Source organism: Scyliorhinus torazame, chromosome 4 (genome assembly GCF_047496885.1).
Source record: "Scyliorhinus torazame isolate Kashiwa2021f chromosome 4, sScyTor2.1, whole genome shotgun sequence".
In the NCBI taxonomy this organism is placed as follows: Eukaryota; Metazoa; Chordata; class Chondrichthyes; order Carcharhiniformes; family Scyliorhinidae; genus Scyliorhinus; species Scyliorhinus torazame.
Genome location: NC_092710.1, coordinates 18,539,056 through 18,682,430, shown reverse-complemented (window position 1 = coordinate 18,682,430; position 143,375 = coordinate 18,539,056). Strand labels below are relative to the sequence as shown.

Sequence of the window (143,375 nt, the reverse complement as noted above, 5' to 3'; positions counted from 1 at the left end):
CTCACTCAGTACTGACCCTCTGACAGTGCAGCATTCCCTCAGTACTGACCCTCTGACAGTGCAGCACTCCCTCAGTACTGACCCTTTGAGAGTGCAACACTCCTTCAATACTGACCCTCTGACAGTGCAGCACTCCCTCAGTACTTACCCTCTGACAGTGCAGCACTCCCTCAGTACTGACCCTCTGACAGTGCTGCACTCCCTCAGTACTGACCCTCTGACAGTGCAGCACTCCGTCAGTACTGATCCTCTGACAGTGCAGCACTCCCTCAGTACTGACCCTCTGACAGTGCAGCTCTCCCTCAGTACTGACCCTCTGACAGTGCAGCACTCCCTCAGGACTGACCCTCTGATAGTGCAGCACTCTCTCAGTACTGACCCTCTGAGAGTGCAGCATTCCCTCAGTACTGATCCTCTGACAGTGCAGCACTCCCTCAGTACGGTCCCTCTGATAGTGCAGCACTCCCTCAGTACTGACCCTCTGACAGTGCAGCATTCCCTCAGTACTGATCCTCTGACAGTGCAGCATTCCCTCAGTACTGACCCTCTGACAGGGCAGCACTCCCTCAGTACTGACCCTCTGACAGTGCAGCATTCCCTCAGTACTGACCCTCTGACAGTGCAGCTCTCCCTCAGTACTGGCCCTCTGACAGTGCGGCATTACCTCAGTACTGACCCTCTGACAGTGCAGCTCTCCCTCAGTACTGACCCTCTGACAGTGCAGCATTCCCTCAGTACTGACCCTCTGACAGTGCAGCTCTCCCTCAGTACTGACCCTCTGACAGTGCAGCTCTCCCTCAGTACTGACCCTCTGTCAGTGCAGCACTCCCTCAGTACTGACCCTCTGACAGTGCAGCTCTCCCTCAGTACTGACCCTCTGACAGTGCAGCCCTCCCTCAGTACTGACCCTCTGACAGTGCAGCACTCCCTCAATACTGACCCTCTGACAGTGCAGCACTCCCTCAGTACTGACCCTCTGACAGTGCAGCATTCCCTCAGTACTGACCCTCTGACAGTGCAGCACTCCCTCAGTACTGACCCTCTGACAGTGCAGCACTCCCTCAGTACTGACCCTCTGACACTACAGCACTCCCTCAGTACTGACCATCTGACAGTGCAGCATTCCCTCAGTACTGACCGTCTGACAGTGCAGCACTCCCTCAGTACTGACCCTCTGACAGTGCAGCACTCCCTCAGTAGTGACCCTCTGACAGTGCAGCACGTCCTCAGTACTGACCCTCTGACAGTGCAGCTCTCCCTCAGTACGGTCCCTCTGATAGTGCAGCACTCCCTCAGTACTGACCCTTTGAGAGTGCAGCATTCCCTCAGTACTGACCCTCTGACAGTGCAGCTCTCACTCAGTACTGACCCTCTGACAGTGCTGCACTCCCTCAGTATTGGCCCCTCTGACAGTTCTGCGCTCCCTCAGTACGGACCCCACTGACAGTGCTGCACTCCCTCAGTACTGACCCCTCTGACAGTGCAGCACGTCCTCAGTACTGACCCTCTGACAGTGCAGCTCTCCCTCAGTACGGTCCCTCTGATAGTGCAACACTCCTTCAATACTGACCCTCTGACAGTGCAGCACTCCCTCAGTACTGACCCTCTGACAGTGCAGCTCTCACTCAGTACTGACCCTCTGACAGTGCTGCACTCCCTCAGTATTGGCCCCTCTGACAGTTCTGCGCTCCCTCAGTACGGACCCCACTGACAGTGCTGCACTCCCTCAGTACTGACCCCTCTGACAGTGCAGCACTCCCTCAGTATTGACCGCTGTGACAGTGCAGCTCTCCCTCAGTACTGATCCTCTGACAGTGCAGCACTCCCTCAGTACTGACCCTCTGACAGTGCAGCACTCCCTCAGTACTGACCCCTCTGACAGTGCAGCACTCCCTCAGCACTGACCCTCTGACAGTGCAGCGCTCCCTCAGTACTGACCCTCTGACAGTGCAGCACTCGCTCAGTCCTGACCCTCTGACAGTGCAGCACTCCCTCAGTACTGACCCCTCTGACAGTGCTGCACTCCCTCAGTACTGACCCCTCTGACAGTGCAGCACTCCCTCAGTACTGACCCCTCTGACAGTGCAGCACTCCCTCAGTACTGACCCTCTGACAGTGCAGCATTCCCTCAGTACTGACCCTCTGACAGTGCAGCACTCCCTCAGTGCTGACCCTCTGACATTGCAGCTCTCCCTCAGTACTGAGCCTCTGACAGTGCAGCACTTCCTCAATAGTGACCCTCTGACAGCGCAGCATCCCTCAGTACTGACCCTCTGACAGTGCAGCACTCCGTCAGTACTGATCCTCTGACAGTGCAGCACTCCCTCAGTAGTGACCGTCTCTCTGACAGTGCAGCACTCCCTCAGTACTGACCCTCTGACAGTGCAGCACTCCCTCAGTAGTGACCCTCTGACAGTGCAGCACTTCCTCAGTACGGTCCCTCTGACAGTGCAGCACTCCCTCAGTACTGACCCTCTGACAGTGCAGCACTCCCTCAGTAGTGACCCTCTGACAGTGCAGCACTCCCTCAGTACTGACCCTCTGACAGTGCAGCACTTCCTCAATAGTGACCCTCTGACAGCGCAGCATTCCCTCAGTACTGACCCTCTGACAGTGCAGCACTCCCTCAGTACTGACCCTCTGCCAGTGCTGCACTCCCTCATTACTGACCCTCTGACAGTGCAGCACTTCCTCAGTACTGACCCTCTGACAGTGCAGCACTCGCTCAGTACTGACCCTCTGACAGTGCAGCACTCGCTCAGTCCTGACCCTCTGACAGTGCAGCACTCCCTCAGTACTGACCCCTCTGACAGTGCTGCACTCCCTCAGTACTGACCCCTCTGACAGTGCAGCACTCCCTCAGTACTGACCCTCTGACAGTGCAGCATTCCCTCAGTACTGACCCTCTGACAGTGCTGCACTCCCTCAGTACTGACCCTCTGACATTGCAGCTCTCCCTCAGTACTGAGCTTCTGACAGTGCAGCACTTCTTCAATAGTGACCCTCTGACAGCGCAGCATCCCTCAGTACTGACCCTCTGACAGTGCAGCACTCCGTCAGTACTGATCCTCTGACAGTGCAGCACTCCCTCAGTAGTGACCGTCTCTCTGACAGTGCAGCACTCCCTCAGTACTGACCCTCTGACAGTGCAGCACTCCCTCAGTAGTGACCCTCTGACAGTGCAGCACTTCCTCAGTACGGTCCCTCTGATAGTGCAGCACTCCCTCAGTACTGACCCTCTGAGAGTGCAACACTCCTTCAATACTGACCCTCTGACAGTGCAGCACTCCCTCAGTACTGACCCTCTGACAGTGCAGCACTCCCTCAGTACTGACCCTCTGACAGTGCAGCATTCCCTCAGTACTGATCCTCTGACAGTGCAGCACTCACTCAGTACTGACCCTCTGACAGTGCAGCATTCCCTCAGTACTGACCCTCTGACAGTGCAGCACTCCCCCAGTACTGACCCTCTGACAGTGCAGCACTCCCTCAGTACTGACCCTCTGACAGTGCAGCACTCCCTCAGTACTGACCCTTTGAGAGTGCAACACTCCTTCAATACTGACCCTCTGACAGTGCAGCTCTCCCTCAGTACTGACCCTCTGACAGTGCAGCACTCCCTCAGTACTGACCCTCTGACAGTGCAGCACGTCCTCAGTACGGTCCCTCTGATAGTGCAGCACTCACTCAGTACTGACCCTCTGACAGTGCTGCACTCCCTCAGTACTGACCCTCTGACAGTGCAGCACTCCGTCAGTACTGATCCTCTGACAGTGCAGCACTCCCTCAGTACTGACCCTCTGACAGTGCAGCTCTCCCTCAGTACTGACCCTCTGACAGTGCAGCACTCCCTCAGGACTGACCCTCTGATAGTGCAGCACTCTCTCAGTACTGACCCTCTGAGAGTGCAGCATTCCCTCAGTACTGATCCTCTGACAGTACAGCACTCCCTCAGTACGGTCCCTCTGATAGTGCAGCACTCCCTCAGTACTGACCCTCTGACAGTGCAGCATTCCCTCAGTACTGATCCTCTGACAGTGCAGCATTCCCTCAGTACTGACCCTCTGACAGGGCAGCACTCCCTCAGTACTGACCCTCTGACAGTGCAGCATTCCCTCAGTACTGACCCTCTGACAGTGCTGCTCTCCCTCAGTACTGGCCCTCTGACAGTGCGGCATTACCTCAGTACTGACCCTCTGACAGTGCAGCTCTCCCTCAGTACTGACCCTCTGACAGTGCAGCATTCCCTCAGTACTGACCCTCTGACAGTGCAGCTCTCCCTCAGTACTGACCCTCTGACAGTGCAGCTCTCCCTCAGTACTGACCCTCTGTCAGTGCAGCACTCCCTCAGTACTGACCCTCTGACAGTGCAGCTCCCCCTCAGTACTGACCCTCTGACAGTGCAGCCCTCCCTCAGTACTGACCCTCTGACAGTGCAGCACTCCCTCAATACTGACCCTCTGACAGTGCAGCACTCCCTCAGTACTGACCCTCTGACAGTGCAGCATTCCCTCAGTACTGACCCTCTGACAGTGCAGCACTCCCTCAGTACTGACCCTTTGAGAGTGCAGCATTCCCTCAGTACTGACCCTCTGACAGTGCAGCTCTCACTCAGTACTGACCCTCTGACAGTGCTGCACTCCCTCAGTATTGGCCCCTCTGACAGTTCTGCGCTCCCTCAGTACGGACCCCACTGACAGTGCTGCACTCCCTCAGTACTGACCCCTCTGACAGTGCAGCACGTCCTCAGTACTGACCCTCTGACAGTGCAGCTCTCCCTCAGTACGGTCCCTCTGATAGTGCAACACTCCTTCAATACTGACCCTCTGACAGTGCAGCACTCCCTCAGTACTGACCCTCTGACAGTGCAGCTCTCACTCAGTACTGACCCTCTGACAGTGCTGCACTCCCTCAGTATTGGCCCCTCTGACAGTTCTGCGCTCCCTCAGTACGGACCCCACTGACAGTGCTGCACTCCCTCAGTACTGACCCCTCTGACAGTGCAGCACTCCCTCAGTATTGACCGCTCTGACAGTGCAGCTCTCCCTCAGTACTGATCCTCTGACAGTGCAGCACTCCCTCAGTACTGACCCTCTGACAGTGCAGCACTCCCTCAGTACTGACCCCTCTGACAGTGCAGCACTCCCTCAGCACTGACCCTCTGACAGTGCAGCGCTCCCTCAGTACTGACCCTCTGACAGTGCAGCACTCGCTCAGTCCTGACCCTCTGACAGTGCAGCACTCCCTCAGTACTGACCCCTCTGACAGTGCTGCACTCCCTCAGTACTGACCCCTCTGACAGTGCAGCACTCCCTCAGTACTGACCCCTCTGACAGTGCAGCACTCCCTCAGTACTGACCCTCTGACAGTGCAGCATTCCCTCAGTACTGACCCTCTGACAGTGCAGCACTCCCTCAGTACTGACCCTCTGACATTGCAGCTCTCCCTCAGTACTGAGCCTCTGACAGTGCAGCACTTCCTCAATAGTGACCCTCTGACAGCGCAGCATCCCTCAGTACTGACCCTCTGACAGTGCAGCACTCCGTCAGTACTGATCCTCTGACAGTGCAGCACTCCCTCAGTAGTGACCGTCTCTCTGACAGTGCAGCACTCCCTCAGTACTGACCCTCTGACAGTGCAGCACTCCCTCAGTAGTGACCCTCTGACAGTGCAGCACTCCCTCAGTACTGTCCTCTGACAGTGCAGCACTCCCTCAGTACTGACCCTCTGACACTACAGCACTCCCTCAGTACTGACCCTCTGACAGTGCAGCATTCCCTCAGTACTGACCGTCTAACAGTGCAGCACTCCCTCAGTACTGACCCTCTGACAGTGCAGCACTCCCTCAGTAGTGACCCTCTGACAGTGCAGCACGTCCTCAGTACTGACCCTCTGACAGTGCAGCTCTCCCTCAGTACGGTCCCTCTGATAGTGCAGCACTCCCTCAGTACTGACCCTTTGAGAGTGCAGCATTCCCTCAGTACTGACCCTCTGACAGTGCAGCTCTCACTCAGTACTGACCCTCTGACAGTGCTGCACTCCCTCAGTATTGGCACCTCTGACAGTTCTGCGTTCCCTCAGTACGGACCCCACTGACAGTGCTGCACTCCCTCAGTACTGACCCCTCTGACAGTGCAGCACGTCCTCAGTACTGACCCTCTGACAGTGCAGCTCTCCCTCAGTTCGGTCCCTCTGATAGTGCAACACTCCTTCAATACTGACCCTCTGACAGTGCAGCACTCCCTCAGTACTGACCCTCTGACAGTGCAGCTCTCACTCAGTACTGACCCTCTGACAGTGCTGCACTCCCTCAGTATTGGCCCCTCTGACAGTTCTGCGCTCCCTCAGTACGGACCCCACTGACAGTGCTGCACTCCCTCAGTACTGACCCCTCTGACAGTGCAGCACTCCCTCAGTATTGACCGCTCTGACAGTGCAGCTCTCCCTCAGTACTGATCCTCTGACAGTGCAGCACTCCCTCAGTACTGACCCTCTGACAGTGCAGCACTCCCTCAGTACTGACCCCTCTGACAGTGCAGCACTCCCTCAGCACTGACCCTCTGACAGTGCAGCGCTCCCTCAGTACTGACCCTCTGACAGTGCAGCACTCGCTCAGTCCTGACCCTCTGACAGTGCAGCACTCCCTCAGTACTGACCCCTCTGACAGTGCTGCACTCCCTCAGTACTGACCCCTCTGACAGTGCAGCACTCCCTCAGTACTGACCCCTCTGACAGTGCAGCACTCCCTCAGTACTGACCCTCTGACAGTGCAGCATTCCCTCAGTACTGACCCTCTGACAGTGCAGCACTCCCTCAGTACTGACCCTCTGACATTGCAGCTCTCCCTCAGTACTGAGCCTCTGACAGTGCAGCACTTCCTCAATAGTGACCCTCTGACAGCGCAGCATCCCTCAGTACTGACCCTCTGACAGTGCAGCACTCCGTCAGTACTGATCCTCTGACAGTGCAGCACTCCCTCAGTAGTGACCGTCTCTCTGACAGTGCAGCACTCCCTCAGTACTGACCCTCTGACAGTGCAGCACTCCCTCAGTAGTGACCCTCTGACAGTGCAGCACTTCCTCAGTACGGTCCCTCTGACAGTGCAGCACTCCCTCAGTACTGACCCTCTGACAGTGCAGCACTCCCTCAGTAGTGACCCTCTGACAGTGCAGCACTTCCTCAGTACGGTCCCTCTGACAGTGCAACACTCCTTCAATACTGACCCTCTGACAGTGCAGCACTCCCTCAGTACTGACCCTCTTGACAGCGCAGCACTCCCTCAGTACTGACTCTCTGACAGTGCAGCTCTCCCTCAGCACTGACCCTCTGACAGTGCAGCACTCCCTCAGTAGTGACCCTCTGACAGTGCAGCACTTCCTCAGTACTGACCCTCTGACAGTGCAGCACTCCCTCAGTACTGACCCTCTGATAGTGCAGCACTCCCTCAGTACTGACCCTCTGAGAGTGCAACACTCCTTCAATACTGACCCTCTGACAGTGCAACACTCCCTCAGTACTGATCCTCTGACAGTGCAGCACTCACTCAGTACTGACCCTCTGACAGTGCAGCTCTCCCTCAGTACTGACCCTCTGACAGTGCAGCACTCCCTCAGTACTGACCCTCTGACAGTGCGGCACTCCCTCAGTACTGACCCTCTGACAGTGCAGCACTCCGTCAGTACTGATCCTCTGACAGTGCAGCACTCCCTCAGTAGTGACCCTCTGACAGTGCAGCACTCCCTCAGTACTGACCCTCTGACAGTGCAGCTCTCCCTCAGTACTGACCCTCTGACAGTGCAGCACTCCGTCAGTACTGATCCTCTGACAGTGCAGCACTCCCTCAGTAGTGACCGTCTCTCTGACAGTGCAGCACTCCCTCAGTACTGACCCTCTGACAGTGCAGCACTCCCTCAGTAGTGACCCTCTGACAGTGCAGCACTTCCTCAGTACGGTCCCTCTGATAGTGCAGCACTCCCTCAGTACTGACCCTCTGAGAGTGCAACACTCCTTCAATACTGACCCTCTGACAGTGCAGCATTCCCTCAGTACTGATCCTCTGACAGTGCAGCACTCACTCAGTACTGACCCTCTGACAGTGCAGCTCTCCCTCAGTACTGACCCTCTGACAGTGCAGCACTCCCTCAGTACTGACCCTCTGACAGTGCAGCATTCCCTCAGTACTGACCCTCTGACAGTGCAGCACTCCCTCAGTAGTGACCCTCTGACAGTGCAGCACGTCCTCAGTACGGTCCCTCTGATAGTGCAGCACTCCCTCAGTACTGACCCTTTGAGAGTGCAACACTCCCTCAGTACTGACCCCTCTGACAGTGCAGCACTCCCTCAGTATTGACCGCTCTGACAGTGCAGCACTCCCTCAGTACTGATCCTCTGACAGTGCAGCACTCCCTCAGTACTGACCCTCTGACAGTGCAGCACTCACTCAGTACTGACCCTCTGACAGTGCTGCACTCCCTCAGTATTGGCCCCTCTGACAGTTCTGCGCTCCCTCAGTACGGACCCCACTGACAGTGCTGCACTCCCTCAGTACTGACCCCTCTGACAGTGCAGCACTCCCTCAGTATTGACCGCTCTGACAGTGCAGCACTCCCTCAGTACTGACCCTCTGACAGTGCAGCACGCCCTCTGTACTGACTCTCTGACAGTGCAGCACTCCCTCAGTACTGCGCCTCTGACAGTGCAGCACTCCCTCAGTACTGACCCTCTGACAGTGTGGCACTCCCTCAGTACTGACCCTCTGACAGTGCAGCACTCCCTCAGTACTGACCCTCTGACAGTGCAGCACTCCCTTAGTATCAACCATCTGACAGCGCAGAACTCCCTCAGTACTGACCCTCTGACAGTGCAGCACACCCTCAGTACTGACCCTCTGACAGTGCAGCTCTCCCTCAATACTGACCCTCTGACAGTGCAGCTCTCCCTCAGTACTGACCCTCTGACAGTGCAGCACTCCCTCAGTACTGACCCTCTGACAGTGCAGCATTCCCTCAGTACTGACCCTCTGACAGTGCAGCACTCCCTCAGTACTGACCCTCTGACAGTGCAGCATTCCCTCAGTACTGACCCTCTGACAGTGCAGCTCTCCCTCAGTACTGACCCTCTGACAGTGCAGCACTCCCTCAGTACTGACCCTCTGACAGTGCAGCATTCCCTCAGTACTGACCCTCTGACAGTGCAGCACTCCCTCAGTACTGACCCTCTGACAGTGCAGCATTCCCTCAGTACTGACTCTCTGACAGTGCAGCTCTCCCTCAGTACTGATCCTCTGACAGTGCAGCACTCCCTCAGTACTGACCCTCTGACAGTGCAGCACTCCCTCAGTACTGACCCCTCTGACAGTGCAGCACTCCCTCAGCACTGACCCTCTGACAGTGCAGCGCTCCCTCAGTACTGACCCTCTGACAGTGCAGCACTCGCTCAGTCCTGACCCTCTGACAGTGCAGCACTCCCTCAGTACTGACCCCTCTGACAGTGCTGCACTCCCTCAGTACTGACCCCTCTGACAGTGCAGCATTCCCTCAGTACTGACCCCTCTGACAGTGCAGCACTCCCTCAGTACTGACCCTCTGACAGTGCAGCATTCCCTCAGTACTGACCCTCTGACAGTGCAGCACTCCCTCAGTACTGACCCTCTGACATTGCAGCTCTCCCTCAGTACTGAGCCTCTGACAGTGCAGCACTTCATCAATAGTGACCCTCTGACAGCGCAGCATCCCTCAGTACTGACCCTCTGACAGTGCAGCACTCCGTCAGTACTGATCCTCTGACAGTGCAGCACTCCCTCAGTAGTGACCGTCTCTCTGACAGTGCAGCACTCCCTCAGTACTGACCCTCTGACAGTGCAGCACTCCCTCAGTAGTGACCCTCTGACAGTGCAGCACTTCCTCAGTACGGTCCCTCTGACAGTGCAGCACTCCCTCAGTACTGACCCTCTGACAGTGCAGCACTCCCTCAGTAGTGACCCTCTGACAGTGCAGCACTCCCTCAGTACTGACCCTCTGACAGTGCAGCACTTCCTCAATAGTGACCCTCTGACAGCGCAGCATTCCCTCAGTACTGACCCTCTGACAGTGCAGCACTCCCTCAGTACTGACCCTCTGCCAGTGCTGCACTCCCTCATTACTGACCCTCTGACAGTGCAGCACTTCCTCAGTACTGACCCTCTGACAGTGCAGCACTCGCTCAGTACTGACCCTCTGACAGTGCAGCACTCGCTCAGTCCTGACCCTCTGACAGTGCAGCACTCCCTCAGTACTGACCCCTCTGACAGTGCGGCACTCCCTCAGTACTGACCCCTCTGACAGTGCAGCACTCCCTCAGTACTGACCCTCTGACAGTGCAGCATTCCCTCAGTACTGACCCTCTGACAGTGCAGCACTCCCTCAGTACTGACCCTCTGACATTGCAGCTCTCCCTCAGTACTGAGCCTCTGACAGTGCAGCACTTCCTCAATAGTGACCCTCTGACAGCGCAGCATCCCTCAGTACTGACCCTCTGACAGTGCAGCACTCCGTCAGTACTGATCCTCTGACAGTGCAGCACTCCCTCAGTAGTGACCGTCTTTCTGACAGTGCAGCACTCCCTCAGTACTGACCCTCTGACAGTGCAGCACTCCCTCAGTAGTGACCCTCTGACAGTGCAGCACTTCCTCAGTACGGTCCCTCTGATAGTGCAGCACTCCCTCAGTACTGACCCTCTGAGAGTGCAACACTCCTTCAATACTGACCCTCTGACAGTGCAGCACTCCCTCAGTACTGACCCTCTGACAGTGCAGCACTCCCTCAGTACTGACCCTCTGACAGTGCAGCATTCCCTCAGTACTGATCCTCTGACAGTGCAGCACTCACTCAGTACTGACCCTCTGACAGTGCAGCATTCCCTCAGTACTGACCCTCTGACAGTGCAGCACTCCCCCAGTACTGACCCTCTGACAGTGCAGCACTCCCTCAGTACTGACCCTCTGACAGTGCAGCACTCCCTCAGTACTGACCCTTTGAGAGTGCAACACTCCTTCAATACTGACCCTCTGACAGTGCAGCTCTCCCTCAGTACTGACCCTCTGACAGTGCAGCACTCCCTCAGTACTGACCCTCTGACAGTGCAGCACGTCCTCAGTACGGTCCCTCTGATAGTGCAGCACTCACTCAGTACTGACCCTCTGACAGTGCAGCTCTCCCTCAGTACTGACCCTCTGACAGTGCAGCACTCCCTCAGGACTGACCCTCTGATAGTGCAGCACTCTCTCAGTACTGACCCTCTGAGAGTGCAGCATTCCCTCAGTACTGATCCTCTGACAGTGCAGCACTCCCTCAGTACGGTCCCTCTGATAGTGCAGCACTCCCTCAGTACTGACCCTCTGACAGTGCAGCACTCCCTCAATACTGACCCTCTGACAGTGCAGCATTCCCTCAGTACTGATCCTCTGACAGTGCAGCATTCCCTCAGTACTGACCCTCTGACAGGGCAGCACTCCCTCAGTACTGACCCTCTGACAGTGCAGCATTCCCTCAGTACTGACCCTCTGACAGTGCAGCTCTCCCTCAGTACTGACCCTCTGACAGTGCAGCATTCCCTCAGTACTGACCCTCTGACAGTGCAGCTCTCCCTCAGTACTGACCCTCTGACAGTGCAGCTCTCCCTCAGTACTGACCCTCTGTCAGTGCAGCACTCCCTCAGTACTGACCCTCTGACAGTGCAGCTCTCCCTCAGTATTGACCCTCTGACAGTGCAGCACTCGCTCAGTCCTGACCCTCTGACAGTGCAGCACTCCCTCAGTACTGACCCCTCTGACAGTGCTGCACTCCCTCAGTACTGACCCCTCTGACAGTGCAGCATTCCCTCAGTACTGACCCCTCTGACAGTGCAGCACTCCCTCAGTACTGACCCTCTGACAGTGCAGCATTCCCTCAGTACTGACCCTCTGACAGTGCAGCACTCCCTCAGTACTGACCCTCTGACATTGCAGCTCTCCCTCAGTACTGAGCCTCTGACAGTGCAGCACTTCATCAATAGTGACCCTCTGACAGCGCAGCATCCCTCAGTACTGACCCTCTGACAGTGCAGCACTCCGTCAGTACTGATCCTCTGACAGTGCAGCACTCCCTCAGTAGTGACCGTCTCTCTGACAGTGCAGCACTCCCTCAGTACTGACCCTCTGACAGTGCAGCACTCCCTCAGTAGTGACCCTCTGACAGTGCAGCACTTCCTCAGTACGGTCCCTCTGACAGTGCAGCACTCCCTCAGTACTGACCCTCTGACAGTGCAGCACTCCCTCAGTAGTGACCCTCTGACAGTGCAGCACTCCCTCAGTACTGACCCTCTGACAGTGCAGCACTTCCTCAATAGTGACCCTCTGACAGCGCAGCATTCCCTCAGTACTGACCCTCTGACAGTGCAGCACTCCCTCAGTACTGACCCTCTGCCAGTGCTGCACTCCCTCATTACTGACCCTCTGACAGTGCAGCACTTCCTCAGTACTGACCCTCTGACAGTGCAGCACTCGCTCAGTACTGACCCTCTGACAGTGCAGCACTCGCTCAGTCCTGACCCTCTGACAGTGCAGCACTCCCTCAGTACTGACCCCTCTGACAGTGCGGCACTCCCTCAGTACTGACCCCTCTGACAGTGCAGCACTCCCTCAGTACTGACCCTCTGACAGTGCAGCATTCCCTCAGTACTGACCCTCTGACAGTGCAGCACTCCCTCAGTACTGACCCTCTGACATTGCAGCTCTCCCTCAGTACTGAGCCTCTGACAGTGCAGCACTTCCTCAATAGTGACCCTCTGACAGCGCAGCATCCCTCAGTACTGACCCTCTGACAGTGCAGCACTCCGTCAGTACTGATCCTCTGACAGTGCAGCACTCCCTCAGTAGTGACCGTCTTTCTGACAGTGCAGCACTCCCTCAGTACTGACCCTCTGACAGTGCAGCACTCCCTCAGTAGTGACCCTCTGACAGTGCAGCACTTCCTCAGTACGGTCCCTCTGATAGTGCAGCACTCCCTCAGTACTGACCCTCTGAGAGTGCAACACTCCTTCAATACTGACCCTCTGACAGTGCAGCACTCCCTCAGTACTGACCCTCTGACAGTGCAGCACTCCCTCAGTACTGACCCTCTGACAGTGCAGCATTCCCTCAGTACTGATCCTCTGACAGTGCAGCACTCACTCAGTACTGACCCTCTGACAGTGCAGCATTCCCTCAGTACTGACCCTCTGACAGTGCAGCACTCCCCCAGTACTGACCCTCTGACAGTGCAGCACTCCCTCAGTACTGACCCTCTGACAGTGCAGCACTCCCTCAGTACTGACCCTTTGAGAGTGCAACACTCCTTCAATACTGACCCTCTGACAGTGCAGCTCTCCCTCAGTACTGACCCTCTGACAGTGCAGCACTCCCTCAGTACTGACCCTCTGACAGTGCAGCACGTCCTCAGTACGGTCCCTCTGATAGTGCAGCACTCACTCAGTACTGACCCTCTGACAGTGCAGCTCTCCCTCAGTACTGACCCTCTGACAGTGCAGCACTCCCTCAGGACTGACCCTCTGATAGTGCAGCACTCTCTCAGTACTGACCCTCTGAGAGTGCAGCATTCCCTCAGTACTGATCCTCTGACAGTGCAGCACTCCCTCAGTACGGTCCCTCTGATAGTGCAGCACTCCCTCAGTACTGACCCTCTGACAGTGCAGCACTCCCTCAATACTGACCCTCTGACAGTGCAGCATTCCCTCAGTACTGATCCTCTGACAGTGCAGCATTCCCTCAGTACTGACCCTCTGACAGGGCAGCACTCCCTCAGTACTGACCCTCTGACAGTGCAGCATTCCCTCAGTACTGACCCTCTGACAGTGCAGCTCTCCCTCAGTACTGACCCTCTGACAGTGCAGCATTCCCTCAGTACTGACCCTCTGACAGTGCAGCTCTCCCTCAGTACTGACCCTCTGACAGTGCAGCTCTCCCTCAGTACTGACCCTCTGTCAGTGCAGCACTCCCTCAGTACTGACCCTCTGACAGTGCAGCTCTCCCTCAGTATTGACCCTCTGACAGTGCAGCCCTCCCTCAGTACTGACCCTCTGACAGTGCAGCACTCCCTCAATACTGACCCTCTGACAGTGCAGCACTCCCTCAGTACTGACCCTCTGACAGTGCAGCATTCCCTCAGTACTGACCCTCTGACAGTGCAGCACTCCCTCAGTACTGACCCTCTGACAGTGCAGCACTCCCTCAGTACTGACCCTCTGACACTACAGCACTCCCTCAGTACTGACCCTCTGACAGTGCAGCATTCCCTCAGTACTGACCGTCTGACAGTGCAGCACTCCCTCAGTACTGACCCTCTGACAGTGCAGCACTCCCTCAGTAGTGACCCTCTGACAGTGCAGCACTCCCTCAGTACTGACCCTCTGACAGTGCAGCATTCCCTCAGTACTGACCCTCTGACACTACAGCACTCCCTCAGTACTGACCCTCTGACAGTGCAGCATTCCCTCAGTACTGACCGTCTGACAGTGCAGCACTCCCTCAGTACTGACCCTCTGACAGTGCAGCACTCCCTCAGTAGTGACCCTCTGACAGTGCAGCACTCCCTCAGTACTGACCCTCTGACAGTGCAGCTCTCCCTCAGTACGGTCCCTCTGATAGTGCAGCACTCCCTCAGTACTGACCCTTTGAGAGTGCAGCATTCCCTCAGTACTGACCCTCTGACAGTGCAGCTCTCACTCAGTACTGACCCTCTGACAGTGCTGCAATCCCTCAGTATTGGCCCCTCTGACAGTTCTGCGCTCCCTCAGTACGGTCCCCACTGACAGTGCTGCACTCCCTCAGTACTGACCCCTCTGACAGTGCAGCACGTCCTCAGTACTGACCCTCTGACAGTGCAGCTCTCCCTCAGTACGGTCCCTCTGATAGTGCAACACTCCTTCAATACTGACCCTCTGACAGTGCAGCACTCCCTCAGTACTGACCCTCTGACAGTGCAGCTCTCACTCAGTACTGACCCTCTGACAGTGCTGCACTCCCTCAGTATTGGCCCCTCAGACAGTTCTGCGCTCCCTCAGTACGGACCCCACTGACAGTGCTGCACTCCCTCAGTACTGACCCCTCTGACAGTGCAGCACTCCCTCAGTATTGACCGCTCTGACAGTGCAGCTCTCCCTCAGTACTGATCCTCTGACAGTGCAGCACTCCCTCAGTACTGACCCTCTGACAGTGCAGCACTCCCTCAGTACTGACCCCTCTGACAGTGCAGCACTCCCTCAGCACTGACCCTCTGACAGTGCAGCGCTCCCTCAGTACTGACCCTCTGACAGTGCAGCACTCGCTCAGTCCTGACCCTCTGACAGTGCAGCACTCCCTCAGTACTGACCCCTCTGACAGTGCTGCACTCCCTCAGTACTGACCCCTCTGACAGTGCAGCACTCCCTCAGTACTGACCCCTCTGACAGTGCAGCACTCCCTCAGTACTGACCCTCTGACAGTGCAGCATTCCCTCAGTACTGACCCTCTGACAGTGCAGCACTCCCTCAGTACTGACCCTCTGACATTGCAGCTCTCCCTCAGTACTGAGCCTCTGACAGTGCAGCACTTCCTCAATAGTGACCCTCTGACAGCGCAGCATCCCTCAGTACTGACCCTCTGACAGTGCAGCACTCCGTCAGTACTGATCCTCTGACAGTGCAGCACTCCCTCAGTAGTGACCGTCTCTCTGACAGTGCAGCACTCCCTCAGTACTGACCCTCTGACAGTGCAGCACTCCCTCAGTAGTGACCCTCTGACAGTGCAGCACTCCCTCAGTACTGACCCTCTGACAGTGCAGCACTCCCTCAGTACTGACCCTCTGACACTACAGCACTCCCTCAGTACTGACCCTCTGACAGTGCAGCATTCCCTCAGTACTGACCGTCTGACAGTGCAGCACTCCCTCAGTACTGACCCTCTGACAGTGCAGCACTCCCTCAGTAGTGACCCTCTGACAGTGCAGCACGTCCTCAGTACTGACCCTCTGACAGTGCAGCTCTCCCTCAGTACGGTCCCTCTGATAGTGCAGCACTCCCTCAGTACTGACCCTTTGAGAGTGCAGCATTCCCTCAGTACTGACCCTCTGACAGTGCAGCTCTCACTCAGTACTGACCCTCTGACAGTGCTGCACTCCCTCAGTATTGGCCCCTCTGACAGTTCTGCGCTCCCTCAGTACGGACCCCACTGACAGTGCTGCACTCCCTCAGTACTGACCCCTCTGACAGTGCAGCACGTCCTCAGTACTGACCCTCTGACAGTGCAGCTCTCCCTCAGTACGGTCCCTCTGATAGTGCAACACTCCTTCAATACTGACCCTCTGACAGTGCAGCACTCCCTCAGTACTGACCCTCTGACAGTGCAGCTCTCACTCAGTACTGACCCTCTGACAGTGCTGCACTCCCTCAGTATTGGCCCCTCTGACAGTTCTGCGCTCCCTCAGTACGGACCCCACTGACAGTGCTGCACTCCCTCAGTACTGACCCCTCTGACAGTGCAGCACTCCCTCAGTATTGACCGCTCTGACAGTGCAGCTCTCCCTCAGTACTGATCCTCTGACAGTGCAGCACTCCCTCAGTACTGACCCTCTGACAGTGCAGCACTCCCTCAGTACTGACCCCTCTGACAGTGCAGCACTCCCTCAGCACTGACCCTCTGACAGTGCAGCGCTCCCTCAGTACTGACCCTCTGACAGTGCAGCACTCGCTCAGTCCTGACCCTCTGACAGTGCAGCACTCCCTCAGTACTGACCCCTCTGACAGTGCTGCACTCCCTCAGTACTGACCCCTCTGACAGTGCAGCACTCCCTCAGTACTGACCCCTCGGACAGTGCAGCACTCCCTCAGTACTGACCCTCTGACAGTGCAGCATTCCCTCAGTACTGACCCTCTGACAGTGCAGCACTCCCTCAGTACTGACCCTCTGACATTGCAGCTCTCCCTCAGTACTGAGCCTCTGACAGTGCAGCACTACCTCAATAGTGACCCTCTGACAGCGCAGCATCCCTCAGTACTGACCCTCTGACAGTGCAGCACTCCGTCAGTACTGATCCTCTGACAGTGCAGCACTCCCTCAGTAGTGACCGTCTCTCTGACAGTGCAGCACTCCCTCAGTACTGACCCTCTGACAGTGCAGCACTCCCTCAGTAGTGACCCTCTGACAGTGCAGCACTTCCTCAGTACGGTCCCTCTGACAGTGCAGCACTCCCTCAGTACTGACCCTCTGACAGTGCAGCACTCCCTCAGTAGTGACCCTCTGACAGTGCAGCACTTCCTCAGTACGGTCCCTCTGACAGTGCAACACTCCTTCAATACTGACCCTCTGACAGTGCAGCACTCCCTCAGTACTGACCCTCTTGACAGCGCAGCACTCCCTCAGTACTGACTCTCTGACAGTGCAGCTCTCCCTCAGCACTGACCCTCTGACAGTGCAGCACTCCCTCAGTAGTGACCCTCTGACAGTGCAGCACTTCCTCAGTACTGACCCTCTGACAGTGCAGCACTCCCTCAGTACTGACCCTCTGATAGTGCAGCACTCCCTCAGTACTGACCCTCTGAGAGTGCAACACTCCTTCAATACTGACCCTCTGACAGTGCAACACTCCCTCAGTACTGATCCTCTGACAGTGCAGCACTCACTCAGTACTGACCCTCTGACAGTGCAGCTCTCCCTCAGTACTGACCCTCTGACAGTGCAGCACTCCCTCAGTACTGACCCTCTGACAGTGCAGCACTCCCTCAGTACTGACCCTCTGACAGTGCAGCACTCCGTCAGTACTGATCCTCTGACAGTGCAGCACTCCCTCAGTAGTGACTCTCTGACAGTGCAGCACTCCCTCAGTACTGACCCTCTGACAGTGCAGCACTCCCTCAGTACTGACCCTCTGACAGTGCAGCACTCCGTCAGTACTGATCCTCTGACAGTGCAGCACTCCCTCAGTAGTGACCGTCTCTCTGACAGGGCAGCACTCCCTCAGTACTGACCCTCTGACAGTGCAGCACTCCCTCAGTAGTGACCCTCTGACAGTGCAGCACTTCCTCAGTACGGTCCCTCTGATAGTGCAGCACTCCCTCAGTACTGACCCTCTGAGAGTGCAACACTCCTTCAATACTGACCCTCTGACAGTGCAGCATTCCCTCAGTACTGATCCTCTGACAGTGCAGCACTCACTCAGTACTGACCCTCTGACAGTGCAGCTCTCCCTCAGTACTGACCCTCTGACAGTGCAGCATTCCCTCAGTACTGACCCTCTGACAGTGCAGCACTCCCTCAGTAGTGACCCTCTGACAGTGCAGCACGTCCTCAGTACGGTCCCTCTGATAGTGCAGCACTCCCTCAGTACTGACCCTTTGAGAGTGCAACACTCCTTCAATACTGACCCTCTGACAGTGCAGCTCTCCCTCAGTACTGACCCTCTGACAGTGCAGCACTCACTCAGTACTGACCCTCTGACAGTGCTGCACTCCCTCAGTATTGGCCCCTCTGACAGTTCTGCGCTCCCTCAGTACGGACCCCACTGACAGTGCTGCACTCCCTCAGTACTGACCCCTCTGACAGTGCAGCACTCCCTCAGTATTGACCGCTCTGACAGTGCAGCACTCCCTCAGTACTGATCCTCTGACAGTGCAGCACTCCCTCAGTACTGACCCTCTGACAGTGCAGCACTCACTCAGTACTGACCCTCTGACAGTGCTGCACTCCCTCAGTATTGGCCCCTCTGACAGTTCTGCGCTCCCTCAGTACGGACCCCACTGACAGTGCTGCACTCCCTCAGTACTGACCCCTCTGACAGTGCAGCACTCCCTCAGTATTGACCGCTCTGACAGTGCAGCACTCCCTCAGTACTGACCCTCTGACAGTGCAGCACGCCCTCTGTACTGACTCTCTGACAGTGCAGCACTCCCTCAGTACTGCGCCTCTGACAGTGCAGCACTCCCTCAGTACTGACCCTCTGACAGTGTGGCACTCCCTCAGTACTGACCCTCTGACAGTGCAGCACTCCCTCAGTACTGACCCTCTGACAGTGCAGCACTCCCTTAGTATCAACCCTCTGACAGCGCAGAACTCCCTCAGTACTGACCCTCTGACAGTGCAGCACACCCTCAGTACTGACCCTCTGACAGTGCAGCTCTCCCTCAATACTGACCCTCTGACAGTGCAGCACTCACTCAGTACTGACCCTCTGACAGTGCAGTATTCCCTCAGTACTGACCCTCTGACAGTGCAGCTCTCCCTCAGTACTGACCCTCTGACAGTGCAGCACTCCCTCAGTACTGACCCTCTGACAGTGCAGCATTCCCTCAGTACTGACCCTCTGACAGTGCAGCACTCCCTCAGTACTGACCCTCTGACAGTGCAGCATTCCCTCAGTACTGACCCTCTGACAGTGCAGCTCTCCCTCAGTACTGACCCTCTGACAGTGCAGCACTCCCTCAGTACTGACCCTCTGACAGTGCAGCATTCCCTCAGTACTGACCCTCTGACAGTGCAGCACTCCCTCAGTACTGACCCTCTGACAGTGCAGCATTCCCTCAGTACTGACTCTCTGACATTGCAGCTCTCCCTCAGTACAGAACCTCTGACAGTGCAGCACTGCCTCAGTACTGAGCCTCTGACAGTGCAGTACTTCCTCAATAGTGAACCTCTGACAGTGCAGCATCCCTCAGTACTGACCCTCTGACAGTGCAGCACTCCCTCAGCACTGACCCACTGACAGTGCAGCACTCGCTCAGTACTGACCCTCTGACAGTGCAGCACTCGCTCAGTACTGACCCTCTGACAGTGTGGCACTCCCTCAGTACTGACCCTCTGACAGTGCAGCACTCCCTCAGTACTGACCCTCTGACAGTGCTGCACTCCCTCAGTACTGACCCTCTGACAGTGCTGCACTCCCTCAGCACTGACCCTCTGACAGTGCTGCACTCCCTCAGTACTGGCCCTCTGACAGTGCAGCACCCTCAGTACTGACCGTCTGACAGTGCAGCACTCCCTCAGTACTGACCCCTCTGACAGTGCTGCACTCCCTCAGTACTGACCCCTCTGACAGTGCAGCACTCCCTCAGTACTGACCCCTCTGACAGTGCAGCACTCCCTCAGTACTGACCCTCTGACAGTGCAGCGTTCCCTCAGTACTGACCCTCTGACAGTGCAGCACTCCCTCAGTACTGACCCTCTGACAGTGCAGCACTCCCTCAGTACTGACCCTCTGACAGTGCAGCTCGCCCTCAGTACTGACCCTCAGACAGTGCAGCACTCCCTCAGTACTGACCCTCTGACAGTGCAGCACTTCCTCAGAACTGACCCTCTTACAGTGCAGCACTCGCTCAGTACTGACCCTCTGACAGTGCAGCACTCCCTCAGTACTGACCCTCTGACAGTGCAGCACTCCCTCAGTACTGATCCTCTGACAGTGCTGCACTCCCTCAGTACTGACCCTCTGATAGTGCAGCACTCCCTCAGTACTGACCCTCTGATAGTGCTGCACTCCCTCAGTAGTGAGCCTCTGACAGTGCAACACTCCCTCAGTACTGACCCTCTGACAGTGCAGCATTCCCTCAGTACTGACCCTCTGACAGTGCAGCTCTCCCTCAATACTGACCCTCTGACAGTGCAGCACTCCCTCAGTACTGACCCTCTGACAGTGCAGCACTCCCTCAGTACTGACCCTCTGACAGTGCAGCATTCCCTCAGTACTGACCCTCTGACAGTGCAGCACTCCCTCAGTACTGACCGTCTGACAGTGCAGCACTCCCTCAGTACTGACCCTCTGACAGTGCAGCTCTCCCTCAATACTGACCCTCTGACAGTGCAGCATTCCCTCAGTACTGACCCTCTGACATAGCAGCACTCCCTCAGTACAGAACCTCTGACAGTGCAGCACTTCCTCAATAGTGACCCTCTGACAGCGCAGCACTCCCTCAGTACTGACCCTCTGACAGTGCAGCGCTCCCTCAGTACTGACCCTCTGACAGTGCAGCACTCCCTCAGTACTGACCCTCTGCCAGTGCTGCACTCCCTCAGTACTGACCCTCTGACAGTGCTGCACTCCCTCAGTACTGACCCTCTGACAGTGCTGCACTCCCTCAATACTGGCCCTCTGACAGTGCGGCACTCCCTCAGTACTGACCCCTCTGACAGTGCTGCACTCCCTCAGTACTGACCCTCTGACAGTGCAGCGCTCCCTCAGTACTGACCCTCTGACAGTGCAGCACTCGCTCAGTCCTGACCCTCTGACAGTGCAGCACTCCCTCAGTACTGACCCCTCTGACAGTGCTGCACTCCCTCAGTACTGACCCTCTGACAGTGCAGCACTCCCTCAGTACTGACAGTGCAGCACTCCCTCAGTACTGACCCTCTGACAGTGCAGCATTCCCTCAGTACTGACCCTCTGACAGTGCAGCACTCCCTCAGTACTGACCCTCTGACATTGCAGCTCTCCCTCAGTACTGAGCCTCTGACAGTGCAGCATTCCCTCAGTACTGAGCCTCTGACAGTGCAGCACTCCCTCAGTACTGACCCTCTGACATTGCAGCTCTCCCTCAGTACTGAGCCTCTGACAGTGCAGCATTCCCTCAGTACTGACACTCTGACAGTGCAGCACTTCCTCAGTACTGACCCTCTGACAGTGCAGCACTTCCTCAATAGTGACCCTCTGACAGCTCAGCATCCCTCAGTATTGACCCTCTGACAGCGCAGCACTCCCTCAGTACTGACCCACTGGCAGTGCAGCATTTCCTCAGTATCAACACTGACTTTGCAGCACTCCCTCAGCACTGACCCTCTGACAGTGCAGCACTCCGTCAGTACTGATCCTCTGACAGTGCAGCACTCCCTCAGTACTGACCGTCTCTCTGACAGTGCAGCACTCCCTCAGTACTGACCCTCTGACAGTGCAGCACTCCCTCAGTTGTGACCCTCTGACAGTGCAGCACTTCCTCAGTACGGTCCCTCTGATAGTGCAGCACTCCCTCAGTACTGACCCTCTGAGAGTGCAACACTCCTTCAATACTGACCCTCTGACAGTGCAGCACTCCATCAGTACTGACCCTCTGACAGTGCAGCTCTCCCTCAGTACTGAGCCTCTGACAGCGCAGCACTCCCTCAGTACTGACCCTCTGACAGTGCAGCACTCCCTCAGTACTGACCCTCTGACAGTGCAGCATTCCCTCAGTACTGATCGTCTGACAGTGCAGCACTCACTCAGTACTGACCCTCTGACAGTGCAGCATTTCCTCAGTACTGACCCTCTGACAGTGCAGCTCTCCCTCAGTACTGACCCTCTGACAGTGCAGCACTCCCTCAGTACTGACCCTCTGACAGTGCAACATTCCCTCAGTACTGACCCTCTGACAGTGCAGCACTCCCTCAGTACTGACCCTCTGACAGTGCAGCACTCCCTCAGTAGTGACCCTCTGACAGTGCAGCACGTCCTCAGTACGGTCCCTCTGATAGTGCAGCACTCCCTCAGTACTGACCCTCTGACAGTGCAGCACTCCCTCAGTACTGACCGTCTGACAGTGCAGCACTCACTCAGTACTGACCCTCTGACAGTGCTGCACTCCCTCAGTATTGGCCCCTCTGACAGTTCTGCGCTCCCTCAGTACGGACCCCACTGACAGTGCTGCACTCCCTCAGGACTGACCCCTCTGACAGTGCAGCACTCCCTCAGTATTGACCGCTCTGACAGTGCAGCACTCCCTCAGTACTGATCCTCTGACAGTGCAGCACTCCCTCAGTACTGACCCTCTGACAGTGCAGCAGTCACTCAGTACTGACCCTCTGACAGTGCTGCACTCCCTCAGTATTGGCCCCTCTGACAGTTCTGCGCTCCCTCAGTACGGACCCCACTGACAGTGCTGCACTCCCTCAGTACTGACCCCTCTGACAGTGCAGCACTCCCTCAGTATTGACCGCTCTGACAGTGCAGCACTCCCTCAGTACTGACCCTCTGACAGTGCAGCACGCCCTCTGTACTGACTCTCTGACAGTGCAGCACTCCCTCAGTACTGAGCCTCTGACAGTGAAGCACTCCCTCAGTACTGACCCTCTGACAGTGTGGCACTCCCTCAGTACTGACCCTCTGACAGTGCAGCACTCCCTCAGCACAGAACCTCTGACAGTGCAGCACTCCCTCAGTACTGAGCCTCTGACAGTGCAGCACTTCCTCAATAGTGACCCTCTGACAGTGCAGCATCCCTCAGTACTGACCCTCTGACAGTGCAGCACTCCCTCAGTACTGACCCTCTGGCAGTGCAGCATTTCCTCAGTATCGACACTCTGACTTTGCAGCACTCCCTCAGCACTGACCCTCTGACAGTGCAGCACTCCCTCAGTAATGACACTTTGACAGTGCAGCACTCCCTCAGTACTGACCCTCTGACAGTGCAGCACTCCCTCAGTACTGACCCTCTGACAGTGCAGCACGCCCTCTGTACTGACTCTCTGACAGTGCAGCACTCCCTCAGTACTGAGCCTCTGACAGTGCAGCACTCCCTCAGTACTGACCCTCTGACAGTGCTGCACTCCCTCAGTATTGGCCCCTCTGACAGTTCTGCGCTCCCTCAGTACGGACCCCACTGACAGTGCTGCACTCCCTCAGGACTGACCCCTCTGACAGTGCAGCACTCCCTCAGTATTGACCGCTCTGACAGTGCAGCACTCCCTCAGTACTGATCCTCTGACAGTGCAGCACTCCCTCAGTACTGACCCTCTGACAGTGCAGCACTCACTCAGTACTGACCCTCTGACAGTGCTGCACTCCCTCAGTATTGGCCCCTCTGACAGTTCTGCGCTCCCTCAGTACGGACCCCACTGACAGTGCTGCACTCCCTCAGTACTGACCCCTCTGACAGTGCAGCACTCCCTCAGTATTGACCGCTCTGACAGTGCAGCACTCCCTCAGTACTGACCCTCTGACAGTGCAGCACGCCCTCTGTACTGACTCTCTGACAGTGCAGCACTCCCTCAGTACTGAGCCTCTGACAGTGCAGCACTCCCTCAGTACTGACCCTCTGACAGTGTGGCACTCCCTCAGTACTGACCCTCTGACAGTGCAGCACTCCCTCAGCACAGAACCTCTGACAGTGCAGCACTCCCTCAGTACTGAGCCTCTGACAGTGCAGCACTTCCTCAATAGTGACCCTCTGACAGTGCAGCATCCCTCAGTACTGACCCTCTGACAGTGCAGCACTCCCTCAGTACTGACCCTCTGGCAGTGCAGCATTTCCTCAGTATCGACACTCTGACTTTGCAGCACTCCCTCAGCACTGACCCTCTGACAGTGCAGCACTCCCTCAGTAATGACACTTTGACAGTGCAGCACTCCCTCAGTACTGACCCTCTGACAGTGCAGCACTCCCTCAGTACTGACCCTCTGACAGTGCAGCACGCCCTCTGTACTGACTCTCTGACAGTGCAGCACTCCCTCAGTACTGAGCCTCTGACAGTGCAGCACTCCCTCAGTACTGACCCTCTGACAGTGCAGCTCTCCCTCAATACTGACCCTCTGACAGTGCAGCATTCCCTCAGTACTGACCCTCTGACATAGCAGCACTCCCTCAGTACAGAACCTCTGACAGTGCAGCACTTCCTCAATAGTGACCCTCTGACAGCGCAGCACTCCCTCAGTACTGACCCTCTGACAGTGCAGCGCTCCCTCAGTACTGACCCTCTGACAGTGCAGCACTCCCTCAGTACTGACCCTCTGCCAGTGCTGCACTCCCTCAGTACTGACCCTCTGACAGTGCTGCACTCCCTCAGTACTGACCCTCTGACAGTGCTGCACTCCCTCAATACTGGCCCTCTGACAGTGCGGCACTCCCTCAGTACTGACCCCTCTGACAGTGCTGCACTCCCTCAGTACTGACCCTCTGACAGTGCAGCGCTCCCTCAGTACTGACCCTCTGACAGTGCAGCACTCGCTCAGTCCTGACCCTCTGACAGTGCAGCACTCCCTCAGTACTGACCCCTCTGACAGTGCTGCACTCCCTCAGTACTGACCCTCTGACAGTGCAGCACTCCCTCAGTACTGACAGTGCAGCACTCCCTCAGTACTGACCCTCTGACAGTGCAGCATTCCCTCAGTACTGACCCTCTGACAGTGCAGCACTCCCTCAGTACTGACAGTGCAGCACTCCCTCAGTACTGACCCTCTGACATTGCAGCTCTCCCTCAGTACTGAGCCTCTGACAGTGCAGCATTCCCTCAGTACTGAGCCTCTGACAGTGCAGCACTTCCTCAGTACTGACCCTCTGACAGTGCAGCACTTCCTCAATAGTGACCCTCTGACAGCTCAGCATCCCTCAGTATTGACCCTCTGACAGCGCAGCACTCCCTCAGTACTGACCCACTGGCAGTGCAGCATTTCCTCAGTATCAACACTGACTTTGCAGCACTCCCTCAGCACTGACCCTCTGACAGTGCAGCACTCCGTCAGTACTGATCCTCTGACAGTGCAGCACTCCCTCAGTACTGACCGTCTCTCTGACAGTGCAGCACTCCCTCAGTACTGACCCTCTGACAGTGCAGCACTCCCTCAGTAGTGACCCTCTGACAGTGCAGCACTTCCTCAGTACGGTCCCTCTGATAGTGCAGCACTCCCTCAGTACTGACCCTCTGAGAGTGCAACACTCCTTCAATACTGACCCTCTGACAGTGCAGCACTCCATCAGTACTGACCCTCTGACAGTGCAGCTCTCCCTCAGTACTGAGCCTCTGACAGCGCAGCACTCCCTCAGTACTGACCCTCTGACAGTGCAGCACTCCCTCAGTACTGACCCTCTGACAGTGCAGCATTCCCTCAGTACTGATCGTCTGACAGTGCAGCACTCACTCAGTACTGACCCTCTGACAGTGCAGCATTTCCTCAGTACTGACCCTCTGACAGTGCAGCTCTCCCTCAGTACTGACCCTCTGACAGTGCAGCACTCCCTCAGTACTGACCCTCTGACAGTGCAGCACTCCCTCAGTACTGACCCTCTGACAGTGCAGCACTCCCTCAGTAGTGACCCTCTGACAGTGCAGCACGTCCTCAGTACGGTCCCTCTGATAGTGCAGCACTCCCTCAGTACTGACCCTCTGACAGTGCAGCACTCCCTCAGTACTGACCGTCTGACAGTGCAGCACTCACTCAGTACTGACCCTCTGACAGTGCTGCACTCCCTCAGTATTGGCCCCTCTGACAGTTCTGCGCTCCCTCAGTACGGACCCCACTGACAGTGCTGCACTCCCTCAGGACTGACCCCTCTGACAGTGCAGCACTCCCTCAGTATTGACCGCTCTGACAGTGCAGCACTCCCTCAGTACTGATCCTCTGACAGTGCAGCACTCCCTCAGTACTGACCCTCTGACAGTGCAGCACTCACTCAGTACTGACCCTCTGACAGTGCTGCACTCCCTCAGTATTGGCCCCTCTGACAGTTCTGCGCTCCCTCAGTACGGACCCCACTGACAGTGCTGCACTCCCTCAGTACTGACCCCTCTGACAGTGCAGCACTCCCTCAGTATTGGCCGCTCTGACAGTGCAGCACTCCCTCAGTACTGACCCTCTGACAGTGCAGCACGCCCTCTGTACTGACTCTCTGACAGTGCAGCACTCCCTCAGTACTGAGCCTCTGACAGTGCAGCACTCCCTCAGTACTGACCCTCTGACAGTGTGGCACTCCCTCAGTACTGACCCTCTGACAGTGCAGCACTCCCTCAGCACAGAACCTCTGACAGTGCAGCACTCCCTCAGTACTGAGCCTCTGACAGTGCAGCACTTCCTCAATAGTGACCCTCTGACAGTGCAGCATCCCTCAGTACTGACCCTCTGACAGTGCAGCACTCCCTCAGTACTGACCCTCTGGCAGTGCAGCATTTCCTCAGTATCGACACTCTGACTTTGCAGCACTCCCTCAGCACTGACCCTCTGACAGTGCAGCACTCCCTCAGTAATGACCCTTTGACAGTGCAGCACTCCCTCAGTACTGACCCTCTGACAGTGCAGCACTCCCTCAGTACTGACCCTCTGACAGTGCAGCACTCCCTCAGTAGTGACCCTCTGACAGTGCAGCACTTCCTCAGTACTGACCCTCTGAGAGTGCAAGACTCCTTCAATACTGACCCTCTGACAGTGCAGCACTCCCTCAATACTTACCCTGACAGTGCGGCACTCCCTCAGTTCTCACCCTCTGACAGTGCAGCACTCCCCCAGTACTGACCCCACTGACAGTGCTGCACTCCCTCAGTACTGACCTATCTGACAGTGCTGCACTCCCTCAGTACTGACCCGTCTGACAGTGCAGCACTCCCTCAGTACTGACCCCTCTGACAGTGCTGCACTCCCTGAGTACTGACCTGTCTGACAGTGCAGCACTCCCTCAGTACTGACCCCTCTGACAGTGCAGCACTCCCTCAGTACTGACCCTCTGACAGTGCAGCGCTCCCTCAGTACTGACCCTCTGACAGTGCAGCACTCGCTCAGTACTGACCCTCTGACAGTGCAGCACTCGCTCAGTACTGACCCTCTGACAGTGTAGCACTCCCTCAGTACTGACCCTCTGACAGTGCAGCACTCCCTCAGTACTGACCCTCTGACAGTGCTGCACTCCCTCAGTACTGACCCTCTGACAGTGCTGCACTCCCTCAGCACTGACCCTCTGACAGTGCTGCACTCCCTCAGTACTGGCCCTCTGACAGTGCAGCACTCCCTCAGTACTGACCCTCTGACAGTGCAGCACTCCCTCAGTACTGACCCCTCTGACAGTGCTGCACTCCCTCAGTACTGACCCCTCTGACAGTGCAGCACTCCCTCAGTACTGACCCCTCTGACAGTGCAGCACTCCCTCAGTACTGACCCTCTGACAGTGCAGCGTTCCCTCAGTACTGACCCTCTGACAGTGCAGCACTCCCTCAGTACTGACCCTCTGACAGTGCAGCACTCCCTCAGTACTGACCCTCTGACAGTGCAGCTCACCCTCAGTACTGACCCTCAGACAGTGCAGCACTCCCTCAGTACTGACCCTCTGACAGTGCAGCACTCCCGCAGAACTGACCCTCTTACAGTGCAGCACTCGCTCAGTACTGACCCTCTGACAGTGCAGCACTCCCTCAGTACTGACCCTCTGACAGTGCAGCACTCCCTCAGTACTGATCCTCTGACAGTGCTGCACTCCCTCAGTACTGACCCTCTGATAGTGCAGCTCTCCCTCAGTACTGACCCTCTGACAGTGCAGCACTCCCTCAGTAGTGAGCCTCTGACAGTGCAGCACTCCCTCAGTACTGACCCTCTGACAGTGCAGCATTCCCTCAGTACTGACCCTCTGACAGTGCAGCACTCCCTCAATACTGACCCTCTGACAGTGCAGCATTCCCTCAGTACTGACCCTCTGACAGTGCAGCTCTCCCTCAATACTGACCCTCTGACAGTGCAGCATTCCCTCAGTACTGACCGTCTGACAGTGCAGCACTCCCTCAGTACTGACCCTCTGACAGTGCAGCATTCCCTCAGTACTGACCCTCTGACAGTGCAGCACTCCCTCAGTACTGACCCTCTGACAGTGCAGCACTCCCTCAGTACTGACCCTCTGACAGTGCAGCACTCCCTCAGTACTGACCCTAGACAGTGCAGCGCTCCCTCAGTACTGACCCTCTGACAGTGCAGCACTCCCTCAGTACTGACCCTCTGTCAGTGCTGCACTCCCTCAGTACTGACCCTCTGACAGTGCTGCACTCCCTCAGTACTGACCCTCTGACAGTGCTGCACTCCCTCAGTACTGGCCCTCTAACAGTGCGGCACTCCCTCAGTACTGACCCCTCTGACAGTGCAGCACTCCCTCAGTACTGACCCTCTGACAGTGCAGCACTCGCTCAGTCCTGACCCTCTGACAGTGCAGCACTCCCTCAGTACTGACCCCTCTGACAGTGCTGCACTCCCTCAGTACTGACCCCTCTGACAGTGCAGCACTCCCTCAGTACTGACCCCTCTGACAGTGCAGCACTCCCTCAGTACTGACCCTCTGACAGTGCAGCATTCCCTCAGTACTGACCCTCTGACAGTGCAGCACTCCCTCAGTACTGACCCTCTGACATTGCAGCTCTCCCTCAGTACTGAGCCTCTGACAGTGCAGCACTTCCTCAATAGTGACCCTCTGACAGTGCAGCGCTCCCTCAGTACTGATCCTCTGACAGTGCAGCACTCCCTCAGTACTGACCCTCTGACATTGCAGCTCTCCCTCAGTACTGAGCCTCTGACAGTGCAGCACTTCCTCAATAGTGACCCTCTGACAGTGCAGCACTCCCTCAGTACTGACCCTCTGACAGTGCAGCACTCCCTCAGTACTGACCCTCTGGCAGTGCAGCATTTCCTCAGTATCGACACTCTGACTTTGCAGCACTCCCTCAGCACTGACCCTCTGACAGTGCAGCACTCCCTCAGTAATGACCCTTTGACAGTGCAGCACTCCCTCAGTACTGACCCTCTGACAGTGCAGCACTCCCTCAGTACTGACCCTCTGACAGTGCAGCACTCCCTCAGTAGTGACCCTCTGATAGTGCAGCACTTCCTCAGTACTGACCCTCTGAGAGTGCAAGACTCCTTCAATACTGACCCTCTGACAGTGCAGCACTCCCTCAATACTTACCCTGACAGTGCGGCACTCCCTCAGTTCTCACCCTCTGACAGTGCAGCACTCCCTCAGTACTGACCCCTCTGACAGTGCAGCACTCCCTCAGTACTGACCCTCTGACATTGCAGCACTCCCTCAGTGCTGACCCTCTGACAGTGCAGCACTCGCTCAGTACTGACCCTCTGACAGTGCAGCACTCGCTCAGTACTGACCCTCTGACAGTGTAGCACTCCCTCAGTACTGACCCTCTGACAGTGCAGCACTCCCTCAGTACTGACCCTCTGACAGTGCTGCACTCCCTCAGTACTGACCCTCTGTCAGTGCTGCACTCCCTCAGCTCTGACCCTCTGACAGTGCTGCACTCCCTCAGTACTGGTCCTCTGACAGTGCAGCACTCCCTCAGTACTGACCCTCTGACAGTGCAGCACTCCCTCAGTACTGACCCCTCTGACAGTGCTGCACTCCCTCAGTACTGACCACTCTGACAGTGCAGCACTCCCTCAGTACTGACCCCTCTGACAGTGCAGCACTCCCTCAGTACTGACCCTCTGACAGTGCAGCGTTCCCTCAGTACTGACCCTCTGACAGTGCAGCACTCCCTCAGTACTGACCCTCTGACAGTGCAGCACTCCCTCAGTACTGACCCTCTGACAGTGCAGCTCACCCTCAGTAATGACCCTCAGACAGTGCAGCACTCCCTCAGTACTGACCCTCTGACAGTGCAGCACTTCCTCAGAACTGACCCTCTTACAGTGCAGCACTCGCTCAGTACTGACCCTCTGACAGTGCAGCACTCCCTCAGTACTGACCCTCTGACAGTGCAGCACTCCCTCAGTACTGATCCTCTGACAGTGCTGCACTCCCTCAGTACTGACCCTCTGATAGTGCAGCTCTCCCTCAGTACTGACCCTCAGACAGTGCAGCACTCCCTCAGTACTGACCCTCTGACAGTGCAGCATTCCCTCAGTACTGACCCTCTGACAGTGCAGCATTCCCTCAGTACTGACCCTCTGACTGTGCAGCATTCCCTCAGTACTGACCCTCTGACAGTGCAGCATTCCCTCAGTACTGACCCTCTGACTGTGCAGCATTCCCTCAGTACTGACCCTCTGACAGTGCAGCATTCCCTCAGTTCTGACCCTCTGACAGTGCAGCACTCCCTCAGTACTGAGCCTCTGACAGTGCAGCACTCCCTCAGTACTGACCCTCTGACAGTGCAGCATTCCCTCAGTACTGACCCTCTGACAGTGCAGCACTCCCTCAGTACTGACCCTCTGACATAGCAGCTCTCCCTCAGTACAGAACCTCTGACAGTGCAGCACTTCCTCAATAGTGACCCTCTGACAGCGCAGCACTCCCTCAGTACTGACCCTCTGACAGTGCAGCGCTCCCTCAGTACTGACCCTCTGACAGTGCAGCACTCCCTCAGTACTGACCCTCTGCCAGTGCTGCACTCCCTCAGTACTGACCCTCTGACAGTGCTGCACTCCCTCAGTACTGACCCTCTGACAGTGCTGCACTCCCTCAGTACTGGCCCTCTGACAGTGCGGCACTCCCTCAGTACTGACCCCTCTGACAGTGCTGCACTCCCTCAGTACTGACCCTCTGACAGTGCAGCGCTCCCTCAGTACTGACCCTCTGACAGTGCAGCACTCGCTCAGTCCTGACCCTCTGACAGTGCAGCACTCCCTCAGTACTGACCCCTCTGACAGTGCTGCACTCCCTCAGTACTGACCCCTCTGACAGTGCAGCACTCCCTCAGTACTGACCCCTCTGACAGTGCAGCACTCGCTCAGTACTGACCCTCTGACAGTGCAGCACTCCCTCAGTACTGACCCTCTGACAGTGCAGCACTCCCTCAGTACTGACCCTCTGACAGTGCAGCTCTCCCTCAGTACTGACCCTCTGACATTGCAGCTCTCCCTCAGTACTGAGCCTCTGACAGTGCAGCACTTCCTCAATAGTGACCCTCTGACAGTGCAGCACTCCCTCAGTACTGACCCTCTGACAGTGCAGCACTCCCTCAGTACTGACCCTCTGGCAGTGCAGCATTTCCTCAGTATCGACACTCTGACTTTGCAGCACTCCCTCAGCACTGACCCTCTGACAGTGCAGCACTCCCTCAGTAATGACCCTTTGACAGTGCAGCACTCCCTCAGTACTGACCCTCTGACAGTGCAGCACTCCCTCAGTACTGACCCTCTGACAGTGCAGCACTCCCTCAGTAGTGACCCTCTGATAGTGCAGCACTTCCTCAGTACTGACCCTCTGAGAGTGCAAGACTCCTTCAATACTGACCCTCTGACAGTGCAGCACTCCCTCAATACTTACCCTGACAGTGCGGCACTCCCTCAGTTCTCACCCTCTGACAGTGCAGCACTCCCTCAGTACTGACCCCTCTGACAGTGCAGCACTCCCTCAGTACTGACCCTCTGACATTGCAGCACTCCCTCAGTGCTGACCCTCTGACAGTGCAGCACTCGCTCAGTACTGACCCTCTGACAGTGCAGCACTTGCTCAGTACTGACCCTCTGACAGTGTAGCACTCCCTCAGTACTGACCCTCTGACAGTGCAGCACTCCCTCAGTACTGACCCTCTGACAGTGCTGCACTCCCTCAGTACTGACCCTCTGTCAGTGCTGCACTCCCTCAGCTCTGACCCTCTGACAGTGCTGCACTCCCTCAGTACTGGTCCTCTGACAGTGCAGCACTCCCTCAGTACTGACCCTCTGACAGTGCAGCACTCCCTCAGTACTGACCCCTCTGACAGTGCTGCACTCCCTCAGTACTGACCACTCTGACAGTGCAGCACTCCCTCAGTACTGACCCCTCTGACAGTGCAGCACTCCCTCAGTACTGACCCTCTGACAGTGCAGCGTTCCCTCAGTACTGACCCTCTGACAGTGCAGCACTCCCTCAGTACTGACCCTCTGACAGTGCAGCACTCCCTCAGTACTGACCCTCTGACAGTGCAGCTCACCCTCAGTACTGACCCTCAGACAGTGCAGCACTCCCTCAGTACTGACCCTCTGACAGTGCAGCACTTCCTCAGAACTGACCCTCTTACAGTGCAGCACTCGCTCAGTACTGACCCTCTGACAGTGCAGCACTCCCTCAGTACTGACCCTCTGACAGTGCAGCACTCCCTCAGTACTGATCCTCTGACAGTGCTGCACTCCCTCAGTACTGACCCTCTGATAGTGCAGCTCTCCCTCAGTACTGACCCTCAGACAGTGCAGCACTCCCTCAGTACTGACCCTCTGACAGTGCAGCATTCCCTCAGTACTGACCCTCTGACAGTGCAGCATTCCCTCAGTACTGACCCTCTGACTGTGCAGCATTCCCTCAGTACTGACCCTCTGACAGTGCAGCATTCCCTCAGTACTGACCCTCTGACTGTGCAGCATTCCCTCAGTACTGACCCTCTGACAGTGCAGCATTCCCTCAGTTCTGACCCTCTGACAGTGCAGCACTCCCTCAGTACTGAGCCTCTGACAGTGCAGCACTCCCTCAGTACTGACCCTCTGACAGTGCAGCATTCCCTCAGTACTGACCCTCTGACAGTGCAGCACTCCCTCAGTACTGACCCTCTGACATAGCAGCTCTCCCTCAGTACAGAACCTCTGACAGTGCAGCACTTCCTCAATAGTGACCCTCTGACAGCGCAGCACTCCCTCAGTACTGACCCTCTGACAGTGCAGCGCTCCCTCAGTACTGACCCTCTGACAGTGCAGCACTCCCTCAGTACTGACCCTCTGCCAGTGCTGCACTCCCTCAGTACTGACCCTCTGACAGTGCTGCACTCCCTCAGTACTGACCCTCTGACAGTGCTGCACTCCCTCAGTACTGGCCCTCTGACAGTGCGGCACTCCCTCAGTACTGACCCCTCTGACAGTGCTGCACTCCCTCAGTACTGACCCTCTGACAGTGCAGCGCTCCCTCAGTACTGACCCTCTGACAGTGCAGCACTCGCTCAGTCCTGACCCTCTGACAGTGCAGCACTCCCTCAGTACTGACCCCTCTGACAGTGCTGCACTCCCTCAGTACTGACCCCTCTGACAGTGCAGCACTCCCTCAGTACTGACCCCTCTGACAGTGCAGCACTCGCTCAGTACTGACCCTCTGACAGTGCAGCACTCCCTCAGTACTGACCATCTGACAGTGCAGCACTCCCTCAGTACTGACCCTCTGACAGTGCAGCTCTCCCTCAGTACTGACCCTCTGACAGTGCAGCACTCCCTCAGTACTGAGCCTCTGACAGTGCAGCACTTCCTCAATAGTGACCCTCTGACAGCGCAGCATCCCTCAGTATTGACCCTCTGACAGCGCAGCACTCCCTCAGTACTGAGCCTCTGACAGTGCAGCATTCCCTCAGTACTGAGCCTCTGACAGTGCAGCACTTCCTCAATAGTGACCCTCTGACAGCGCAGTTCTCCCTCAGCACTGACCCTCTGACAGTGCCGCACTCCCTCAGTACTGACCGTCTCTCTGACAGTGCAGCACTCCCTCAGTACTGACCCTCTGACAGTGCAGCACTCCCTCAGTAGTGACCCTCTGACAGTGCATCACTTCCTCAGTACGGTCCCTCTGATAGTGCAGCTCTCCCTCAGCACTGACCCTCTGACAGTGCCGCACTCCCTCAGTACTGACCGTCTCTCTGACAGTGCAGCACTCCCTCAGTACTGACCCTCTGACAGTGCAGCACTCCCTCAGTAGTGACCCTCTGACAGTGCAGCACTCCCTCAGTACTGACCCTCTAACAGTGCAACACTCCTTCAATACTGACCCTCTGACAGTGCAGCACTCACTCAGTACTGACCCTCTGACAGTGCAGCACTCACTCAGTACTGACCCTCTGACAGTGCAGCATTCCCTCAGTACTGACTCTCTGACAGTGCAGCACTCCCTCAGTACTGACCCTCTGACAGTGCAGCACTGCCTCTGTACTGACCCTCTGGCAGTGCAGCACTCCCTCAGTACTGTCCCTCTGACAGTGCAGCACTCCCTCAGTACTGACCCACTGACAGCGCAGCACTCCCTCAGTACTGACCCTCTGACAGTGTAGCACTCCCTCTGTACTGACCCTCTGACAGTGCAGCACTCCCTCAGTACTGACCCTCTGACAGTGCAGCGCTCCCTCAGTACTGACCCTCTGACAGTGCAGCATTCCCTCAGTACTGACCCTCTGACAGTGCAACACTCCCTCAGTACTGACCCTCTGACAGTGCAGCACTCCCTCAGTAGTGACCCTCTGACAGTGCAGCACGTCCTCAGTACGGTCCCTCTGATAGTGCAGCACTCACTCAGTACTGACCCTCTGACAGTGCTGCACTCCCTCAGTATTGGCCCCTCTGACAGTTCTGCGCTCCCTCAGTACGGACCCCACTGACAGTGCTGCACTCCCTCAGTACTGACCCCTCTGACAGTGCAGCACTCCCTCAGTATTGACCGCTCTGACAGTGCAGCACTCCCTCAGTACTGATCCTCTGACAGTGCAGCACTCCCTCAGTACTGACCCTCTGACAGTGCAGCACTCACTCAGTACTGACCCTCTGACAGTGCTGCACTCCCTCAGTATTGGCCCCTCTGACAGTTCTGCGCTCCCTCAGTGCGGACCCCACTGACAGTGCTGCACTCCCTCAGTACTGACCCCTCTGACAGTGCAGCACTCCCTCAGTATTGACCGCTCTGACAGTGCAGCACTCCCTGAGTACTGACCCTCTGACAGTGCAGCACGCCCTCTGTACTGACTCTCTGACAGTGCAGCACTCCCTCAGTACTGAGCCTCTGACAGTGCAGCACTCCCTCAGTACTGACCCTCTGACAGTGTGGCACTCCCTCAGTACTGACCCTCTGACAGTGCAGCACTCCCTCAGCACAGAACCTCTGACAGTGCAGCACTCCCTCAGTACTGAGCCTCTGACAGTGCAGCACTCCCTCAGTACTGACCCTCTGGCAGTGCAGCATTTCCTCAGTATCGACACTCTGACTTTGCAGCACTCCCTCAGCACTGACCCCTCTGACAGTGCAGCACTCCCTCAGTACTGACCCTCTGACAGTGCAGCGTTCCCTCAGTACTGACCCTCTGACAGTGCAGCACTCCCTCAGTACTGACCCTCTGACAGTGCAGCACTCCCTCAGTACTGACCCTCTGACAGTGCAGCTCACCCTCAGTACTGACCCTCAGACAGTGCAGCACTCCCTCAGTACTGACCCTCTGACAGTGCAGCACTTCCTCAGAACTGACCCTCTTACAGTGCAGCACTCGCTCAGTACTGACCCTCTGACAGTGCAGCACTCCCTCAGTACTGACCCTCTGACAGTGCAGCACTCCCTCAGTACTGATCCTCTGACAGTGCTGCACTCCCTCAGTACTGACCCTCTGATAGTGCAGCTCTCCCTCAGTACTGACCCTCAGACAGTGCAGCACTCCCTCAGTACTGACCCTCTGACAGTGCAGCATTCCCTCAGTACTGACCCTCTGACAGTGCAGCATTCCCTCAGTACTGACCCTCTGACTGTGCAGCATTCCCTCAGTACTGACCCTCTGACAGTGCAGCATTCCCTCAGTACTGACCCTCTGACTGTGCAGCATTCCCTCAGTACTGACCCTCTGACAGTGCAGCATTCCCTCAGTTCTGACCCTCTGACAGTGCAGCACTCCCTCAGTACTGAGCCTCTGACAGTGCAGCACTCCCTCAGTACTGACCCTCTGACAGTGCAGCATTCCCTCAGTACTGACCCTCTGACAGTGCAGCACTCCCTCAGTACTGACCCTCTGACATAGCAGCTCTCCCTCAGTACAGAACCTCTGACAGTGCAGCACTTCCTCAATAGTGACCCTCTGACAGCGCAGCACTCCCTCAGTACTGACCCTCTGACAGTGCAGCGCTCCCTCAGTACTGACCCTCTGACAGTGCAGCACTCCCTCAGTACTGACCCTCTGCCAGTGCTGCACTCCCTCAGTACTGACCCTCTGACAGTGCTGCACTCCCTCAGTACTGACCCTCTGACAGTGCTGCACTCCCTCAGTACTGGCCCTCTGACAGTGCGGCACTCCCTCAGTACTGACCCCTCTGACAGTGCTGCACTCCCTCAGTACTGACCCTCTGACAGTGCAGCGCTCCCTCAGTACTGACCCTCTGACAGTGCAGCACTCGCTCAGTCCTGACCCTCTGACAGTGCAGCACTCCCTCAGTACTGACCCCTCTGACAGTGCTGCACTCCCTCAGTACTGACCCCTCTGACAGTGCAGCACTCCCTCAGTACTGACCCCTCTGACAGTGCAGCACTCGCTCAGTACTGACCCTCTGACAGTGCAGCACTCCCTCAGTACTGACCATCTGACAGTGCAGCACTCCCTCAGTACTGAGCCTCTGACAGTGCAGCACTTCCTCAATAGTGACCCTCTGACAGCGCAGCATCCCTCAGTATTGACCCTCTGACAGCGCAGCACTCCCTCAGTACTGAGCCTCTGACAGTGCAGCATTCCCTCAGTACTGAGCCTCTGACAGTGCAGCACTTCCTCAATAGTGACCCTCTGACAGCGCAGTTCTCCCTCAGCACTGACCCTCTGACAGTGCCGCACTCCCTCAGTACTGACCGTCTCTCTGACAGTGCAGCACTCCCTCAGTACTGACCCTCTGACAGTGCAGCACTCCCTCAGTAGTGACCCTCTGACAGTGCATCACTTCCTCAGTACGGTCCCTCTGATAGTGCAGCTCTCCCTCAGCACTGACCCTCTGACAGTGCCGCACTCCCTCAGTACTGACCGTCTCTCTGACAGTGCAGCACTCCCTCAGTACTGACCCTCTGACAGTGCAGCACTCCCTCAGTAGTGACCCTCTGACAGTGCAGCACTCCCTCAGTACTGACCCTCTAACAGTGCAACACTCCTTCAATACTGACCCTCTGACAGTGCAGCACTCACTCAGTACTGACCCTCTGACAGTGCAGCACTCACTCAGTACTGACCCTCTGACAGTGCAGCATTCCCTCAGTACTGACTCTCTGACAGTGCAGCACTCCCTCAGTACTGACCCTCTGACAGTGCAGCACTGCCTCTGTACTGACCCTCTGGCAGTGCAGCACTCCCTCAGTACTGTCCCTCTGACAGTGCAGCACTCCCTCAGTACTGACCCACTGACAGCGCAGCACTCCCTCAGTACTGACCCTCTGACAGTGTAGCACTCCCTCTGTACTGACCCTCTGACAGTGCAGCACTCCCTCAGTACTGACCCTCTGACAGTGCAGCACTCCCTCAGTACTGACCCTCTGACAGTGCAGCATTCCCTCAGTACTGACCCTCTGACAGTGCAACACTCCCTCAGTACTGACCCTCTGACAGTGCAGCACTCCCTCAGTAGTGACCCTCTGACAGTGCAGCACGTCCTCAGTACGGTCCCTCTGATAGTGCAGCACTCACTCAGTACTGACCCTCTGACAGTGCTGCACTCCCTCAGTATTGGCCCCTCTGACAGTTCTGCGCTCCCTCAGTACGGACCCCACTGACAGTGCTGCACTCCCTCAGTACTGACCCCTCTGACAGTGCAGCACTCCCTCAGTATTGACCGCTCTGACAGTGCAGCACTCCCTCAGTACTGATCCTCTGACAGTGCAGCACTCCCTCAGTACTGACCCTCTGACAGTGCAGCACTCACTCAGTACTGACCCTCTGACAGTGCTGCACTCCCTCAGTATTGGCCCCTCTGACAGTTCTGCGCTCCCTCAGTGCGGACCCCACTGACAGTGCTGCACTCCCTCAGTACTGACCCCTCTGACAGTGCAGCACTCCCTCAGTATTGACCGCTCTGACAGTGCAGCACTCCCTCAGTACTGACCCTCTGACAGTGCAGCACGCCCTCTGTACTGACTCTCTGACAGTGCAGCACTCCCTCAGTACTGAGCCTCTGACAGTGCAGCACTCCCTCAGTACTGACCCTCTGACAGTGTGGCACTCCCTCAGTACTGACCCTCTGACAGTGCAGCACTCCCTCAGCACAGAACCTCTGACAGTGCAGCACTCCCTCAGTACTGAGCCTCTGACAGTGCAGCACTTCCTCAATAGTGTCCCTCTGACAGTGCAGCATCCCTCAGTACTGACCCTCTGACAGTGCAGCACTCCCTCAGTACTGACCCTCTGGCAGTGCAGCATTTCCTCAGTATCGACACTCTGACTTTGCAGCACTCCCTCAGCACTGACCCTCTGACAGTGCAGCACTCCCTCAGTAATGACCCTTTGACAGTGCAGCACTCCCTCAGTACTGACCCTCTGACAGTGCAGCACTCCCTCAGTACTGACCCTCTGACAGTGCAGCACTCCCTCAGTAGTGACCCTCTGACAGTGCAGCACTTCCTCAGTACTGACCCTCTGAGAGTGCAAGACTCCTTCAATACTGACCCTCTGACAGTGCAGCACTCCCTCAATACTTACCCTGACAGTGCGGCACTCCCTCAGTTCTCACCCTCTGACAGTGCAGCACTCCCCCAGTACTGACCCCACTGACAGTGCTGCACTCCCTCAGTACTGACCCCTCTGACAGTGCTGCACTCCCTCAGTACTGACCCGTCTGACAGTGCAGCACTCCCTCAGTACTGACCCCTCTGACAGTGCTGCACTCCCTCAGTACTGACCCGTCTGACAGTGCAGCACTCCCTCAGTACTGACCCCTCTGACAGTGCAGCACTCCCTCAGTACTGACCCTCTGACAGTGCAGCGCTCCCTCAGTACTGACCCTCTGACAGTGCAGCACTCGCTCAGTACTGACCCTCTGACAGTGCAGCACTCGCTCAGTACTGACCCTCTGACAGTGTAGCACTCCCTCAGTACTGACCCTCTGACAGTGCAGCACTCCCTCAGTACTGACCCTCTGACAGTGCAGCGCTCCCTCAGTACTGACCCTCTGACAGTGCAGCACTCGCTCAGTACTGACCCTCTGACAGTGCAGCACTCGCTCAGTACTGACCCTCTGACAGTGTAGCACTCCCTCAGTACTGACCCTCTGACAGTGCAGCACTCCCTCAGTACTGACCCTCTGACAGTGCAGCACTCGCTCAGTACTGACCCTCTGACAGTGCAGCACTCGCTCAGTACTGACCCTCTGACAGTGTAGCACTCCCTCAGTACTGACCCTCTGACAGTGCAGCACTCCCTCAGTACTGACCCTCTGACAGTGCTGCACTCCCTCAGTACTGACCCTCTGACAGTGCTGCACTCCCTCAGCACTGACCCTCTGACAGTGCTGCACTCCCTCAGTACTGGCCCTCTGACAGTGCAGCACTCCCTCAGTACTGACCCTCTGACAGTGCAGCACTCCCTCAGTACTGACCCCTCTGACAGTGCTGCACTCCCTCAGTACTGACCCCTCTGACAGTGCAGCACTCCCTCAGTACTGACCCCTCTGACAGTGCAGCACTCCCTCAGTACTGACCCTCTGACAGTGCAGCGTTCCCTCAGTACTGACCCTCTGGCAGTGCAGCACTCCCTCAGTACTGACCCTCTGACAGTGCAGCACTCCCTCAGTACTGACCCTCTGACAGTGCAGCTCACCCTCAGTACTGACCCTCAGACAGTGCAGCACTCCCTCAGTACTGACCCTCTGACAGTGCAGCACTCCCTCAGAACTGACCCTCTTACAGTGCAGCACTCGCTCAGTACTGACCCTCTGACAGTGCAGCACTCCCTCAGTACTGAGCCTCTGACAGTGCAGCACTCCCTCAGTACTGATCCTCTGACAGTGCTGCACTCCCTCAGTACTGACCCTCTGATAGTGCAGCTCTCCCTCAGTACTGACCCTCTGACAGTGCAGCACTCCCTCAGTACTGAACCTCTGACAGTGCAGCACTCCCTCAGTACTGACCCTCTGACATTGCAGCATTCCCTCAGTACTGACCCTCTGACAGTGCAGCACTCCCTCAGTACTGATCCTCTGACAGTGCTGCACTCCCTCAGTACTGACCCTCTGATAGTGCAGCTCTCCCTCAGTACTGACCCTCTGACAGTGCAGCACTCCCTCAGTACTGAACCTCTGACAGTGCAGCACTCCCTCAGTACTGACCCTCTGACATTGCAGCATTCCCTCAGTACTGACCCTCTGACAGTGCAGCACTCCCTCAGTAGTGAGCCTCTGACAGTGCAACACTTCTTCAATACTGTCCCTCTGACAGTGCAGCACTCCCTCAGTACTGACCCTCTGATAGTGCTGCACTCCCTCAGTACTGACCCTCTGATAGTGCAGCTCTCCCTCAGTACTGACCCTCTGACAGTGCAGCATTCCCTCAGTACTGACCCTCTGACAGTGCAGCACTCCCTCAGTACTGTCCCTCTGACAGTGCAGCACTCCCTCAGTACTGACCCTTCGACAGTGCGGCACTCCCTCAGTACTGACCCTCTGACAGTGCAGCTCTCCCTCAATACCGACCCTCTGACAGTGCAGCATTCCCTCAGTACTGACCCTCTGACAGTGCAGCACTCCCTCAGTACTGACCCTCTGACAGTGCAGCATTCCCTCAGTACTGACCCTCTGACAGTGCAGCACTCCCTCAGTACTGACCCTCTGACATAGCAGCTCTCCCTCAGTACAGAACCTCTGACAGTGCAGCACTTCCTCAATAGTGACCCTCTGACAATGCAACACTCCCTCAGTACTGACCCTCTGACAGTGCTGCACTCCCTCAGTGCTGACCCTCTGACAGTGCTGCACTCCCTCAGTACTGGCCCTCTGACAGTGCGGCACTCCCTCAGTACTGACCCCTCTGACAGTGCAGTACTCCCTCAGTACTGACCCTCTGACAGTGCAGCCATCCCTCAGTACTGACCCCCTGACAGTGCAGCACTCGCTCAGTCCTGACCCTCTGACAGTGCAGCACTCCCTCAGTACTGACCCCTCTGACAGTGCTGCACTCCCTCAGTACTGACCCCTCTGACAGTGCAGCACTCCCTCAGTACTGACCGCTCTGACAGTGCAGCACTCCCTCAGTACTGACCCCTCTGACAGTGCTGCACTCGCTCAGTCCTGACCCTCTGACAGTGCAGCACTCCCTCAGTACTGACCCCTCTGACAGTGCTGCACTCCCTCAGTACTGACCCCTCTGACAGTGCAGCGCTCCCTCAGTACTGACCCTCTGACAGTGCAGCACTCGCTCAGTCCTGACCCTCTGACAGTGCAGCACTCCCTCAGTACTGACCCCTCTGACAGTGCTGCACTCCCTCAGTACTGACCCCTCTGACAGTGCAGCACTCCCTCAGTACTGACCCCTCTGACAGTGCAGCACTCCCTCAGTACTGACCCTCTGACAGTGCAGCACTCCCTCAGTACTGACCCTCTGACAGTGCAGCATTCCCTCAGTACTGACCCTCTGACAGTGCAGCACTCCCTCAGTACTGACCCTCTGACAGTGCAGCACTCCCTCAGTACTGAGCCTCTGACAGTGCAGCACTTCCTCAATAGTGACCCTCTGACAGCGCAGCATCCCTCAGTACTGACCCTCTGACAGTGCAGCACTCCGTCAGTACTGAGCCTCTGACAGCGCAGCACTTCCTCAATAGTGACCCTCTGACAGCGCAGCATCCCTCAGTACTGATCCTCTGACAGTGCAGCACTCCCTCAGTAGTGACCGTCTCTCTGACAGTGCAGCACTTCCTCAGTACGGTCCCTCTGATAGTGCAGCACTCCCTCAGTACTGACCCTCTGAGAGTGCAACACTCCTTCAATACTGACCCTCTGACAGTGCAGCTTTCCCTCAGTACTGATCCTCTGACAGTGCAGCACTCACTCAGTACTGACCCTCTGACAGTGCAGCATTCCCTCAGTACTGACCCTCTGACAGTGCAGCTCTCCCTCAGTACTGACCCTCTGACAGTGCAGCACTCCCTCAGTACTGACCCTCTGACAGTGCAGCATTCCCTCAGTACTGACCCTCTGACAGTGCAGCACTCCCTCAGTACTGACCCTCTGACAGTGCAGCACTCCCTCAGTAGTGACCCTCTGACAGTGCAGCACGTCCTCAGTACGGTCCCTCTGATAGTGCAGCACTCCCTCAGTACTGACCCTTTGAGAGTGCAACACTCACTCAGTACTGACCCTCTGACAGTGCAGCATTCCCTCAGTACTGACTCTCTGACAGTGCAGCTCTCCCTCAGCACTGACCCTCTGACAGTGCAGCACTCCGTCAGTACTGATCCTCTGACAGTGCAGCACTCCCTCAGTACTGACCCTCTGACAGTGCAGCACTCCCTCAGTAGTGACCCTCTGACAGTGCAGCACTTCCTCAGTACGGTCCCTCTGATAGTGCAGCACTCCCTCAGTACTGACCCTCTGACAGTGCAGCACTCCCTCAGTACTGACCCTCTGAGAGTGCAACACTCCTTCAATACTGACCCTCTGACGGTGCAGCATTCCCTCAGTAGTGACCCTCTGACAGTGCAGCACTTCCTCAGTACTGACCCTCTGACAGTGCAGCACTCCCTCAGTACTGACCCTCTGACAGTGCAGCACTCCATCAGTACTGACCCTCTGACAGTGCAGCACTCACTCAGTACTGACCCTCTGACAGTGCAGCACTCACTCAGTACTGACCCTCTGACAGTGCAGCACTCCCTCAGTAGTGACCCTCTGACAGTGCAGCACGTCCTCAGTACGGTCCCTCTGATAGTGCAGCACTCCCTCAGTACTGACCCTTTGAGAGTGCAGCACTCCCTCAGTACTGACCGTCTGACAGTGCTGCACTCCCTCAGTATTGGCCACTCTGACAGTTCTGCGCTCCCTCAGTACGGACCCCACTGACAGTGCTGCACTCCCTCAGTACTGACCCCTCTGACAGTGCAGCTCTCCCTCAGTACTGATCCTCTGACAGTGCAGCACTCCCTCAGTACTGACCCTCTGACAGTGCAGCACTCACTCAGTACTGACCCTCTGACAGTGCAGCACTCCCTCAGTACTGACCCTCTGACAGTGCAGCACTCCGTCAGTACTGAGCCTCTGACAGCGCAGCACTTCCTCAATAGTGACCCTCTGACAGCGCAGCATCCCTCAGTACTGATCCTCTGACAGTGCAGCACTCCCTCAGTAGTGACCGTCTCTCTGACAGTGCAGCACTCCCTCAGTACTGACCCTCTGACAGTGCAGCACTCCCTCAGTAGTGACCCTCTGACAGTGCAGCACTTCCTCAGTACGGTCCCTCTGATAGTGCAGCACTCCCTCAGTACTGACCCTCTGAGAGTGCAACACTCCTTCAATACTGACCCTCTGACAGTGCAGCTTTCCCTCAGTACTGATCCTCTGACAGTGCAGCACTCACTCAGTACTGACCCTCTGACAGTGCAGCATTCCCTCAGTACTGACCCTCTGACAGTGCAGCTCTCCCTCAGTACTGACCCTCTGACAGTGCAGCACTCCCTCAGTACTGACCCTCTGACAGTGCAGCATTCCCTCAGTACTGACGCTCTGACAGTGCAGCACTCCCTCAGTACTGACCCTCTGACAGTGCAGCACTCCCTCAGTAGTGACCCTCTGACAGTGCAGCACGTCCTCAGTACGGTCCCTCTGATAGTGCAGCGCTCCCTCAGTACTGACCCTTTGAGAGTGCAACACTCACTCAGTACTGACCCTCTGACAGTGCAGCATTCCCTCAGTACTGACTCTCTGACAGTGCAGCTCTCCCTCAGCACTGACCCTCTGACAGTGCAGCACTCCGTCAGTACTGATCCTCTGACAGTGCAGCACTCCCTCAGTACTGACCCTATGACAGTGCAGCACTCCCTCAGTAGTGACCCTCTGACAGTGCAGCACTTCCTCAGTACGGTCCCTCTGATAGTGCAGCACTCCCTCAGTACTGACCCTCTGACAGTGCAGCACTCCCTCAGTACTGACCCTCTGAGAGTGCAACACTCCTTCAATACTGACCCTCTGACGGTGCAGCATTCCCTCAGTAGTGACCCTCTGACAGTGCAGCACTTCCTCAGTACTGACCCTCTGACAGTGCAGCACTCCCTCAGTACTGACCCTCTGACAGTGCAGCACTCCATCAGTACTGACCCTCTGACAGTGCAGCACTTACTCAGTACTGACACTCTGACAGTGCAGCACTCACTCAGTACTGACCCTCTGACAGTGCAGCACTCCCTCAGTAGTGACCCTCTGACAGTGCAGCACGTCCTCAGTACGGTCCCTCTGATAGTGCAGCACTCCCTCAGTACTGACCCTTTGAGAGTGCAGCACTCCCTCAGTACTGACCGTCTGACAGTGCTGCACTCCCTCAGTATTGGCCCCTCTGACAGTTCTGCGCTCCCTCAGTACGGACCCCACTGACAGTGCTGCACTCCCTCAGTACTGACCCCTCTGACAGTGCAGCTCTCCCTCAGTACTGATCCTCTGACAGTGCAGCACTCCCTCAGTACTGACCCTCTGACAGTGCAGCACTCACTCAGTACTGACCCTCTGACAGTGCAGCACTCCCACAGTACTGACCCTCTGACAGTTCTGCGCTCCCTCAGTACGGACCCCACTGACAGTGCTGCACTCCCTCAGTACTGACCCTCTGACAGTGCTGCACTCCCTCAGTATTGGCCCCTCTGACAGTTCTGCGCTCCCTCAGTACGGACCCCACTGACAGTGCTGCACTCCCTCAGTACTGACCCCTCTGACAGTGCAGCACTCCCTCAGTATTGACCGCTCTGACAGTGCAGCACTCCCTCAGTACTGACCCTCTGACAGTGCAGCACGCCCTCTGTACTGACTCTCTGACAGTGCAGCACTCCCTCAGTACTGCGCCTCTGACAGTGCAGCACTCCCTCAGTACTGACCCTCTGACAGTGTGGCACTCCCTCAGTACTGACCCTCTGACAGTGCAGCACTCCCTCAGTACTGACCCTCTGACAGTGCAGCACTCCCTCAGTACTGACCCTCTGACAGCGCAGCACTCCCTCAGTACTGACCCTCTGACAGTGCAGCACACCCTCAGTACTGACCCTCTGACAGTGCAGCTCTCCCTCAATACTGACCCTCTGACAGTGCAGCACTCACTCAGTACTGACCCTCTGACAGTGCAGTATTCCCTCAGTACTGACCCTCTGACAGTGCAGCTGTCCCTCAGTACTGACCCTCTGACAGTGCAGCACTCCCTCAGTACTGACCCTCTGACAGTGCAGCATTCCCTCAGTACTGACCCTCTGACAGTGCAGCACTCCCTCAGTACAGACCCTCTGACAGTGCAGCATTCCCTCAGTACTGACCCTCTGACAGTGCAGCTCTCCCTCAGTACTGACCCTCTGACAGTGCAGCACTCCCTCAGTACTGATCCTCTGACAGTGCAGCATTCCCTCAGTACTGACCCTCTGACAGTGCAGCACTCCCTCAGTACTGACCCTCTGACAGTGCAGCATTCCCTCAGTACTGACTCTCTGACATTGCAGCTCTCCCTCAGTACAGAACCTCTGACAGTGCAGCACTGCCTCAGTACTGAGCCTCTGACAGTGCAGCATCCCTCATTACTGACCCTCTGACATTGCAGCACTCCCTCAGCACTGACCCTCTGACAGTGCAGCACTCCCTCAGTACTGACCCTCTGACAGTGCAGCATCCCTCATTACTGACCCTCTGACATTGCAGCACTCCCTCAGTACTGACCCTCTAACTGTGCAGCTCTCCCTCAGTACTGACCCTCTGACAGTGCCGCACCCCCTCAGTAATGACCCTTTGACAGTGCAGCACGTCCTCAGTACTGACCCTCTGACAGTGCAGCACTCCCTCAGTACTGACCCTCTGACAGTGCAGCATTCCCTCAGTACTGACCCTCTGACAGTGCAGCATTCCCTCAGTACTGACTCTCTGACATTGCAGCAGTCCCCCAGTACTGACCCTCTGACAGTGCAGCACTCCCTCAGTACAGAACCTCTGACAGTGCAGCATTCCCTCAGTACTGACCCTCTGACAGTGCAGCACTCCCTCAGTACTGACCCTCTGACAGTGCTGCACTCCCTCAGTACTGACCCTCTGACAGTGCAGCACTCCCTCAGTACTGACTCTCTGACATTGCAGCTCTCCCTCAGTACAGAACCTCTGACAGTGCAGCATTCCCTCAGTACTGACCCTCTGACAGTGCAGCACTCCCTCAGTACTGACCCTCTGACAGTGCTGCACTCCCTCAGTACTGACCCTCTGACAGTGCTGCACTCCCTCAGTAATAACTCTCTGACATTGCAGCTCTCCCTCAGTACAGGACCTCTGACAGTGCAGCACTCCCTCAGTACTGACTCTCTGACATTGCAGCTCTCCCTCAGTACTGACCGTCTGACAGTGCAGCATTCTCTCAGTACTGACCCTCTGACAGTGCAGCACTCCCTCAGTACTGACCCTCTGACAGTGCAGCACTCCCTCAGTACTGACCCTCTGACAGTGAAGCTCTCCCTCAGTACTGACCCTCTGACAGTGCAGCACTCCCTCAGTACTGACCCTCTGACAGTGCAGCACTCCCTCAGTACTGACCCTCTTACAGTGCAGCACTCCCTCAGTACTGACCCTCTGACAGTGCAGCACTCCCTCAGTACTGACCCTCTGACAGTGCAGCACTCCCTCAGTACTGACCCTCTGACAGTGCAGCACTCCCTCAGTACTGACTCTCTGACAGTGCAGCACTCCCTCAGTACTGAGCCTCTGACAGTGCAGTACTTCCTCAATAGTGACCCTCTGACAGTGCAGCATCCCTCAGTACTGACCCTCTGACAGTGCCGCACCCCCTCAGTAATGACCCTTTGACAGTGCAGCACGTCCTCAGTACTGACCCTCTGACAGTGTAGCACTCCCTCAGTACTGATCCTCTGACAGTGCAGCACTCCCTCAGTACTGACCGTCTCTCTGACAGTGCAGCACTCCCTCAGTACTGACCCTCTGACAGTGCAGCACTCCCTCAGTAGTGACCCTCTGACAGTGCAGCACGTCATCAGTACTGACCCTCTGACAGTGCAGCACTCCCTCAGTACTGATCCTCTGACAGTGCAGCACTCCCTCAGTACTGACCGTCTCTCTGACAGTGCAGCACTCCCTCAGTAGTGACCCTCTGACAGTGCAGCACTTCCTCAGTACGGTCCCTCTGATAGTGCAGCACTCCCTCAGTACTGACCCTCTGACAGTGCAGCACTCCCTCAGTACTGACCCTCTGACAGTGCTGCACTCCCTCAGTATTGGCCCCTCTGACAGTTCTGCGCTCCCTCAGTACTGACCCCACTGACAGTGCTGCACTCCCTCAGTATTGACCGCTCTGACAGTGCAGCTCTCCCTCAGTACTGACCCTCTGACAGTGCAGCTCTCCCTCAATACTGACCCTCTGACAGTGCAGCACACCCTCAGTACTGACCCTCAGACAGTGCAGCACTCCCTCAGTACTGACCCTCTGACAGTGCGACACTCCCTCAGTACTGACCCTCTGACAGTGCAGCATTCCCTCAGTACTGACCCTCTGACAGTGCAGCATTCCCTCAGTACTGACCCTCTGACAGTGCAGCATTCCCTCAGTACTGACCCTCTGACAGTGCAGCACTCCCTCAGTACTGACCCTCTGACAGTGCAGCATTCTCTCAGTACTGACCCTCTGACAGTGCAGCCCTCCCTCAGCACTGACCCTCTGACAGTGCAGCATTCCCTCAGTACTGACCCTCTGACAGTGCAGCACTCCCTCAGTACTGACCCTCTGACAGTGCAGCATTCTCTCAGTACTGACCCTCTGACAGTGCAGCACTCCCTCAGTACTGACCCTCTGACAGTGCAGCACTCCCTCAGTACTGACCGTCTGACAGTGCAGCATTCTCTCAGTACTGACCCTCTGACAGTGCAGCACTCCCTCAGTACTGACCCTCTGACAGTGCAGCACTCCCTCAGTACTGACCCTCTGACAGTGAAGCTCTCCCTCAGTACTGACCCTCTGACAGTGCAGCACTCCCTCAGTACTGACCGTCTGACAGTGCAGCATTCTCTCAGTACTGACCCTCTGACAGTGCAGCACTCCCTCAGTACTGACCCTCTGACAGTGCAGCACTCCCTCAGTACTGACCCTCTGACAGTGCAGCACTTCCTCAGTACGGTCCCTCTGATAGTGCAGCACTCCCTCAGTACTGACCCTCTGACAGTGCAGCACGCCCTCTGTACTGACTCTCTGACAGTGCAGCACTCCCTCAGTACTGACCCTCTGACAGTGCAGCACTCCCTCAGTACTGACCCTCTGACAGTGCTGCACTCCCTCAGTATTGGCCCCTCTGACAGTTCTGCGCTCCCTCAGTACTGACCCCACTGACAGTGCTGCACTCCCTCAGTATTGACCGCTCTGACAGTGCAGCTCTCCCTCAGTACTGACCCTCTGACAGTGCAGCTCTCCCTCAATACTGACCCTCTGACAGTGCAGCTCTCCCTCAATACTGACCCTCTGACAGTGCAGCACTCCCTCAGTACTGACCCTTGACAGTGCAGCACTCCCTCAGTACTGACCCTCTGACAGTGAAGCTCTCCCTCAGTACTGACCCTCTGACAGTGCAGCACTCCCTCAGTACTGACCGTCTGACAGTGCAGCATTCTCTCAGTACTGACCCTCTGACAGTGCAGCACTCCCTCAGTACTGACCCTCTGACAGTGCAGCACTCCCTCAGTACTGACCCTCTGACAGTGCAGCACTTCCTCAGTACGGTCCCTCTGATAGTGCAGCACTCCCTCAGTACTGACCCTCTGACAGTGCAGCACGCCCTCTGTACTGACTCTCTGACAGTGCAGCACTCCCTCAGTACTGACCCTCTGACAGTGCAGCACTCCCTCAGTACTGACCCTCTGACAGTGCTGCACTCCCTCAGTATTGGCCCCTCTGACAGTTCTGCGCTCCCTCAGTACTGACCCCACTGACAGTGCTGCACTCCCTCAGTATTGACCGCTCTGACAGTGCAGCTCTCCCTCAGTACTGACCCTCTGACAGTGCAGCTCTCCCTCAATACTGACCCTCTGACAGTGCAGCACACCCTCAGTACTGACCCTCAGACAGTGCAGCACTCCCTCAGTACTGACCCTCTGACAGTGCGACACTCCCTCAGTACTGACCCTCTGACAGTGCAGCATTCCCTCAGTACTGACCCTCTGACAGTGCAGCATTCCCTCAGTACTGACCCTCTGACAGTGCAGCACTCCCTCAGTACTGACCCTCTGACAGTGCAGCATTCTCTCAGTACTGACCCTCTGACAGTGCAGCCCTCCCTCAGCACTGACCCTCTGACAGTGCAGCATTCCCTCAGTACTGACCCTCTGACAGTGCAGCACTCCCTCAGTACTGACCCTCTGACAGTGCAGCATTCTCTCAGTACTGACCCTCTGACAGTGCAGCACTCCCTCAGTACTGACCCTCTGACAGTGCAGCACTCCCTCAGTACTGACCGTCTGACAGTGCAGCATTCTCTCAGTACTGACCCTCTGACAGTGCAGCACTCCCTCAGTACTGACCCTCTGACAGTGCAGCACTCCCTCAGTACTGACCCTCTGACAGTGAAGCTCTCCCTCAGTACTGACCCTCTGACAGTGCAGCACTCCCTCAGTACTGACCCTCTGACAGTGCAGCACTCCCTCAGTACTGACCCTCTTACAGTGCAGCACTCCCTCAGTACTGACCCTCTGACAGTGCAGCACTCCCTCAGTACTGACCCTCTGACAGTGCAGCACTCCCTCAGTACAGACCCACCAGCACTATCGCATTCGGAACTGATGGCCCCTTGATTTCCATACACTCCATCTCTGCGTTGCAATACCTCCACACACTGACACTTCAAACCTTCCAACCACAATAACCTTCCGCAGCCGTACAAACCTCTCAATTATCATCACCTCCTGCGTCCCCGGTCCACCCACTGAGATCCCGGCTGTCCCTCAAATCCAGCCCTCCCTCCCAACGCAATGAAACCCTCCACCATTGGCGGCGGTGTCCTACGCTGATGGGGCCTCACATTCTGGAATTTCCTGTCTAAACCTCTCCTGCTTTCGGATTTTCCTTCAAAAGTTAAGTCATGGACAAAGCTCCGGGCTCGCATTTCCTCCAGGTGGCACGGTCCCTCGCTGCTGTTGGACGTTCCCCCACCGTGGGACATTTTCTCTGTGCTGAAGGTGCTGTGTGAATGCAAGCTGTTGTTGTTGTTGTTGGGGATTTCTTCCTGTTCGGTTCAAACTCTCCTGGCCACTGTGTGGGGCTGTGGAGGCCTGATCTGTCTCGGCTGTGCAGCTGACGGAGGGAAAGACAGAGAAACAGGGCTGAATTGTGGCAGGAAGGTAAGTCTCTGCTCTCGACCCTCCTTTACGTTTCGAACCATGTTCCCAGAAGCTACCCTGACAATGTGTGGAGTCTCGAGATGGTGGGTCTGTCTCAGTCTGAGTTTGTACACTCTCTCTCTCTGTGCTATTTTAGATATATTGTGTGCAAATAGCACACTGCAGTGTTTGAACCCCCAATCAGTTGTCAATTCATTGTGAAAATCTGTCTGGACACATCTGTCCAACCTAGAGCCCAGAGTTAGCATCCCCAGGAGTGGAGCACTCAGCCTGGGGGCGTTGTTCTAATTGAGGCCCCTGCTGCAGGCCCGTGTTCAGACCTCACCAGCTGTCAGTTCGAAACACAGGGCACCGGAATGTGTCCCGGGAGCTCTTCCGTTCAAGAAAAGGAAACATCACTGCTCTTTGCACAGTTGTTAATCATTTCTCGGCACTTTATGCGTCCCTTTTCCTGGCGGACACAGTTTTTTTGCTGTTTGTGTTTTAAAAAGTACAAATGGTTGCGGCCCTCAGCGTGCAGTCAATTTTGTAACATTGCAAATCTGTCAGAGCCACAGGACTGGTTCGAAAGAACAGGAGGAGGCCCCATTCAGCCCCTTCCCCAGCCTGTTACACAGGAACAGGAGGATGCCCCATTCAGCCCCTTCCCCAGCCTGTTACACAGGAACAGGGGGGGACCCCATTCAGCCCCTTCCCTAGCCTGTTACACAGGAACAGGAGAACGCCCCATTCAGCCCCTTCCCCAGCCTGTTACACAGGAACAGGAGGAGGCCCCATTCAGCCCCTTCTCCAGCCTGTTACACAGGAACAGGAGGAGGCCGCATTCAGCCCCTTCTCCAGCCTGTTACACAGGAACAGGAGGAGGCCCCATTCAGCCCCTTCTCCAGCCTGTTACACAGGAACAGGAGGAGGCCCCATTCAGCCCCTTCTCCAGCCTGTTACACAGAAACAGGAGGAGGCCCCATTCAGCCCCTTCTCCAGCCTGTTACACAGGAACAGGAGGAGGCCCCATTCAGCCTCTTCTCCAGCAGGTTACACAGGAACAGGAGGAGGCCCATTCAGCCCCTTCTCCAGCCTGTTACACAGGAACAGCAGGAGGCCCCATTCAGCCCCTTCTCCAGCCTGTTACACAGGAACAGGAGGAGACGCCATTCAGCCCCTTGTCCAGCCTGTTACACAGGAACAGGAGGAGGCCCCATTCAGCCCCTTGTCCAGCCTGTTACACAGGAACAGGAGGAGGCCCCATTCCGCCCCTTCTCCAGCCTGTTACACGGGAACAGGAGGTGGCCTCATTTAGCCCCTTCTCCAGCCTGTTACACAGGAACAGGAGGAGGCCCCATTCAGCCCCTTCTCCAGCCTGTTATACAGGAACAGGAGACCCCATTCAGCCCCTTCTCCAGCCTGTTGCACAGGAACAGGAGGAGGCCCCATTCAGCCCCTTCACCAGCCTATTACATGGGAACAGGAGGAGGCCCTATTCAGCCCCTTCCCCAGCCTGTTACACAGGAACAGGAGGAGGCCCCATTCAGCCCATCTCCAGCCTGTTACACAGGAACAGGAGGAGGCCCCATTCAGCCCCTTCTCCAGTCTGTAACACAGGAACAGGAGGAGGCCCCATTCAGCCCCTTCTCCAGCCTGTTACGCAGGAACAGGAGGAAACCCGTTTCAGCCCCTTCTCCAGCCTGTTAGACAGGAACAGGAGGAAACCCAATTCAGCCCCTTCTCCTGCCTGTTACACAGGAACAGGAGGAGGACCCATTCAGCCCCTTCTCCAGCCTCTGACACAGGAACAGGAGGAGGCCCCATTCAGCCCCTTCTCCTGCCTGTTACACAGGAACAGGAGGATTCCCCATTCAGCCCCATCTCCAGCCTGTTACTCAGGAACAGGAGGAGGCCCCATTCAGCCCCTTCTCCAGCCTGTTATACAGGAACAGGAGGAGGCCCCATTCAGCCCCTTCTCCAGCCTGTTTCACATGAAAAGGAGGTTGCCCCATTCAGCCCCTTCTCCAGCCTGTTACACAGGAACAGGAAAAGGCCCCATTCAGCCCCTTCTCCAGCCTGTTACACAGGCGCAGGAGGCAACGCCATTCAGCCCCTTCTCCAGCCCGTTACGCAGGAACAGGAGGAGGCCTCATTCAGCCCCTTATCCAGCCTGTTACACAGGAACAGGAGGAGGCCCCATTCAGCCCCTTCTCCAGCCTGTTACACAGGAACAGGGGGAGGCCGCATTCAGCTCCTTCTCCAGCCTGTTACACAGGCGCAGGAGGCGACGCCATTCAGCCCCTTCTCCAGCCTGTTACACAGGACCAGGAGGCCACATTCAGCCCCTTCTCCAGCCTGTTACACAGGAACAGGAGGAGGCCCCATTCAGCCCCTTATCCAGCCTGTTAGACAGGAACAGGAGGCCCCATTCAGCCCCTTCTCCAGCCTGTTACACAGGAACAGGAGGAGGCCCCATTCAGCCCCTTCTCCAGCCTGTTACACAGGAACAGGAGGAGGCCCCATTCAGCCCCTTCAACAGCCTGTTACACAGGAACAGAAGGTGACGCCATTCAGCCCCTTCTCCAGCCTGTTACACAGGAACAGGAGGCCCCATTCAGCCCCTTCTCCAGCCTGTTACACAGGAACAGGAGGAGGCCCCATTCAGCCCCTTCTCCAGCCTGTTACACAGGAACAAGAGGAGGCCCCATTCAGCCCTTTCTCCAGCCTGTTACACAGGAAGAGGAGGCCCCATTCAGCCCCTTATCCAGCCTGTTACACAGGAACAAGAGGAGGCCCCATTCAGCCCCTTCTCCAGCCTGTTACACAGGAACAGGAGGCGGCCCTCAAGCCTGTTGGAACATAGGACGATCCAAATCGCAACTCAATCAATCGTCCATTATTCTGGGATTGTTAATGCTCTCAATCTGCTGGCTAACCCCTGCTGCAATTTGGCTCCCTAGTTCCAGTCCCTACAAACCTCCCTATCTCTGTAACCCCCTCAAGCCCCTACACCCCCTCCCTTTCTCTGTAACCTCCAGCCCCTACAACCCTCCCTATCTCTGTAACCTCCTCCAGCCCCTACAACACCCCCTATCCCTGTGACCTCCTCCAGCCCCTACAACCCTCCCTATCTCTGTGACCTCCTCCAGCCCCTACAACCCTCCCTATCTCTGTGACCTCCTCCAGCCCCTACAACCCTCCCTATCTCTGTAACCTCTTCCAGCCCCTACAACCCTCCCTATCTCTGTGAACTGCTCCAGCCCCTACAACCCTCCCTATCTCTGTGACCTCCTCCAGCCCCTACACCCCTCCCTATCTCTGTGACCTCCTCCAGCCCCTACAACCCTCCCTATCTCTGTGACCTCCTCCAGCCCCTACAACCCCCCCCTATCTCTGTGAACTGCTCCAGCCCCTACAACCCTCCCTATCTCTGTGACCTCCTCCAGCCCCTACAACCCTCCCTACCTCTGTAACCTCCTCCAGCCCATACACCCTCCCTATCTATGTAACCTCCTCCAGCCCCTACAACCCTCCCTGTCTCTGTAACCTCCTCCAGCCCCTACAACCCTCCCTATCTCTGTGACCTCCTCCAGCCCCTACACCCCTCCCTATCTCTGTGACCTCCTCCAGCCCCTACAACCCTCCCTATCTCTGTGACCTCCTCCAGCCCCTACAACCCCCCCTATCTCTGTGAACTGCTCCAGCCCCTACAACCCTCCCTATCTATGTGACCTCCTCCAGCCCCTACACCCCTCCCTATCTCTGTGACCTCCTCCAGCCCCTACAACCCCCCCCTATCTCTGTGAACTGCTCCAGCCCCTACAACCCTCCCTACCTCTGTAACCTCCTCCAGCCCATACACCCTCCCTATCTCTGTGACCTCCTCCAGCCCCTACTACCCTCCCTATCTATGTAACCTCCTCCAGCCCCTACAACCCTCCCTATCTCTGTAACCTCCTCCAGCCCCTACAACCCTCCCTATCTCTGTGACCTCCTCCAGCCCCTACACCCCTCCCTATCTCTGTGACCTCCTCCAGCCCCTACAACCCTCCCTATCTCTGTGACCTCCTCCAGCCCCTACACCCCTCCCTATCTCTGTGACCTCCTCCAGCCCCTACTCCCCTCCCTATCTCTGTAACCTCCTCAATTTTCTGCAACCCTGCCCATTGCTATATCCACATGCATCCCCAACAGCCCTCCTGCACCTAGACACTCCTCCAATTCGATGGCCGCTCCGCTGATCGCTGCCCTGTCTTTCAATGTCGGGGCCTCACATTCTGGAATTTCCTGTCTAAACCTCTCCTGCTTTCTGATTCTCCTTCAAACGTTAAATCATGGACTAAGCTCTGGGCTCACATTTCCTCCGGTGGCACGGTCCCTAGCTGCTGTTGGACGTTCCCCCAGCGTGGGACATTTTCTCTGTGCTGAAGGTGCTGTGTGAATGCAAGCTGTTGTTGTTGTTGTTGGGGATTTCTTCCTGTTCGGTTCAAACTCTCCTGGCCACTGTGTGGGGCTGTGGAGGCCTGATCTGTCTCGGCTGTGCAGCTGACGGAGGGAAAGACAGAGAAACAGGGCTGAATTGTGGCAGGAAGGTAAGTCTCTGCTCTCGACCCTCCTTTACGTTTCGAACCATGTTCCCAGAAGCTGCTCTGACAATGTGTGGAGTCTCGAGATGGTGGGTCTGTCTCAGTCTGAGTTTGTACACTCACTCTCTCTCTCTCTGTGCTATTTTAGATATATTGTGTGCAAATAGCACACTGCAGTGTTTGAACCCCCAATCAGTTGTCAATTCATTGTGAAAATCTGTCCGGACACATCTGTCCAACCTAGAGCCCAGAGTTAGCATCCCCAGGAGTGGAGCACTCAGCCTGGGGGCGTTGTTCTAATTGAGGCCCCTGCTGCAGGCCCGTGTTCAGACCTCACCAGCTGTCAGTTCGAAACACAGGGCACCGGAATGTGTCCTGTTTTGAAAAAGAGAAGTTTGTTTGCTCTTTGGACTGTTACTAGTGTCCCACCACTGTTGGGAAAAGAAATGTAATTTTCAATGATTTATTTTTGTATTAGTAAACATGAGAAATAAGGCAATCTTTTAAGGGTAACATTTACGTGCCTGGAAGGGTAAAACCTATCGGTAGATTCATGCTGGACATGTGTTGGGGTTGCTTAATTTCCAACTGTGTTGCTGTTGTGCTTAGAGAGGGCTACGGCATGATGAATAAATACTAATAGCAGAGGCGATGCTTAGCAACAAGGACCCACATCTCTGAGGGAAGGGCTTGCCTTTGTTCTTAATTTGAACTGTGTCACCATATGTGGATATTGTAAAGCACATAAAGGGTTCATGTAATTTTACTACTCCAGTCACTAGATGGTGCTATAGAGCAACCATATAAATATCAAATGCCTTCTTGACCTCTGGAAGATAGATGGAGAGAAAAAAAAACAAGAGTAGTTGTGAGATAGTTAAACTAATAGCATAGTTAATAGTGTAGATGTCAAATGTATTTGCTCAACTAATTCCTTAATAATATGTTTGCATCTAATTTAGTGTAGTGTGATTAGTGTGATTACCCTCTAGATATCCAAGGAATTTGGACAGAAAGAAAGTTTATCATGACTGAAGTTAAATGAACAGAGTCCAAGGCATTGTTCAGAAGAATTCAAGGAAGAGTAAACAAAGTGTGCGGAGTTTTAAATTTAAAAAAAATTCAATTAAGGGGCAATTTAGCATAGCCAATCCACCCGTCAAGCACGTCTTTGGGTTGTGGGGGGTGAGACCCACGCAGACATAGGGAGAATGTGCAAACTCCACATGGACAGTGACCCAGGGCCGGTATCGAACCCGGGTCCTCGGCGCCGTGAGGCAGACGTTCTAACCACCGTGCCACTCCAAAGTGTACTGAGTTAAAGAGACAGTTGCAGTAACTAGATTTAAAAGTGGAACAGCAGACTTCAGCGGTAAATGAAACTTTTCATGCCATTTTAATACTGTCTGGGAATAGAGAGTGAAAGCAGTTGGACTGCAGTCAAGACAAAGATCTCCGAAAGGGGTTGTTGTGAAGTCCTGGATTGGATTCACTGATAAAAGTGGAGCAGAAGCTCAGTTCAAGAGTCATTTGGAAAACATGGACTGGATTTCAGCATGCAAACCACCAAGGGGAAGCATTGTTATGAGAGAAGATTTTAGAGCTTGTTTTGGGAGTGGATATTGGAAACTCTTACATGACAATCGTCTGAGTGGGATTCTGAAGAGCCATTTTCAGACATTAACTTACGGTTTAGAGTGTATTTGACCATTGTCATATTGTGTGCTTAAAAGGAACTTTGTATGTCAATGAGCCCACTGTAGCTTAGGGTGTACCTTGGGGGCGATTCTCCGCTCCCGCACCGGTTCGGAGAATCGCCCGGGTCGCCAAATATTCCTGCGACGCCGGTCTGACGCCCTCCCGCGATTCTCCCAAGCGGCGAGAACGGCCCCGTCGAGTTCCGCATGGCGCAGGCCGGAGAATCGCCCGAGACATCCAAAATGGCGATTCTCCGGCACCCCTGCTATTCTCAGGCCCAGATGGGCCGAGCGGCCAGCCCAAAATGGCGGGTCCCCCCCACCCCCCCCCCCCCCCCGCCGCTCCTAGCCCATTATCGGGCCCTGAATCATTCGGGATAGGGGCCGTTTCGCGCCGTCGTGAACCTCGACGGCGTTCACGACGGCGCAAACACTCTGTCTCCATTTCGGAGAATCCCGCCCCTTGTACTCCATGTTAACCTTAAAATCTGTGTCCATTTGTTAATTTAAGGAGCAGTAAAGGATATTATGTTCATTTTTTTTCTATGTTTAGTGAATATTGTTTTCTTGTTAAATTTAATTTGCGGTCTTGTGACTTTGTTCCTCATTGTTTTATTTTTTAAATGTTAAAAGTTATGGTCTTTTGAATCAGGTTTCCATTCTGAGACCTTCATGTCCAGTTATAACATCAACTGGGATTATGACGCCACCCCATTCAGCCTTTCCATTAAGCCTTTTTCCTGATTAGAAACAGTGCTGGTGTCTTTTAAACTACCAAATCTGACCTCCCTCAGCTACTCCCTGCTGCAAACGCAATGTAAGAGCTTGCAGACAATATTCTAAACCTGCAAATGATTTCGCCCCTCGCGCCTGTTGGCGGGAAACAGGAGGAGGCCACTGAGTCCCTCGAGCCTATTACCTGGGCGGCACGGTAGCACAGTGATTAGCACAGTTGCTTCACAGCACCAGGGTTCGATTCTCGGCTCGGGTCACTGTCTGTGCGGAGTCTGCACGTTCTCCCTGTGTCTGCGTGGGTTTCATCCGGGTGCTCCGGTTTCCTCCCACGAACCCCGAAAGACGTGCTGTTAGGTGGATTGGACATTCTGAATTCTCCCTCCGTGTACCCGAACAGGAGCCGGAATGTGGCGACGAGGGGATTTTCACAGTAACTTCATTGCAGTGTTAATGTCGGCCTACTTGTGACACGAAAAATATTATGATTACCAGGAACAGGAGGAGGCCATTCAACCCGCCGTCCCCCGTTACCCAGGAACAGGCCATTCAGCCCTTCAAACCTATAACACAGGAACAGGAGGATGCAATTCACTCCTTCAAACCTCCTCCATTGCCTGCACCCCTCCCTATCGAATCTCTTCCAGTCTTGACAATCCCGAATCTCTTCCAGCCTTGACAATCCCCATCTTAGACCATAAGACCATAAGACATAGGAGTGGAAGTAAGGCCATTCGGCCCATCAAGTCCACTCCACCATTCAATCATGGCTGATTTCAACTCCATTTACCCGCTCTCTCTCCATAGCCCTTAATTCCTCGAGAAATCAAGAATTTATCAACTTCTGTCTTAAAGACACTCAACGTCCCGGCCTCCACCGCCCTCTGTGGCAATGAATTCCACAGACCCACCACTCTCTGGCTGAAGAAATTTCTCCTCATCTCTGTTCTAAAGTGACTCCCTTTTATTCTAAGGCTGTGCCCCCGGGTCCTAGTCTCCCCTGCTAATGGAAACAACTTCCCTACATCCACCCTATCTAAGCCATTCATTATCTTGTAAGTTTCTATTAGATCTCCCCTCAACCTCCTAAACTCCAATGAATATAATCCCAGGATCCTCAGACGTTCATCGTATGTTAGGCCTACCATTCCTGGGATCATCCGTGTGAATGTCCGCTGGACCCACTCCAGTGCCAGGAAGTCCTTCCTGAGGTGTGGGGCCCAAAGTTGCTCACAGTATTCTAAATGGGGCCTAACTAATGCTTTATAAAGCTTCAGAAGTACATCCCTGCTTTTATATTCCAAGCCTCTTGAGATAAATGACAACATTGCATTTGCTTTCTTAATTACGGACTCAACCTGCAAGTTTACCTTTAGAGAATCCTGGACGAGGACTCCCAAGTCCCCTTGCACTTCAGCATTATGAATTTTGTCACCGTTTAGAAAATAGTCCATGCCTCTATTCTTTTTTCCAAAGTGCAAGACCTCGCACTTGCCCACGTTGAATTTCATCAGCCATTTCTTGGACCACTCTCCTAAACTGTCTAAATCTTTCTGCAGCCTCCCCGCCTCCTCCATACTACCTGCCCCTCCACCTACCTTTGTATCATCGGCAAACTTAGCCAGGATGCCCCCAGTCCCGTCATCTAGATCGTTAATATATAAAGAGAACAGCTGTGGCCCCAACACTGAACCCTGCGGGACACCACTCGTCACCGGTTGCCATTCCGATAAAGAACCTTTTATCCCAACTCTCTGTCTCTGCCATCTCTCTGTTCTCATCTAATCCCAGCACCTTTTGAAACCCGACACCCGCCAACCACAATTTCGGTACCTCTCGCCGGCTGTGACTTTAGCTGTCTGAGGATGAGAATTGTGGGTGATCAGTTTGTGTTGGAAATTACCAGTTAATGAACACCTGAAAAGGATGGTGAAATCAGATTAACAGGCAAAAACCAATGGCAGAGATTTAAGGCTTTTTTTTTTGTAACTCCCAACAAGATATATATTCCATTGAGAAAGACTCGGCAAGGAGAATCCAGCATCCGTGACTAGCTGAGGACATTCGGACTCCACGCGGACAGTGACCCAGGGCCAGGATCGAACCCTGGGCCTTGGCGCCGTGAGGCAGCAGTGCTAACCACTGGGAACTTTTTTGCAAACCCACGGAGGATAGTTTAAAAGAATGAGAGCACGGGGGAAAACTAGCAAGAAATATAATCGGTAAAATCTTCCCGAAATATATAAAAAGGAGCTGGATTGGAGGAAAGGACTGGGGAATGAACAATGGGAAATGAGGAATTAGCGGAGACTTTGAACAAGTATTTAGTTTCCCTCTTCACAGGACCAGACACAAAAAGCATCCAAAGAACAGCAGAATCGAGACGTGGAACTAAAAACATTCCCAATCGTTCTGTGGAGAGGTAGGATAAACCCAGTTTGTTCTCACTGGAACGACGGAGGTTGAGGGGCGACTTGATAGAGGTCTACAAAATTATGAGGGGCACGGACAGAGTGGATAGTCAGAAGTGGAAGAGTCAATTACTAGGGAACATAGGTTTACGGTGTGAGGGGCAAAGTTTACAGGAGATGTGCGAGGGAAGTTTTTTTTACACAGAGGGTGGTGGGTGCCGGGAGAGGTGGTGAATGCAGATACGATAGTGACGTTGAGGAGACGTCTTGAAGAATACATGAATAATAATAATCTTGGTGTCACAAGTAGGCTTACATTAACACTGCAATGCAGTTACTGTGAAAATCCCCTAGTCACCACACTCCGGCGCCTGTTCGGGTACACGGAGGGAGAATTCAGAATGCCCAAATTACCGAACAGCACGTCTTTCAGGGCTTGTGGGAGGAAACTGGAGCACCCGGGGGAAACCCACGCAGAAAACAGGGAGAACGTGCAGACTCCTCACGGTGACCCACCGGGAATCGAACCTGGTTCCCTGGCGCTGTGAATAGTGCTAATCATTGTGCTACCGTGAATAGGATGGGAATATGGGATAAGGAGCCCGGAAGTGGAGAAGGTTTCAATTTAGACTGGCATCATGATCGACGCAGGTTTGGAGGGCCGAAGGGCCTGTTCCTATGCTGTTCTTTGTATTTTTGTTCACTGGGGAAAACGTTTGAGGAAACCTAACAAGACTGAAGGCTAACATGTCGTCTGGGCCCGATGACCTGCAGCCCAGGGTATTGAAATAACTGGCTCGGTCATAGAAGGCAGAGAGTAGCAATGGAAGGGTGCTTTTCTGGTTGGAGGGCTGTGACCAGTGGTGTTCCACAGGGATCAGTGCTGGGACCTTTGCTGTTTGTAGTATATATAAATGATTTGGAGGAAAATGTAACTGGTCTGATTAGTAAGTTTGCAGACGACACAAAGGTTGGTGGAATTGGGGATAGCGATGAGGACTGTCGGAGGATACAGCTGGATTTTGATAGTTTGGAGACTTGGGCGGAGAGATGGCAGATGGAGTTTAATCCGGACAAATGTGAGGTAATGCATTTTTGGAATACAGGTAGGGAATATTGAAATAACTTGGGCAGCACGGTAGCCTTGTGGATAGCACAATTGCTTCACAGCTCCAGGGTCCCAGGTTCGATTTCAGCTTGGGTCACTGTCTGTGCGGAGTCCTCCCCGTGTGTGCGTGGGTTTCCTCCGGGTGCTCCGGTTTCCTCCCACAGTCCAAAGATGTGCAGGTTAGATGGATTGGCCATGCTAAATTGCCCTTAGTGTCTAAAATTGCCCTTAGTGTTGGGTGGGGTTACTGGGTTATGGGGATAGGGTGGCGGTGTTGACCTTGGGTAGGGTGCTCTTTCCAAGAGCCAGTGCAGACTCGATGGGCCGAATGGCCTCCTTCTGCACTGTAAATTCTATGATAATATACAGTGAATGGTAGAACCCTCAAGAGTATTGAAAGTCAGAGAGATCTAGGTGTACAGGTCCACAGCTCACTGAAAGGGGCAACACAGGCGGCGAAGGTAGTCACGAAGGCATACGGCTTGCTTGCCTTCATTGGCCGGGGCATTGAGTATAAGAATTGGCAAGTCATGTTGCAGCTGTATAGAACCTCAGTTAGACCACACTTGGAGTATAGTGTTCAATTCTGGTCACCTCACTACCAGAAGGATGTGGAGGCTTCAGAGAGGATGCAGAAGTGATTTATCAGGATGTTGCCTGGTATGGAGGGCATTAGCTATGAGGAGCGGTTGAATAAACTTGGTTTGTTCTCACTGGAACGAAGGCGGTTGAGGGGCGACCTGATAGAGGTCTACAAAATTATGAGGGGCATTGACAGAGTGGATAGTCAGAGGCTTTTCCCCAGGGTAGAGGGGTCAATTACTAGGGGGCATAGGTTTAAGGTGAGAGGGGCAAGGTTTAGAGGAGATGTACGAGGCAAGCTTTTTACACAGAGGGTAGTGGGTGCCTGGAACTCGCTGCCGGAGGAGGTGGTGGAAACGGGGACGATAGTGACACTTAAGGGGCATCTTGACAAATACATGAATAGGATGGGAATAGAGGGATACGGACCCAGGAAGTGTAGAAGATTGTAGTTTAGTCGGGCAGCATGGTCGGCACGGGCTTGGAGGGCCGAAGGGCCTGTTCCTGTGCTGTACATTACTTTGTACTACAGAGGTAGTGGATGCATTGGTGGTAATCTTCCAACATTCTGGAAAGATCCCAGTGGATTGAACAATGGCAGATATAACCCCTCTATTCAAGAATAGGGGGAGACTGAAAGCGGGAAATATCAGGCCAGTTCGCCTAACATCTGTCATTGGGGAACAGTGTAAGAATCCATTTTTAAAATGTTTTTATTGAAGTTTTTACATTTCATGCACTCTACATTCAGTAAGGATTAATGCGTTGGTTACAATGTTCCGGTCATTTTCCCACCCCGCTTAATTGGTTGTTTCAGGGTCCTTTCCTGGGTCCCTTACGGTACAATGGGCAGTTATCTGCTATTTACATGCGAGGTGTCCTTCCCTTCCCTCCACTCTCCCCCCTCTCTTCTCCCTCCCCCTGTCCTGTTTTTGGCATTTCCCTGGGGGCTCCTTTTCTTGTGGCCTTGTTATCGGCCCCCTGGCCTCTGTATTGGCCGTTTTCCGGCCTCTCTCTCTCTCTCGTTCTCGAGTCTCCCGTTCCCTGCGGTCCCGTTGGCTCGCGTGTGTCCTCGGCAAGGGCCTCGGCCCTCTTCCCCCCCCCATGAATAGTTCTGGTCGGCCCGTCACCAGGACGCTCGGGCGTGGCTCGACCCTCAACCCCCACAACCTTGGACGTTGCCTCGAAGAAGGTTGTCCGGTACCCGACAAGCCTGGGGCAGGCCCAGAACATGTGGGCCTGGTTGGCCGGGCCTCCTTGGCACCGCTCACATTTGTCCACCACCTCCGGGGAAGAGCCTGCTCATTCGGGTTCTGGTCAGGTGAGCTCTGCGCACCACTTTCAAACTGCATGAGGCTGAGCCTTGCACGTGTGGAGTTGGCCCTGCACAGTGCTTCGCTCCAGAGTCCCCACCCTGTTTCCATCCCGAGCTCCTCCTCCCATATTCCCCGTGTTGCGTCCAGTGGGGAGCGTCCTTAAAGGATCCCAGTTTCCTCTCCCAGACCGTCCGCGTCCAGTAACTCCTCCTGATTGCTTTTCGAGGTCCATGAGTAAGCTGTCATCTCCTTGCGAAGAAAAGTTTTGGCCTGTAGATGTTGGAGTTCGTTCCCAATTGGTCATTCCAGTCTCTCTGCAAGTTGCTCCAAGGTTGCTCATCTGTCTTCCGTGTAAACGTTCTAACCGTCAGTGTCCAACCCCCCCCCACCCGCCCCCGCTCCCTCCTGGTCATATTTCCTCCTCTTAAAGGTGGCGTTGAGCAAGGCTGGTGCAAACGTATGGTTGCCGCAGATGGGGGCCATGATGGACACTTCTTCCGGACCGAAATGCTGCCTCATTTGGTTCCAAATTCTCAGCACTGGGCTTGCTGTGTGTTTTGCTGGCAGGGCTGGGAGCGCTGCCGTGGTTGGGGCCCGGAGTGCTATTCCTGTACAGGAGTTCTCCTCCATCCTCACCCATTCCGTGTCTGGCTCCTTCACCCATCCCCTCGCTCCTTCGACCGTGGCTGCCCAGCGGTAGTATTACAAGTTCGGGGGGCCAGGCCCTCCACATGTTTCTTCTTCTTTGTAGTACTGTTTTGGGGATTCTCGGATTCTTCCCCCCCCCACCCCATAATAATCATCTTGTCTATTGAATGGAAAAAGGCCTTGGGGATGTAGACTGAAGAGGAAGCTGGGCAGTACGTACAGCTTGATCATCTGTACACTTCCTGCCAGGGAACGTGGGAGTGCATTCCATCTCAGTCGGTCCTTTTTACTTTCTCCGCCAGCCTGGCCAGGTTCCACTTGTAGATCCGTGTCCCGTCCTGGGCAATCGGGATCCCAGGTAGTGGAACTTACTTTGGCCTAGTTTAAATGGCAGCCCCTCCAGCTCTGGCCCTCCCACTCTCGGGTTCACTGGGAATAATACGCTTTTTGCCCAGGATGACTTTGGAGCCCAAGAAGGCGCCGAACTCTCCCAGGAGTTTCATGATTCCGTTCATTCCGCTTTGCGGGTCCGAGATGTAGAGGAGCAAGTCAGCGCGTAGAGCTAGACTCTGTGCTCTCTGCCTCCTCTTCCGATTCCCTTCCCGCGTCTCGCCACTCTCAGGACGATCGTCAGCGGCTCGATTGCCAGGGCGAACCAGAGCGGGGACAGCGGGCGTCCCCTGCCTTGTGCCTCCGTGCAGCTTGAAGTATTCGGAGCTGGTGGCATTGGTCCGTACGCCTGCCTCGGGGGCGTTGTACAGGAGTTTCACCCAGGAGGTGAATCCTGTCCCCAGCCAAACCGCTCTCGTACCTCAAAAGAGGTATTTCCACTCGACTCTGTCGAAGGCCTTTCCTGCGTCCAGGGAGACGGCCACCTCTGGTGTTCCCTCCCCGGATAGAGTCATTATCACCTTCAGCAGTCGTTTGACGTTCGCAGTTAGTTGTCTACCCTGAACAAAGCCTATCATAAAAATAATAACCTTTATTAGGATCACAAGTAGGCTTACATTAACACTGCAATGAAGTTACGCTTAGCCAGGGCTTTTGCGAATATTTTCCAATCTCTTTTGTTCCATCCCTTATTGCCCTTGAGTTGCTTGCTTGGCAAATTTGGCGGACAGTGGGGATAAATGGGTGTTTCTCTGGTTGACAATCAGTGGCTAGTGGCGTGCCTCAGTGTTGGGACCACAACTGTTTACAATTTACACAGATGATTTGAGTTGGGGACTAAGTGCACTGTGTCAAAGTTCACAGATGAACTCAGAAGAGTGGTAGAGCAAAGTGTGCAGAGGACACTGAAAGATATATAGATAGTTTTACTGAGTGGGCAAGGGTCCGGCAGATGGAGTTCAATGTTGGTAAATGCGAGATCATCCATTTTGGTGGCAATAATATTTAACTGGTAAAAAAAATTACAGTACGCTGCCGTGCAGAGAGACCTGGGTATCCTTGTGGATGAATTGCAAAAAGTTGGTTTGCAGGTGCAGCAGGTAATTAAGAAGGCAAATGGAATTTTGTCCTCCATTGCGAGAGGGATGGAGTTATGTTGTTATGTTGCAGCTGTACAGGTTGCTGGTGAGGCCACACCTGGAGTACTCTGTACAGTTTTGGTCTCCTTACTTGAGAAAGGCTGTACTGGCACTGGAAGGGATGCAGAGGAGATTCACTCGGTTGATTCCGGAGTTGAGAGGATTGGGATATGAGGAGAGACTGAGTAGACTGGGACTATGTTCATTGGAATTTGGAAGAATGAGAGGGGGATCTTATAGAAACATATCAAGTTCTGAAGGGAATAGATAGAAGTAGGGAGCTTTCCACGTAGTTGAAACTAAAACTAGGGGGTATAGCTGCAAAATAAGTGGGAGCAGATTTAGAACTGAGTTGAAGAGGAACCTCTTCACCCAAAGGATTGTGAATCTGTGGAATTCCCTGCCCAGTGAAGCAGTTGAGGGTACCTCGCTGAATGTTTTTAAGGTAAAGATAGATAGATTTTTGAACAGTAAAGGAATTAAGGGTTATGGTGAGCAGGTAGTAAGTGGATCTGAGTCCACAAAAAGATCAGCCATGATCTCATTGAATGGCGGAGCAGGTACGAGGGACCAGATTACATAGAATTTGCAGTGCAGAAGGAGGCCATTCGGCCCATCGGGCCTGCACCAGCCCTTGGAAAGAGCACCCCAATTAAGCACCACACCTCCACCTTATCCCCTAGTAACCCCACTTAACCTTATTGGACAATAAGGGCAGTTTAGCATGGCCAATCCACCTAAATCTTTGGCGTGTGGGAGGAAACCGGAGCACCCGGAGGAAACCCACGCAGACACGGGGAGAACGTGCAGACTCCGCACAGACAGCGACCCAAGCCGGAATCGAACCTGGGACCCTGGCGCTGTGCAGCAACAGTGCTAACCACTGTGCTGCCCAAATGGCCTACTCCTGCTCCTACTTCTGATGTAGTTAGCAGTCAACCGCATCGCTGTGTGGGATCTGGAGTCGCCAGTCCGGGGTAAGGACAGATCTCCCTCCCTAAAGGGACATTAGTGAACCAGTTGGGTTTTTACAACAACTGATGACGATTGTTGGATTCACCGTTGCAGAGACGAGCTGTTCAATTTCAGATTTAGCAATTCAATTTAAGTTCCACCAGTTTCCCTGATGGGGTTTGAACCCTTGTCCTCTGGAGAAATAGCCTGGGCCTCTGGATTACAAGTCCTGCGATGTGGCCACTATGCTGCCTTTTTCCTCCATAGCTGTTGCGGACGGGCAGGCCACAATCCCTGGGTGTCTGACAGCATTAGAATCAGATGGCCCGAAGCTGCTTTGAGGGGGTGATGGTTTAACCTGAGGATCACCACACCTCAGGCGAGGGACCAGGTTGAGAAGGCCTCAGCCGGGACAGGAATCAAACCCACGCTGCTGGCCTCGCTGTGCGTCATGAACCAGCCGTCCAGCCCACTGAGCTAAACCAGCCCGCATGACAATGAAACTACAGTCCAAACCCCATCTGGTTCACTAATGTACTTCAGGCAAGGAAATCTGCCGGCCGTCGAATTCTCCGGCACCGGAGATTCGACGGGGGCGGGAATCGTGCCGCCCCGGTCGGCATGGCCCCCCCCGCCCCCGGCGATTCTCCGGCCCGCGATGGGCCGAAGTCCCCGCTGCGGGCCTGTGCCGTGGGGGCACTCTTTTACTGCGCATCGGTCGTGTAGGTCTCCGCGATGGCTGATGCGTAGGTGTCCCCCCCCCCTGCGCATGCACGGGGATGATGTCAGCAGCCACTGACGCTCCCTCGCATGCGCGGACTTCCGCCGGCCGGCGGAGTCCCTTCGGCCCCAACTGGCATGGCGGCAAAGGCCTCCCACGCCAGCCGGGGGGACGGCAACCACTCCGGCGCGGGCCTAGCACCTAAAGGTGAGGGCTTGGCACCGAAAGTTGTGGAGAAATCCGCACCTTTGAGGCGGCCCGACGCCGGAGGGGTTCCCGCCACTCCATCCCGCCGGGACCCCCCGACTGGGCTTGTTCCCACTGGAGTTTAGAAGAGTGACGGCGGACTTGATAGAGGTTTATAAGATCCTGAACGGTGTTGACAAGGTGGACGTGGAAAGCATGTTTCCTCTTGTGGGCGAGTCCGAAATGAGGGGACACTCGTAAAATTAGGGTTCGTCCTTACGGGACAAAGGTGAGGAGATATTTATCCTCGGAGTGTTACATGACTTTGGAACTCTCTGCCTCAGAAGACAGTGGAGTTGGGCTTCATTGAATATTTTAAGTGGAGGTGGGTGGATTCATATTGGGCAAGGGGATCAAATGTTATCGGGGTAGATGGGAATGTGGAATTCGAAACACAGATTATACAACATAGAACATTACAGCGCAGTACAGGCCCTTCGGCCCTCGATGTTGCGCCGACCTGTGAAACCACTCTGAAGCCCATCTACACTATTCCCTTATCGTCCATATGTCTATCCAATGACCATTTGAATGCCCTTAGTGTTGGCGAGTCCACTACTGTTGCAGGCAGGGCATTCCACACCCTTATTACTCTCTGAGTAAAGAACCTACCTCTGACATCTGTCTTATATCTATCTCCCCTTAATTTAAAGCTACGTCCCCTCGTGCTAGACATCACCATCCGAGGAAAAAGGCTCTCACTGTCCACCCTATCCAATCCTCTGATCATCTTGTATGCCTCAATTAAGTCACCTCTTAACCTTCTCTCTAACGAAAACAGCCTCAGGTCCCTCAGCCTTTCCTCATAAGATCTTCCCTCCATACCAGGCAACGTTCTGGTAAATCTCCTCTGCACCCTTTCCAATGCTTGCACATCCTTCCTATAATGCGGCGACCAGAATTGCACGCAATACTCCAAATGCGGCCGCACCAGAGTTTTGTACAGCTGCAACATGACCTCATGGCTCCGAAACTCAATCCCTCTACCAATAACAGCTAACACACCGTACACCTTCTTAACAACCCTCTCAACCTGGGTGGCAACTTTCATGGATCTATGTACATGGACACCGAGATCTCTCTGCTCATCCACACTGCCAAGAAACTTACCATTAGCCCAGTACTCGGTCTTCCTGTTATTCCTTCCAAAATGAATCACCTCACACTTTTCTGCATTAAACTCCATTTGCCACCTCTCAGCCCAGCGCTGCAGCTTATCTATGTCCCTCTGTAACTTGTAACATCCTTCCGCACTGTCCACAACTCCACCGACTTTAGTGTCATCTGCAAATTTACTCACCCATCCTTCTACACCCTCCTCCAGGTCATTTATAAAAATGACAAACAGCAGTGGCCCCAAAACAGATCCTTGTGGTACACCACTAGTAACTGGACTCCAGTCTGAACATTTCCCATCAACCACCACCCTTTGTCTTCTTCCAGCTAGCCAATTTCTGATCCAAACTGCTAAATCACCCTGAATCCCATGCCTCCGTATTTTCTGAAGATCAATCATGATCTTCACAGTATCACAAATGTTAGGGCACAGAAGGAGGATCATTTGGCCCATTGTGTCTGCAGCTGCCCCCAAAATGACTTTGTGCCAATCCCCATCCTTTTCCCCGTATCCTACACATTGTTTCCATTCAAATAATCACCTAAAACCCTCTTAAGTCCCTCGAGTGAAGCTGCCTCCGCCCACACTTCCAGACAGTGCATTCCCGACTCGAACCGCTCGCTGTGTGAAAAGGTTTTTTCTCACATCCCATTTGATTGTTTGTAAATCACTTCAATCTGTGCCCTCTCGTCCTGGATCCTTTGACGAGAGAGAACATTTTACCCCATCGACTCGGTCCAGCCCCCTTATGATTTTGAACATCTCTGAGCCTCCAAGGGGAAGAGTCCCAACCTCTCCAATCTATCCTCATAACAGAAGTTTCTCATCCCTGGAACCAGTCTTGTGAACCTCTTCCACACTCGCTCCAACGTGTTCACATCCTTCCTGTAGTGTGGCTCCCAGAAGGGACCCCACTTCAGCTGGGGTCTAACTAGTGCCTTGTTTAAGTTCAGAATAACCCCCTTGCTCTATATTCCCATTAATAAATCCCAGATACTATCTGCTTCATTCACTGCTCTCCCCACCTGTCCTGCCGCCGTCAATGCTCTGTGCACAAATACAGCGAGGTCCCTCTGCTCCCGCCCCTGAAGCATTCTACCGCTTATCTTGTCTGGTGTCTCCATGTTTTTGCTAGCAAAATGAACCATCTCACACTTCTCTGCACTAAACATTATCTGCCCACTCCACCAACCTGTCTATGTCCTTATGAAGTTCAACACCTTCATCTTCAATTTACTGTACTTCCCGATTTTGCACCATCTGCAAACTTTGAAACTGTCACCTGCACACCAGGATCTTGTATCTTAAAAAAAAAAATAATCAGGAGAAGGTTCCCAATACCGACCCCTGGGGAACACCACTACAAGGGCAGCACGGTAGCATTGTGGATCGCACAACTGCTTCACAGCTCCAGGGTCCCAGGTTCGGTTCCGGCTTGGGTCACTGCCTGTGGGGAGTCTGCACATCCTCCCCGTGTGTGCGTGGGGTCCTCCGGTTTCCTCCCACAGTCCAAAGATGGGCCGGTTAGGTGGATTGGCCGCGATAAATTGCCCTTAGTGTCCAAAATTGCCCTTCGTGTTGGGTGGGATTACTGGGTTTTGGGGATAGGGTGGAGGTGTGGACCTTGGGTAAGGTGCTCTTTCCAAGAGCCGGTGTGGGCTCGATGGGCCGAATGGCCTCCTTCTGCACTGTAAATTCTATGAAAATTATCTATGAAAACCTTCCTTCAGCCTGAAAAATAGCCATTGACCGCAATCCCTATTATTCCGCCAATTTTGTATCCACGTTGCCACTGACCCTTTCACCCCCGTGAGCTTTTCTCACTAGCCTCGCGTGGCACTGCGTCGGACGTCTCTTGAAAGTCCACGCGCACCACATCCGCGGCGTCACCCCCCGTCGACCCTCTCTGCGAGCTCTTCGCAAGTCCGCAAAACGCGGTTTCCCCCTCGGCCAAATCGGCGTGACTGCCAATTCTGTTTTCCGGGGGAGGCTGGCGGTGGGGGCGGAGTGAGCCGGCTGGAGGGGCCGAATGGCCGGGTCCACCCTGCCCCCATTCCGCAGGTTGGCATGAATGGGCGGCAAGGAAATGTGGCGGCCGGGGTGCAACCTGGCACGGGACGATGGGCCAAATGGCTGTGTGCATTTCTCCTCATCTCCTTTCATGTTTCTTGTCTGGTGTTAATTAATTTGTAATTATTTAATTGGTGGTTGGGGATGAGGAGGAGGTCATTAGAAGTCCCTCAGCCCAGCTTGTCCACAGTGAGGATCTGGCCAGCAAAGGCCCATTTGATAGTGGTGGGGGAGGGGAGGGGAGGGCCACGCCCACTCGGGCGGACGGTTTCAAAGGGCCCGCTCTCCACTTTCGTTCCCTCTGCTTCGGGCGCGGGTGACCTGTCGGTCTCGAGGCGCCCCGCTCGGTTTGACAGTTGGGTGGGTGACTTGGGCGGGGTCTCGTGCTGCGTGGGCAGCTCATCACCGCGCGCCTCCCCTTCCTGCGCGTGCGTCTGGCCGGCAACCCCTCCTCCTGCGCAAGCGTCAGGCCGAGAACACTCCCCAAACCCCCTCCCCCCCTCCTGCGCGTGCGTCAGTCCGGCAACCCCTCCTCCTGCGCAAGCGTCAGGCCGGGAGCACCCCCCCCCCCCCAACCCCTCCCCCCACGATCTGCGCGAGCGTCTGGCCGGCAACCCCTCCTCCTGCGCGTGCGTCTGGCCGGCAACCCCGCCTCCTGCGCTTGCGTCTGCCCCCCCCCCCCCCCTGCGCGGCGTCTGGCCGGCAACCCTCCTCCTGCGCAAGCGTCAGGCCGAGAACGCCCCCCAACCACCCCCTCCTCCTGCGCGTGCGTCAGTCCGGCAACCCCTCCTCCTGCGCAAGCGTCAGGCCGAGAGCACCCCCCCCCCAACCCCTCCCCCCACGATCTGCGCGAGCGTCTGGCCGGCAACCCCTCCTCCTGCGCGTGCGTCTGGCCGGCAACCCCGCCTCCTGCGCTTGCGTCTGCCCCTCCCCTCTCCCCCACCCCCCTGCGCGCGCGCGTCTGGGCGGCAACCCCGCCTCCTGCGCCTGCGTCTGGCCGGCACCTCCCCCCCCCCCCCCTCTCCACCTCCTGCGCGTGCGCCGCCTCCCACCCCAGCGCGTGCCTCCCCGTCACGCCGCCAGTTTCCAACCGCCGTTCGGGCGACGACGGTTGGAAGCGACCGTTCGCCCATTGAATTAAAATGTGTTGATTCGAGCTTCCGATGGTTGCGAGTGTCTGTTTGTGAGGAGGGGGCTGGGGGGGCAGTGCGCCTGTCTTTCTCTTCTGCTGCACCTGTTCGGGGTGGACTGCTTCAAACCAAGAGGGGAGGGGGAGGGGAGGGAAACTGGGCCCTGCTCACCTTCAGGAAAAAAAATAACTCCCAGCAGAGGGCGGTTTCGGTCTGGAGGAAGGAGAGGACGGATGGCGAGGCTGACGGCTGGAAGACCGCCGCCCCAGGGTGACGCCGCGTGAGCGAGGGAGGGGGCCGCCGTGTCGATCGCCGCCATGCCACGGCGAGATAGTGGCGTGTGACTGGGCTTCTCAAGCCGTTTCATTTTTACTTTTAATCCCCGACCGCCTCGCCCCTTCAGGCCGGCGTCTCCAAAGATTGTTATCTGACAGGCCAAGTCCCCCCTCTGCACTCCCTACTGCCAGCCCTCACCCCCCCCCCCTTCTTTCATCCCCCCCCCCCCCTCCTCTCCCCCCCCCCCCCCCCCCCCCCACCAACAACAGCTCGGCCAGCTTAGCATCACGAAGAATTGACAGACTCGGGGTCGAGACCACGTTCGACCAGAGCCCAAAGTTGGCATCAGAAATGCCGAAGGAAGGCAATGTGATCTGAGACTTTGCCCCCCACCACTCCTTCCAGGTTTAGCAATTTGACAAAAGTTTTCAGTCAAATTCCTAATCCTGACAGGTAAGCATACCCGCTTGTCAATAAGAGAACAAAGAAGGAGCGGAACAGCCTCCAAGTGCGTTAGCGTGACTGAGAGGGCTCCATCCAGAGAGAGAGAGACGTAGCTGCAGGACTGAAGCTCCATCAACAAGAGGCTAGCAAGACACCAGGTTAATTGTGATTGTGAGCAATGTAACCAACCTCCTTCCAATAGCCCAGTGAATGGGAGAACTCCCTCAACCCCATTCCTCCTGCTGCTGACTAACCCGTAAGCTAAAGGTGGTGTAGGTGATTCTTTAGCTGGCAAGAGGTGTAACTGAGACCTTCAACAGCAGAGTGGCGAAGTTGCGACGGACTACAGGCGCAAGAGCGCCATGTGGCGCTAAAAGGCGACGCCGACCAAAAGTAACAGCGAGGTATGTGTGCAGGCACAGGGGGACCTGCGGCAGGCCACCATGTCCACAAGGGGCAGCCCGAGCAAGAGCTGCACAACGGAGACAAACTGCAAGAACCCTCCGACGCAAACCGGCTGCTGGTGCAAGGGCATCTCGTCGACAAGGTACTGTATGTGCGAGAGCATCTACTCGGCAACGGGCTGCCAAGACAAGACTAAGGGCTACTCTTAAACGAACGCCGGTCAGTCAGAAGGGTGCTCTTAAGAAAGCGGCTTGTAAGCGTAAGGCTGCTAGCACAAAAGCACCAAACAAAAAGATACATTTGAGAAGAACACGTCAACAAGGTCAGCGAGTTCGTTCGCAAGTGAAAACTTCACCATGCCGAGCACGTGTTCGTTTCAGAGCAACTCGTCAACCACAGACCATTTTAAAAGCACGGATTAATCGACAATCTGTTGGTGCAAAAGCGCCTTGTAAGAAAAAGACTGTTGCATCTCCACGTGGCCGAGCATCATGCCAGTGCAAAAAGAAGGCTGCTTTTAAAAACACAGCTTGTGTTAGGAAGAGCATTGTTGCAAAGGCATTTTGTGGCCCTTTGCATTGTCGACCAGGAGCATATAACCAAAGCAATTTTAATGCAAGGGCTTTAGGACTGTCAGGTTGGAACCAGCGTGGGTTATGGCCACCACAACAAAATGGTCTGGCATTTGAGTCACGAAGATATCCTCAGCGAGATATCCATCCATTGCGGAGATACCCTGAGCGCGATATCAATGTTTTCAGCAGACATCTGTCAAATAAATGTATTGCATTACCAAGAGGAGGTCAGAGGCAGGTTACAAGCTTGCGGAATTATCCATGGCCTCAAAGTGATGTGTCAAGTAATGTAGCTCTTATACCAAGGCTAACTCAGCATAGTAGTAGTAGTATTGTGCCACAAGGTGAATCTTCATTCCCGAATACATGTGGGCTATCTATTCCCAGTAACATAGTGCTGCAGAGAGAGCATCAGAGTGAATATATTGTTTGGCCACAAATCTCTCTTCCTCAGAACATTGGGTTGCAAAGAGATTTTCAAATTGATAATTCTCCATTATTGGGTGCAGATCTGAACAGACCAAGACTGCAACCGCGTGAGACTGCTCCTTGGCCAGAAGACACAGGATCACAGAATACTGTGCTACAGAGGGACTTTAATCTCGCTGTGCCTGCATTGTTGCAAAGTGATATTGATCCTGCTGATCCATTGCCTAGCGAATGTAGGTATGGGAACATTGCGCAACTAAGAGGCTTTGATGAAGACAATAGAAATAATAACAACAACAACCTAATTTCATGCAACCTCAGTGCCGTGTTACAAAGAAGCCCTGATACAGATAATATCAATTTAAATGAGAATAATTCGAACCTTGATCCCAGAAGAGCATTTCCCAGTGACCCTCCGTGCGAAGTTCCTGATAATAGAGCTTTGACCAGAGATCCTCGACGTAGGAGTGTTGTAATCTCTCCAAATGTTGCAGCACAAGGTGACCCCCGACGTGGAAGTGTTGCATGGCCAAGAGATCATCCACCCATAAGTGCACTGACGCAGAGGGACCCAGATTCTGATCTTGACAACATAGGATTGGCAAGAGAGCCTCGGCGTGAGAGTGTTGTGTGGCCAAGAGATTGTCTGCCTCCCAATACACTGGTACAGAGGGACCGTGCTCTTCAAAACATAGCATCAGCTGGGGACCCTCGACGTGGAAGTGTTGCATGGCCAAGAGATTTTATTCCCCCAAATGCACTATTACAGAGGGTGCTTGATTCTGATTTTAATAACGTAGCATTGGCAAGAGATCCTCGACGTGACAGTGTTGTGTGGCCAAGAGACTCTTTTCCCTCAAACATAGTGTTACAGAGGGGCCGCCCCCCTGATAACGTGACATTTCCTTGGGATCCTTGTCGCAGAAGTATTGTTGGGCCAAGAGACCAGTTGCCTCCAAACGCAATATTGCAGAGAAACCGTACTCCCAATAACATTGCATTGCCCTGGGATCCTCGGCGTGCAGGTTCAGCTTGGCCAAGAGATCCCTTCCCTTTAAACACAGCGTCACAGAGGGACCAGGCTCACAACAACTTGGGATCTCCCAGGGAAACTCGTCGAGAAACTGTAGTGTGGCCACGAGACACTTTGCCCCAGGGTGTAGAAGCACGGGGCAATCCAGGTCCTATCCCAATTCAGGGAGAAGCTGCAGTACCTGACAACGCAGTTTCACAAAGAGACCCTCGGCGTGAGAGTGTTTTGTGGCCACGGGATTCCTGCCCCCAGAATATAGCGGCACAGAGGGCTCCAGGTCCTAACCCAGTTGAGGGAGAAGCCGCGGCTCCTGATAACGCAGGTTTACAAAGAGAGCCTCAGCGTGAGAGTGTTGAATGGCCACGTGGATCTTGTCCCCAGAATGTAGAGGCACAGAGAGGTCCAGGGCCTAATGCGGTTGGGGAAGAAGCTGCAGCACCTGATAACGCAGCTTTGCAGAGAGAGCCTAGGCGTGAAAGTGTTCTATGGCCACGAGAACCTATGCCTTAGAATATTCATAAATTGCTGATAACTACTTTCAAATCTGTGAAATCCAATTGTTTAAAAGGTGAATGCAAATTAATTTTTCCGTGATTATTAATATTCAGTAGCAAAAAAGTATAAAGTTTGATAGATATTTGTGAGAAGAATATTAAGAGTATGTAACTGAAGCAGATAAATGAAACTAGGATACAGCTGGAGCCATAATCAGTAAGTGGCAAAACATTCTTGAGGAGCGGCTTATTTCTGTTCATATATTTCTGTTCAAAGCTGGATCCTTTCTGGCGAGTGAATTCCAATTACTTTTGTTTTTTTTATACTGTGCCAAACCTCTAATAATACAGGGAATCACCAAATTTTTAAGAGAAGGAAATGTGAAGTAGTAGTTAAGTGCCATGCAGCAAACTTGTTTTTATTGCCAGAATTTTCTAGCCCCCGAGGCAAATTTTTCCACTGCCAGCAGGGGCATCTTGCTGCAATTAAAAAGGACTTTGGTGAGACAATACCTGCAGTGCCAAATGCAGTTTCCCTCTACTTCCATTATATTTAGCAGGCATTAATTAAGCAATTTGCTATTGTTATTGAGGCAGGCTTAAACTAACTTGGCAGGGTGGTGGTAACTTGGAATTATCCTGGAAGGAGAAATAAGATGAATAAAATATTGGCAGAGACAGATAGCACGGGAGTACTAATTGATGAAATATTAGGTGAGGGACAGACTAAGGGATTCCAAAAGATCTAGATTAGGTTTATAGTGAAAATACATAAAGCTTTGTGACTTGGGTTGCAAATAGCGACTTCGAAATATTTTTTTAAAATAATTTAGAGTATCCAATTTTTTTTTTCAAATTAATGGGCAATTTAGCGTGGCCAATCCACCTACCATGCACATCTTTGCGTTGTGGGTGTGAGACCCACGCAGGGGAGGGAGAATGTGCAAACTCTACACAGACAATGACCTAGGGCCAGGATCAAACCCAGGTCCTCAGCTAACCACTCCGCCACCGTGCTGCCCGGCTAGTTGGAAATATGATATCTTGGTGAAAATGGAGAGCTGGCTCAAAAAAGTGGCAGGACGAGGTACTAAATGATCCTGGGTACAAGATTTTCATGAAGGGCAGGAAAGAAAGAAAGGGAGGGACAGCAGTTTGGATTAAGGAGAATAATGTAGTACCTGAGAAATAATGAAATCTAGTTTTGAGCTAAACAATAATAGTTCTTTTACACTACTGGATTTATTCTTAGATCACCAATGAACAGGAAACATAGAGGATCATATTCGCAGGGAAATTACAAAGGGGTTCAAAAACTATACAATAGTGGTAATGGGTATCTTTAAAAAAAAAAAAAAATTTAGAGTACCCAATTAATTTTTTTCCAATTAAGAGGCAATTTAGCGTGTTCAATCCACCGACCCTGCATATCTTTAGGTTGTGGGGGCGAAACCCACGCAAACACGGGGAGAATGTGCAAACTCCACACGGACAGTGACCCAGAGCCGGGATCGAACCTGGGACCTCGGCGCCGTGAGGCAGCAGGACGAACCCGCTGTGCCACCGTGCTGCCCTGCACTTTAATTATCTTAATATAGATTGGGATAGTGGTAGTGCAGAGAAGAAAGGGCGAAGTGTCACTGAAGTGTGTTCAGGAGAATTTTCTCAATCGGTATGTTTCTGATCCAATGAGGAAGGAGGTATTTTTTGGTTCTTGGAGAATGAGGTAGATCAAGTCTCAGTAGGGGAACGTTTAGGAAACAATGATCATAATAGAAAGTTTAGGTAAGCCATCGAATGGATCAAGAAGAAATTCAGAAGAAGCATAAAGTTAAAATGCATTCTCACCAGCAAAAAAAATGTAGGGCACCCTGAAAGATGAAAGAGGTAACAAACAAGATGAAGGAAAAATAGTTGTAAGAGATAGCGAAAGAAAAAAGGGGACAGAGCAGTGTGAAGTGGGGTATCTGTGTAAGAAGAACAAAGAAGGGTAATTTACTAAAGAGGCGTTAGCCCTTCAGGAAGAGAGAGGCATAGGGGGTTATATGTGCACATATCATTAAAAATTGAGAAAACAGTAAAAAAGGCATTCTGGGCATCATAGAAGTAGAGAGTACAAAAGCGAGGAACTTATGGCAAATAGCTATAAAACCCATTGGGCTCAATTCTTCAAAAATTCCTTAAATTTGTTTGTGGCAGGTTTTTCAGGGAGTTTCCTGATGGATCTCCCGGCGAGTTCCCCACTGCTATTCATTGGCTCTTAGGGTGTGATTCTCCGACGCCAGAGCTCCCGAGACCCCCAAGCAAACATCCGCCCCCAACCCTTCCCCACCCCCCTTCTCCTCCCAATCCACCACTGAATTGCACGTGTGGCTAACAATGCCCTCTCTATGTCAGGAAAAGCTCTCCTACAATCGCCGGTAGAGGGCCCAGACTGGTGTCAGGTGTCGGACATAAGAATCCTCTCCTCCGAGGAGCAGGCCCTGGAGGTGACCCAGCTGGCCGAGGATAGAGCAGTTACGAACGTGGAGGCTGGCGGATGCTGCAAAGGTGAAGAACCAGTGGGCCACAGCCAAAGGACCTGTCAAACGTGAGTTGTCATTGCCTTACTGACTGATCCATCCCTCCCACTGATCATATGTCCGTTCTCCAGCCGGCGGTGCCGGCCCATCCAAGTTGGCTCCCTCTCCAGCCTCCCATGAGACCACTTCGGAGAAGAACGCCGAGGATGCCACCATAATCGTCACAGCACAGCTATAATACCCACCCTCCACCAGCGCAGATACACACACCTCGGTGGGAAATGTTTGGGGTCAGCCTTCTGGGATACAATCTGGTGAACACTACACTGCTAATGATGCACATCTGGTGGAGGCAGGAACTCCCAGATGAGACAGCAATCCGAGGGCTGCTGGATCCCAGGACCCGATGCTGAGCCTGTGGAACAGGGTTACCCGAAGCTGATGGAGATGATAAGGAGCGGCTGGGACATTCAGGGGTGCACGTCAGCGACACTCCAGCATTTCCATAGACGATTGGAGGAGACCTAGAGGCTACGACGGTAGGAGATGTTGCCGGCAATGAGTGGCACCAAGGCCAACACTGCTAGGGTGGCGACCGCAGTGGAGAGCCTGCTGCACAACGTTGGCACATTAGTGAAGGTATCCAGGACGTTGCGTTGTCGGTGACGGCCATGGCTGAGGGTCTAGGCAGAATGCCCTAATCACTGGGGGACATGACCCAGTACCAGGACGACCTCGAGGTTCTGCGGGACATGTCCCGCTCTCAGATGGGAATGGCTGAGGCTCTGCGGAGCTTGTCCCAGTTGGTGCATATTGCCAAGGCACTGCAGAGTATGTCCCAGTCACTGAGGAGCATCGCCGAGGGCGTCGACATGATGGTGGGGACTATGTGAAACCGCCAGGGCTGGCAGAGCTAGATGATCAAGTGGCAGCCAGGGTTCGAACTAGCTCCCCCTCCGTCCCAAGGTGAACCCAGGGCCCTATAGGCACTGAGTGGGAGAAGGGGGTGCATGGAGCCCCATGGAGTGGTGATGGTGACCAGCACCTTCCCCGAGTTACACACCCTGATGAGGCAGCTCTCACAGCCAGCACACGGGACAGTGCAGCATGGCTGTGCCACCGACAATTGAGCCGGAGCAATCCACCCCCAGATGGGACGTGGTAAAGCAGCTGGCTGCCTCCACCTCAGATGTGAATCCTGGCGACACACCTAGACATAGCAGTAGAGCTAGGAAGGCAAAGAACATCGAGGATCACCCAGAGCACCTGGTGAGGGGGAGGAACGAGGTGGTGGTGGGGAGGGGGTCCGGTTGGGGTGGCGTCAGCACCATTGGGAGAGTGGGGAATTGTTACACACAATAAACACCCTTGAGCACAACCAGTATGGCGCCTCTGTCACTTTCTTCCGCAAGATGGGCCGACCTCCGTACCCTTGGCCCATCTATCCAGGTCGCGCCCCCCCCCCTCTCCGGCACACCGCGTGCAGGTGATAGGTGTGAGCGAGCACTCAGCACATAGATAGAGGTCAGACTATGGCATGGATTGAGGAGCACTGGCGCTCAGACCTCTGCATGTTATCATCACCCCCCACTGTCCTCTGACGGTGCTGACACAGTCCCAGCACCCTGGAGTGGTGTGACGCAGACTCTGAGAGGGTGGGAAATGGGAGTGGAGGGTGACGGACGCGGCCACGACCTAAGTGAATCAGGCGAGTATGAGGTCCTCTGGGCTTGCCAGACCCTCGCCTGCAGCCTCTGGCTGGTTCTCTGGTTTTTCCCTGGCCTCGTCCTCCAGCCCCTGCGGTGCCAAGTTCTCGCCGTCCTCCTCCTCGGAGATGGCCACATGCTCCCCATCACCAACCAATGTCGCCTTGCTGCTGTGCGACGTTGTGGAGGGCACAGCAGACCATCACAGAGCAGGCGACCCTCCGAGCAGAGTACTGGAGTGCGACACTGAAACAGTCGAGGCTTCAGAATCACATCTTGAGCAGTCCAATGCATCGCTTAATCACAGCACGGGTGGCTGAATGGGCCTCATTGTACCGGATCTCCGCTTCGGTCCCCGCCCTCCGTAATGGCGTCATTAGCCAGGATCCCAGCGGGTACCCCTTATCTCCAAGAGCCAGCCGCCCATCCTGGAATGCTCCTTAAAGAGGCCAGGGATCTCTGACTGCCCAAGGATGGAGTTGTCGTGGACGCTCCCCGGGGAAGCGGGCACGCGTGCATTATCGTCATCTGGTGGTCGCTCATGTTCCCTTTCTGTTACATAGAGTACTCCCAGATGGCCTGTTGAGCGCAGGGCAACATGCGTGGCGTCTATTACCCCCTGGACCTGGGGCATCCCGGCGATGGTGGAGAAACCTGTTGCCCGGGCAACTTGCTGGCCTGGTCCATGTCAAAATTGATGTCGTTTTCCGCCCGGGCAAACAGGGCATCCGTGACCTGTCGGATGTACCTGTGGGCTGCGACCTGTGAGATGCCACACAGGTCCCGCTTGAGCCCTGGAATGATCCTGAGGCGTAACAATTCAGTGCTGCAGTGACATTTACAGCCACTGGGAGCGGGTGTCCTCCTCCAGGGGAGCATGGTAGCACAGTGGTTAGCACAGTTGCTTCACAGCTCCAGGGTCCCAGGTTTGATTCCCGGCTTGGGTCACTGTCTGTGCGGAGTTTGCACTTTCTCCCCGTGTCTGCATGGGTTTCCTCCGGGTGCTCCGGTTTCCTCCCACAGTCCAGAGACGTGCAGGTTAGGCAGATTGGCCATGCTAAATTGCTCTTCATGTCCAAAAAGGTTGGGTTGGGTGGGGTTACTGGGTTAGGGTGTGGGTGTGGGCTTAGGTAGGGTTCTCTTTCCAAGGGCCACTGCAGACTCGATGGGCCGAATGGCCTCCTTCTGCACTGTGAATTCTATGATTCCATGTGGTGCCACATCTGCGAGGACATGGCACAGATGCCGCACTGTCGCCTTGTTAAGGTAGAGCCTCCAGTAGCACACGCTGTCTGTCATCTGCTTGAATGACCGGCGACGCCTAAACACCCTGGGTCCCTCCCTGGCCTGACAGGTTCCAGGTCCTCAGGATGTGGGACGGGGTCCGGCACATGATCTGTGCCTCGAGCATCTGCCAGCAGCACCACTAGGGCAAGTTCTGGGTCCAAAACCCCTGCCATAGTGTTAAATATCTGTAAGGCATTGGGAGAGGGTGTCAGACTGGCAGACAGTGGTGGCTCCAACCCCCCATTGATCCCCACCCCCTCACCCGGAACACCCTGCCCACGCACACCCGGCCGCAGGGGGCTTCCCTCACTGGATTCTCGACCCTGTACCCTGGACACCCGCTCATAACATCGCCTGGACCAGACGCTGGGTCCCTCCCTGTGGCTCTTGCCCACCCTCCGGTTGTGGACTTACCCCCGAAGCTGTGACACATCCCTGGGTGTTCGGATGTTGGTTGCAGTGTGTGGTGTTGCCTCCTGCAGTATTCAGGCACAGTGTCCAGGCATTGCGGTCTGATTGGAATGCTAGGCAATGACTCCCACAGGCTACATGGCCCGCCCACCCATGGGAATCCACTTGGGTTGTGTGAAGTGCCCACTTAACCACGATTGCCAATTCCCAATTAGCGATAGCCTTCAGTCGCACAGCCAGAGGCCTCGGCAGTCGGTGGGTGTTATGGGTGGTCGGTGGGGATTCTGGGTGGTCATTGGGGCAGATGGGCAGGGACAAGGGTTGTCCCCAGAATGGGTACTCACGATCCATGGGTTGGCATGGTGGTGCTGCGAGCGGTTGCCCCCCGGTTGCCCCCAATGCCTCAACCCCACCCTCCCATGGCGGCCCCCTCTTCCCCCCCCCCCCCCCTCCCCGAGCAATGGGGCGGCAAGCCCAGCGCCCGGGCTCTTTGCCTGTGAGCAAAGATGGTTACTCACCTCCTTGGCTTCCCACAGAAGCACTTTTTTAAAAAGGAGTACTAATCGGCTCCAGCCTGACCACTTGCTGGGAGGCGGCTGGATCACGGGGTCACACCCGTTAATTGTATGGAAATGGGGCTTAAGTGGCGCTGGAGGGTGTGCAGAGGAGATTCACTAGGTTAATCCCAGAGCTGAAGGGGTTGGATTACGAGGAGAGGTTGAGTAGACTGGGACTGTACTCATTGGAATTTAGAAGGATGCGGGGGGATCTTATGGAAACATATAAGATTATGAAGGGAATAGATAGGATAGATGCGGGCAGGTTGTTTCCACTGGCGGGTGAAAGCAGAACTAGGGGGCATAGCCTCAAAATAAGGGGAAGTAGATTTAGGACTGAGTTTAGGAGGAACTTCTTCACCCAAAGGGTTGTGAATCTATAGAATTCCTTGCCCAGTGAAGCAGTAGAGGCTCCTTCATTAAATGTTTTTAAGATAAAGATAGATAGTTTTTTGAAGAATAAAGGGATTAAGGGTTATGGTGTTCGGGCCGGAAAGTGGAGCTGAGTCCACAAAAGATCAGCCATGATCTCATTGAATGGTGGGGCAGGCTCGAGGGGCCAGATGGCCTACTCCTGCTCCAGGTTCTTATGCTCTTATGATAATTAGTTTCTCGCCAATTGTGTCACCATTGGAAGCCATGCCTTCAGCTACCCGGGCCTGAAGTTCTAGTCTACAATTCCCTTTCTAAACCTCTCCAGCTCTCTGTCTCTTCTTCTCCAGGACACTCCTTAAAACAACCCTCTTTACCAAACTTCTGTTCACGAGCTCAGGTATCTCCTTAATTCAATGTCAAATTTTTATTTGGTTAAGTTTTCCAGGAAGTGCCGTGGGACCTGTTCGCTATGATAAAGGTACTGCTTTTTTCCTGAAGTTGTTGTTCACGGCAATGGAAGTGTGGTGAATTACCATCGACTCCAACTGGCTCCGAATAGGAAATTGCACTTGAGGCTTGAGGTGCACAACTCCCCCAGTTCAAAAGTTGAGCTTTGGTTGTACACTGGGAGCAGAAACCCAGCAATTCCCGCCTTAGCATCTTGCGAAAGAATGTATTCCGGGGCTTCTTGTAACCTGCGGTGACGCCTGCTGCAAAAGTACTCGAGTGCAAATCCCTGTCGAAGTCAGGATGGGACTCGGCATCACCTTAGAGGTTGCAAAGAGGATGGAGGAAAATTGAATTCTAAATTGTGTTTCGTGTTCTGTGTCTGCAGGAACTAACCAAATAGAAACGCGAGACCAATAGCAACCGTAGAGCCAGCGGAAAAGACCCTGAGAACCAGAGTATGAAGCCAAGGAAGAAACCATCCAAGGTCACGTCAGCAACATCTGCAGGGAAAGAGAATGTTGAAATGGGATACAGAGAGGTACAGAATGTAACTAAGTCAACAGAGAGTACATGAAAACCAAGAGGGACAGCAATTAGAAATCAGAGCGTGGCAAGAAAGAGTATTACAGACAGGACATGGGTTAATTTAAATAGAACTCATTTCTCCTCTTGCTTATAAACAGAGAAGTGTTTTGATTTCCTTCCCTCTTTATAGGCAGCAATATATTGGTGTGAGCCAATTTACAATTAATAACTTGCCAACAAACTCAAGATGGGATCAACTTTTTTTTGCGCCCGCTCAAAATTGCTGGAGGAGGGTTCACAATGACCCCCTTGCCTTCAGATAGTAAAGAGTACAGCACGCACCGAGAAAGCAAATCTTGTTTTACATGGGTTCCAGAGTCCCCAGTCAAAGTCCAGGTCAATCTGTTGAACACCAGTGCTGGACAGTTCATTTTTCCGCTGAGCCGATCTCGTCGGTGACGGTACAGAATTTCCCGCAGAAAGAGTGAAGGTAGGACAAAAGGAGAAAATGCTGGACAATCTCAGCAGCGTCTGTGGAGAGAGAAGGGAGCTAGCGATTCGAGTCTGGATGAATGTAGTTTGTCAAAGTGTAGATGGGGGCCCAGGTGCTGAATCTCGGCAGAGCTCATTGCCTGTTCGATAGTAAACAGCAGATCGAGCTTTTCAGTTCAAGCTGGAGTCCCATGTTACATGACTCGTGCCTCTCCACCATCTCTGACACAGGTCCAGAGTCTTCAGGATTGCCATTATGGGTCGAAAAGAATATTTGAGAGGCCATTCATTGTCTTTGTAGATTTTCCGTGTCTGCTGGCAGCCAGGGTTATCAAGTATGAAGGCCTTCGATGTAGCACCCTTTGAAGTAAGGATGTGCATTCCCCAGGGGTTGTTTGTCGGTTGTTTGTCAATCATAGAATTTGCAGTGCAGAAGGAGGCCATTCGGTCCATCGAGTCTGCACCGGCCCTTGCAAGAGCACCCTACCCAAGCCCACACCTCCACCCTATCCCAGTCACTCCACCTAACCATTTTGGACACTAAGGGCAATTTAGCATGGCCTATCCTCTTAACCTGCACATCTTTTGGACTGTGGGAGGAAACCGGAGCACCCGGAGGAAACCCACGCACACACCGGGGGAGAAGATGCAAACTCCGGACAGACAGTCAGTTAAGGCCAGACGTGAACCCAGGTCCTTGGCGCTGTGAGGCAGCGGTACTAACCAGTGTGCCACCATGCCACCCCAAAATATATTAAAAGTTACAGTGAAGTCCATCACAGTGAAAGAGATTGTGAAATAAGCAGAAAATGTGGAAAGTGGGAGGGTATAACTGCTGGGAAATGTCCCAATGATTGCTCTCTTCTTCCTTATGGTTTGGCCTTCATTCCTCAGGCCCCGACAGCAGCACGGATAAAATGAGGAAACCAGCAAGTTAAATCGCCTCCTCCCTGGAGTATGTGGGTAGGCAATGCTCATGTGCTATTGCATCAGGATTTCAAACCAGCTGTGGTTTTATACAAATAGTTAGCACTCCACTCCTTTGGCCACGCACCCATTTTAAGGGAATGGACACATGTGGCGTATACAGAGCAAGCTAACCTCAAGCTCGATCACTTGCCTGTGCTGAGTTCATGATCAGTGGTAATGTCGTGACAACCCATTAGTTGTCTGGAGAACTATGGTGTCGGGCAGACTTTAAAGTTTGCAGATGGCTCAAAATTTGGAATTGTTATGAACTGGCAGGAGGACAGGGATAGACTTCAAGTGGGAACGACTGGTCAATGAAAAAGGCAGACAAGTAACAGATGACATTTAATGCAGGGAAGTGTGACGTGGTCCATTTTGGAAGGCATAACACGGAGAGAGAGATAATATAAAATAAAGGCTGGGATTCTCCCCTACCCGGCGGGGCGGGGGGTTCCGGCGTTATGGAGTGGCGGGAACCACTCCGGCGTCGCGTCGCCCCAAAGGTGTGGAATTCTCCGCACCTTTAGGGGCCAAGCCCTCACCTTGAGGGGCTAGGCCCGCGCAGGAGTGGTTTCCGCCCCGCCGGCTGGCGGGAAAGGCTTTTGGCGCCACGCCAGCCGGCGGCGAAAGGACTTAGCTGGGCGACGCATGCGCGGGAGCGTCAGCGGCCGCTCACGGCATCCCCGCGCATGCGCAGGGGAGGGGGTCTCTACCGCTTCCGCCATAGTGAAGACCATGGCGAAGGCGGAAGAAAAAGAGTGCCCCCACGGCACAGGCCCGCCCGCCGATCGGTGGGCCACGATCGCGGGCCAGGCCACCGTGGGGGCACCCCCTGGGTCCAGATCGCCCCGCGCCCCCCCCCCCAGGACCCCGAAGCCCGCCTGCGCCGTCTGCTCCCGCCGGTAAGGTAGGTGGTTCAATCCACGCCGGCTGGCGAGGGTTGACAGCGGCGGGACGTCGGCCCATCGCGGGTCGGAGAATCGCCGGGGGAGCCCGCCGACCGGCGCGATTCCCGCCCCCGCCGATTCTCTGGTAGCGGAGAATTCGGGACACGGCGGGGGCGAGATTCACGCCAGCCCCCGGCGATTCTCCGACCCGGCGGGGGGTCGAAGAATCGTGCCCAATGTTGTAAAAGGGGTGCAGAAGGAGAGGGATCTGGGGATATCGGTGCCCAAATTATTGAAAGTGGCAGGACAGGTTAAGAGAGTGATTAGTAAGGCACACGCACAGGATCCTGAACTATATAAACACCCTGTAGTATGTTGGGGCAAGGTTGGTCTATGCAAGCTGGTTTAGAAGAGTTAAGAAGGCTGCCTTAGTTCATTGAAAAACAACCTTTGATTCAGAGTCCACAACTAAAACAACTGTAATAGTCTCTCTACACTAAGGTTGCAGAGATCGGGAGAGCTGTGGGGGATGGAGGAGGTTACAGAGCTAGGGAGGGTTTTGGGACTGGTGGAGGTAACAGAGATAGGGAGTGTTGTTCGGCCTCCCCGAACAGGTGCAGGAATGTGGTGACTAGGGGCTTCTCACAGTAACTTCATTGAAGCCTACTTGTGACAATAAGCATTTATTATTATTATTATTATTATAGGGACTGGAGGAGGTGACAGAGATGGGAAGAGTTGTAGGGCTGGAGGAGGTTACAAAGATAGGGAGGGTTGTAGGGACTGGAGGAGGGTACAGAGACAGGGAGGGTTGTCGGGGCTGGAGGAGGTTACAGAGATGGGGAGGGTTGTAGTGGCTGGAGGAGGTTACAGAGACAGGGAGGGTTGCCGGGCTGGAGGAGGTTACAGAGACAGGGAGGGTTGTCGGGGCTGGAGGAGGATACAGAGATAGGGAGGGGTGTAGTAGCTGGAGGAGGTTACAGACATGGGGAGGGTTGTAAGGACAGGAGGCGGTTACAGTGATAGGGAGGGTTGTAAAGACTGGAGGAGGTTACAGTGATAGCGAGTGTTGTAAGGAGCGGAGGGGGTTACAGTGATAGGGAGGATTGTAAGGACAGGAGGGGGTTACAGTGATAGGGAGAGTTGTAAAGACAGGAGGAGGTTACAGTGATAGGGAGAGTTGTAAGGACAGGAGGGGGTTACAGTGATCGGGAGGGTTGTAAAGACAGGAGGGGGTTACAGTGACCGGGAGAGTTGTAAAGACAGGAGGAGGTTACAGTGATAGGGTTGTAAAGACAGGAGGGGGTTACAGTGATCGGGAGAGTTGTAAAGACAGGAGGAGGTTACAGTGATAGGGAGGGTTGGAAGGACAGGAGGGGGTTACAGTGATAGGGAGAGTTGTATGGACAGGAGGAGGTTACAGTGATAGGGAGGGTTGTAAGGACAGGAGGGGGTTACAGTGATCGGGAGAGTTGTAAAGACAGGAGGAGGTTACAGTGATAGGGAGGGTTGGAAGGACAGGAGGGGGTTACAGTGATAGGGAGAGTTGTAAAGACAGGAGGAGGTTACAGTGATAGGGAGGGTTGGAAGGACAGGAGGAGGTTACAGTGATAGGGAGGGTTGGAAGGACAGGAGGGGGTTACAGTGATCGGGAGAGTTGTAAAGACAGGAGGAGGTTACAGTGATAGGGAGGGTTGGAAGGACAGGAGGAGGTTACAGTGATAGGGAGGGTTGTAAGGACAGGAGGAGGTTACAGAGATAGGGAGGGTTGGAAGGACAGGAGGGGGTTACAGTGATAGGGAGAGTTGTAAGGACAGGAGGAGGTTACAGTGATAGGGAGGGGAGTAAAGACAGGAGGAGGTTACAGTGATTGGGTTGTAAGGACAGGAGGGGGTTACAGTGATAGGGAGGGTTGTAAGGACAGGAGGGGGTTACAGTGATGGGGTTGTATGGGCTGAAACCGGGGAGTTATATTGCAGCAGAGGTCAGCCAGCAGAGGGCACAAGAATAGAAAAGCAGAATAATGGAACAGTGTAGTGCAGGAGGCCACCTTCAAATCTGCACTGGCTCCTTCACGGAGCAATCAAGTTACTCCCACTCTTCCCTCACATCCCCACAATATTCGGTCCTACAAGAATTAATCCAATTCTTTGTTGAATGCCATGATCGAATCTGAATTCACCATCCATTAGTGGGAAGACAATAAACAGCATTTCAGCAAATCACCACCTCATTGATAAAGCGAAGAATTTTGCAATGCAAGGTCTAAAACGGGAGGAGAGTCCATTTAGATATTTTGCATTTTACAAATAAGACCATTGAAATCACTGCATTTTCACTTCATAACTTCCGATCCCACTTGTTAACTTGTCTCTCCTGTTTACAGAGTGAGCCGCCTGCCAAAAGGCAGAGAAAAACTGCAGGCACTTCCAGTCAAATAAGTGAGTACTCTTGAGTCTTATTTCAAACCAATTTTCCAGTTTGAGGGAAAGAAGCTTGAATTGTTTTAAATCAGCAAGGTGTTGGGGACTGAGAGTGGGGATCGAAATAGGGTGGGGACTCTGGAGCGAAGCACTGCATAGGGTCAACTCCACCTCCACGTGCGCAAGGCTCAGCCTGACGCAACTAAAAGTGGTACATAGAGCCCATTTAACAAGAACCCATATGAGTAGGTTCTTCCCGGAGGTGGAGGATAGATGTGAACGGTGCCAAGGAGGCCCGGCCAACCACGCCCACATGTTCTGGTCTTGCCCCAGACTCGTGGAGTACTGGACAGCCTTATTTAATGCAATGTCCAAAGTGGTGGGGGTGAGGGTGGAGCCATGCCCGAAAGTGGCGGTCTTCGGGGTTTCAGACCAGCCAGATCTATTCCTGGGGAGGAGGGCGGACGCCCTTGCCTTTGCCTCCCTGATCGCCCGCCGTAGAATCCTGTTCTGCTGGCAGTCAGCAGCACCACCCAAAGCTGCAGACTGGCTGTCCGACCTCTCGGAATCTCTCCAAATGGAGAAAATCAAATTCACCATCCAAGGGGCAGACGACAGCTTCCACAGAACGTGGGAGCCATTCACCCAATTGTTCCGGGACCTGTTTGTGGCCAACAAACAAGCAGAAGAATAGCCAGGTAGCCAAGAAGCAGGGGAGAGTAGCCAAAGCATGAGAGGGAGAGATAGACCGGGAGGTGGGGAGTGGGGACAGCTAAATCTAAGAGGAAGGAAAGGTGAGCCACGGAGGGGGTGGGGGGGGGGAGCGGGGAGAGGGGCTGGCAGGAGCGGGGAGAGGGGGGGGTAGAGGGAAGAGACGGGGAACAATAGAGGAGAGCCAGGGAGGGGGGAGGCGGAAACGTTAACAAACTTAACGTCCAAAGGAACAGAGAAAACGGGGAAGGACGGGAGGGCCGCAGAAGCGGAAGTGCGCAGAAGCGGAACGCGACGACAACGGCAGCGAACTCCGTCTGGGAGAAGCAAGGGACGACAACACCACGAACAGATGCCTACTTATGTGTGTAAATAATTTTGCCAAGTGTACAGAGCTGCTGCTGTTGAGCGGGGGCATAATACCGTCCGATGGCTTCTCAGGGAAAATTAAAACGTCAGCAGCAGCGACCAGTAGAGGAGTGGGGGTGAGTGCTCCGTTGGGAGGGTGTAGAAAGACTGAGGCACATGGGGTCACGTCTAGTCAATTGCTATTGTATATTCTCTTTTTGCACTATGTTAATGTTCACTCTATTTTGCTGTGTTATGCTTATTACCATTTATTATGAAAAACTTTGCAAAACTTTAATAACAAAATATTTTTTTAAAAAGAGTGTAGATTGGTGGTGGTAGACTTTGCCCCTCAGGGACCTAGAGTCCAGATCCAGCACAAGACCGAGATGATGAGGGGCTCCCGCCTCTATAGTAAAAGTCACCATAGTCCCAGATGATCACAGGCTGTTTTCCCCTTTGAGGGGGAGAGCTAATGGTGGGGATTTAACCTGAGGGTCTCCACACCTCAGGCGAGGGGCAAGAATGACAAGGCAGAACCTTCATGGATAACCTTTATAGGTCGGTGTTAATTTGCTCCGTGAATACAATCCCGCTGTGAAGCTGAGGGAGTTATCAATGTGGAGAGCCTAAACTTCCAGCCCACTGAAGCTTATTCACCTCATGGCAAATATGTTCGGTATTTTTCCCCAGAGCTGCCTGACACGCAGATTAATCTCGTCATTTATCATCCTTTGTGTCAAATAGTGACTTTTGGTACCTGTTCAGAACTTAACTTTCATTTGGGCTTGTAATTAGGACAGAAAAACAAAAAATACTGGAAATACTCAGCCGATCCGATTGAATATGGGGGTGAGACAAGCTGCGAGTTAATGGGGGCAGACGTTTCCGTCCCTTCCTGCTGCTGGGATCTTCTGGTTTTGCCTCCGCCCATGCAGCGGCTTCCCCCGGCGGCACGGCCAGCGAGCTACACAAATTACCCTTAACTTCAGCGGGACTGAAAGATCCCACTGGTGAACGTTTCAGGTCAATGACCCTTCACCAGAACCCTGAAGAAGAGGCAGTGACAGGAAACGTTAACTCTGTTTTTCCATGGAGGGCCCATATGGCAGCCCACTGGATGACATCATGGCCGAATCAGATTTAATTTGCGATTTCCCTGCAGCATCCGCTACATTTACTGAGCTACCAGTTTCTGAGCTAAAGAGAAAGGTTTCATAGTGGGCAAAAGAATCTCGGGTCATTTATCGTAAATCAGAGATAACAGCTCGTTGCGTGATGGCCCAGACCATTGCAGTAACTCATGCTCTTTACGAAATGGTTTCTGAACAGATCCCAGACACAAGAAGGTGAAGGAGGCCACTGCGAAGACTGCTCGGTGGAAACCACTACCCCAGAGAACCAGAGACTACATTGCTGCAACAGTCGACATAGCTGTGTAGTATGTACTCAATCAGTTACCAATGTGTTCAGTTGACTGTAAGATGTTTCATGAATGGCTTTGATTTATTGAATGAAGAACTGTGGTGCTCAACGAGGCTGATACCAAAGCCAAAAGATAAAGCTTGGGGTTGGGACGGTGGCCTGACTAGAGACGTTGAAAATTCTGAAAGCATTTGCTATGGTAGCTGGAGCGAAGAAGCTTTCACTATTTGTGGGAGGCCAAAAAAAGTGCCATCAATATAAGATGGCCACTAAAAAACCCAATGGAGAATTCAGGAGCAAGATCTTTACCCAGAGATTGCTGAGAATTGAACTCACTTCCGATGGGAGTATGAGGTGAACAGTGTGGATGTATTTAATGGGGGAGGGAAGCTGGATAAAACACATGAGGGAGAAAAGAATAGGCGTTGATGGGGTGAGATGGACAGGGGTGGTGTGGGAGCAGGTTGGTGTGGAGCACCGGCCCTTTGGGGTCACATAGTCTTTCTGTGCTATCCACTCTATTCTATATCATGAAGCATTTTCCACTTCAGACACCCAGGGGTAATTCTCCCCCCTCCCCCCCCAACTCCATACTTGCCTCGCCACACAATACCAACCCTTCTACAGTGTAGATTAATGCAAAGTAAAGCTCTCTCTACCCTCCACTGCCCCACCACAAAATCCCAAGTCGAGGATAGCGTGGTGTTAGTGGGCCCATAACCAAGTGGTAGTTTGAGATTTTATGTTCAGTTTAGAAAGCTATGATCAGCCAAAGTGGTAACCTTGAAGCTGTCACAGAACCATAACAAACACAAGTAGGCCATTCAGCCTGTCATGGCTGTTCTGGCCCCCTGAAGGAATAATTCATCTGGTGCCATCCCCCTGCATATCTTTCCTCTTCAGATAATGTCGCAATTCCCTTTTGCAAGCATCGATTGAACCTTCATCCACCGCACCCTCAGGCAGTGCATTCCAGATCCTACCCACTCACTGTGCGAACAGGTTTTTCCTCATAACGCCAGCGCTTCTTTTGCCAGTCACCTTTAATCTGTGCTCACTTGTTCTCAATCCTTCCACCAACGGGAACAGTTTCTCCCCTGTCTACTCTGCCCAGATTCCTGATGATTTTGAACAGCACTCCCAAATCTCCTCTCAACCTTATCCTCTAAGAATAGTCAAAACCTCCAGTCTTTCTTCGTAACTGAGGTTCCTCATCGCTACTCCCATTCTCGTGAATCTTTTCTACGCTCGCTCTCATTTCTTCACATCCGTCCTAAAGTGGTGCTCAGAACTGGATGCAAGGTTCCAGTTATAATAATAATAATAACCTTTTTATTGAAGTTACTGTGAAAAGCCCCTAGTCGCCCCATTCCGGCGCCTGTTCGGGTAAGCTGGTAAGGGAATTGAACCCGCACTGCTGGCCTTGTTCTGCATCACAAACCAGCTGTCTAGCCCACTGAGCTAAACCAGCCTCTACCAATGTTTTATACAAGTTTAACCACTTCCTTGCTCTTGTGCTGTAATAATGAAGCCCCACAATGCTGTTAGCTTTATCAACTGTTCTCTCCCATCTCCGCCCGGCTAATCTTTGCTCACATACCCCCCAGGTTCCTCTGTCCCTACACCCCCTTTACAATTGTAACCTTTATTTTATATTGTCGCTCCTACCAAAATGAATCATTTCATATTTCTCTAAATTCGGTTTCACCCACCACTTGTCTGCCCAGTGCACCAAATTCAGTCCTTCTGAAGTTTCATGCTATCCTCCTCCCAGTTCACAGTAGTTCCAAGTTTTGTATCGTTTTCAAATTTTAAATTGTTCCCTGTGCACCTCGGTGGATGTAGACCTTGTGTATATATATATACATATATCAGGAAGAGCCAGGGTCCCAATAGCAAGACCTGGAGAATTCTATGACAAACATTTCTCCTGTCTTTGAAATATCCATTAGCTAATACTCTCTGTTTCCTGGCCTTCAGCCAATTTCGTACGCGTACCTCTATTGTGCCTTTTACTCCATGAGCTCTGACTCTTCTCGCAAGTCTATTGTGCAGCTTCGTGTCAATTGCCTTTTGGAACCACAACAGCATTACTCTCATCAACATGTCACCTCATCAAAAATCTCAGGCAAGTTTGTTAAACACAGTTTTCCCTCAACAGACCTGAGCAGTAATTAACCCATTTTGTTCTGAAATATCATTTCGAGAAGCCCTCCCACCATTGAGAATAAATTAAATGGCCTGTAAATAATAGGTGTACCTTTTTTTTTAGGAAATATTTTATTGAGGCATTTATAATTTTAACACTTTTCAACAACAACATCCAACAGAGACAGAACCCACAAAATAACCATCACCCCCCCACCCCCGCCCCCGCCCCTCCCCCGAACATAAACCCAACCAACATGGCTTATGAAAACACCACCGGCCCTCCTGCCTTTGGTTTTCCGACCCTTATTCGTCCCTTTCATCCCCCCCCCCCCCCCCCCCCCCCCCCCGACAGTCTAATTTTTCTCGAAGAAGTCGATGAATGCCTGCCACCTCCGAGCGATCTCCTGTAACAAACCCCTGAAGGCGAATTTTATTTTCTCAAGCCTGAGAACCTCCGCCATGTCGGTAACCCAAACCCCCGACTTTGGGGGCTCCGAATCCCTCCACCCCAGTAAAATCCGTCGCCGGGCCACCAGGGAAGCAAAGGCCTAAACGTCAGCCTCTCTCTCCCCCCCCCCTCACCCCCACTGGGCTTCCGGGTCTTCCAACACTCCAAAGATCCCCCCCCCCCCACTGGGCTTCCGGGTCTTCCAACACTCCAAAGATCATCATCCCCCCCCCCCCCCCCCACTGGGCTTACGGGTCTTCCAACACTCCAAAGATCGCCACCTCTGGACTCGGAGCCACCCTCCCTTGCAGGACCTCTGACATGATGTCCGCAAATCCCTACCAAAGTCCCCTCAGCCTCGGACACGTCCGCAACATGTGTACGTGATTCGCAGGACTTCCCCCACATCACCAGCACCTGTCCTCCACCTCCTCAAAGAACCTGCTCATTCGGGCCACAGTCATATGAGCCCTGTGGACCACCTTGAATTGGATCAGGCTGAGCCTGACACACGGCGAGGGCGCGTTAACTCACCGCAGGGCCTCCTCCCCCAACTCTTCTTCCCACTTTCTCTTCACTTCCCCTATTGGGGGCTCCCTCCCACTCCATCAGCTCCTTCTAGATCTCCGAGACGTTCCCCTCCCCAACTCCAGTTCTCGACATTACCTTATCCTGTAGCCCCCTTTGCGAGAGGCGTGGAAAGCTCAAGACCTGCCTCTGTATAAAATCCCTCACTTGCAGGTACAGGCGTACCTTTTTTTGAACAGGGATGCTAACAGTTGCAATTCTCTGGTCTTCTGGCACCACCACTGAGCCTAAAGAAGACAGAAAAATTCTGCCAGCGCCTCTGCAATTTCCACTCTGACTTCCCTCAGAAACCTCGGAAGTATCTCATGCAGTCCCGGTGCCTTATCGTTTTTAAATACCGGAAACCTATCCCACACCTCATCCTTACACCCCCTCTTTCATTGTGACCTGGGCAGTATTTCCCTCCTTGGTAAAGACAGTTACAAAGTGCTCACCAGGTACCTAAGCCATCACGTATTCAATTAACTCAACAGAAACTGTTCCCAGTGACAGAAGGGTCGCTAACTGGAAGAGGCAGGTGAACAGAAATGATATAAGGGGGGGCGAATGGGATCTGGAAGGTGCTGTCTGAAAGGGCAGCGGAAGCAAAATCCAAGAGTAACTTTCAAAACTTCTTGGGGAGAGAATTTGCACAGGGTGTGGAATGAGCACTGGGGAGAAGTGGAGCTTATTGGAAAGCATCGTCAAAGTGCTGGCATAGACACGATGACTGATCAACCTCCTGTGATTTTCTTTATTCCTTCATGGGGTGCGGGTGCCGTTGGTTGGGCCCACCATTTGTTGCCTATCCCTAATTTCTCTTGAACTGAGTGTCTCACTCGACCATTTCAGAGAGGCAGTTAAGAGTCAACTGCATCACTGTGGGTTCTGGTGGGTTCTCGAGTCACCCGTAGGCCAGACCGGGGTAATGGCTGCAGATTTCCCTCCCTAAAGGAATACCAGATAGGTTGTTTACGGCAATCAATGATGGTTAACGTTACTGACACTAGCTTTCTGTTCCTGAGTTATAAATTGAATTTAAACTCCACCAGCGGGCCTGGTGGGATTATGAACCCATGACCCCACAGTATTAGCCTGGATCTCAGGGTTCCGAGTCCTGCGATATTCCCACTGCGTCACTGCACTGCATCGTTCTGGCATTCTCTGAAACGATTGGATTAAAAGCCTAACTGATTCACTGATGTCTCTTTCGCGAAGAGAATGTGCTGTTCTCACCAGGCCTGGGCCTATAGGAGACTGGGTCATTCCTCTGAAGTGGGCCAGGGAATCACTTGGTTTGCAAATCAACACCACCCCCCCAGAGCCTTGGTGGCCACGAGGCGAACTAGGTGCTCGCCGAGGTGGTAAGATTTGGTGGGGGGTCCAGCTTTTAAAAAAAAGATGGGAATTAAAACCGGGCATTTGAATTAAAACCAAGACATCCTTACACTACAACTAAGGTGATTAAGTAGAGCAATGTTAAGCCGCAGTCAACACCCTACCTGATATGGGTGTGTTTGATGCTGACTGCATTCCTAGCGTGTGTCAGGGCCTCTGCAGCGGTATTTGCCCGAGACGAACCTTCAGCCAAGTGCCTTCTCCACAGCCCGTCCCAACCCTCCGACTCCTCCTAAATCCATGGAGTCGTAGAAAAATTACAGCACAGAATGAGGCCATTCAGCCCATCGAGTCTGCACCGACCCTCCGAAAGAGCACCCACTCCCCCGCCCTATCCCCGGAACCCCAGCTTACCTTTGGACACTTGGAGCAATTTATCATGGCCAATCCACCTAACCTGCACATCTTTGGACTGTGGGAGGAAACCGGAGCACCCGGAGGAAACCCACGCACACACGGGGAGGGCGTGCAGACTCCGCACAGACAGTGACCCAAGCCGGGAATCGGACCTGGGTCCCTGTGAGGCAGCAGTGCTACCGAGCCAACCCTCCGAGAACAGGCTGCTTGGAGTTAGTGTCAACCATTCTGGTTTCCATATGATAAAATGGGTCAAAAGAGGACTTGGGTAGGTGTCAAACAGATTTCAAAAGGCTAAGAGATTATCAAGAAATTCTGCACTCATTAGAACAGTTTGAAATAATGAAAGGGTTTGATGCAGTCAGCCTGCACTGGAAACCAGAACCAGGGACACAAAATGTAGAGAGTCACTAATTTCTCGAATGGGGAATTCCGGAATCATCCAGGGAATGGTGAGAATGTGGAACTGGCGACCACAGGGAGTTGTTGAGGTGAATAGCAGAAATGCTTTTAAGAAGGAAGCTGGGTAAACACGTGAGGGAGAAAGGAATAGATGGAGAGGTTGAAGGGGGAATGGGAGCAGGCTTGTGTGGAACATAACTACCAGCATAGAGCTGAAGGGCCTGGTTCTGTGCGGTAACTTCTTTGTAATCCCTTGCAACACTCACCTGTACGAGTAGGAAACCTCAGCAGTAGAGAGACACTGAGGAATGCTAGTGTGCTGGCTGCTTTCTATGTACCAGCGTGCGGCAGTCCTGTAATGTGGTCCAATTTACCAGTGGATACGATTCATCCAGACACGGTCATGCGACCAACATGTGAACTTTATTCAGAAAATGAGTTCAGCGTCCTTTTCCTAACTATCTTCTGGCTGAGGCAGGCAGTGAGGCCTGTGCCACGACCACTGACACAGTTGTGAAGGGCTGAGGGGGGTGAGGGGGGGCGGGGGGGTGGGGGGGTGACCTCTCTGCTGGTGTCCGCCTCTCCAAATATTTCAGCCTTCTGCTCGCAGCGTTCAGCGGCTGAAGCAGCAGAGGTAGCAAGTCAGTTCCTGGGGAATGGTGGCTGGGTAATGTTGGAACCTGTGGTCAGTGCTTGAGGTGTTCATTGTCTTATGCCTGGGTCTCGTGGCTCGTCGCCCCATTCCGAACGGTCAGTATTCCAATCCCTGCATCACTCCTCTCTCCCTATCTGCCAAATTGCGGCTTTTTTAACTGCCGTGCTTTGATTCCCACAGCAATTCATTGCCGCAGAAGGGTTCCAAAAGAGACGCCAGTGAGGAGCATCTGAGCCAGCTGAGACAAAGGTAATTGTGGCGCTCGGATCCTTGCACATGCAGCGTGCAGGTATGTAAGGTTTAGAGAATGAATTGCTCGCCTTGCAGCAGCGTTACGTTTCAAGTTACAAAAGCCACAGGAGGCACGGAGTAGGAGTTCCACCATTTTACAGAATATTTCAAAATCCATGTGGAGCAATTGAGCAAGAGCTCAAGTCCAAAGCTGAAATTGCCAGGCATCAGGGGGGAAACACCCACCATCTCGCTCTTAGAGTCAATGAGGTGTCAGCCATTGGCTTATGTTGGTAAAACCCTCACCGCCGAACCGGGAAGTTTCAGGTTTGTGGAAACATTTAACCACCAAGTCCCGGTTGACCGTTCAGTGCAGTACCAAGGGAGTGCTGCACTGTCAGAGGGTCAGTACTGAGGGAGTGCTGCACTGTCAGAGGGCCAGTACTGAGGGAGTGCTGCACTGTCAGAGGGTCAGGACTGAGGGAGAGCTGCACTGTCGGAGGGTCAGTACTGAGGGACTGCTGCACTGTCAGAGGGTCAGTACTGAGGGAGTGCTGCACTGTCAGAGGGTCAGTACTGAGGGAGTGCTGCACTGTCAGAGGGTCAGTACTGAGGAGTGCTGCACTGTCAGAGGGTCAGTACTGAGGGAGAGCTGCACTGTCAGAGGGTCAGTACTGAGGGAGTGCTGCATTGTCAAAGGGTCAGTACTGAGCGAGTGCTGCACTGTCAGAGTCAGTACTGAGGGAGTGCTGCACTGTCAGAGCGTCAGTACTGAGGGAGTGCTGCACTGTCAGAGGGTCAGTACTGAGGGAGAGCCGCACTGTCAGGGTCAGTACTGAGGGAGTGCTGCACTGTCAGAGGGTCAGTACTGAGGAGTGCTGCACTGTCAGAGGGTTAGTACTGAGGGAGGGCTGTACTGTCAGAGGGTCAGTACTGAGGGAGTGCTGCACTGTCAGAGGGTGAATACTGAGGGAGTGCTGCATTGTCAGAGGGTCAGTACTGAGGGAGAGCTGCACTGTCAAAGGGTCAGTACTGAGGGAGAGCTGCACTGTCAGAGCTGCAGTCTTTCAATGACACTTCAATCCAAGTCCAGTCTGGTCTTTCAAGTGGATGGAAATGTTTATTGTGCTGTTCTGTTAAAGTGCAGGGGGGGAACTGCTCAAGCGTAGATAGGGGCCAATATTTATCCCTCAACTAGCATTCGTAAAAAGAGATGAGTTGATCATTAATCCTTTGAAGTTTGTGGAAGCTTGCAGTGCAGAAGCTGGCTGCTGCAAAACATCGAACAGTTAAATATCTGCCCATACACACTGTTCAGGCTCAAATGTAACACCACCGACAAGGTAGCAGAACCCGAGCACTTTGGGAACTCATGAACAGGACGAGGCCGTTCAGCTCCTTTGAGCCTATTACATAGGAGCAGGAGGCCGTTCAGCCCCTCGAACCTGATACACAGTACGAGGAGTAGGCCATTCAGCCTCCTCGAGCCTGTTGCACAGTAACCAGGAGGAAGCCATTCAGCCTCTTCTCGAACCTGTCACACAGGAACAGAAGGGACCATTCAGTTTCTTGGGGCTGCATTGCGCAATGTAACAAGATCATTGTTGATCTGTATTCTAACTGCATCTACTAAAGCAACAGGGTAGTTGTTATGGGGGACTTTAACTTTCCAAATATTGACTGGAAACGCTATAGTTCGAGTACTTTAGATGGGGCCGTTTTTGTCCAATGTGTACAGGAGGGTTTCCTGACAGTATGTAGATAGGCCAACGAGAGGCGAGGCCGTATTGAATTTGGTACTGGGTAATGAACCAGGACAGGTGTTAGATTTGGAGGTAGGTGAGCACTTTGGTGATAGTGACCACAATTCGATTACATTTACTTTCGTGATGGAAAGGTATATACCGCAGGGCAAGAGTTATATCTAGGGGAAAGGCAATTATGATGCGATGAGGCAAGACTTGGGATGCACCAGATGGGGAGGAAAACTGCAGGGGATGGGCACAATGGAAATGTGGAGCTTGTTCAAGGAACAGCTACTGCGTGTCCTTGATAAGTATATACCTGTCAGGCAGGGAGGAAGTGGTCGAGCAAGGGAACCGTGGTTTACTAAGGCAGTCGAAACACTTGTCAATTGGAAGAAGGAGGCTTATGTAAAGATGAGACATGAAGGTTCAGTAAGGGCACTCGAGAGTTACAAGTTAGCTAGGAAGGACCTAAAGAGAGAGCTAAGAAGAGCCAGGAGGGGACATGAGAAGTCTTTGGCTGGTAGGATCAAGGATAATCCTAAAGCTTTCAAAAGATATGTCAGGAATAAAAGAATGACTAGGGTAAAAGTAGGGCCAGTCAAGGACAGTAGTGGGAAGTTGTGCTTGGAGTCCGAGGAGATAGGAGAGGTGCTGAATGAATATTTTTCGTCAGTATTCACACAGGAAAAAGACAATGTTGTCGAGGAGAATACTGAGATTCAGGCTACTAGACTAGAAGGGCTTGAGGTTCATAAGGAGGAGGTGTTAACAATTCTGGAAAGGGTGAAAATAGATAAGTCCCCAGGGCCGGATGGGATTTATCCTAGGATACTCTGGGAAGCTAGGGAGGAGATTGCTGAGCCTTTGGCTTTGATCTTTAAGTCATCTTTGTCAACAGGAATAGTGCCAGAAGACTGGAGGATAGCAAATGTTGTCCCCTTGTTGTCCCATAACTACAGACCAGTGAGCCTTACTTCTGTTGTGGGCAAAATCTTGGAAAGGTTTATAAGAGATAGGATGTATAATCATCTGGAAAGGAATAATTTGATTAGACATAGCCAACACGGTTTTGTGAATGGTAGGTCGTGCCTCACAAACCTTATTGAGTTCTTTGAGAAGGTGACCAAACAGGTGGATGAGGGTAAAGCAGTTGATGTGGTGTATATGGATTTCAGTAAAGCGTTTGATAAGGTTCCCCACGGTAGGCTACTGCAGAAAATACGGAAGCATGGGATTCAGGGAGATTTAGCAGTTTGGATCAGAAATTGGCTAGCTGGAAGAAGACAAGGGGTGGTGGTTGATGGGAAGTGTTCAGACTGGAGTCCAGTTACTAGTGGTGTACCACAAGGATCTGTTTTGGGGCCACTGCTGTTTGTCATTTTTATAAATGACCTGGAGGAGGGCGTAGAAGGATGGGTGAGTAAATTTGCAGATGACACTAAAGTCGGTGGAGTTGTGGAACGTGAGGAAGGATGTTACAAGTTACAGAGGGACATAGATAAGCTGCAGCGCTGGGCTGAGAGGTGGCAAATGGAGTTTAATGTGGAAAAGTGTGAGGTGATTCATTTTGGAAGGAATAACAGGAAGACAGAGTACTGGGCTAATGGTAAGATTCTTGGGAGTGTGGATGAGCAGAGAGATCTCGGTGTCCATGTACATAGATCCCTGAAAGTTGCCACTCGGGTTGAGAGGGTTGTTAAGAAGGCATACGGTGTGTTCGCTTTTATTGGTAGAGGGATTGAGTTTCGGAGCCATGAGGCCATATTGCAGCTGTACAAAACTCTGGTGCAGCCGCATTTGGAGTATTGCGTGCAATTCTGGTCGCCGCATTATAGGAAGGACGTGGAAGCATTGGAAAGGGTGCAGAGGAGATTTACCAGAATGTTGCCTGGTATGGAGGGAAGATCTTATGAGGAAAGGCTGAGGGACTTGAGGCTGTTTTCGTTAGAGAGAAGAAGGTTAAGAGGTGACTTAATTGAGGCATACAAGATTATCAGAGGATTGGATAGGGTGGACAGTGAGAGCCTTTTTCCTCGGATGGTGATGTCTAACACGAGGGGACATAGCTTTAAATTGAGGGGAGATAGATATAAGACAGATGTCAGAGGTAGGTTCTTTACTCAGAGAGTAGTAAGGGTGTGGAATGCCCTGCCTGCAACAGTAGTGGACTCGCCAACACTAAGGGTATTCAAATGGTCATTGGATAGACATATGGACAATAAGGGAATAGTGTAGATGGGCTTCAGAGTGGTTTCACAGGTCGGCGCAACATCGAGGGCCGAAGGGCCTGTACTGCGCTGTTCTATGTTCTATCTTTTTCCCCATATCACAACTTTCGATAACAAAAATCTCAGATTTAAAATTCACAACTGAATGAGCATCACTTGCTGTTTGCAGATGAGAATTCCAATTTTCTGACATTCTGGGTGTGTAGTTTCCTAACTTCACTGTAATCCTAGTGCGAGAATCCCAGACAGGAGAAATAGTTCACCTCTATTGCCCCATCTGTTCCCCTACATATCTTTGAGCAACTCACCCTTTTACTTTATAAGTTGCAGCGAATACAATGCTAGTTTGTCTACACCCTTCTTATAATTCATGTTTTTGAGTCCAGATGTCACACTAGTAACTCAACTGCACTCCCTCCAAGGCTAATGTGTTCTTCTTCACTCTGGTGCCCAGAGCTCTGCGCTGGCGTGGTTGAAACAGCGATTTGTGTAGCTGAAGCATGACGTGTGCTATCCAGGCAGGGTTGACCTGAAATGTCCTCTCAAGTGGCCAAACAAGACAGTTTGGTTGGAAAAACAATTGCTGGGATTAATTTCAGCCCTCGTTGGGGGTGGGGGGGGGTGGGGGGGGGGGGGCGCGGTGAGGGACGTGAGGGTGGGCACCTTCTGAAGACAGTTCAAAAAGAAAGACTCGCCAGTTATGCCACGAGTCTCAAACCAAGTGTTGACCCTGTTCAGCAGCAGGTGTCCGACCCAGAGTGAAACATCCCAAGCATTCGGGGTTCGAGGCGTTTTCACACAAGCCCAGTGACATTCCTGCCTTCTTTGTTTCTAGGTTTCTGGATCGATGTTCTTCCATCCAAGCCCCTGTGAGCAAACTGAAAGATTTAAAAAACATCAAGAAATGTTGTGCGTCGCAGGAAGAATACCTGCGCGAGGATGAAGCTTCCCTGAAAATGCTGCAGGTATTTCTGTCCCGCACAACGTGGCCAGTCATTAAGTGCAGTAAGAGGCAGTCTGACAGCCCCAGTGTCGACCTCCATCTTTTTACAGAAGGAGGCCACTTGACGCATCGTGCTCGTGTTGTTGTCTCTTCGAAAGAGCTGTCGACTTCAGCCTAGCTGTTTGACCCCTCCCAAGCCGTGAAAATGTTATCCTCTCCTAAGTATTTCCAATTCCCCATTTTGAAAGTAATTATTGTACCTGCGTCCACCCCCCTTTCGGACAGTGTTCCACAAGAGTTCGGATCAAGGGTAGGCCTTTCAGACCCTCAATCTTGCTCTGCCAGTCAATAGGATCATGGTGACACAGTGGTTAGCACTGCTGCCTCACAGCTCCAGGGACCCGGGTTCAATTCCTGCCTTTGGTGACTGTCTGTGTGGAGTTTGCACGTTCTGCCTGTGTCTACGTAGGTTTTCTCCAGGTGCTCCTGTTTTAGTCCAAACGTGTAGTTAGGTGGATTGCCCATGCTAAATTGCCCCTCAGTGTCCAAAAGGTTGGACGGTGTTGCTGGGTTCCAGGTATAGGGTGGAGGCGTGGGCTGAAGAAGAGCACTGTTGCAGACTCGATGGGCCGAATGGCTCCATCTGCATTGTAAATTCTATGACTAATTGTGATCTCAATCCCATTTTCCTCCTTGTCCCCCATAACCTTTAAACCCCCCCTTACCAGTCACAATTTTCACAGTAACCTCATTGCAGTGTTAATGTAAGCCTACTTGTGACAATAATAAAGATTATTATTAAAAAATCTGCCCAACTCATCCTGGAATAAATTCAGTGACCCTGCCTGCGCAGCTCTCTGAGGAAGAGAATTCCAAAGATTCATCCCTCCTCATCCCCGTCTTAAATCGGAGACCCCTAACTTTTAAACTGTTTCCCCTAGTTCTAGACTCCCCCATAAGGAGAAAACTTCCTACATCCTGCTTGTGAGCGTAGCCTGGTTCTGCCATGAAGGAAGCATGTTCAGTTTCAGTTATACAGGGCATTGGTGAGACCTCGTCTCCCAAGACTGCGCACAGTTTTAGCCTCCTTATTCAAGGCCGGATAGAAATGGGTTGTAGGCGGTTCAGCGGAGGTTTACCAGATTGATACCTGGAATGAGTTGGGTGTCTCATGTGGATCGGTTGGACTTGTTTCCGTGAAGTTTGGAAGAGTGACCACATTGAAGTGCATAAGACCCTGAACAGTTTCCTCCTGTGGGTGAGTCCGGAACTAGAGGGTACTGTTTCAAAAATACGGGTTACCCTTTTAGGACAGAGGTGAGGAGGCATTTCTTTCTCTCAGGGGGTTGTGCTTCTTTCAACCTCTGCCTCAGAAGGCGGTGGAGGCAGGGTCATTGAATATTGTTTAAGGTGGAGACAGATAGATTCTTGTTGGACAAAGGGGTCAATGGTTATCAGGAGCAGATGGGAATGTAGAACTTGAAACACAAACAGATCAGCAATGGCAGAGCATGCTGGAGGGCTCAAATACAACTGCTCCTATTTTGTACGTCCATGTGAATGCAGTGATTCCCTTGGGCTCCTTTAGTCAGATCCAAAACACTGGGCTAAATCGTTGGCTTTGAAAGCAGACCAAGGCAGGCCAGCAGCAGGTTCAATTCCCGTACCAGCGTCCCCGAACAGGCGCCGGAATGTGGCGACTAGGGGCTTTTCACAGTAACTTCATTGAAACCTTGGGGCTGATGATTGTATCTGGGCTGTGCGTAGTCCCTTTGAACAGGGGCCCTACGGAAAAATTCGAGGGAGCAAGGATTGAAGCTCAGTTTTGGAGACCAATCTAGTTCAGTGAACTCTTGTCAGAGCAGCAGTCCTCCAGATACTCTCTAAGGCCAGCTGGTGCACCCAAGCCTATGAAGAACAAACTCACTTTCACCAGAAGATTGGTTCCTCCTGAATCATGGCCTTCATGTTTGACGACTTTCACCAATGGTTTGGCGAAACTGATATGCAAAGAACTCATGAAACAATGGGGATGAAAATCCTGAAGAATTTGGATTGAAAGCACGTGTCGTCAGAGTCCTACAAGACATTTGGGCCCATTGTCCCTCTGCTGGCTCTTTGGAAATACTATCGGATTGGAATGCTACAGCATAGAATTGGGCAATTCTTCCTCTGGGTGATGGCTGAGTTAGTTGAAAAGTGGTCTGAACATTTGCTTCACAGAATTCCATAGTATTTACTGCACAAGAACAGGCCATTCAGCTCCTCACAAGCCTTCTCCTACCCACTCTTCATCTCAACCCGCCAACATCTGCTTCTGTTTCTCCCTCCCATTCAATAAGGGATCGGACGAAAGGTTGCTTAATAAGCACCCATGGTGGCTGGCATGGATGAAGGATTGGCTAACTGATAGAAGAAAGAAAGTTGGGATAAGAGGGGCATTCTCAGGATGACAAACCATAACACAGGAATCAGTGCTGGGGCTGCAATTCGTTGTATTATCAATGACTTTGACAAGGGAAGTGAATGTACTATTGCCAAGATTGTACATCTTTGGGTTGTGGGTGGTGAGACCCACGCAGACACGGGAAAATGGGCAAACTCCACGGACAGTGACCCAGGGCCGAGATTCGAACCACCGCGCCACCCACTGGTTTGGTGGCTTTGTGTGGGTTGGAATGAGATGAATGCACATGCCTTTCCCTGTGATCAGGATGCAATTAAGGCAAATCCTGTACGACTGGCTGTTGATTTAAATTGACGGGCTCTGTTTATGCCTTGTGGGTCTGATTTTAATTGCTTCACAATGCTGGTGAATGCCTGTGGGAGCTAAGCTTTGTAATTCCCTCCCGAAAACCTCTCCTGTCTGCCTTGTTTACCTCCTCCAAAATATTCCTCTGGCTGAGCTTTTGGCCGTTTCACAACACACAAATGCAGATTTTGTTGATTTCCGTCAAGTAATTGGCAACGTGTCACGTTTGGTGATTTGGGAAGAATGCCTTTTTTCCTCAACTTCACACCAATTTGGTGACAAATGGAGATTGAGATGGGTTGGTCCAACATGTCGGTCAGCATGATGGGATTAACATCAGATCCAAGCAGCAGTCAGACTTCCCTGTCTGCCAACTAAATCTGAGAAAATCTGCCCCTAAGCTCGGGTCCTTACACAAGGCTGCCTCCATCTGCTCCCATACCGACCCCTCCCCCATTGTCCACTTCCTGACCATGGCTATATTTTCTGCTCCATAATAATTCATCAAATTCCCCCGCATCCCCCTTACCCGCCCACACAAACTCCAAAATCAGTGCATTAACCCTCATTAAAAAAAGCCTTTGGACTAAAGATTGGGAGGTTCGGGAACACAAATAACAACCTCGGGAGAACCGTCATCTTCACAGACTGCACCCACCCCGCCACCGACAGTGAAGCACGTCCCACCTCTTAAAATCCCCTTCTTTTTCTCCCCCAGCCAGCCAAATTCAACTTGTGTAGCTGCTCCCACCCCTACGCCACCTGGATGCCCAGATACCTGAAACTCACCCCCACTACCTTGAACGGCAGCTCCCCCAGCCTCCTTTCCTGCCCCCACACCTGGATCGGGAAGACCTCACTCTTCCCCATGCTTAATTTGTACCCAGAGAACCGTCCAAATTCCTTCAATATGCCCATGATCCCCCCCAATACCTTCCAGTGGGTTTGATATATAGAGCAATAAATCGTCCGCATACAGCGAGGCTCTGTGCTCCACCCCAACCCCCGCACTATCCCCTGCCAACCCCTCGACGTTATAAGTGCCATTGCCAGTGGCTCTATCGCCAAGGCAAAAAGCAGCGGGGAGAGTGGGCACCCCTGCCTCGTCCCACGATGCAACCTAAAATACCCTGAACTTACCCGGTTCGTCCGCACACTCACTGCCGGCGCCCGGTACAACAACCAGACCCAATCCACAAACCCTGCCCAAACCCAAACCACCCCAGCACCTCCCACAAGTAAGCCCATTCCACCCAGTCAAAGGCCTTCTCCACGTCCATAGCGACCGCTACCTCCACATCCCGTCCTCCAGTGGCATCATTATAACGTTCAACAAACTCCTAATATTGGCCAACAGATGCATCCCCTCTACAAACCTCGTCTGATCTTCCCCTATCACTCCCGGCACACAGCCCTAATCCGTGAGGCCAAGACCTTGGCCAGCAACTTGGCATCCACATTCTTTTTTTAATTTAGAGTACCTAATTCATTTTTTTCCAATTAAGGGGCAATTTAGCATGTTCAATCCACCTGCCCTGCACACATCTTTTGGGTTGTGGGGGTGAGACCCATGCAAACACGGGGAGAATGTGCAAACTCCACACGGACGGTGACCCAGAGCCGGGATCGAACCTGGGACCTCGGCGCCGTTAGGCAGCACTGCTAACCACTGCACCACCATGTTGCCCTCTTGGCATCTACATTCAGCAATCCAATTGGGCGGTAGGACCCACACTGCTCCGGGTCCTTATCCTTCTTTGAAATTAAGGAAATCGAGGCCTGCGACAACGTGGTGGGGTGGGGGGAAGCTCCTCCTTCTTCTTTGTCTCATTTAATGCCCTTACCAGCAGGGGCCCCAGGTTCCCGAGAACCTTTTATAAAACCACCGGGAAGCCGCCTGGGGCCTTCCCCTCCTGCATCGCTTCCATACCCTCCATCAATCCAATGGGGCACCCAGCCCCTCCACCAGATCCTCCTCCACCTTGGGGAAGTCCAACCCCTCCAAAAATCACTTCATTCCCTCCATCCTGGCTGGGGGCTCCGAATCATATAGCCTTTTGTAAAAGTCTTCAAATACCCCATTCGCTCCACCGAGTCTCAGACCGAGATCCCCCTCCTATCCTTCACCTTTCCGATCTACCTTGCCGCCTCTTGCTTCCTCAACTGGTGTGCCAATGGAATGGTGCAGCGACAACAATCTCTCCCACGTTGACGCTACCACCAAGAAAGCACAACACAACAGTGCCTATACTTCCTCAGGAAACTAAGGAAATACGGCATGTCCACATTAACCCTTACCAACTTTTACAGATGCACCATAGAAAGCATAGAAAACAGCCCAGTCCATCACACGAACCTGCCTCCCATCCATTGACTCCATCCACATCTCTGTACTTCCTAACAGCCCACCATTCATTTTTATATTCCCTGGTTAGTCCTCCCAAAATTCATCTCCTCACACGTTATAGAGATATATTCCATCATTTCAGGGTTAAATCCTCCTTGTTTCTCCCTCTATTCCCGATTTTTCACCCTGTCTCTCTCTGTTCCCAATCGTTCACCGTGTTTCTTCCTCTGTTTCTGATCCTTCTCCATGTCTCTCCCTCTATTCCCGACCTTTCTGCCCATCTTTCCCTCTATTCCTGATCCTTCTCCCTGTCTCCCCACATTCCTACCACTTCTCCCTGTCTCTCCCTCTGTGCCCGATCCTTCCCATCTCTCCCTCTGTTCCCGACCCTTCACCATCTCTTCCTCTATTCCCGATCTGTCTGCCCATCTGTCTCTCTGTTCAGGATCCTTCTCCCTGTCTCCCCAAATTCCTGATCCTTCTCCCTGTCTCAAGCTCCGTTCCCGATCCTTCTCCCTGCCTCTCCCTCTGTTCCCTATCTTTCTCCCAGACTCTCCCTCTGTTCCCGATCCTTCTCCCTGTCTCTCCCTCTGTTTCTAATCCTTTTCCCTGTCTCTCCCTCTGTTCCCAATCCTTCCCCCATCTCTCTCTCTCTGTTTCCGATCCGTCTCCCGGTCCCTCCCTTTGTTCCCAATCCTTCTCCATGTCTCTCCCTCTGTTCTTGATCCTTCTCACTCTGTTCCTGATCCTTCTGCCTATCTCTCCCTCTGTTCCTGATCCTTCTGCCTATCTCTCCCTCTGTTCTTGATCCTTCTCCCTCTGTTCCCAATCCTTCTCCCTGTCTCTTCCTCTGTTTCCGATCCCTCTCCCTGTCTCTCCCTCTGTTTCCAATCCTTCTCCCTGTCTCTCCCTCTGTTTCCAATCCTTCTCCCTGTCTCTCCCTCTGTTCCCGATCCTTCTCCCTGTCTCTCCCTCTGTTCCCGATCCTTCTCCCTGTCTCTCCCTGTTTGCGATCCTTCTCCCTATCTCTCCCTCTGTTTGCGATCCTTCTCCCTATCTCTCCCTCTGTTTCCGATCCTTCTCCCTGTCTCTCCCTCTGTTTCCGATCCTTCTCCCTGTCTCTCCCTCTGTTCCCGATCCTTCTCCCTGTTTCTCCCTCTGTTCCCAATCCTTCTCCCTGTCTCTCCCTCTGTTCCCGATCCTTCTCCCTGCCTTTACCTGTTTGCGATCCTTCTCCCTGTCTACCTCTGTTCTTGAACCTTCTCCCTCTGTTCCCGATCCTTCTCCCTGTCTCTTCCTCTGTTTCAGATCCCTCTCCCTGTCTCTCCCTGTTTGCGATCCTTCTCCCTATCTCTCCCTCTGTTTGCGATCCTTCTCCCTATCTCTCCCTCTGTTTCCAATCCTTCTCCCTGTCTCTCCCTCTGTTTCCAATCCTTCTCCCTGTCTCTCCCTCTGTTCCCGATCCTTCTCCCTGTCTCTCCCTCTGTTCCCGATCCTTCTCCCTGTCTCTCCCTGTTTGCGATCCTTCTCCCTATCTCTCCCTCTGTTTGCGATCCTTCTCCCTATCTCTCCCTCTGTTTCCGATCCTTCTCCCTGTCTCTCCCTCTGTTTCCGATCCTTCTCCCTGTCTCTCCCTCTGTTCCCGATCCTTCTCCCTGTTTCTCCCTCTGTTCCCAATCCTTCTCCCTGTCTCTCCCTCTGTTCCCGATCCTTCTCCCTGTCTCTCCCTGTTTGCGATCCTTCTCCCTATCTCTCCCTCTGTTTGCGATCCTTCTCCCTATCTCTCCCTCTGTTTCCGATCCTTCTCCCTGTCTCTCCCTCTGTTTCCGATCCTTCTCCCTGTCTCTCTCTCTGTTCCCGATCCTTCTCCCTGTTTCTCCCTCTGTTCCCAATCCTTCTCCCTGTCTCTCCCTCTGTTCCCGATCCTTCTCCCTGTCCCTCCCTTTGTTCCCAATCCTTCTCCATGTCTCTCCCTCTGTTCTTGATCCTTCTCCCTCTGTTCCTGATCCTTCTGCCTATCTCTCCCTCTGTTCCTGATCCTTCTGCCTATCTCTCCCTCTGTTCTTGATCCTTCTCCCTCTGTTCCCAATCCTTCTCCCTGTCTCTTCCTCTGTTTCCGATCCCTCTCCCTGTCTCTCCCTCTGTTTCCAATCCTTCTCCCTGTCTCTCCCTCTGTTTCCAATCCTTCTCCCTGTCTCTCCCTCTGTTCCCGATCCTTCTCCCTGTCTCTCCCTCTGTTCCCGATCCTTCTCCCTGTCTCTCCCTGTTTGCGATCCTTCTCCCTATCTCTCCCTCTGTTTGCGATCCTTCTCCCTATCTCTCCCTCTGTTTCCGATCCTTCTCCCTGTCTCTCCCTCTGTTTCCGATCCTTCTCCCTGTCTCTCCCTCTGTTCCCGATCCTTCTCCCTGTTTCTCCCTCTGTTCCCAATCCTTCTCCCTGTCTCTCCCTCTGTTCCCGATCCTTCTCCCTGTCTCTACCTCTGTTCTTGATCCTTCTCCCTCTGTTCCCGATCCTTCTCCCTGTCTCTTCCTCTGTTTCCGATCCCTCTCCCTGTCTCTCCCTCTGTTTCCAATCCTTCTCCCTGTCTCTCCCTCTGTTCCCGATCCTTCTCCCTGTCTCTCCCTCTGTTCCCGATCCTTCTCCCTGTCTCTCCCTGTTTGCGATCCTTCTCCCTATCTCTCCCTCTGTTTGCGATCCTTCTCCCTATCTCTCCCTCTGTTTCCGATCCTTCTCCCTGTCTCTCCCTCTGTTTCCGATCCTTCTCCCTGTCTCTCCCTCTGTTCCCGATCCTTCTCCCTGTTTCTCCCTCTGTTCCCAATCCTTCTCCCTGTCTCTCCCTCTGTTCCCGATCCTTCTCCCTGTCTCTCCCTGTTTGCGATCCTTCTCCCTGTCTCTACCTCTGTTCTTGATCCTTCTCCCTCTGTTCCCGATCCTTCTCCCTATCTCTCCCTCTGTTTCTGATCCTTCTCCCTGTCTCTCTCTCTCTATTTCCGATCCTTCTCCCTGTCTCTACCTCTGTTTCTGATCCTTCTCCCTGTCTCTCCCTCTGTTCCCGATCCTTCTCCCTGTCTCTCCCTCTGTTCCCGATCCTTCTCCCTGTCTCTCCCTCTGTTCCCGATCCTTCTCCCTGTCTCTCCCTCTGTTCTTGATCCTTCTCCCTGTCTCTCCCTCTGTTCCCGATCCTTCTCCCTGTCTCTCCCTCTGTTCCCGATTCTTCTCCCTGTCTCTCCCTCTGCTTCTGATCCTTCTCCCTGTCTCTCCCTCTGTTCTTGATCCTTCTCCCTGTCTCTCCCTCTGTTCCCGATTCTTCTCCCTGTCTCTCCCTCTGCTTCTGATCCTTCTCCCTGTCTCTCCCTCTGTTCTTGATCCTTCTCCCTGTCTCTCCCTCTGTTTCTGATCCTTCTCCCTGTCTCTCTCTCTCTTTCCGATCCTTCTCCCTGTCTCTCCCTTTGTTTCCGATCCTTCTCCCTGTCTCTCTCTCTCTGTTTCTGATCCTTCTCCCTGTCTCTCCCTCTGTTCCCAATGCTTCTCCCCGTCTCTCCCTCTGTTCCCGATCCTTCTACCTGTCTCTCCCTCTATTCCCGATCCTTCTCCCTGTCTCTCCCTCTGTTCCCGATCCTTCTCCCTGTCTCTCCCTCTGTTATCGATCCTTCTCCCTGTCTCTCCCTCTGTTCTTGATCCTTCTCCCTGTCTCTCCCTATCTTCCCGAACCTTCTCCCTGTCTCTCCCTCTGTTCCCGATCCTTCTACCTGTCTCTCCCTCTGTTCCCGATCCTTCTCCCTGTCTCTCCCTCTGTTCCCGATCCTTCTCCCTGTCTCTCCTCGGTTTCTGATCCTTCTCCCTGTCTCTCCCTCTGTTTCCGATCCTTCTCCCTGTCTCTCCTCGGTTTCCGATCCTTCTCCCTGTCTCTCCGTCAGGGGGGTGGGCACGGGAGCAATAGGTCAGAAGGTGAGAGCGTTGAGGGAGAACTAGGGAATAGGGACAGTGTGGCTCTGAGGCAGAGCAGACGGGGAGAAGTTGCTGAACACAGCGGGGCTGGTGGCCTGAAGTGCATATGTTTTAATGCAAGGAGCATTACGGGTAAGGCAGATGAACTTAGAGCTTGGATTACTACTTGGAACTATGATGTTATTGCCATTACAGAGACCTGGTTGAGGGAAGGGCAGGATTGGCAGCTAAACGTTCCAGGATTTAGATGTTTCAGGCGGGATAGAGGGGGATGTAAAAGGGGAGGCGGAGTTGCGTTACTTGTTCAGGAGAGTATCACAGCTATACAGCGAGAGGACACCTCAGAGGGCAGTGAGGCTATATGGGTAGAGATCAGGAACAAGAAGGGTGCAGTCACAATGTTGGGGGTATACTACAGGCCTCCCAACAGCCAGCGGGAGATAGAGGAGCAGATAGGTAGACAGATTTTGGAAAAGAGTAAAAACAACAGGGTTGTGGTGATGGGAGACTTCAACTTCCCCAATATTGACTGGGACTCACTTAGTGCCAGGGGCTTAGACGGGGCAGAGTTTGTAAGGAGCATCCAGGAGGGCTTCTTAAAACAATATGTAAACAGTCCAACTAGGGAAGGGGCGGTACTGGACCTGGTATTGGGGAATGAGCCCGGCCAGGTGGTAGATGTTTCAGTAGGGGAGCATTTCGGTAACAGTGACCACAATTCAGTAAGTTTTAAAGTACTGGTGGACAAGGATAAGAGTGGTCCGAGGATGAATGTGCTAAATTGGGGGAAGGCTAATTATAACAATATTAGGCGGGACCTGAAGAACATAGATTGGGGGCGGATGTTTGAGGGCAAATCAACATCTGACATGTGGGAGGCTTTCAAGTGTCAGTTGAAAGGAATACAGGACAGGCATGTTCCTGTGAGGAAGAAAGATAAATACGGCAATTTTCGGGAACCTTGGATGACGAATGATATTGTAGGCCTCGTCAAAAAGAAAAAGGAGGCATTTGTCAGGGCTAAAAGGCTGGGAACAGACGAAGCCTGTGTGGCATATAAGGAAAGTAGGAAGGAACTTAAGCAAGGAGTCAGGAGGGCTAGAAGGGGTCATGAAAAGTCATTGGCAAATAGGGTTAAGGAAAATCCCAAGGCTTTTTACACTTACATAAAAAGCAAGAGGGTAGCCAGGGAAAGGGTTGGCCCACTGAAGGATAGGCAAGGGAATCTATGTGTGGAGCCAGAGGAAATGGGCGAGGTACTAAATGAATACTTTGCATCAGTATTCACCAAAGAGAAGGAATTGGTAGATGTTGAGTCTGGAGAAGGGGGTGTAGATAGCCTGGGTCACATTGTGATCCAAAAAGACGAGGTGTTGGGTGTCTTAAAAAATATTAAGGTAGATAAGTCCCCAGGGCCGGATGGGATCTACCCCAGAATACTGAAGGAGGCTGGAGAGGAAATTGCTGAGGCCTTGATGGAAATCTTTGGATCCTCGCTGTCTTCAGGGGATGTCCCGGAGGACTGGAGAATAGCCAATGTTGTTCCTCTGTTTAAGAAGGGTGGCAGGGATAATCCCGGGAACTACAGGCCGGTGAGCCTTACTTCAGTGGTAGGGAAATTACTGGAGAGAATTCTTCGAGACAGGATCTACTCCCATTTGGAAGCAAATGGACGTATTAGTGAGAGGCAGCACGGTTTTGTGAAGGGGAGGTCGTGTCTCACTAACTTGATAGAGTTTTTCGAGGAGGTCACTAAGATGATTGATGCAGGTAGGGCAGTAGATGTTGTCTATATGGACTTCAGTAAGGCCTTTGACAAGGTCCCTCATGGTAGACTAGTACAAAAGGTGAAGTCACACGGGATCAGGGGTGAACTGGCAAGGTGGATACAGAACTGGCTAGGCCATAGAAGGCAGAGGGTAGCAATGGAGGGATGCTTTTCTAATTGGAGGGCTGTGACCAGTGGTGTTCCACAGGGATCAGTGCTGGGACCTTTGCTCTTTGTAGTATATATAAATGATTTGGAGGAAAATGTAACTGGTCTGATTAGTAAGTTTGCAGACGACACAAAGGTTGGTGGAATTGCGGATAGCGATGAGGACTGTCTGAGGATACAGCAGGATTTAGATTGTCTGGAGACTTGGGCGGAGATATGGCAGATGGAGTTTAACCTGGACAAATGTGAGGTAATGCATTTTGGAAGGGCTAATGCAGGTAGGGAATATACGGTGAATGGTAGAACCCTCAAGAGTATTGAAAGTCAAAGAGATCTAGGAGTACAGGTCCACAGATCACTGAAAGGGGCTACACAGGTGGAGAAGGTAGTCAAGAAGGCATACGGCATGCTTGCCTTCATTGGCCGGGGCATTGAGTATAAGAATTGGCAAGTCATGTTGCAGCTGTATAGAACCTTAGTTAGGCCACACTTGGAGTATAGTGTTCAATTCTGGTCGCCACACTACCAGAAGGATGTGGAGGCTTTAGAGAGGGTGCAGAAGAGATTTACCAGAATGTTGCCTGGTATGGAGGGCATAAGCTATGAGGAGCGATTGAATAAACTCGGTTTGTTCTCACTGGAACGAAGGAGGTTGAGGGGCGACCTGATAGAGGTATACAAAATTATGAGGGGCATAGACAGAGTGGATAGTCAGAGGCTTTTCCCCAGGGTAGAGGGGTCAATTACTAGGGGGCATAGGTTTAAGGTGAGAGGGGCAAAGTTTAGAGTAGATGTACGAGGCAAGTTTTTTACGCAGAGGGTAGTGGGTGCCTGGAACTCACTACCGGAGGAGGTAGTGGAGGCAGGGACGATAGGGACATTTAAGGGGCATCTTGACAAATATATGAATAGGATGGGAATAGAAGGATACGGACCCAGGAAGTGTAGAAGATTGTAGTTTAGTCGGGCAGTATGGTCGGCACGGGCTTGGAGGGCCGAAGGGCCTGTTCCTGTGCTGTACATTTCTTTGTTCTTTGTTGTTTGTTGTTTCCGATCCTTCTCCCTGTCTCTACCTCTGTTACCGATCTTTCTCCCTGTCTCTCCCTCTATTCCCAATCCTTCTCCCTGTCTCTCACTCTGTTCCCGATCCTTCTCCCTGTCTCTCCCTCTGTTCCCAATCCTTCCCCCTGTCTCTCCCTCTGTTCTTGATCCTTCTCCCTGTCTCTCCCTCTGTTCCCGATCCTTCTCCCTGTCTCTCACTCTGTTCTTGATCCTTCTCCCTGTCTCTCCCTCTGTTCCCAATCCTTCTCCCTGTCTCTCCCTCTGTTCCCGATCCTTCTCCCTGTCTCTCACTCTGTTCCCAATCCTTCTCCCTGTCTCCATCTGTTCTTGATCCTTCTCCCTGTCTCTCTCTCTCTGTTTCCGATCCTTCTCCCTGTCTCTCCCTCTGTTCCCGATCCTTCTCCCTGTCTCTCCCTCTGTTCCCGATCCTTCTCCCTGTCTCTCCCTCTGTTCCCAATCCTTCTCCCTGTCTCCATCTGTTCTTGATCCTTCTCCCTGTCTCTCTCTCTGTTTCCGATCCTTCTCCCCGTCTCTCCCTCTGTTCCCAATCCTTCTCCCTGTCTCCATCTGTTCTTGATCCTTCTCCCTGTCTCTCTCTCTCTGTTTCCGATCCTTCTCCCTGTCTCTCCCTCTGTTCCCGATCCTTCTCCCTGTCTCTCCCTCTGTTCCCGATCCTTCTCCCTGTCTCTCCCTCTGTTCCCAATCCTTCTCCCTGTCTCCATCTGTTCTTGATCCTTCTCCCTGTCTCTCCCTCTGTTCCCGATCCTTCTCCCTGTCTCTCCCTCTGTTCCCGATTCTTCTCCCTGTCTCTCCCTCTGCTTCTGATCCTTCTCCCTGTCTCTCCCTCTGTTCTTGATCCTTCTCCCTGTCTCTCCCTCTGTTCCCGATTCTTCTCCCTGTCTCTCTCTCTCTTTCCGATCCTTCTCCCTGTCTCTCCCTTTGTTTCCGATCCTTCTCCCTGTCTCTCTCTCTCTGTTTCTAATCCTTCTCCCTGTCTCTCCCTCTGTTCCCAATGCTTCTCCCCGTCTCTCCCTCTGTTCCCGATCCTTCTACCTGTCTCTCCCTCTATTCCCGATCCTTCTCCCTGTCTCTCCCTCTGTTCCCGATCCTTCTCCCTGTCTCTCCCTCTGTTATCGATCCTTCTCCCTGTCTCTCCCTCTGTTCTTGATCCTTCTCCCTGTCTCTCCCTATCTTCCCGAACCTTCTCCCTGTCTCTCCCTCTGTTCCCGATCCTTCTACCTGTCTCTCCCTCTGTTCCCGATCCTTCTCCCTGTCTCTCCCTCTGTTCCCGATCCTTCTCCCTGTCTCTCCTCGGTTTCTGATCCTTCTCCCTGTCTCTCCCTCTGTTTCCGATCCTTCTCCCTGTCTCTCCTCGGTTTCCGATCCTTCTCCCTGTCTCTCCGTCTGTTTCCGATCCTTCTCCCTGTCTCTACCTCTGTTACCGATCTTTCTCCCTGTCTCTCCCTCTATTCCCAATCCTTCTCCCTGTCTCTCACTCTGTTCCCGATCCTTCTCCCTGTCTCTCCCTCTGTTCCCAATCCTTCCCCCTGTCTCTCCCTCTGTTCTTGATCCTTCTCCCTGTCTCTCCCTCTGTTCCCGATCCTTCTCCCTGTCTCTCACTCTGTTCTTGATCCTTCTCCCTGTCTCTCCCTCTGTTCCCAATCCTTCTCCCTGTCCCTCCCTCTGTTCCCGATCCTTCTCCCTGTCTCTCACTCTGTTCCCAATCCTTCTCCCTGTCTCCATCTGTTCTTGATCCTTCTCCCTGTCTCTCTCTCTCTGTTTCCGATCCTTCTCCCTGTCTCTCCCTCTGTTCCCGATCCTTCTCCCTGTCTCTCCCTCTGTTCCCGATCCTTCTCCCTGTCTCTCCCTCTGTTCCCAATCCTTCTCCCTGTCTCCATCTGTTCTTGATCCTTCTCCCTGTCTCTCTCTCTGTTTCCGATCCTTCTCCCTGTCTCTCCCTCTGTTCCCAATCCTTCTCCCTGTCTCTCCATCTGTTCTTGATCCTTCTCCCTGTCTCTCTCTCTGTTTCCGATCCTTCTCCCTGTCTCTCCCTCTGTTCCCAATCCTTCTCCCTGTCTCTCCCTCTGTTCCCAATCCTTCCCCCTATCTCTCTCTCGCTCTCTCCACTCTCTCCCCCACATTGACACTTTTGCTGCTGTTTAGAGTCTAAACCTCCTTCTCTGCATATAGAATGCCTTACATATGATACCCTTTCATCTCGCCCTGTGCTCGTGAGTTCCACATTCTCATCGCTCTTCGGGTGAAGAGGTTTCTCCTCATGGTGATCAGATATGGACAGCCTCTGGTTATGCTCTTTTCCACCAGAGGCAGCATTTTCCTCTGTCTTCTCTCTATTGGGTGACCCCTCAGTCTTTTGTCAAGAGAAAAGAGACCCAGCCTGTCGGTCCTTTCCTGGCATTTATAGCAACACGTTTGTGGCATCATCCTTGTAAACACTCTTCGCAGTCTCTCTCCTGCCTTTATATCCGTTTTGTAATGTGACTAGATGCGTTAGGTGATGCATTTTGGGAAAGTTAACAAGGCAAGGAAATATGCAATGAACAGTAGGTTGCTATAAAGTACAGAGCACCAGAGGGATGGTGCATCTCCATAGGTCCCTGAAGGCAGCACAGCAGGTAGATAAGGTGGTTAAAAGGCATATGGGATACTTGCCTTTAATCGCTGAGGGCGTAGAATATAAGAGCAGGGTGACCATAAGAAACAGGAAGAGGAGGAGGCCGTTTGGCCCCTCGATCCTGCTCCACCATTCAGTAGGATCATGGCTGATCCGGAATTCCTCACGTCCACTTTCCTGCCCTTTTCCCCCTCACCCTTGATTTCTTTACTGATCAAGAATCTATCTCCGCTTTAAATATCCACCAGGACTCTTCCCCACAGCTCTCTGTGACAAGGAGCTCCACAGACTCCCAACCCTGTGAGCAAAGAAATTCCTCCTCATCTCAGGATTAAATTGGCTCCCCTACATTCTGAGACTCTGCTCTCTCATAAGAGGAAACATCCTCTCAGCATTTACCCTGTCAAACCCTTTAAGAATTCTAAATGATTCAATGAGATCACCCCTCATTCTTCTAAATTCTAGTGAGTAGAGCCCCAACCTGTTTAACCTTTGCTCAGAAGACAATCCCTCCATACTGGGGATCATCCTCGTGAACCTGCTCTGAACCACCTTCAATGAAATAATATATTTACTTAAAGAAGGGACCCAAAACTGCTCCCAGTACTCCAGATGTGGTCTCATCAGTACCTTGTGCAGATGCAGCAAGACTTACCTTGAAATCAGGGCCAATATAATAATCTTTATTATTGTTACAAGTCGGCTTACATTAACACTGCAATGAAGTTACTGTGAAAATCCCCTAGTCGCCACATTCAGGCACCTGTTCGGGTACACACAGAGGGAGAATTCAGAATGTCCAATTCACCTAACCTGCACGTCTTTGGACTGTGGGAGGAAACTGGAGCACCCGGAGGAAACCCACGCAGACACGGGGAGAACGTGCAGACTCCACACAGACAGTGACCCAGGGGGGAATCGAACCTGGGACCCTGGAGCTGTGAAGGAACAGTGCTAACCACTGTGCTACAGTGCCGCCCATTCCTTCCCTAAAGGACATTATTGAGCCAGATGTTTTTTTACGACAATCGACAATGGTTTCACGGTCATCGTTAGACTTTTTTAAAAATGTTTCCAATTAAGGGGCAATTTAGCGTGGCCAATCCACTTACTCTGTACATCTTTGGGTTGTGGGGGTGAGACCCACGCATGCACAGGGAGAATGTGCTAACTCCACACGGACAGTGACCCAGGGCCGGGTCGAACCCGGGTCCTCAGCGCCGTGAGGAAGCAGTGCTAACCACCTCACCACCCTGCCCTGTAGTTAGATTGTTCATTCCAGATTTTTATTGAATTAAAATTTTGCCATGGGTGGATTTGAATCTGGATCCCCAGAGCATTACTCTGGGTCTCTGAAAAATATCACTGTGCCACCACTTCCCCATAGATAGGGGCTTGAAGGCCTGCGCCGATACACTGAAGGGCCTCTTTCTGTGCAGTAAAAATCTATGACTCTTATGCAAACTGCACACAGTGCTCCAAAAGTGGTCTAACCAAGGTTTTGATAGAGGTTTAACCTAGCTACTTTTCAATTCTATCCCTCCAGAAATAAAGGCTAGTGCTTGGTTTGCTTCTTCCTGACCTTGCTAACCTGAGGCACAACTTTTATTCATTGGAGCATTTGTGTCCTGCGATGCCTTTGCCCCTCTACCCCACCTGGGCACATCCGTTCAATGTACGATGTCTGTTCTTCCTCCCATTCATCTGTGATAAGCGAAGTTGAACTTCAATTATTCGCCTGTCCTGGAAGTTTATTAATGTCGCCCTGTAATGTGTTGCCGTTCTCTTCAGTATCAACGATTCCCTCTCCAAATCCCCAATTTGGTGTCATCTCCGTTACCATAATGAGTATCCTTGTGCTACAGAACGAGTTGGACAAGACTCTCGATACATTGGAGCGGAACAGCGAAGAGGTGGAGAAGCTTCAGGATGAGATCAGTCGCTTGAGAGCCTTTCTGGATGAGACGGAAAATGATGAATTCCAGGTCGGTCTTACCCGTTGTGGCCACTGATCTGTGGCCTCAGTCACTATCCGCAGCTTAACCACCTCATTCTCACTTGTCCTCGCCTCCTACTCCCTTGAAGATGGTCTTCCCTCGCTCACCTAGGCTGTGAGCGTTGTCCAACCCTGATCCTGTCACCCATTAAAATAAAAGGGACAGCACAGGAGGCTATTTGGCCCATCTTTCCTAGACCAGCTCTATGAAGGATTTATCGAATAAGCCCCATGCCCCCCCCTGCTCTTTCCTATATTCCTGCAAATCTTGCTCTGAACTATCCAGTTCCCTCTTGACAATTGAACGCCAAGTGGAGACGAAGCCACAGAGCCGCCATTATTTGATTGAATGGCAGAGCACGTTCCATGGGCCTTGTGGACGTCTCCTGATCCTATTTCGTAGGTCACAAAGTTCCTGCTATTGAATCTGCTTCCACCATCTTTTTCCGCACATTCCAGCTCTGCCAACTTGCCGGGTAAAACAGGTTTTTCTTGTTCCGCCCCACCCCGGCACTTTGCCAATTCTCTTCAATCTTCGTCCATCTGGTTCTCAACCCTCCTGCTACTGGAAACACTTTCTCCTGATTTACTCCAACTTGAACACCTTGATTAAAGTAGGAGAACGATCCCAGCTTCGCCAGTCTCTCACCGTTAACCAAGCGCTCTCAAACAGAAACCCTCCTGAAAAATGGCCCAAGACGAGTCTCGACTGTGGCTCTCAGTGGATCGCATTCCGGCCTCCAAATCAACAAGTTCAATGTTCCACGAGAAAGTACCATGGAAAATCAGAGCAGGAGTAGGCCATTCAGCCCCTCGAGCCTGCTCTGCTGTTCAGTAAGTTCATGGCTGATCTGATTGTGGCCTGACATCCACATTCCAGCCTGTCCCCCATGACGCGTGTCTCCCTTGCCAGTCTAACTTGACCATGAGTAAATTGAATAAGGCAGTTCTCCACTGCTCTCTGAGGCAGCGTTCCAAAAACCAACCATCCTCTGAGAGAAGAAATGCCTTCTTTCCTCTTACCCAGTCGGGAGAGCGCTTATTTTGTGGCCCCTAATTCCAGATTTCCCCACGAGGAGGGGAACAATCCTCTCGGCATCTACCCAATCAAGCCCCCTTAGGATGTTACTTGTTTTAAATGAGATAGAAAAATAGAAACTACAAGCAGGAATAGGTCATTCAGCCCTTCGAGCCTGCTCTGCCATTCAATACGATCAAGGCTGATTCTCTATCTCAGCGTCACACTCCCGCATCCTCCCCGTACCCCTTTACAGTCTGGAAATCCACCTATTTACTTCTTAAATATATTCTGTGGTTTGGCCTCTGCAGCTTCTGTGGTCGAAAATTCCACAGGATCATCACCGTCTGAGTGAAGAGGTTTCTCCTAATCTCCGTCCGAAATGGCCTCCCCGGTATCCTGACACTTGTGACCCCTCGTTTTAGAACAGCCACCCGCTCCAGACAGAGGAAGCAGTATCTCTGCATCCAGTTTGCCCGGACTTGTCAGAATTTTATATTTCAATTCGATCCCCTCTCATTCTTCAAAGCTCCAGTGAAGTCAGACCCTGTCGACCCAATCTCTCCTCATATGATCACCTCTCATTCTTCTCGACTCCCAAGGGACAGCGACCCAACCCGTTAAACCTTTCCATACAAGAGAAACACCTTCATTCCACTCCCGAGACTTAGCACAAAATTCGAGGCACCTCTTCATTATCAAGGGAATGCTGCACTCCCCTTCAGATCAGATGTTAAACCAGTGCTTCCTAAACTCTTTCCCACGTGAGCCCATTTTAATACCTCCGACTTAGAATAGAATCATAGAATTTACAGTGCAGAAGGAGGCCGTTTGGCCCATCGAGTCTGCACGGCTCTTGGAAAGAGCGCCCTACCCCAGGTCAACACCTCCACCCTATCCCCATAACCCCATAACCCAGTAACCCCACCCAACACTAAGGGCAATTTTGGACACTAAGGGCAATTTATCATGGTCAATCCACCTAACCTGCACATCTTTGGACTGTGGGAGGAAACCGGAGCACCCGGAGGAAACCCACGCACACACGGGGGAGGACGTGCAGACTCCGCACAGACAGTGACCCAAGACGCAATCGAACCTGGGACCCTGGAGCTGTGAAGCAATTGTGCTATCCACAAGGCTACCGTGCTGCCCTAATGTGACTTCATGTGACTCCAGAGTAAGAAATGAACAGCGTGGAATTGCAGGGGTTAGAGAATTGTTGAGCTTCTGGCTCTGCCCTGAAAAAAAGCGAGGCCCACCTTTTTTAAACAGGCCACGCTTACAGCAGGAGTTGGATCTTGGAGAATGGATGATTGAGCCAATCCCGACAATGAGAGGCAAAGCGCAAGCATTTAGAGAGGCCTTTCAGCTTCCCAAACTAAGTCTGATAATAAGAATAATAATCGCTTATTGTCACAAGTAGGCTTCAATGAAGTTACTGTGAAAAGCCCCTAGTCGCCACATTCCGCTGCTATTGCTGCCTCAGAGCTCACAACCCCAAAATCTCATCCTGCAACCCCACTGGGGGTCACGGCCCACAATTTGGGAACCTCCAGATGGACATAAAAGATCCCACAGCTATTATTTTGAAGAAGATCAGCTGTCCCTGGTGTCATGACCAATATTTGTCCTTCAGTTGATGTCACTTTATATTAAAAAATAATTATCCGTTCGCTTGCACAGTTCTGTCTGTTGAACATTGCTGTGCGCAAATGGATTTTCAGCTGTCCTACAACTTTATTGACTGCAGAGCACTTTAAGACGTCCAGAGGTTGAAAAATACACTGTGGAAATAAGACCATTAACACATAGCCGAGGAATTAGGCCAGTCGGCCCATCGAGTCTGCTCCGCCATTCAATCATGGCTGATATTTTTCTCATCCCCATTCTCCTGCCTTCTCCCCATAAACCCTGATCCCCTTATTGGTCAAGAACCTATCTATCTCTGTCTTAGAGATACTCAGTGATTTGGCCTCCACACCCTTCTGCGGCAAAGAGTTCCACAGATTCACCACCCTCTGGCTGAAGAAATTCCTCCTCATCTCTGTTTTAAAGGATCGTCCCTTTAGTCTGAGATGGTGTCCTCTGCTTCTAATTGTTCCTACAAGTGGAAACATCCTCTCCACGTCCACTCTATCCAGGCCTCGCAGTATCCTGTAAGTTTCAATAAGATCCCCCCTCATCCTTCTGACCGCCAACGAGTACAGACCCAGTGTCCTCAACCATTCCTCATACGACAGGTTCTTCATTCCAGGGAACATTCTTGTGAACCTCCTCTGGACCCTTTCCAAGGCCAGCACATCCTTCCTTAGATACTGGGCCCAAAACGGCTCACAATACTCCAAATGGGGTCTGACCAGAGCCTTATACAGCCTCAGAAGTACTTCCCTGCTGTTCTATTCCAACCCTCTCGACATGAATGCTAACATTGTATTTGCCTTCCGAACTGCCGACTGAACCTGCACATTAACCTTAAGAGAATCGTGAACAAGGACTCCCAAGTCCCTTTGTGCTTCTGATTTCCGAAGCTTTTGCCATATAAAAAATAGTCTGTGCCTCTATTCTTCCTACCAAAGTGCACAACCTCACACTTTTCCACATTGTATCCCATCTGCCACTTCTTTACCCACTCTCCTCGCCTGTCCAAGTCTTTCTGCAGCCCCCTGCTTCCTCAAAACTACCTGCCCCTCTGCAGATCTTTGTATCATCTGCAAACTTAGGGAAGTGCCTTCAGTTCCTTCTTCCAGATCATGAATGTATGCTGAAAGCCTTTTTGTTTCCATCCCCGAGCCCTTGGACAAGCTGTACTCTCCTCGACACAGGACAACTGACCCTTTTCTCTTTTTGTGTTTCTGCAGAATGTGGATACTGGTGTTCTAAACCTCCCCGAGCTCCCCGAAGCCAGTTTCCAGCAGGCCACCCTTCAGGTGAGTGCCCACAGCATGCGGAAATAGGCCAGCAAAGTGAGGGAAGCAGCTACATCCTGCCTCAAAATAAGGTGGAAGCAGTGCTGAAAAATTGAACATGGCATATAGGAAGCATTGTAAGCAGTGTCGGTGTAGGCACGACACTGCAAAGCTATTAATGGATTAAGTGAATGGGCATAATTGTGGCAACTGGATCCATCTTGGATCGAAAATGGATGGATTATTGGGACAGACACCACGGGTTGGGATCCAAAAGCCAGGACCCTGGGGACCGAAGGTGTGCCAGATTTTGGATTTTCCCGGGTTCTGTTCACCAGGGGTTGGTGGAGCTGAGGGTCTTACGAGGCAGTCCCGGATCATGGGGACCAGACTGGCACACCACTATAAATGTAATGCAAAGCCAATAACTAGTTGGGCACACCAGCGGCAGGAATTAGCGGCAAGCCAAATTGTCCCAGTGTTTGGACAAGTCTGAATTCCATTGAACCCAATGTCAAATGGGAATGTTTTCAATAACGTCTGGTTTTCAGGCAGCCAGATTTGGACAACCAGCCTCTACTTTCTGAATGGTGGTCACCTCGAAAGAGTGGCGATCCACAGGGACGTGTGGTGTTGGGGAGGGACGTTGGCAGTAGTGGTGTTCAACTAAACGGGCCATTAAAATGTCATGAACAGGAATATGAATAGAAGTTATGTTTCAGCTAAACAAAGCCCAGGTTAGACTACATGTGGAATACTGGGAGCAGTTCTCGGTACCATACTGTGAGAAGGATATACTGACCTTGGAGGGAGTGCATTGTAGATTTACTTGACTGGCTTCTTTACTTCAGAAATGTAATTACGGAGAGAGTTTACACAGCCAAGTTTGCATTCCTTGGAATTTGGATGATTATAGGGTGATTTTTGATCGAAATTTTGAAGATGGTACAGTGGACAAATAGGATAGATGGAGGTAAAGTAGTTCCATCAGTTGGGGAATTTAGACAGCTTATAAAAATTAGAGGTAAACCTTTCAGGTGTGAAATTCTGAAAGACTTATACCCACTAACTCTTCCACAAACCGCAATTGGTGCCAGATCAGTTCACTTCAAATCTGTGAAGATTGTTAGATATGGAGCAAAGCCAGAGTTATGGACTTAGATCACAGAACAGCCGTGATCCCGTTCAATGCAGGAACAGGCTTGAGGGGCTGAATGGCCCCCTCCTGTTCATATAAGTGGAACATTTGAGAAGAAAAGAAACAAGGAACAGCAATGAGAGAAGGATAGGGGCGATTTTTCCCCGATCTCGTGTCAGAAGGTTGCGTGCAGCCCAGTCTGAGATTTTTCATTAAAGCATAAACAATTGGGGAAAAGTATATTTGGGGTGGTGGGACGAGGATGGTAGTGGAGTTATACAAAGAACTATACAGCACAGGAACAGGCCCCTTGGACCACCAAGCCTGCGCCGACCATGGTACCCGCCTAAACTAGAACCATCTGCACTTAGGAGTCCGTATCCTTCCATTCCCACCCTATTCATATATTTGTCTAGATGCCCCTTAAATGTCACTGTCGTACCTGCTCCCACCACCTCCCCAGGCAGCGCATTCCATATATTTACCACTCTGTGTAAAAAAACTTGCCTCGCACATCTGTTCTAAACTTTTCCCCATGCACTTTAAACCTATATCCCCTAGTACTTGACTCTCCTACCCGAGGAACGAGCATTTGACTATCCACTCTGTCCATGCCACTCATAATCTCCGAGACCACTTATCAGGTCGCCTCTCAACCTCCGTCGTTCCAGTGAGAATATCTATACACTTTACCCTATACTATAGGGTATTCCCTTTGGTGAATACTGAGGCAAAGTATTCATTTAGTATCTCTCCCATTTCCTCTGGTTCCATACATAGATTCCCTCCAATCTCCTTGAATGGCCAAACCCTTTGTCGAGCTACCCTCCTGCTCTTTACATAAGAATAAAACGCCTGAGGATTTTCCTTAATCCTGTTTCCCAATGACATTTCATGACCCCTTTTTAGCCTTCCTAACTCCTACATTAAGTTCCTTCCTACTTTCTTTATATTCTTCAAGGGCTTCCTCTGTCCTAAGCCTTTTACACCCTGCGAATGCTTCCTTTTTCTTTTTGACAAGGTTCATAATATCCCTCGTTATCCAGGGTTCCCGAAACTTGCCACCCTTATCTTTCGTCCTCACAGGTACATGCTGACCCAGAATTCTAATCAACTGACATTTGAAAGCCTACATGCCGGGTGTTGATTTTCCCTTGAACAGCTTTGCCCAGTCAACACTCTCCAGATCCTGCTCAATGCTGTTGTAAATAGCCTTCCCCAGTCTAACAACTTCACCTGAGGACCAATCTTGTCCTTATCCATAAGCAGCTTAAAACTTACAGAATTATGATCACTGTTCCTGAAATGATCTCCTACTGAAACTTTGATCACCTGGCCGGGCCCATTCCCCAGCGCCAGGTCTAATATGGCCCCTTCCAGAGTTGGGCTTTTTACATATTGTTTCAAGAAACCCTCCTGGACATTCCTTACAACTTCTGCTCCATCCATGCCTCTAGCAGTAAGTGTGTCCCAGTCAATATAGGGAAAGTTAAAATCACCCACCACAACAACCTTATTGTTTCTGCATCTCTCCAAGATCTGTCTGCATATCTGCTCCTCTATCTCCCACTGGCTGTGAGGGGGTCTGTAGTAAACCCCAAACATTGTGACCGCAGCCTTCCTATTCCTGAGCTCTATTCCAGATTGCCTCGCTGCCTGAACCCTCCAATGTATCCTCCCTCAGCACAGCTGTGATATTCCCCTTAACCAATAATGCAACTTCCCCACCCCTTTTGCAATCCCCTCTATCCTGCCTGAAGCATCTAACTCCTGGAATGTTTAGTTGCCAATCCTGTCCCTCTTTCAACCAAGTCTACAGTGTCGCATTTCCACTGTGCTCGTGTGGGTTTTTATTGATCACGATTCGCCCAAAGTCAACTAAAGCAGCTGGGAAGAGGAAGGAATTGAGAGCATAAGTAGCATATATATATTTTTTAAATTTAGAGTACCCAATTAAGGGGCAATTTAGCGTGGTCAATCCACCTATCCTGCACATCTTTTGGGTTGTGGGGGTGAAACCCACGCAGACACGGGGAGAATGTGCAAACTCCTCATGGACAGTGACCCAGGGACCCGGGATTCGAACCCGGGACCTCAGCGCCGTAGGCAGCAATACGATGAACCACTGTGTCACCGTGCTGCCCTACAAGTAGCATATTTTCACTGATTCTGAAAAATCATTGGGTTTAAATTCATGCCCACAAAACTGGACATGCCTCCAGATGGAGCCTCTTACATTTTTGGGGAGACGAGGGTTGGACTGTTTCAAAGTTTTTAAATATTGGAGAATTAATTTGCTGGGAAAATGACTTTTGTACACCGATAAAACAAGAAAATGTTTCCTATGTAGTTACAAGTCATTTTCAATGATCCAAACACTAATCCTTCAGAACTGGTGGATTAAAATCGCTTACTTTTGGTGATCCACCCCATTTTTCAGCTTTATTAATAAACATGAAGCAGGTCTCTCACACTTTGTAACGCAAAGGGAAAACAATTCAATGCTGCACAAACTGTTGGGCAAGATTTTACACGTGGATCATTTTGAATGGAAATCGAAACTTAGAGTGGTGATTGCATTCAAACATTGGAAAGTCTATTCCCTTGGCTCCGTTGCAGGGAGGGCTATGGTGCGAGTGATTATGAGTGTGGAGTAGGTGGAGCTGGCTGCAGTTCCTTTGCCTATTTTAGCGTGTTGTGCTGGTTGCTGGCACATTTGCCCAGAGAGCCTGTTACTGATCACTTGTTTGGCTTCGGCTGGAGTAGTGCACGGTGGCACAGTGGTTAGCACTGCTGATTCACAGCGCCAGGGTCCCAGGTTCGATTCCCGGCTTGGGTCACTGTCTGTGTGGAGTCTGCACGTTCTCCCCGTGTCTGCGTGGGTTTCCTTCGGGCGCTCCGGTTTCCTCCCACAAGTCCCAAAAGATATGCTGTTAGGTGAACTGGACATTCTGAATTCTCCCTCTGTGTACTCGAACAGGCGCGGAATGTGGTGACTAGGGGCTTTTCACAGTAACTTTATTGCAGTGTAACTGTCAGCCTACTTGTGATAATGAAGATTATTACTATTATTACAAGCATTTGGACAGCGGGAATAACGAGTTACAAATGACCGTCAGTGGAACGGGATACAGTCTCCAGCAGCTCAGTCAGTTCAACACTTTACAGGGGCAGCAGGGGGAGGGAAGAAGAGAGTGCTGTACGTCACGTTGCCAACACATGTTTCTCTCCCATCTTGTCTTACAGCAGGCCTCACATCGCAGCCTTTCAGCCCATCCTGCCTCTGCTGGCTCTTTGAAGGAATCTGCTCAATTAGCCCCACTCTCCTCTTTTCCCATTGCTCTGGAAGCTTTTTCCTGCTCCAGTGTTTATCCAATTCCCCTTTTTGAAAGTTCCTACTGAATCTGCTTTCAGGCAGCGCATTCCATATCCCACCAACTCGCAGTGTGAAATAGATGTTTCCCCCAGGCGCCCTTGGGTCTTTACCATAAGTAAAACAAGCACCTCCACATAAATTAGGAGGGACATCGATGGGGCAGATAGGAAGAAACCTTTCTCCTTTGCAGAGGGGTCAATAATTAAAGAGGCATAGGTTTAACGATAAAGAGGTTTCGAGGGGATTTAAGGAAACTGTTTTTCACACAGAGGGGGGGGGAGGAGTCTGGAACTCGCTGCCTGAAAGGGTGGTGGAGGCGGGAACCCTCACAACATTTAAGAAGCATTTTGATGTGCACTTGAAACACCACAGCACACAGCTACGGCCCAAGTGCTGGGAAATGGGATTAGAGTAGATCAGGGCTGGATGGCCGGCACAGAAGTGATGGACCGAAGGACTTCTTTTTGTGCTATAAAATTCTGACTCTCCAGTTAACTGGAATTATCCCTGGAACCATTCTGTTCAATCTTCTCTGCTTTAAAGAGAGCAATGTCAACTCCTCCAGTCTCTCCGCAAGTGTCCACAGCTCAATTGTAGCCCAAATTGTTCCTGTCCTCGTGGCCACTTTGTTTCTTATTCATTTACAGGATGTGGGCATCACTGGCTAAGTCATCATTTATTGTCCATCACTAATTGCCCCTTGAGAAGGTGGTGGTGAGCTGCCTTCTTGACCCGCTGCAGTCCCTGAGGTGTAGTTACACCCACAGTGCTGTTAGGGAGAGAGTTCCAGGACTTTGGCCCAGAGACAGCGCAGGGTCGGTGATATATTTCCAAGTCAGGGTGGTGAGTGACTTGGAAGAGACCCTCCAGGTGGCGGGGTCGTAGGTTTGGAAGGTGCTGCCTGAGGAACCTTGGTGAGTTCCTGCAGTGCATCTTGTAGGTGGTACACACGGATGCAACTGTTCATCGATGGTGGTGGGAGCAAATGTTTAAGACCGCATTTATCTAATTTCCCTCTTTGAAAGTTGCAGTTGAATTTGCACTTTAAGGAAGCGCATTCCATATTCCAACAACTCGCAATGTGAAACAGATTTTTCCTCAGCGCCCTTGGTTCTTTACCGTAAGTAAAACAATTCCAGCTTCTGCAGACTCTACAATCCACTACCCCCAACCACACAGCAGGAATTCTTTCCCCACTTAAAATTACTGAAGCCAGTGGCAGGTTTCCCCTCCAATTGTACTCTGTACATCGTCCCCACCCCTCTTATCCTGCTATATCAGGGCAGCATCTTTACCCACATGGTGTGGGAGAAAACGTGATAACTGTGTGGCTCCCCTGTGACCATCTGTCTGTTCTGTGCTCACAGGAGAAGCTGATGGGCATCGGGAATCGTGACGCACTCCTTCAGGACCTTCAGACGATTCAACGTTCCCCTGCCATGCAAAACCTGTTGACCTTCCTCGAATGCGCCCACGCAGAAGCTGACGGTGTCTCTCCTATTGGCCACGGAAATTAACTTGCTTGTTCATTTTGTGTTGTGTCTCTCTACAGTTAACTTAACGATTCCTTACATTGGTGTTATACATATCCAGAAGCAGATTTATAATAAACTGTTAGTTTTAACCACGTCCTGGGCGCCTGTGTATTTTTCACCCACTGTCTATGTGGGCGACGCGGTGGGGACCACGTTGCTGTTCAGTGGGTCAACAATCAATCAAACCCCTGCAGCTTGGCTCCAAATTTATTCAGAAGGGGAATCGACAGGGGATATCCTATCAAGTGCCGGACTTGACCCCCGTCTAATAATGAAGGTTGCCCCTCATGTCTCAATCTGGCCTCCTGTTCCTGGGTAACAGGCTGGAGAAGGGGCTGAATGGGGCCTCCTCCTGTTCCTGTGTAACAGGCTGGAGAAGGGGCTGAATGGGGCCTCCTCCTGTTCCTGTGTAACAGGCTGGAGAAGGGACTGAATGGGGCCTCCTGTTCCTGGGTAACAGGCTGGAGAAGGGGCTGAATGGGGCCTCCTCCTGTTCCTGGGTAACAGGCTGGAGAAGGGGCTGAATGGGGCCTCCTCCTGTTCCTGTGTAAAAGGCTGGAGAAGGGGCTGAATGGGGCCTCCTCCTGTTTCTGTGTAACAGGCGGGAGAAGGGGCTGAATGGGGCCTCCTCCAGTTCCTGTGTAACAGGCTGGAGAAGGGGCTGAATGGGGCCTCCTCCTGTTCCTGTATAACAGGCTGGAGAAGGGGCTGAATAGGGCCTCCTCCTGTTCCTGTGTAACAGGCTGGAGAAGGGGCTGAATGGGGCCTCCTCCTGTTCCTGTGTAACAGGCTGGAGAAGGGGATGAATGGGGCCTCCTCCTGTTCCTGTGTAACAGGCGGGAGAAGGGACTGAATGGAGCCTCCTCCTGTTCCTGTGTAACAGGCGGGAGAAGGGACTGAATGGAGCCTCCTCCTGTTTCTGTGTAACAGGCTGGAGAAGGGGCTGAATGGGGCCTCCTCCTGTTCCTGTGTAACAGGCTGGAGAAGGGGCTGAATGGGGCCTCCTCCTGTTCCTGTGTAACAGGCTGGAGAAGGGGCTGAATGGGGCCTCCTCCTGTTCCTGTGTAACAGGCGGGAGAAGGGGCTGAATGGGGCCTCCTCCTGTTCCTGTGTAACGGGCTGGAGAGGGGGCTGAATGGGGCCTCCTCCTGTTCCTGTGTAACAGGCTGGAGAAGGGGCTGAATGGGGCCTCCTCCTGTTCCTGTGTAACAGGCTGGAGAAGGAGCTGAATGGGGCCTCCTCCTGTTCCTGTGTAACAGGCTGGAGAAGGGGCTGAATGGCCAACCTAAATTGCCCCTTAATTGGAAAAAAAAGAATTGGGTACTCTTTTTAAAAAGGACCCTCACAGTGCCTTCCCGAGTGTGCTTTGGCAAAATGTGTGGTCTGTGAATGACTTGCGTGGAGCTCAGGAAGAAATCGTTCTGGTCCGTGCTCGCGTTTCGGCTGCGTCCCCTCGACCCTGTGCATCTCAGCCTCGTCGTCATCTCCTCCTGTTCCTTTCTCCTGCACCTGACCACCTTGCTTCCCTTCACAGGCATCTATTCTATTTGCCTGAGGCACCGTGTTTCGAAAGGGTTGGTGAGATCCCATCAATCCTATCATTCCGCAGCCCAGATTCCTGGCTCCGTCAGATCCTGCAGCCTCTGTGACTCACCGTGGTTTGGCCGCGACCCAACCGCACTTGCATACACCTGACGTGGCAGCATCCTGATTTCTTCCGATTGGCTGCCACTGTTGGCTAATGAGGGCCTGGGTTTGATCGTTTCTGTTGGCCTTCCCCCTACGGTTGTCACAAACTCCACCCCTCACTCCCTCCTGTCCTTGATATAAGGAGGAGGATGTTTTTGGCCAGCGCCACTCGAGGTGAAGGAGCGGAAAGGAGGACTTCAAAGGAGGTCCTTGAATGAGCGTCACAAATCATTCGCTGGTCGTCACCTCAGCTGTTGCGGGGAACTCTCGGTGAGTTGACTCCCTCGTGTCATTTTGAATGTTGGGTTGAACTTTTCAGATGCATAGTTTCTGTCGATGGCTGAGGACGTAACTTCCCATTGCGCGAGATTTCCCTCACTTTGGTGACCGAATTGCAAAGCTGCCTCGCTGCTCCACCCACGCATTCGGTTCATCGCCACCTTAGAGGGCGCCTCCTCCACCGTTGACAAGCACCCCTCAATAAACAGAAAGACCGCTTCGCAGATTAGATCACGGTGCTTGCCTCTGGCGTTGATCGGTCCCTCTTGGAGCTGTGGCTGGGCCAAGGCCTCCTGGCTGGAGGTCAATGCCCTGCGCTCCCTCACCGGGATCATGCAGGGACAGGCTTGGCCGGAACAGAGAGAGAGAGAGAGATGAGCAGCAAGTTCTGAGACACTCCCATCAGCTCTGCTCTGCCCGCATCTGTAATTCAGGAGTGCCAGGAACAATCCCAGGTCGTCCCAACTCCCCTCTGCTCCAGATGGCCAAAGTTCAGGAAGACAAAGATATATATATTTTTTAAACGGGCAGGGGTAGACAATTGGACCAGTCGAGTCTGCACCCACCCGACCTCGGCCCAATCCCCGTACAATCTCGGGGCAATTTAGCATAGCCAATCCACCTAGCCTGCACAAATTTGGACTGTGGGAGGAAACGAACACCTGGAGGGGGAAACCGGAGCACCCAGAGGTCCCGTCCCCCCCCAGCCGACTCTTTCCCCCCCCCCACCTCATACTAGGGACCAATCTCCTGAGTCTTCATTCTATCTGTCTCTGATCCCAGTACTTCTCTCCTGAAATCTGGGAGACCCAAGCTGCTTGTGGTACTCCAGATGTGGCCTCACCAACACCCTGTCCAACCTGCAGCAAGACCGAGAACCATCGTAAATCTACGGCACAGAAGGAGGCCATCCGTCCCATCTTGTCCGTGCTAGCCCGAGGACACCCAGGTACTCTTTCCAATCCCACCCGCCTGCACCCGGTCCATCGCCCTGCGCGCTAACCTTCGGTGTTCCTTGTTCGAGCCCCAGAGCTAAGTCGCCCTTGTTTAAACGCTTAGGTTGACTGCCTCACTCAGTTGCCCCCCCCCCACTCTGTTGGGAGTGGCACCTACTGCCCAGGAATCCGCATCCCAAGAATCACTGGCCGGCTTCCCTCCCCTCCCGGAAAGAGAAAGCCCGAGGGGCAGGTGGCCTGATCGAGGTCTTCAGACCCCGGAAAGGGGTTCGATCGAGCGGGGAAACGGAGAGAATGTCCCCTCTGGCGGGCGAGAGGGCAGAACCTGGGGGGGGGGGGGGGGGGGGGGGGGGGGGAGGCCCCCCGGAAACCCAACAGGGAATGTTCCGGAGGAGCTTGTCCACCCGGAGAGTGGGTAGGTCGAGGTGAATAGTGTGACCGGGGTCAGACACCGGTGGAGGAGGGCGGCAGGCGCATACGAACGGTGCCCTGCGCCTGTGAGGCGGGGGCTGCGGGGTAGCCCGAGGGGCCCCCTTCTCGGTGATTTTGGGCTTTGTCGGGGTTCAGGGGGTTGTGTCGGGGGGGGGAGGGGGTTCGGGAAATAGAGACGCCGTTTACAAATGGGGTCCCGATGACTTCCTGCACCAAGGAATTCCAGCGACCAAAGCCCCTCAGTGCAGGAAACGGTGGCCTCAACAGGACATTCTTCGCTGACAAAACACCCGGCTAAACGTGCTCGCCGTGGGACTCTGTTCCAATTTGGTTACAACTGCGTCTTTCAGTCTCTCCCTTTCTCTCTCTCTCTCTCTCTCTCTCTCTCCACTGTCGCCTCCCCTCTCTCTTTCGTCTCTCCCATCCTCTCTCTCACCCTTCTCACTTTTTCCCCTCTCTCTCTCTCTCTCTCTACCCCTGCCACTTTCCCTCCCTCTCTTTCCCCCCCCCTTTCTCTCCTCCCTCTATCTTCCCCTCTTCCCCCCCCCTCAACTTTTTCCGCCTCCCTCTCCCCCCTTTCTCTGTCCCCCCCCCTCACTCTGCCCCCCTCCCTCCCCTTTTCCCCCCTCCTCACTCCTCTCTCCCACCTCTCTTTCCCTCTCTCTCCCACCACTCTTCTCCTGGCTTCTCTCTCTCTCGCTCTCTCTCTGGAGGGGGTGGCCGGGAGTGAACGTCGCCAAGCTCACTTTACACAGCATCGCATTTCAGCAGATTACTTTATTCTCCTGATAACAGGCTTCCCTCTTATTTTTCCGAACAAGATGCTGCACTTCATATTGGTCTGTTCTGAACTTTCCTGGCAGTCCTGTGTCCCTTTTGCATGTTTCTCAACGCCTCCTGACAAATTGTTGTCTTGACTGTTTCCCCACAACAACCTTGCGCCCTCCACAAATTGTGTTTTGGACGTAGACATTCTGTTTTGAAATTGCGGGTGGGATTTTCTGCACCCGGCACGTGATTGGTGGCGGAGACAGAGGCGGCCTGCTATTGACCAACAGCGGGATCTTCCAGTCCATCCACTTTCAATGGCTTTTCCTGTTGCTCGCGCCCTCCGCCACTGGGGAACCCGCAGGCGGAGTGGAGGGGGGGGGGGGAAGTGTCACCATCGGCGGGACCGGAAGATTCGCCAGCGGGAAGGGCCCTGTTTTAAGTTAGGAAATTGTGTTTGGAATTTCAAAATTGTGGGCTGGATTCTCCCGCTCACCACATTCCTGGTTCACCCCGCCGGCGGGATTCTCCGTTACGCCGGCTGGTCAACTGGGTTTCCCATTGCGGGGCAGCCCCGCGCCGTCAGGAAATCCCCGGGCTGTCGGCAAAATGGAGCATCCCGCCGGCGGAGAATCCAGCCCACTGTGTTTTCAATTTAGAAATTGTGTTTTGAAATTTCAAGTTGCGGTTTGAATTTAGAAATTGGGTTTTTAATTTAGACATGTTGTTTCTAAGTTGGAAACGGTTTCAAATTTAGAAGTGTTGTTTCAAATATGGAAATTCTGAATCAAATTTAGAAATTCTGAATCAAATTTAGAAATTCTGAATCAAATTTAGAAATTGTGTTTCAAATTTAGAAATTATGTTTTAAATTTACAATTCCTCTGGGACAGCACAGTGGTGCAGCAGTTGAGGACCCGCATTCGATCCCGGCCCTGGGCCACTGTCCATGTGGAGTTTGCACACTCTTCCCGTGTCTGTGTAGGTCACACCCCCACAACTCAAAAATGTACAGGCTCGGTAGATTGACCACGCTAAATTGCCCCTTAATTGGAAAAAAAAGAATTGAGTACTCTAAATTTATTTTTAAAATTACAAATTCTCTTTCAAATTATTTTTTCTTTTTTTTTATACATTTAAAGTGTCCAAGTCTTTTTTTTTTCCCAATTGAGGGGCAATTTAGCATGGTCAATCCACCTACGTTGCACATCTTTGGGATGTGGGGATGAGACCCACGTAGACACAGGGAGAATGTGCAAACTCCACACGGACAGTGAACCCAGGGCCGGGATCGAACCCGGGTCCTCGGCGCCGTGAGGCAGCAGTGCTAAGCACTGCGCCGCCATGCGACCCTCAAATTTAGAAATTATGTTTAAAATTTAGATATTGTTTCAAATTTAGAAATTCTGTTTCAAATTTAGAAATTCTGTTTCAAATTTAGATATTATGTTTCAAATTTAGAAATACTGTTTCAAATTTAGATATTCTGTTTCAAATTTAGAATTTCTGTTTTTAGTGTAACAATTGGGATTCTAATTGAGAAACTGTGTTTCTAATTTATAAATTGGGTTTTGATTGACAAAATTATGTTTTCTAATTAGAAATTTTGAATGTCGAAGTTGTCCTGGATGATGCTAACCATCTTGATTGTTTTTGGAGTATTCTAGTTCCTAACTGGACATTATTTGTTTTCTCCACAGGTGAATTCCTGGTCCGATTCAATATCTTGGTTAGAGAGGCCTTTCTGATTGAAACGATCGTCCAGAGCAGTCACAATGGCGTCAGCGGATACCGAGAGAGGATTCACATTTGCCTTTCAAAGCTCTGAGGGCGAGAGACACGCAGCCAAGGGCAGGCACGACGAGTCTCTACTTTCCGCCCTGAGGAACTCAGCCAATGTGTTCGGCGAGGAGGAGAAGAAAAACGAGGGAAAGACGATCCAGCTCCTGGAGCGGGAGCACCTCCAAGGGGCCCTCAATTTGGGGATGCCCTGCAGATGCCTGCCAGAGAACGCCCACCTGGAGGTGTTGTTCGCAGGGAGCGGCGGTGGCTCCCAAGGCCGAGAGGACGGTGCCGGAGACCAGGAGTGCGTGATGTTTACTGTTGTCCCTGCTCCCGGAATTCTGAAGGACCCCGCGCCCGGGGTGGACATCTGTGTCTTCGCTTTGGGAGGCGAGACGGCGGGCGAGGCCCTGAGCAAGGACGGCAGGTTCCTACCCGAGGTGGGGGGCGAGGGTTGGCAGCTGGTGGAGCGGCAGAGCCGCCAGGCCTTCCAGTTGACCCTGGCTGCCAAGCAGCTGCAGGGCGGGGCTTACGAGCTGGGCTCCGAGGGGGCGGGGGCCTGCGGCCAGGCCCCCCTGCCTGGGGGGAGGCCAAACCTTTGCGATCTGGCCCAGGAGCTCGACGAGTACTTGAAGGGGCGGCCTGGGGCCGGGGGGCCCTGGGAGGCGGCGCAAAAGGAGTTTGAAGAGCTGACCGGAGGCTCCGTGCCTAACCGGGTGCCCAGCAACATCGCCAAGCTGCCCTTGGGCATGAACGAGTCTGTGGGCACGCTGTACTGGAATCGACCCGGCAACGAAGGCAAGGCTTCCTGCTTCCACCTCGCCCAGGGCCACGTGCTGACCTGCTACCACGCGGTCAAAATGATGGTGGGGGAGGGGGTGCCCGAGAGTGAGTGGGGCACAGTGGTGAGAGAGGCAGCCAACGTGAGCTTCACCTTCCGCACAACCGGCGAGACCCAGTGGAAGGTGGCCAGTGGCGGTCTGAAGGCCTTCTCCCCGGAGCTGGATTATGCCGTGCTGGCCCTGGAGATCCCCAAAGGCCGAGGGACCGAGCTGAGGCCTGGCCTGGCCGCCTTTGCCACCAAGCCCATCGCCCAAGGGGTCGTGTACAACGTGGGCCGCCAGTACACCGAGGCGCTCGTGCTCGTCCCCCTGATCCAGGAGGAGGACGATGACCTGTCCGGCCGCCAGAGTTTCCAGGCTTTCTCCGGGAACACGTTCGCCCAGCAGGCCAGGCCCGAGCGGGTGCCCTACGACAAGGAGTTCCTCCACGACCCCGCCGCCTCTGGCTCGCCTGTCATTAGCTTCTACGGCGGGTTGGTGGGCATGCACGCCGGGGGTTACAAATATAAGGAGCGGGTCGTTGAGTTTGGCCCGACCATCCAGGCCGTCGCCGCAAGCATCAGTGTCGCCGACCGCCCCTTGTATCAGCAGCTGTTTGCCACCAAGTCTCATAAGGGTAACTGCTCCATCATGTAAAGTGCCGGGGGATGGGGGGGGGGGGGGTAACTGGGGGCAACTGCAGAGTCTGTCACCAGCTGGAGTGGAGCCTGGGTGGGGATTGGGGGGGGGGGACCTCCTAGACTTGCGGGGGGCAGTGGGAAACCCCAAAGGACATTTAGCAGAGCCTGGACGCTTCAGTCGCCATCAGTCTCTCGCTCTCATTGGTGGGTTCATCCACCTTCCCCCTGAAATGCAGCCCCACTATTCACCCTCCACCACTCCCTGTGGGAGCGAGTTACCACATCCTCACCGCTCTCTGGCTGAAGACGTTTCTCCTGAATTGGACAGTTTATTTGTGGCCCCCCCCCCTGGTTCTGGTCTCGCCCACAATCCTCTGTATCGGCCCAGCCGAACCCTTCCTTCATTTTCCGCACCTGGGCCAGATCATCCTTCGGACAACTCGTTCCCAAGGGGACGGGTTTCAGAACCATCCAATTTTTCCTGACAGGTCACAACCTCTCATTCCCAAAACAATCCAGGAAATATTTGTTGCACCCACTCCCGGGCCACAATATCCTTTTGCACTGTGCAGAACCCTTTCAGCCCCTCGAGCCTGTCCCACCACCAAATGAGTTTATGTTTGATCAGTGGTCTAATTGCACAAGCTCACCTTTGCCTCATCACAATGACAGGTTCAGCTAACAGGTAGAAGTGTTCCTAAATTGTCCTGAAAAACTGTGTACAGTGACTCCCAGTGTGATACGGAGACCGGAACTGTGCACAGTGACTCCCAGTGTGATACAGAGACAGGAACTGTGCACAGTGACTCCCAGTGTGATACAGAGACAGGAACTGTGCACAGTGACTCCCAGTGTGATACGGAGACAGGAACTGTGCACAGTGACTCCCAGTGTGATACGGAGACAGGAACTGTGCACAGTGACTCCCAGTGAGATACGGAGACAGGAACTGTGCACAGTGACTCCCAGTGTGATACAGAGACAGGAACTGTGCACAGTGACTTCCAGTGTGATACAGAGACAGGAACTGTGCACAGTGACTCCCAGTGTGATACGGAGACAGGAACTGTGCACAGTGACTCCCAGTGTGATACGGAGACAGGAGCTGTGCACAGTGACTCCCAGTGTGATACGGAGACAGGAACTGTGCACAGTGACTCCCAGTGTGATACGGAGACAGGGACTGTGCACAGTGACTCCCAGTGAGATACGGAGACAGGAACTGTGCACAGTGACTCCCAGTGTGATACGGAGACAGGAACTGTGCACAGTGACTTCCAGTGTGATACGGAGACCGGAACTGTGCACAGTGACTCCCAGTGTGATACGGAGACCGGAACTGTGCACAGTGACTCCCAGTGTGACACGGAGACAGGAACTGTGCACAGTAACTCCCAGTGTGATACAGAGACAGGAACTGTGCACAGTGACTCCCAGTGTGATACGGAGACAGGAACTGTGCACAGTGACTCCCAGTGTGATACAGAGACAGGAACTGTGCACAGTGACTCCCAGTGTGATACGGAGACAGGAACTGTGCACAGTGACTCCCAGTGTGATACAGAGACAGGAACTGTGCACAGTGACTCCCAGTGTGGTACTGAGACAGGAATTGTGCACAGTGACTCCCAATGTGATACGGAGACCGGAACTGTGCACAGTGACTCCCAGTGTGATACAGAGACAGGAGCTGTGCACAGTGACTCCCAGTGTGATACGGAGACAGGAACTGTGCACAGTGACTCCCAGTGTGATACAGCGACAGGAACTGTGCACAGTGACTCCCAGTGTGATACGGAGACCGGAACTGTGCACAGTGACTCCCAGTGTGATACAGAGACAGGAACTGTGCACAGTGACTCCCAGTGTGATACGGAGACAGGAACTGTGCACAGTGACTCCCAGTGTGATTCGGAGACAGGAACTGTGCACAGTGACTCCCAGTGTGATTCGGAGACAGGAACTGTGCACAGTGACTCCCAGTGTGATACAGAGACAGGAACTGTGCACAGTGACTCCCAGTGTGGGCTAACCCAAGATTTGATATCAAGGGAACGTACTTATTGTCATATAAACAACAATGAATGTAATAAATTGAATGTTTTTCAATTCTGTCCGTCTGGAAATTAACATCTGAACTTTTGTTTGACCTGAACCTGTTGCCCTGTTCTGTAAAATTTGTAAAAATAAAAAAAGGATCATTGTAAAATTTCGAACCGTGTGGTGTATGAGTGATTGAAGGGGGAGTGAGTGTGATTATAACTGTGAATATCACATCGGCCTGCAATGGGAGGACTGGAGCGGCTGGATTTGATGCCAGATGAGATGGCAGATTAAACCCTCCCTTATCCAGGTACAGTGCAGCATCTAGACTCACCCACCAGAACCGCCCCCCCTCCATCCCCAATCCCTTTCCCTCCTCCTCTATTCACGTCACACAAGCCTCGAAAGAAAAACACCAAAAAGAAAGAATTCTCAGGGAAATTCCTCTTCGATGCCCTTTGGCCATGCAAAGGATATACTGTAAATGCCTCCAGCAAGTATTATTCTTATTCTTATTATTACTAAACTTGCCCCCTGAAACGGAAAAGATTTAAACATGCACTCCCTCCACCCTAACCCTAACCCTAACCCTAACCCCCTCCACCATCGACGCAGCCTTGTGTACCATCTACAAGATGCACTTGGTGAGTTAGGAACCCACCAAGTTTCCTTAGGCAGCACCTTCCAAACCCACGACCACGACCATCTCGAAGGACAAGAGCAGCAGATACCTGGGAACCCCACCACCTGGAGGTCCCCCTCCGAGTCACTCGCCGCCCCGACTTGCAAAGAGATAATAATATTTATTAGCGTCACAAGTAGGCTTAGATTAACACTGCAATGCAGTTTTACTTATCCAGTCGCCTAAGAGCACGTCTTTCGGGACTTGTGGGCGGAAACCGGAGCGCCCGGAGGAAACCCACGCAACGGGGAGAACGTGCAGACTCCACACAGTGACCCAAGCCTGGTATCGAACCCGGGACCCTGGAACTGTGAAGCAACAGCGCTTACCACTGTGCTACCGTTCCTCTCTTCGCCGTTCCTTCACGGCTGCCGGGTTGAAACCCTGGCGCTCCCTCCCCAACAGCACAGTGGGTGTACCTGCCCCCCGGGGACTGCAGCGGTTCAAGAAGGCAGCTCACCCCCACTTTCAACGAGCGATGGGTAACAAGGCCTTTGCGACGCACCCACCTCGTGAATGAATAAAACAATTGTCCTTGTTCCCGATCAAACGGTCTGGCTCCCTGCCTCTTTTTCCGGGGATACCGAACACTTTGGGAGGAGGTTATCGAGCTTCGGTGAGAAGGAAGGAGGCCCGGAGGCTCCATTGACAGTGTGCCGTCCCTCCATCGGCATATCAAACCCGAGGCCCTGCCCGCCCCCTGCGGGGGGGGGGGGGGGGGGGAGCGTACTGGACCCCCCACCAGCCATTAGTGAGGGAAGAGCAGATCGGGGAGTTCCCTGCGGGGTCCTGGACCCTTACTCAACATCGGTAGCAGCAGATAATGCGCTTCTGACGACGTTGGTTTGTGGGAGCTTCCTGTGGGCCAACTGGGTGCCAACGTTTCTCAGACTGGAGCGTTGCTTTCGGTGCGAGCTTAGCTTCTCGGGAGGGGGGGGTGGGGGAGATTCTCCCTCCCCTCGTTCTCGGCAGGCGGCAATGCCCGGAGGGGCGGAAAATCCAGCGGGAGCCCCCAAATGGTGCGTTTTCGCCTTTCGATTGTCCCCGATCAGGGAGGGAGGATTTTAACCCGGCAACAGTGAAGGAACGGCGATGGGAGGAACGGTGGCACAGTGGCTAGCACTGTTGCTTCACAGCGCCAGGGGTCCCGGGTTCGATTCCCGGCTGGGGTCACTGTCTGCGCGGAGTCTGCACGTTCTCCCCCGTGTCTTGCGCGGGTTTCCTCCGGGCGCTCCGGTTTCCTCCCACAAGTCCCGAAAGACGTGCTCTTAGGTTCCCGATTAGCACACATTGGCGGACATACCTGCTCGATCATTATCCCTCCTGTCTACATTCTGTGACGGTGACGGGTTTGCGAAGGGAATTCCCTGGGGACACACAGGTAGGTACATCCTGAGGCGGACAGGGTCATGCCTGGGCAGTACCTCGGCAATGCCCCCATCCCCGACCCCACCACCCCACAGGCATCTCATAGCTTTCCGATACAGAGGTCCATGGGCTGTGGTTTCCCATGTTCTTAAGGGGAGGAGACGAAAACCCTGGGAGGCATTCCCGGGTTTTAAGGTGTGGGGGTGGGTGGGGTTCCCCATGAGGTGGACGGATCCATTGTGGGGTTTTCCTGTTTCTGTGGGGCGGTAATTTCTTGTGGGGATTCCCCATGTCTCTGCGGGGATTCCCCGTGTCCGTGAGGGGGGGGATTCCCCGTGTCCGTGAGGGGGAGGATTCCCTGTGTCCGTGAGGGGGAGGATTCCCCGTGTCCGTGAGGGGGGTGGATTCCCCTTGTCCGTGAGGGGGGGATTCCCTGTGGGGATTGCCCGTGTCCGTGACGGGGGGATTCCCTGTGTCCATGAGGGGGGGAATTCCCCGTGTCCGTGAGGGGGAGGATTCCCGTGTCCGTGAGGGGGGGATTCCCCGTGACCGCGAGGGGGGGGATTCCCCGTGTCCGTGAGGGGTGGATTCCCCGTGTCCGTGAGGGGGAGGATTCCCGTGTCCGTGAGGGGGGGATTCCCCGTGTCCGTGAGGGGGAGGGATTTCCTGTGGGGATTCCCCGTGTCCGTGAGGGGGAGGGATTCCCCGTGTCCGTGAGTTGGAGGGATTCCCTGTGTCAGTGATGAGGAAGATTCCTTGTGTCCGTGAGCGGGAGGATTCCCTGTGTCCGTGAGGTGGGGGAATTACCCGTATTCGTGAGGTGGGGGGATTCCCCGTGTCCATGAGGGGGAGGATTCCCCGTGTCCGTGAGGGGGAGGATTCCCTGTGGGGATTCCCCGTGTCCGTGAGGGGGAGGATTACCTGTGTCCGTGAGGGGGAGGATTCCCTGTGGGGATTCCTGCGTCCGTGAGGGGCATGGATTCCCTGTGGGGATTCCCTGTGTCCGTGAGGGGGAGGATTCCCTGTGGGGATTCCCTGTGTCTGTGAGGGGGAGGATTCCCCGTGTCCGTGAGGGGGAGGATTCCCCGTGTCCGTGAGGGGAGGATTCCCTGTGGGGATTCCCCGTGTCCGTTAGGGGGAGGATTCCCGTGTCCGTGAGGGGGAGGATTCCTCGTGTCCGTTAGGGGGAGGATTCCCGTGTCCGTGAGGGGGAGGATTCCCCGTGTCCATTAGGGGGAGGATTCCTGTGTCCGTGAGGGGGAGGATTCCCCGTGTCCATGAGGGGGAGGATTCCCGTGTTCGTGAGGGGGAGGATTCCCGTGTCCGTGAGGGGGAGGATTCCTCGTGTCCGTTGTCATGATATTCAAACACACACATCATGATAGACACACCGACAGACAAATCAGAACACACAACACCACAACCAATGACAGAAAGATATAAAAGCACAGACACGACCCCCGGTGGTCAGTATTAGCTGCAGAGGAGAACCAGGACACATCTGCTACCAAACACACTCAGGGAGACAGCACGTGCAGAGTATCCAGAACGAACTGTATTATAAGAGTTATAATAAAATAGAGTTGTACCACATACAACTGTGTTGGCTCATCTGTGCACCAGAGCACCCAACACCACATGGTACAGGAGTGGATCGATACCTGCCGGCATACCTCAGTGTACACAGACAACCAGCAGTGCCCAGGCATGATGTACGAGCTCCCGGTTCCGCAGCCGCTCCAGTGCCACGGCGACCTCCGCGAAAACTGGCGGCGATTCCGGCAAATGTTCGAGTTGTTCCTGGCGGCAGCTGAACTCCAAGACCTGGATGATAGCGAAAAAATTGAATTTCTCCTCACCATCGCCGGTGCAAGGGCAAGAGAAATATTCACAAGGTTCAGGTTCTTCAGGAGGCAGCAAAGGTACGATTACCAGGCAGTCCTGGACAAATTCTCCAAGTACTGTGAAGAAAACGCAATCCAATCGGCAAGTAAAGGTAAGAAAAGCTGCAGTACTCACCTCGTGGTTGGGATCCCGGAGCCCGAAATCCCGGGCCTGAGAGAGGGCTGGGTCGAGGTCGGCGGCCATCTTGCTAAAGGTATAACGCTAGCACAGTTGCGCGAGCAGTGCGCAGAACCGGAAGTTTCGTTTGCGCATGCGCGAGATGCTGCGCATGCGCAGTCAAGAAAACGGCCATCGGTAAAGGAACAGCGATCTGAGCATGCGCAGTCGCTTCCTACGTGCTACATACCGAGCGTCAGGATGTCAGAGGCCCCAGACCGCACCAATTTAAAAGGGAAACGTCCCAAATCCAATTTAAAAGGGAAACGTCCCAAATCAAAAAAACAAAAATCTGTTAAAGCTGTAAAACAACCTTCCCTCACCTGGAATTTAGAGTACCCAATTAAGGGGCAATTTAGCGTGGTCAATCCACCTATCCTGCACATCTTTTGGGTTGTGGGGGTGAAACCCACGCAGACACGGGGAGAATGTGCAAACTCCTCATGGACAGTGACCCAGGGACCCGGGATTCGAACAGCGCATTTCAGGCAGCGCATTCCATATCCCACCAACTCGCAGTGTGAAATAGATGTTTCCCCCAGGCGCCCCTGGGTCTTTACCATAAGTAAAACAAGCATCTCCACATAAATTAGGAGGGGCATCGATGGGGCAGATAGGAAGAAACCTTTCTCCTTTGCAGAGGGGTCAATAATTAAAGAGGCATCGGTTTAACGATAAAGAGGTTTCGAGGGGATTTAAGGAAACAGTTTTTCACACAGAGGGGGGGGGGAGAGCCTGGAACTCGCTGCCTGAAAGGGTGGTGGAGGCGGGAACCCTCACAACATTTAAGAAGCATTTTGATGTGCACTTGAAACACCACAGCACACAGCTACGGCCCAAGTGCTGGGAAATGGGATTAGAGTAGATCGGGGCTGGATGGCCGGCACAGAAGTGATGGGCCGAAGGACTTCTTTTTGTGCTATAAAATTCTGACTCTCCAGTTAACTGGAATTATCCCTGGAACCATTCTGTTCAATCTTCTCTGCTTTAAAGAGAGCAATGTCAACTCCTCCAGTCTCTCCGCAAGTGTCCACAGCTCAATTGTAGCCCAAATTGTTCCTGTCCTCGTGGCCACTTTGTTTCTTATTCATTTACAGGATGTGGGCATCACTGGCTAAGTCATCATTTATTGTCCATCACTAATTGCCCCTTGAGAAGGTGGTGGTGAGCTGCCTTCTTGACCCGCTGCAGTCCCTGAGGTGTAGGTACACCCACAGTGCTGTTAGGGAGAGAGTTCCAGGACTTTGGCCCAGAGACAGCGCAGGGTCGGTGATATATTTCCAAGTCAGGGTGGTGAGTGACTTGGAAGAGACCCTCCAGGTGGCGGGGTCGTAGGTTTGGAAGGTGCTGCCTGAGGAACCTTGGTGAGTTCCTGCAGTGCATCTTGTAGGTGGTACACACGGATGCAACTGTTCATCGATGGTGGTGGGAGCAAATGTTTAAGACCGCATTTATCTAATTTCCCTCTTTGAAAGTTGCAGTTGAATTTGCACTTTAAGGAAGCGCATTCCATATTCCAACAACTCGCAATGTGAAACAGATTTTTCCTCAGCGCCCTTGGTTCTTTACCGTAAGTAA

General features: G+C 53.1%; 2 protein-coding genes across 5 annotated transcripts; both read left to right on the top strand.

The window, feature by feature from the left end:
- The first annotated feature begins 55,347 nt into the window (after positions 1-55,347).
- LOC140410142 (centromere protein Q-like) lies at positions 55,348-128,367 on the top strand. 4 transcript variants are annotated; one of them, XM_072498097.1, is made up of 9 exons: positions 55,348-55,495; positions 83,100-83,252; positions 87,974-88,028; positions 90,402-90,510; positions 96,653-96,721; positions 101,515-101,644; positions 118,169-118,288; positions 122,179-122,247; positions 128,108-128,367. In XM_072498097.1, the coding sequence occupies exons 2-9, from the start codon at positions 83,172-83,174 to the stop codon at positions 128,255-128,257; spliced, it is 783 nt and encodes a 260-aa protein (XP_072354198.1). In that variant the 5' UTR covers positions 55,348-55,495; positions 83,100-83,171; the 3' UTR covers positions 128,258-128,367. The 4 variants fall into 4 exon arrangements, with proteins under 4 accessions (XP_072354198.1, XP_072354201.1, XP_072354199.1 ...); XM_072498100.1 differs by having other exon boundaries at positions 55,470-55,578; XM_072498098.1 differs by lacking the exon at positions 55,348-55,495 and adding an exon at positions 75,335-75,480.
- A 1,745-nt stretch (positions 128,368-130,112) lies between these two features.
- On the top strand, positions 130,113-135,659 carry LOC140411290 (serine protease FAM111A-like). Its single transcript, XM_072500412.1, has 2 exons — positions 130,113-130,234; positions 134,100-135,659. The coding sequence occupies exon 2, from the start codon at positions 134,175-134,177 to the stop codon at positions 135,657-135,659; it is 1,485 nt and encodes a 494-aa protein (XP_072356513.1). The 5' UTR covers positions 130,113-130,234; positions 134,100-134,174.
- Positions 135,660-143,375: the final 7,716 nt, after the last annotated feature.

Excerpts from the sequence above, each read along its gene's own strand:
- LOC140411290 (XM_072500412.1), top strand. The coding sequence starts at position 134,175 with ATGGCGTCAGCGGATACCGAGAGAGGATTCACATTTGCCTTTCAAAGC.
- LOC140410142 (XM_072498097.1), top strand. The coding sequence starts at position 83,172 with ATGAAGCCAAGGAAGAAACCATCCAAGGTCACGTCAGCAACATCTGCA. Across the intron at positions 88,029-90,401 it reads AGGCACTTCCAGTCAAATAA|ATCCCAGACACAAGAAGGTG; the intron begins GTGAGTACTCTT and ends GTTTCTGAACAG. Across the intron at positions 101,645-118,168 it reads CTTCCCTGAAAATGCTGCAG|AACGAGTTGGACAAGACTCT; the intron begins GTATTTCTGTCC and ends CTTGTGCTACAG.